The 144,179-nt window shown below is 38.6% G+C and overlaps 6 protein-coding genes across 15 annotated transcripts in view; 4 read left to right on the top strand and 2 right to left on the bottom strand.

Moving 5' to 3' along the window:
- Positions 1–43,865, top strand: part of col4a2 (collagen, type IV, alpha 2) — a 141,395-nt gene extending 97,530 nt beyond the window's left edge. Inside the window, exons 15-48 of the mRNA XM_079821021.1 lie at positions 176–229; positions 460–495; positions 578–622; positions 721–775; positions 2,796–2,906; positions 3,604–3,750; positions 10,690–10,761; positions 10,977–11,125; positions 11,242–11,314; positions 13,006–13,112; positions 13,509–13,692; positions 14,841–14,879; positions 15,259–15,333; positions 15,426–15,524; positions 15,645–15,866; positions 22,768–22,929; positions 23,314–23,484; positions 23,639–23,782; positions 24,165–24,284; positions 25,089–25,270; positions 25,439–25,502; positions 25,611–25,685; positions 25,787–25,894; positions 25,982–26,089; positions 28,882–28,953; positions 29,191–29,316; positions 31,893–32,009; positions 32,317–32,478; positions 32,720–32,818; positions 33,680–33,826; positions 33,954–34,070; positions 34,396–34,587; positions 38,545–38,831; positions 38,914–43,865. Of these exons, the coding sequence (XP_079677147.1) occupies positions 176–229; positions 460–495; positions 578–622; positions 721–775; positions 2,796–2,906; positions 3,604–3,750; positions 10,690–10,761; positions 10,977–11,125; positions 11,242–11,314; positions 13,006–13,112; positions 13,509–13,692; positions 14,841–14,879; positions 15,259–15,333; positions 15,426–15,524; positions 15,645–15,866; positions 22,768–22,929; positions 23,314–23,484; positions 23,639–23,782; positions 24,165–24,284; positions 25,089–25,270; positions 25,439–25,502; positions 25,611–25,685; positions 25,787–25,894; positions 25,982–26,089; positions 28,882–28,953; positions 29,191–29,316; positions 31,893–32,009; positions 32,317–32,478; positions 32,720–32,818; positions 33,680–33,826; positions 33,954–34,070; positions 34,396–34,587; positions 38,545–38,831; positions 38,914–39,168 (4,176 nt within the window). The 3' untranslated portion in view covers positions 39,169–43,865. The remainder of the gene's footprint in view (positions 1–175; positions 230–459; positions 496–577; positions 623–720; positions 776–2,795; positions 2,907–3,603; positions 3,751–10,689; positions 10,762–10,976; positions 11,126–11,241; positions 11,315–13,005; positions 13,113–13,508; positions 13,693–14,840; positions 14,880–15,258; positions 15,334–15,425; positions 15,525–15,644; positions 15,867–22,767; positions 22,930–23,313; positions 23,485–23,638; positions 23,783–24,164; positions 24,285–25,088; positions 25,271–25,438; positions 25,503–25,610; positions 25,686–25,786; positions 25,895–25,981; positions 26,090–28,881; positions 28,954–29,190; positions 29,317–31,892; positions 32,010–32,316; positions 32,479–32,719; positions 32,819–33,679; positions 33,827–33,953; positions 34,071–34,395; positions 34,588–38,544; positions 38,832–38,913) is intronic.
- Positions 43,866–50,468: 6,603 nt separating this feature from the next.
- rab20 (RAB20, member RAS oncogene family) lies at positions 50,469–68,459 on the bottom strand. The gene is made up of 2 exons (XM_079821020.1): positions 67,985–68,459; positions 50,469–51,922 (listed from the first exon to the last, which is right to left on the bottom strand). Exons 1-2 carry the CDS (start codon positions 68,172–68,174, stop codon positions 51,375–51,377), a joined length of 738 nt encoding a protein of 245 aa, XP_079677146.1. The 5' UTR covers positions 68,175–68,459; the 3' UTR covers positions 50,469–51,374.
- A 556-nt stretch (positions 68,460–69,015) lies between these two features.
- On the top strand, positions 69,016–89,981 carry naxd (NAD(P)HX dehydratase). 9 transcript variants are annotated; one of them, XM_079821016.1, is made up of 11 exons: positions 69,016–69,442; positions 70,872–71,312; positions 72,360–72,498; positions 73,180–73,225; positions 74,216–74,304; positions 74,419–74,527; positions 81,715–81,765; positions 82,059–82,163; positions 87,180–87,300; positions 87,391–87,511; positions 89,252–89,981. In XM_079821016.1, the coding sequence occupies exons 1-11, from the start codon at positions 69,382–69,384 to the stop codon at positions 89,400–89,402; spliced, it is 1,434 nt and encodes a 477-aa protein (XP_079677142.1). In that variant the 5' UTR covers positions 69,016–69,381; the 3' UTR covers positions 89,403–89,981. The 9 variants fall into 9 exon arrangements, with proteins under 9 accessions (XP_079677142.1, XP_079677135.1, XP_079677143.1 ...); XM_079821009.1 differs by having other exon boundaries at positions 69,016–70,757; positions 70,872–71,324; XM_079821017.1 differs by having other exon boundaries at positions 69,019–69,442; positions 70,872–71,294.
- Positions 89,982–90,054: 73 nt separating this feature from the next.
- ankrd10b (ankyrin repeat domain 10b) lies at positions 90,055–125,765 on the top strand. 2 transcript variants are annotated; one of them, XM_079821018.1, is made up of 6 exons: positions 90,055–91,744; positions 94,158–94,310; positions 97,870–97,961; positions 119,304–119,539; positions 123,052–123,150; positions 125,157–125,765. In XM_079821018.1, the coding sequence occupies exons 1-6, from the start codon at positions 91,553–91,555 to the stop codon at positions 125,453–125,455; spliced, it is 1,071 nt and encodes a 356-aa protein (XP_079677144.1). In that variant the 5' UTR covers positions 90,055–91,552; the 3' UTR covers positions 125,456–125,765. The 2 variants fall into 2 exon arrangements, with proteins under 2 accessions (XP_079677144.1, XP_079677145.1); XM_079821019.1 differs by lacking the exon at positions 123,052–123,150 and having other exon boundaries at positions 125,154–125,762.
- Positions 125,766–126,384: 619 nt separating this feature from the next.
- On the top strand, positions 126,385–135,455 carry ube2al (ubiquitin conjugating enzyme E2 A, like). Its single transcript, XM_079821007.1, has 6 exons — positions 126,385–126,552; positions 127,011–127,091; positions 128,995–129,020; positions 129,129–129,218; positions 131,185–131,273; positions 134,296–135,455. The coding sequence occupies exons 1-6, from the start codon at positions 126,509–126,511 to the stop codon at positions 134,422–134,424; spliced, it is 459 nt and encodes a 152-aa protein (XP_079677133.1). The 5' UTR covers positions 126,385–126,508; the 3' UTR covers positions 134,425–135,455.
- Positions 135,456–138,035: 2,580 nt separating this feature from the next.
- ing1 (inhibitor of growth family, member 1) lies at positions 138,036–142,252 on the bottom strand. Its single transcript, XM_079822591.1, has 2 exons — positions 141,971–142,252; positions 138,036–139,145 (listed from the first exon to the last, which is right to left on the bottom strand). The coding sequence occupies exons 1-2, from the start codon at positions 142,110–142,112 to the stop codon at positions 138,355–138,357; spliced, it is 933 nt and encodes a 310-aa protein (XP_079678717.1). The 5' UTR covers positions 142,113–142,252; the 3' UTR covers positions 138,036–138,354.
- Positions 142,253–144,179: the final 1,927 nt, after the last annotated feature.

Below are 144,179 nucleotides of genomic sequence, written 5' to 3'. Positions count from 1 at the left end.
GGTGATTTAAAATATGTTATAGAAATGTAATCTTGAGTTTTACAGATGGTCTTTTCTCATTCAAACAGATAAAAGGCAGTGTGTGACTTGAAAATAGCTGTCATGGTCACCACTGAGTGACAATAAAGAGACTTTGCAATATCTTCATGATAACTTATTATTTATTTTTTTTCAGGGTTATATTTCTACGAAAGGAGAGACTGGTGTGTCAGGGTTTCCAGGAAATAGGGTATGTTTTTTTTCAAGTACTGAAATTTCTTTATTAACGCTATGCAAAATCTAAATTTACAAATACCAATACTAAAAAAAAAAGAAAATCCCATCAGGGAGCAGACGTCTAGCTTTTTATTTCTTTTTGGTCCTGCACCTGAGCCCATTTGGATTCATGTTGGGTTTTGGATGTTCACACATATTCAACAGTTTTGTCTCAAAAATGTAACAAATTACTATTAATTACAGGGAAACCCAGGATTAATTGGCTGGCCAGGACCGAGGGTATGTAATTTTGATCAATTTCCCAACAGTGCAAAGCATTTGTGTTTACTTAAATATTTAAAATCTCTCTCCATTCCTACAGGGTGACACTGGACTACCAGGCTTCCCAGGAAATTATGGTCGCAAGGTAATAAATACATTTCTGGTTTAGTGCTATATTTTGTCGTACCTTACCAATCAGTCTGCATCATAAGTTGTATGACCTAATTTCTTATCATTCAACAGGGAGACAGAGGAGAACCCGGAGAGTTGATAGGAAGTTCATCTGATAAAACTGGAGGTACTAATATAAATAAAACTTGTTGGCAAGTGCTATTTGCACTAGCTCCGCTTAACAATGCAGGATTTTTCAGTGGCGTTGTTGGTAAAGCATAAGGCTTAAAGATCTAGGTTTTGATGCGATCGACCTGGGTCCGAATCTGCCTTTTGCAGCGCTCGCTCTTCTCTCTTTTCGTATCACATATCACATCGGAAAGGCATTTACTTTCAATAAGTGGTAGATTTACTTTCAAGAGGTAAAGTGCCTAACGAAATGTTTAATAATAATAAAACCATGTATTGGGTAGGGTTAGGGATAGGTGTAGGGAGGGCTTTTATTGTCCCATTAAGGTGCAAATAGTATGTATCTGTCAAAATAAAGTATAGTAAATAGCATCTAATTACTATTTACACAAATTGCAAATAACTACTTTTACATTGTGTAAATAGAATATATTACTATTTTCACTTAGTAAATAGAATCTACAGCTATTTGCATTTAGTGTAAATATCATCTATCGCTAAGAAAATGTTATTTTCACTGTGTAAATAAAATCTAGTTGCTATTTACACTTGGTGGTTATTATTATTTTTACATTTTCTTTAGTGTGCAATGTTGCTGTTTGAGAAAGAAAAAGTCTGCAAAGTTAAAAACCACAAAATCACTTCAAAAGGAGTTATTCCCTATGTTAGTCCCCTGTTTCTGAAATGCCTCGATTGTAGCCTTAGTTTTCTCACAGGATGTCAAATTATTCCTCAGTCTCACCCAAGCATATGCAAAAAAGGGGCAAGGCCCAGTTGAGTTGTATTATAAGTGTGTTGAAACTTGCGGTTATGGTAAGGGCTGTGACATTTCCGAAACACCCTCGAATCGGTTGACCAATCACAACACAACGGTCCGTCTGACCAATCAGATCACATTGCACTTTTTGGAAAGTGGGGCTTCATAGAGACAGGAGCTAAACAGGGCTGCGTTTCCCAAAAGCATCGTAAGCCTAAATTGATCGTAAAAACGATCGTACGAGTGATCTTAATATTAAGGTCTGTTTCCCAAAAGCATCGTAACTTAAGTAGCACTTGAAAATGATCGTAGATCTACGAGTGCTCTGGAGTAATCGTAAAGTTCTAAGTATATCGTAAGAAGACAGAGTTATGAGGTCACCTACAGGACAACCAGCAGATTACACCTTTAACTTTATTCAAGTGCATTGTGATAATACTATAAGGTTTTTTATTGTACTTTATTGTACACTTTTTTTATTATTTTTTTTTATTTTAATATTCTCATTATTATCAATGTTGATTAAAAAAATAACAGTTCTGCTGCTTAATATTTTTGTGGAAACTGACTTTATGATCACTGGATTTTTTTTTTTTTTATGAGGGCAGGTAACAAACAAAAAAAATTATAAATACACATCTGAATTAAATGAGGATATTTATTTCGTCTTTTTGAAAGGTATCTTTTCTTGTTTTTTTTTGTTCAGCCATTTTGTCAGTGCCTCAGCCTGTATGTAGTTGCTTTATATAGACCTGTTTTGATTGCTAATCCACATCAGATGACAATTATTATGTGAAACGTTCAGAGGAAACGATTCCATATAAGGTTATATTTCAGCACTTCGCAAATGGACAGCGACTCTTAAGTAGCACTTAAAGCGCGTTCTCGCGCGTTCATGTTAAGTACATTTTTGGGAAACGCACGTGGAATTGCTGCGAGTGATCGTAACTTCGCTCGTAGAACATGCTCTTTAGAGCTAAGAGACATTGTTATTGGGAAACCCGGCCCAGAGCGATACTGACAGACTGGGAAGAGAGGTGCTGCAATAATGTAAAACGTGAAAAACATTTATTTTATTTTTTTTCAATCATGAAAACCTATTCTAGTAGACCTCAAAAACAACATCAAGTCTTTGAATAAGGGCTTAATTGGTCCTCTTTAATATCTGGTATTTGATTAGTACTAATCTAATTACAATATTTTTCACTACATTCTCAATATTTGTTTTCTTTGCTTCTGTCTGTTTTTCTTGTTTATATAGTGGGTCCGCCAGGACCTCCAGGGGAGCGTGGCCCAATTGGAAATTATGGTTCTAAGGGTGCTAAAGGACGGCCAGGTCCCCCAGGACCCCCTCCCTCTGAACAACAGACAGGTATTTCATGTCTGAGCCTTATCTGACAGTTAAACACAGATAGTTCAATCTAAAATGGAAATTCTGCCTTTATTTATTTGCACTTCGACAGGTGTCTTCCATGTGAAGGTGACGGGGAAAGAGAGTTTTGGAGGGACATTAAAATGTCATTTGACTTAAAAACAGCACATCATTGGCTACCTTAAGGCCTGTCCTTTTTAATTCCCATAGTGCAATATATTATTCCCATATGGTTAACAGTGCTGTTGTATTACAATAGTATTACATTTTATATACTACATATTACACGGTTTAGAGGGTTTTTTGTTGTTGTTGTTGATCATTTACTTTTGTCTGTAGTCAAAGTCTGTAGTTTTCTTTACTTAGATTCTGTTTGAATATCATGCCCTTAATGTTGTGGCAGTTTTCCCTGTGGTATCAAAAATGTTGATATTGATATCAACAATACTGAAATTTTTCCAATGTATTGTATAAAATGTATAAATACCTATATAAACATATAATATACGTTTATAATTCTTCTTTTGATCTTTTTGGAGCTTGACAGCCTGTAAACCTTTTTGTATATAAAAGAGTGATGTAAATAACTCCATTTATTCATTCACAGGACAATGAAAGCTATATGACATTACTTGACCGCATAGACATTACTTTAACCAAACTCTGTCACTGATATAATTCTTTATCTGATCCACAGTGGATCTGTGGGGCCCACAGGGACCACAGGGACCAAGGGGAGGCAAAGGTGAAGCTGGAGAACCTGGTAATCCTGCCACTCAGCCTGGGCCGCCTGGCTCCGATGGGCTGCCTGGATTTCAGGGACCACCTGGACCCAAAGGATCATGTAAGTGTGATAAACTAATTTCTTACAAAATGCCAAACATTATGCTAATAAAGCATTATAATAAAGTATTTTTTTTTCCTTAACAAAGCTCTAAATTTGGCGATGCAAACATATTGTGTATATACACTACGTTTAAAAAGTTTGTGGTCGGTAAGATTTTTTGATGTTATTGAAAGTCTCACCAAGGCTCCATTTATTTAATCAAAAACATTTTAAAATGTAATTTGTTACTCTGATGGCAAAGCTGAAATTTCAGCATCATTACTCCAGTCTTTAAAGTCACATGATCCTTCAGAAATCATTCTAATGTGATGATTTGCTGCTCAAGAAACATTTATATTTCTTTCAAAAGATTTGAAAAATTGAAATAATGTTAGAAATTGCTATTGTAAATGTTTACCTTCTATTCATATTTTAACCTTTCAACCCATTAAACCAATGGCAATATAAAATTGAACAAAAATACCACTATTGCATATTGCCATTGCAATTTAACATTTTTATTTTGTCAACAGAACCTCAACTAGTTTCCAATCAAAAATGGTTTCAAAGAATAGAATGGACATAGATATATATGTAGAACTTTTATTGTTACAAGTGCATGAAAAACACTTGGGGTTACTTGACTGTAACCCTGTTCCCTGATAAAGCGGAACGAGATGCTGCATAAGCTTATGCAAATGGGAATGTCTTTGACATAACCAGCTGTGAAAATAGTGTGAAAACACGTCAATGAAATTGACCCGGAGGTATTTATAGCCTCGGCCGGTGACGTCATAGGCGCACCTGCTGCACGAGGCTATAAATAGATGAGCTTCCGCTGGAGCAAACCAGATCTTCTTTGTTTGAAGACCAGTCCTGAAGCATCATCAGCACGGCCTAGCAATGCAGCATCTCGTTCCGCTTTATCAGGGAACAGGGTTACAGTCAAGTAACCCCAAGTGTTCCCTTTCAAAAGCTACACTCAATGCTGCATAAGCTTATGCAAATGGGAACGAGAATACCCACGCCGCCGTGCTTGATGGTGCCTGGACCCCTTACGGTTGTGTAGGTGTGCACAAGAACGCAAGAAGCCTCAGGCATTAGCCTGTGATGTCGACTCAAGGACATGAGAGCCCAGAGTGGCATGAGCATCCAAGCTATAAAGTCTTAAGAATGTGTGCGGAGAGGACCAACCTGCCGCATCACAAACACTTTGTAAGGGAGCACCCCTTGCTAACGCAGTAGAAGAAGCGACTCCCCTGGTGGAGTGAGCCCTTAATCCTATAGGCGAAGCTTGATCGCGCACCTCATAGGCAAGAGCAGTAGCATCCCTGACCCAATGTGACATTGTTTGATGGTGGCAGAACCTCTGTTACGGCCCCCATGGCAAACAAACAGTTGCTCTGACTTACGCCACTGGCTAGTGCGGTGGACGTAGGCCTGAAGAGCATGGACTGGACACAGTCTATGAAGTTTCTCCTGATCCGGCGTTGTGAACGGCAGAGGGCAGAAGGTTTCAAGAGTGACAGGATGTACAGTCGACAAAGGAACCTTAGGCAGGTAGTCAGGGCGGGGATGCAAAATCACTTTCACCAAACCTGGGGCAAAGTCTAAGCAGGATGGCGATATTGACAGAGCCTGCATGTCCCCAATTCTTCAGAGAAGTTATAGCCATAAGAAAAACCATCTTTAGAGTCAGAAGTTCGTCATACGCTGATTCTAGAGGTTCAAAGGGGGTCTCAACCAGACCCTCGAGGGCTAAAACTAAGTCCCATGAAGGGATCTTGGCTCTTAATGGAGGCCACAACTGCCTGGCACAACAAAGTGAGCAGGCAGAAGATGCCTCCCAAGCGGCACCCCATCCACCAGGGCGTGGCAAGCCAAAAGAGCGGCCACATAAACCCTGAGAGTGGAGGGGCAAGCTAATGTTTCAAAGGGGGTCTCAACCAGACCCTCGAAGACTAAAGCTAAGTCCCATGAAGGGATCTTGGTTCTAACAGGTGGCCTCAACCGCCTACCCCACGAATGAAGCGAGCGAGTAGAGGACACCCGAGCGGCACCCCATCCACCAAGGCGTGGCAAGCCGAAAGAGCGGCCACATGAACCCTGAGAGTGGAGGGGCAGGTGCCTGATGACAACTTTTCTTGCAGAAAATCCAGAACTGAAGTTACCTGGCAGTTGACTGAATCTACATTGTGTCGTGCACCACCTTTCAAAGACACCCCATTTATTAGCATAAACTTCCGAGTGGAGGAAGCTCTAGCACTTAGAATGGTCTCAATAACTGCAGGCGAAAGCCCTGTGTCCCTCAGTTGGTACCCTTCAGGGGCCAAACATGAAGGTTCCACAGGTCGGGCCTGGAATGGAATATCGTGCCCTCTGCCTGAGACAGAAGGTCCCTCCTCGCCGGAATCGCCCAAGGCGAGCCGTTGAGGAGAGACACTATCTCCGAGAACCAAACCCTGCTCGACCAACGCAGCGCTATTGATAAGAAGCAAGACCCTTGTTGGCGAACCCCGGCTAGAACTCCCAGGAGCAGAGCGACTGGAAGGAGGGCATACAGACACATTTTGGGCCATGTATGAACCATCACATCCAGACCCAGCGGGGCTGGGTGACAGAGAGAAGCAGGGACATTGCGCTGTCTGAGAAGAGGCGAAGAGGTCCACTCCCTGTGGTCAGCTCTGTACTGGTGATTATATACAAGATATTTAGCTGTACTGTCCACCCGCACTAGGACATGACAGCCCCTCAATTGGGGGAGAAAGTATTTCAGGGCCAGAAATACAGCCGTCAACTCGAGGCAGTTGATGTGCCAACTGAGTTGATGACCCTCCCATTCCCGTTGGGCTGGACGACCACTTAAGGCCGCACCCCAGCCCGTCAGGGAAGCGTCCGTCGTTAGCAACTTGCGACGACAAGGTACGCCTAGAGTGGGACCCAAGGCAAAAACCGGGGTCTGAACCACATAGTTAGTGTACGAAGCCACATGGCGCGCCACTTTATTTGCCTGAGGATTGGCCCTAAGTCCTCTGGCTTTGAGCCACAACTGAAACGGTCTTATGTGCAACAACCCCAAAGGGAAACCCGTGGATGCTGATGCCATTAGACCTAACACTCTGGTGCTGATGATCAGTAAGATCTTGGTCTAGCCTGACTTTGCTCAGGGAATACTGAATGGTCTTGATTCAAGCGGGAAACCATTGTGCCCACCTTGTGACCAAAAACCGAACAAACCCTAGATAAGTCGTTCTCTGGGCAGGAGAAAGAACACTTTTCTTGGTGTTGAGTCTCAACCCTAGAGAAACTAGATGAGCCAACACACTGTGTTGAAGCACCATCTCATGTGATTGTGCTAATTTTAGCAATCGCCTTTGTAATTCAAAATTTGAATGCCCCGGAATCCCAATGGAGCCGGTAATACATCCATACATTTTGTTTATGTGCGGTTACAAGGCTAGCCAAATGGAAGACCCGAAATTGGTAAGCTTTTGCCCCCAAGAGCGAACCTCAGGAACTTCCTGTGTTGTGGCAGACTTTATATGCGAATACATGCGTCCTTCGGATCAATCGTGCCGAATCCAATCACAATGTTGAATATGCGACACGACCGCCTTCACTGTAACATCTTGACCTTGAGTACTTTAACTGCTTCACGGTTTAAGACTCGAAGATCTGAGATTAGACACCCCCCCACCCTACTGGGGACCAGGAAGTAACTGCTGTCACTTGTGACAGTACGAACGCCAACTCCGCCTTCCCGGAAGTGGAGACCACGCCGTTCAAACAAGGAGGATGACAAATAAATTAGTTTACTAATTTTTACTGTGCTTAACACCCATGCAGAAACGCCTGGCAGAAGTTCACACGCTGCCTGAGACTCTGAGAGTGACAATTTTAACACTTCCTGTTGAGGGGATGTTAGACGTTCTATGTCCTGGATGATAGCAGGATTTAAACACTGAACGTCTAACATTTCACTGGAAACCACTGCCCCCCCGAATCACCAGAGGCGGCGGGGATGGAGTAGTTTTGAGGATAACGGGGTGGGGCGAGCAAATGTTTGACACGCCCTGTCCCGTGGGGGCAGACTGGGCACCAGACCACCGGACTTCTTATATTGACGAAGTCTGCCCTGGGAGGTTGTTGAGGATGACGAGCCGGTCTCCAGTCTTTACGAGGGAGAGCGCGACTCGCCACACTCTGCTTATTACCCCCTTAAATCTTGAAGGACTGAAGAGAGGTTTTGTGGCTGATAGCCCCTCCCCTTGAGTGCATTGAGGAAGAAACTGAGTGAACACTTCATGTTTTTTCCCACTCCTTTAAATCTGGCCACTACAGAGTTAACTGAGTCACCAAATGAACCACTCAAATCCTTCAGAAGGTCAGCCTGATATGCTTGCAAGACAGCCATAGTGTGCAGCGCAGCACCAGCCTGTCCCTTTATATTTATTATTCTTATATAAATCATATACAATATATATTCCATATAAAATAATATATTATATATATATATATATATATATATATATATATATATATATATATATATATATATATATTCCATATAAAATAATATACAATATATAATTCATATATATAAGCTTTGCCCATGACAGCCGACGTTTATTTTCTACATGGCTTTATGGGGAGGTATGTCTCTTTAATGAAAATGCAGACCCAGGCGAGAGATAGCTCGTGAGCGTTTCCCACCTGGGGTATTCTCACATATCCACGCGATTTCGCACCCATGATAGTCGAAAATGTCGACGTCAAGGGTACAAAAACACGTGAAGTAAATGTTTTTTTTTTTTTTTTTGACAGAAACCTCAAGCTCACTGCGTTCGGGGATCTCTCATTCACGGTACCAGACAAACTGCCCTGGCCACCGCGCGAACAACCACCTCGATAAATTCCTCGTATGGATTCACTATCATGTGAGGAACGATCGCAGGCGGCTGCTCGAGGTCCGCGGACCCAGAGATTCATCATCATTCCCCGCGCGAGCCGAAGAAACGCCGGAGCGCGCTTCGGGATCACGCGGGGAAACATGCATTTGTTGAGCGAGCAAGCGAAAGGGACGGACCCGTCTCTTGCTCGTCAACAAACCCATTCGAGAGCTCCGAAAACTGGTGCGGACTGAAAGTAGCCCAGACGAGCATAAAGCATTCTAACTGTAAAGGCTTGCAATGCTCGCACTCGTCTGACTCAATGCAGAGACCGCATGCTCTTCCCCAAACACACACAGCAATAAACGTGTGCATCCAGTTCTGTTATTTGAAAGAGAACATGGATATACAGCGTTTTACTCTGCTGACTTGTTTCCAACTGATCAGATTTAACTAGAACTCTTTCCACATATGTTTCTTTGTAACAGAGATGAGAAAGAGAGAGAAATCTGCACACTGCCATGTTGAAAACTAACTCCTAACAAAGATCTCGAGTTGAGTCTTGAAAGAGAGAGAGAATTTTTTTTTTTTTTTTCAGAGACTTTGTAACACACCATAACACAGAGTTGGTCTGAAAACAAAAAGACCTGGTTTGCTCCAGCGGAAGCTCATCTATTTATAGCCTCGTGCAGCAGGTGCGCCTATGACGTCACCGGCCGAGGCTATAAATACCTCCGGGTCAATTTCATTGACGTGTTTTCACACTATTTTCACAGCTGGTTATGTCAAAGACATTCCCATTTGCATAAGCTTATGCAGCATTGAGTGTAGCTTTTGAAAGGGAACACAAATTAACCTGTTTTATTGTATTTCAATGATTTAATGCCTCTGGTCTCTGCAATCACCAAATGCTAATGTTTAGGGGTGGGCGATACTAAAATCTTATTTCACAATAATGGTATGTTTTCTCAAGTAGGATTATTCAAGTAAGAATAGGTACATACTATAGAAATAGAATAAAACCATTAAATGTAAAATAAAACATACTTCACTGTATTCATGTATTCATACAGTGATTCTTATTAAATGTACTAAAGTTAGTCAGCAGTAGAGCGAGTGAGCGAGTGAGCGAGTGAGCGAGTGAGCGAGTGAGTGAGTGAGTGAGTGAGTCTTTTGTTGTTTGATTAACATTACAGCAGCAGGTTTATTGGACTGCTATATTGACATTTAACTGTTTACATTTACTTAAGACATAATCGACTGTGTTTACTCCATCAGACTTGCATTTGTGAATTTATTTGACAGTCCAAGTGTAAACCATTAGATAATTCGTTTCTGATGATGCACGATGAGGCGGCTTCATTTCTGTCTGTCACTTTTAAGTGTATGCACACAAAAATCTGATATATATCATCATTTCGCCCAGCCCTGAGTTATTTGGATTTAAGTTGGTATTAAAAGTTATAATAAGCAACTTACATTTCTTTAGGTTTTCTTTGAACATGTCGGTAGAAAGTCGTGCCAGACACATCAGTAAGAGTTGATTTGCAAAATGTGCAATCCGCAGAGTGCTTATTTTCACCGGATTTATTGCAAATAAATTCTTAATGATTTTCATAAGCAAAGCAAATTATTGCTGGCTTTGAAGACATTGTCCTAGCCACGCATTGCGATCCAGTGTGTGATGTGTGTTTTGTTTGCAAGCATAAGATGATGCTACTACTGCCTGCCGGTGTGGTGCAGTAAAATGACAGGTGGGGAGACGTTAATTAATTTCTTATCTTAGTTTTATGCCGGTTTTGTTGTTACACAATGACGCGGACTCGACTGCACTCAGAATATGTCAGAGTTCAAAATGTCCAAGTCAGTGTCAAGTCCGAGTACAAATTCACCCGAGTGCGTGACAAGTCAAAGTTCATTCAAAATTGGACTCGAGTCCGAGTCCAAGTTCGAGTACCCCAACTCTAGTGATAACCAAAATGACTGTGATAGAAGTGATTTATCTTTAAGTGACTTTAAACTGAATTGGTACTGATGATTTGATAAAAGAATATTAATGTGTATACAGTGGAAGACTTCTTCAGAGGCGCACCCGGACAGCGTGGACGTCCAGGGAATGCAGGAAAAAAGGGGCCAAAGGGTAAGATAAGTGGAAACAAAGTTTAATAAACTGCTAGAGTTATTTGCATGGCCAAGGTCATGTCATTTAGTACATGGCATTGTGGGAATTTTGTTTGTTATTTTTAGAGCAGGAACAGAAATTAGTCTATCTTCTCTTGGAACATAGAAAGTGTTTGATGTTTGTCAGTTTTTGCTACTCATGCTATATTGGTTATGGTGTTATCATTTGATCAGGTGACCATGGTCTGTGTGAATGCAGTTTACAATCCCCGCCTGGTGTTCCGGGCCCTCCTGGTGATGCTGGGGACCTGGGAATGGCAGGTGAATGGGGTCAGCAGGGTGATCAAGGAGACCCAGGACCCAAAGGCGTTGATGGTGTACTTGTAAGTAGACATACACCATGCTTTGATGTCATGCCTTGTTAAGGTCACAAGGTATATGAAAATATTTACATTAGCCAATTAAATCCATTTACATTGGCGATTTTTGCAATTTACAGGGTCATCTTGGTACAAAAGGACCATCTGGACCCAAAGGCAGAAAGGGAGAGATGACAGTAGCTGTACAGAAAGGTGCAATAGTCATCTGTTATATGTTTAGGAAACACACAGGAGAGTATATTGTTGCTGTCTGGCAGAAATCTCCATATCTCTGTATTTTTTTTTCTTTCTCATAAATCATTACTTTTGGTTTCCTTGTACATCTGTCTGTAGCTTTTGCAAGTATTTAACCAATGAAAAGTATTAAAAAGAGTTTGTGACAAAACCTCTTAACTCCATTGGCTCCTCAAACTGTCAGTAAAACCTCATAACTCCACCTGCCTTAATCTTTAATGAAGTGTTTGCCTTTCGACTTCTCAAAAGGCAAACAAGTCCACTTCCGCCCTGAAAAACTGGACTATTTGAAAATGGAATCGCCAATCCATAGCCTCTGCCGCTTTGGGGCTAAGGCCCTCGCCCAGTGTTGAAATCTCTGAGTAGGTCAGCCTGATAGGCCTGTAACACCGCCATGGTGTTCAGGGACCCACCAGCCTGACCTGCCACCTCATAAGCCTTGCCCACTAAGGAAGATGTTATTCTGCACGGCTTTGAGGTCAAGGCTGTCCTCTTTAACAACAAGAGAGATAGCCCATGAGCGTCTCTTCTACCCGAGGCATCAACTCAAGTCCAATAATCTGACGTCATTGGGTTAAGAACACTGGCAGAATAAGGGGCTTAGAGGAAGATGTAGACTGCCTGCCAATCACACTCGCTCCCTCGAGAGCTGATCAAGCGTGCTCCGCTCTGAGACAGAACACACAACTCATGTCAGTCGTCCCCAGGAATAGCATGGGGGCACTGCGAAACACATCCCATAAACTTCTTAGAAATTATTTCAGTTTTTTTACTCCTGTTCTAAGAGAAACCGACAGCTTTGCACACACAGTGACAGACAACGCGGCTTCTGAAGACAAGAAGCTGGTGACAATCTTGTGCAGGTGTTTTTTATAGAGTTGATTAAGCACATTGTTGCATTACCTGCCGTTGTCACAGGCCAATGCTTGGCGTTTACTACACGTGACTCAGACACCGGTTCACGCTGAAGGCATTCGTATTGAAATTAAATTGCCTTGAAAGGGAGCCTAATATGAGACACTTATGTCTCGTTTCCACTGAGCGGTACGGTTCAGTTTAGTACACTAAACCCTGATCTGGCTTGCGTTTCAACCACCACCCTTACTTGATACACGCTTTGTTTGAGGCAGGCTGCAAGGAAAAATACAGCCGAAAAAAGCAAGCACAGGTGACGATTCTCTTTCAACCAATCAATATTCTGAGTCTAGCTCCACCCTTTAGTACCGGACTACTGTGCTAGGTACCCCAACAGAAGAGTGCCAAAAAAATGGTACAGTACGGTTCGGAATTAAGGTACCATTCCAAACTTCTGACAATGGAAACGGCAAACATTGCATACCGTACCGAACTGTACTGAACCGTACCGCTCAGTCGAAATGAGCCATTACTGCCTCAGATGCAGCCATTCTAATGACGAACAAAACACATATATCCAACATTCGCTGGTAAAAAACTCTATTTGAGCTTACTTTTGGTCAAATGTTAATAATAATTACACATGTAAGTGTCTGATCATATATACAAAGCAGCAATGTCAACTGTTTAATTATTCCATTTCCTGAGAAGTAGCGGTTTTGGATATACAAGGTTTCCACCCGAAAGCAACAAAATGCTAATTTTTATATTTTGCCTGCACTTGTGAAATACAGGATCGCCTGGTGACCCAGGGGACCCAGGTGCTAGTGGTTTCCCCGGAGAAAAGGGAAGGCCTGGACCTGGTGGAAAAGACGGTGTACCAGGTTTTAGAGGATTTCCTGTGAGTCTTACATATCAAAACACTTGAAAACAGCTCTAATCAAAAGACATTGGCTGTATTGATGTGCACTGTGCATTGTGTAGTGCAGGGGTCTCCAAACTCAGTCCTGGAGGGCCGCTGTCCTGCAGAGTTTAGCTCCAACCCCAATTAAACACACCTGAACCAGCTAATCAGTGTCTTACTAGGGCCTTGTAAGACACTGATTAGCTGGTTCAGGTGTGTTTATTTGGGGTTGGAGCTAAACTCTGCAGGACAGTGGCCCTCCAGGACCGAGTGTGGAGACCCCTGGTGTAGTGACTTCTGTGATATTGATCAAGAAAGAATTGAACTCTGATGCCAGTCTTAACTAAATTATGCAGTGTAATTCAGCGGTATCTGCATGCTTGTTTTCTTTAGGGAGAAGGTCCTGTAGGTGAACCTGGAGAGAAGGGATACCCAGGTCATCCAGGTCCTACAGGTCTAAAAGGCCCAATAGGGCAACCTGGCCAAGTTCTTGGAGCAACTAAAGGTTTAAGAGGCTTTCCTGGAGATGACGGACAAATTGGTTTTGATGGAGAAAAAGGTCTCCCTGGTGCTCCAGGTGTGTATGTTATTTTTGTATCATTGATATATTATTATAGTTTTTTCTATATTATATATTCTATATCACTTAAATTTTAGTCATTTAGTCATAATAATTACTATTTTTTGTCATTTTTATTAGTTTTTATTAATTTTTATTTTGTAGTTTTTGTTATTTTAGTTAAACTAAACAAAAATTATAAATGTTGCCATTTTTCTAAATATTTTATTTCAGTTAACATTTTTTTTCAATTGGTTATTTCAGTTAACAATAGCCCTGGTGTGTTAACAGATCATTATTTAATGTAAATAAAATGCAAAAAATCTCATTAAACTTTCTCATTACTTTGATTCCTATATTACCTAATGCACTTTATTTACCTTTACAAATGTTATGGGAAAAAATAGTTTGATTATTAATTTTAAGCACTTCACACACTATTCATGTTAACATGTTATTCAATAACTCATAACCACAATCTGTAAATGTCATACGTTTGGCCTTTGTTTGTTGTGGTGTGTATTTTTTAGAAATCGTTTATTAATTATTTGTTCATGTTTTTGCAGTACTCAATCTAAAGTTGAAACTATTCACTATATGCCAATGTTTCTAAACATTCACTAATCATTTAGTACATATTAAGGCACTTTTTCTTAGTCGTATTTACACATCTTAATTACAAATGTTTATGTCATCTAAAGTTGAAACTATCCATCATTTGTAAATGTTTATAAATGTTTACTATTAATCATATAGTAACTTAATGGGCGTTGAACTTTTAGCTGCTGTAAAAACGTTTGTGTAAAGGGTGGTTAGTTAAGTTTTACATAACAATGACAATTTGGGTGCAAAACATGTTTTTATTGCCTCAACACTTTCTCACCTCAACCAAAACGCCCCAGAGTTTGTTTTCAATTGAGTCCACCTCGTTCAGACATTCTCGGAGTGATTGTTTTGGCGCGGACCAAGCTCGATTTCCGTGTTCATATATATGCCATAATGAAGCGAACTTAAGGGAGAAAGTGCACCAGATTCCGAAACAAATGCTCCAAATGAGCCAGGTGTGAAAACGCCCTAAGACCCCTAAAAGGTTTTGTAAATCCACAGTATGTTATACTCTTTTTCTTAGCCTTTGTTTTCATTTTTTTCTTACATGTGTCTTACAGGAGACTGTAGCTCAAGAGAAGAGCAATGGAATATTGAAGGTAGCTGAATTGAAGTCACTCAAATCTACAAGATCTTTAAAGAAAACTTTAAAGATAACTATAACTATGTTGCTGTTCACACCAATGGATAATAACATTGTGTTTATTAATTAGCGAGCACTGCAGTTGTCCTCTGCTACTTTAAAAATTTGAGCTCTTTATAGACAGGTGAATTCTGATTTGCTGTCAATGTTTTAAACATTCATCAGCTGGAAACTGTTCTAAAAGTTATTCCAGTAATATGTAATCCTTGGCGTGAACAGGCCTTTGGTGCTTCACCACATTGCAGTCAATCCACCATCCATGATCACCAATAACCAATTGTGTTTATTTTTATAATGTTTATTTTTTATTGTTTGAAATGTTAATCTCATTACAGTGGAGTGTATTGGAGAACCCGGGCCACCTGGAGGGACAGGGCAGCCGGGACTTCGTGGGTTGGAAGGATTTCCTGGTAATTGGATGTATTATTGTAACATTTTATACAAATATAATCACATATTTCTCTCTGGTTACATTATGCCTGCCCATATTTGTGTGTTCTAGGAGTACCAGGTGCCAAAGGCATGCCAGGTCTTTCTGGAGAACCTGGTGCCAAAGGAGAACTAGGTGAACCAGGAAGACTAGGACCACCTGGGCCAAGGGGTAAGCATTGGGTGGCCTGTGTGTTGTTGTACATTTTATTCAATCATCCTATATAGTTTAACCCCTGTCTGTCTATTAGGTCTCCTTTTCAGCTCTGATCATTTGATTTTGGCCACATAGGTTTTGTTGGACCTCGGGGTGATTTAGGATATCCTGGCACCAAAGGGGTGGAAGGAGATCCAGGCATCTCTGGTAAACCAGGTTTGGATGGTGGATCAGGGGAAAAGGGTGAACATGGTGAAGTTTTAGGAGCATCTACTGGAGCCCCTGGAGAACCAGGACAGCCAGGACCAAGAGGTTTTGCTGGCCTTCCTGGAGACCCAGGCCAAAGAGGATACCCAGGTGAGAAATTCATGTGTCTATGGCCCTGTCTACACCTGATATTAAGATGAGTTTTCAGTGAACCGATCACAAGTGGTCAGCGTAGACGCATTACCGTTTACACCTGGTATTATTAACATGCATTTTAAATGCATGGATTTTGTCTAGACCTTCCTTCTTTTTTAGTCACACTCTAAATCACTTCCGCAGGAGAGTGGAGTGTGACGCAAAACATGTAAATGAATGAATGAAGCCATTATGCTTAAGGCGAAATTAAACGAATGGAAAGGATGCGAATCGTAACAGAGATTTCATAATCCATGTATTTTGGCACAACATAGCGACATCTGGTATTAACATGCGAAAGTTGGAATGATTTGTTTTGGATCGATTTCTCAAAACATGGCCCATAACTCTCATTTGTTAGGGAAGTGGGCAGAGAGCGGGGGGTCTTTTGTGGCTGTTCGAAATCATTCAACCACAATACAGTCTAATGTGATTTGTATCAATGGAAATGTATCTGAAAACCAGGTGTCTGTCAAACCCATAATGATGGACCTATGCTGATGCTATATATTCTTTAGACTTCAGGTCTTTTAACCCTTAAATGCATGAATGTTTTGCCAATAATTATTGCATATTTGGGTCTTTAACTAAATAATCTACATCTAACACGGATGGTTCTCTACCTGTCGCGATAATATAAAACTCTACTGATTAGAGTAACAATTACAGAAGAATAAAACCATATTTTGTTACCTTTTGGAGCTTGGAACGGTTCAGTTTGAGTAGATGTTTCATACCATCATCATTGTCCTCGTCAGAGCTAATTTCCCAGTACATTCAGCATCTGGCTCATATTCGACATCTCAAACATTCTCAAAACTATAATTTTCAACATCTTCAAAATCAATATTTTGATCGCTGACAGCTTCTTCACCAGATTCACCATCAAGTGACAGTGACACTAATATTTGATTGCGTTCAGAACTTGCTCTGCAATCGCTGAGCCATTTTAAGTTTTGCTGATGGTACTTCATATTCTTTTAGTTTTCTGCCTGCGGTAACTATGAGTGAAACGTCCCTTTATCATTGTGTATTGTCATCTTGTGGAATAAAGGTGAATTGCACTTGTTCAGTCATCAAAGATTGAGGGCCCTTACATACACCCGGCGCAATGCAGCGCCAGGCGCAACGCAATTGTCTTTTAGTAGTTTCTGTCATGAGTTGGGTTTGGCTCTCTTCGCCTTCCCAACTGTTTGCTATCGCAATCAGCGCGCTCTCTGATTGAGACGCACCTGTTCCTCTTTTCATTGATCTTTCTGGCTATTTAGTGCCTCCTGTTTGTGGCTTCTTTGCCAGATTATTATTGTATGCTTTTTGCTCTAGTTCACGTCTCTCGTTTACCCTGTCTAATCTGTTCGGATCGACCTGTGTTGTCGTGGACCTGTTTTTCTGTCCAGTCTCCTGCTGTATGTGAGTAACCATCTGGACGCTGTCTGCGGTGCCAAGTGCTTTGACTGTGGCTGTTTCGCTCGCCTCTGCCTTCCCGCTGCGAGCACAGACATCGGCCTGTTTCTAAGGACTGTCTCTACTGTTTGATGCCTGTTTTATGCTCCAAATCTGCATCACCATTTCCTGTGACTGGCAGTCTGCCTAAGTTCCTTTTTGTGACAGAATAAACATTCTGTTCTGCACCTTTGCATCTGGGTCCTCTCTCCGTTCAGTGACAGTTTCAGCCTGACGCAGTTATCATTTTCACGCCCTGCGCCATGCTGTTTAAATAGTAAATGCATTTGCACCCATTTGTGCGCCCATGGGCTTGCTGGTCTGAAAACGTGGTGTGTTCAGGCGCATTGTTGGCGCGTTGCTATTTTGAGGCCACTGAAATAGACTGCGCCATTGACCAACAAATATCTGGTTTAAAGTCAATGGTGCAATATTTTTTTTAGTTATTTAAAGAGCGCATTAGTAATATGCACCTATAGGCGGGTCCACAACGGATGTACACTCTGCTTATTACACACACAGTGGCAGCAGCACACACAAACATAAAATTAGACACAAAAATAGAATTAGACTACCTATTTGCAGTAATGACGAGCAAGCAGGCGTCATTGGCAAGCAGATCTGTTTCCTCGCTAGAGAATCATTCAGTTTTTCCGCTTGCAAATTCCGCCATGTAAATAGTGAATCTGCCACAAGGCGAGCGCAACTGGCTTTTAAAGGGAATGGGAGATGAGACTCTGATTGGTTTATCGAATGTCATGCCCAAAACACACCCATTACTCATTAAGAGCATGGGGACAACCCTTTTAGACCATGCGCCGGGTGCGCCGACCATTTTTCCCATCATTTTTCCCATCGTCCCACGGGCAGCTTTGGGGCTCTCAGGGGCCTCATTTATAAACGTTGCGTACGCACAAAAGAAGGCGTACGCCACTCTCTACGCAATAATTGGTATTTATAAAAAGCAAACTTGACGGGAAAATGTGCGGTCCTTCACGTAAGCTCTGACCCAGGCGTACGCACAAAAACGGGTGAAATGAGAAATGGCGACACAGTCGGCAGATGGAAGAAACACGTGAAAGTGTGTGAAACTGTTGACCGTTGTGTAAAAGAAATGGCAATACTGCCTCTCATAAATAACTTGAAGACTTCACAAAGCAAGTATTACAATTAACAGCCTACACGAACACCCATTTGATCGATCTGCAGTGTAAAACAAACAAAATCAAACGAAAATTACAACAGAAATGCAAAAAAAAAAAAGTGAAATATGTTCTGCAACAATATTGGCATGTTATGCAATTCATCCTCATAAATAATATGGTAAACAGAACGAAATAATGTACAAAACTGATATTCTCGTCAATGTGTCCGTCTGGCGGAGCAGATATAGATGCAATTAGATAGACAGATAGATAATTAGGGAGATATATAGATAAATAGATAGATAGATGTATTAATTGTCCACTGGGGAAAGTTGTTTTCATAGTAAAAATTTCTTCATCAGCTACAGAATCATGGGATTCATGCAAATGCCTTTAGTTTGTTTTATTTTCGATAAAATAACATATGACGTATGTCTCAACCATTCAGAAAGCTGCAATAAATTACATTTGCACTGAACTATTTCCCATTTCCACATAGATAGGGATGGGGATTAATAGGGATTCCCCAATAATTGCCGCCAGTCTCTCATCAAGAGGGGTCAGCGCCCACACTGTGCCCTCCAAAAAATATTTTTCCCCTCTTTTCCACCTCGCCAACGATAATTTCTACTTCACATTGAGTGAAGTTACGTTTTTTTGATTTCCTCTCTGTATTTGCCATGATTTCGCAATCGATGAATTTTAACTTGTGGGCGTTTCACGGACTATTTATGGGAAACTATGGGCGTGACATGAAGCCGCAAAAGCTGCACTACATTTAGAATTGATTGTGATTTATTAAGGTAAAACTGCGTAGGATGTGCGTGCGCACGGTTTTATAAATCCGAATATTTCTGTGCGTACGCACATCCTATGTTTCATCCGTACGCCACTTCTGACGCAAATCCTACGCAAAGTTTTATAAATGAGGCCCCTGATCACTGTGTGGTTCATCTTATACCGACCTACTGGCAGAAACTGAAATCAGCTAAACCTGTAATAAGGACTGTAAAAAGATGGACTAATGAAGCAAAGCTGGACTTACAAGCCTGCTTCTTGAAGCTGCTACCACCGATCTGGACGAGCTCACAGAGTCTGTTACATCATACATCAGTTTCTGTGAGGATACATGCATTCCTACCAGGACATTCTTATCATTCACAAATGATAAACCATGGTTTACTGGGAAACTCAAACAGCTTTGTCATGCCAAAGAGGATGCTTACAGAAATGGGGATAAAGTCTTGTATAACCAGGCCAGAAACAGACTGAGAAAGGAGATCAGAGTTGCTAAAAGAAGCTACTCTGAAAAGCTGAGAAACCAGTTTTCTTCCAACGACCCAGCTTCAGTTTGGTCAGGCTTGAAGAATATCACCAATTACAAGTCACCATTCCCCCGATCTGCTGAGAATCAACAACTGGCTGATGAGCTAAATGCTTTTTACTGCAGATTTGAAAAACCCAGTCTCGCACCACACAACCGCTCTGATCTGCAATTCACACGTCCCCCATCACCTCCTGCTCCCCCTCTCCTCCCCCCTCCTGCCATCCAACCTGAGCTTAAAGGGATAGTTCACCCAAAAACGAAAATTTGATGTTTTTCTGCTTACCCCTAAGGCATCCAAGATGTAGGTGTCTTCGTTTCTTCAGTAGAACACAAATGAAGATTTTTAACTCCAATCGTTGCTGTCTGTCACTCCTATAATGCTTGTCAATGGAGACGAATTCTATTAGAGTAAAAAAAACATGGACAGACAACTTCAAATTAAACCCTGCGGCTCATGACGACACATCGATGTCTTAAGACACGAAACGATCGGTTTCTGGGAGAAACCCAACGGCATTTATGCAAATATATCACCTCATATCAGACGAACGCTTTAGCTCTCCAGACTGCCATCCCTTACCGTAGGTGAGGTCAAAATAGCGGCAGGGTCATAGATATATACATAGATACCTCATTAGTGCCTGCGTGGATCATGGCGTGGATTGCTCGAATGAGGAATCTACGTATACATATCTATGACCCGGCCGCTATTTTGACCTCACACACGGGAAGTTTAAAACCGCAGGGTTTAATTTGAAGTTGTCTGTCCATGTTTTTTTTACTCAAATAGAATTAGTCTCCATTGGCAAGCATTATATGAGTGACACACAGCAACGGTTGGAGTTAAAAATCTTAATTTGTGTTCTACTGAAGAAACGAAGACACCTACATCTTGGATGCCTTAGGGGTAAGCAGAAAAACATCAAATTTTTGTTTTTGGGTGAACTATCCCTTTAAGGTGTGTGTGGAGGATGTGAGCCGAGTCTTCAAAAAACAGAAGACTAGGAAAGCTTCAGGCCCAGACGGCATCTCATCTGCCTGTTTGAAAGCCTGCGCTGACCAACTGGCCCCAGTCTTCACGCAGTTCTTCAACAGATCATTGGAGCAGTATGAAGTTCCCTGCTGCTTCAAACGGTCCACTATCATTCCCGTCCCCAAAAAACCCAAAATCCCTGGACTTAATGACTACAGACCTGTCACTCTCACGTCTGTGGTCATGAAGTCGTTTGAAAGACTGGTTCTGGCCCACCTGAAGGACATCACTGGTCCCTTGCTGGATCCTCTTCAATTTGCCTACAGAGCAAACAGGTATGTGGATGATGCAGTCAACATGGGACTGCATTATATCCTGCAACATCTCGACAGACCTGGGACTTATGCAAGGATCTTATTTGTGGACTTCAGTTCGGCCTTCAATACCATCATGCCTGATCTTCTCACAGCTAAACTGACTCAGCTCTCCATGCCATCCTCAATCTGTCAGTGGATCTCCAGCTTCCTGACAGACCGGCAGCAGCTCGTGAGACTGGGGAAACTCACATCCAGGACTCTCACTACCAGCACTGGCGCCCCCCAGGGGTGTGTTCTCTCCCCACTGCTCTTCTCCCTGTACACCAATGACTGCACTTCTAAAGACCCCTCTGTGAAGCTCCTGAAGTTTGCAGACGACACCACTGTCATCGGCCTCATCCAAAAAGGTGACGAGTCTGCTTACAGACTGGAGGTTGAACAGCTGGCTGTCTGGTGCAGTTATAACAACCTTGAGCTCAACACGCTCAAAACGGTGGAGATGATAGTGGACTTCAGGAGGAACAGCCCAGCTCTCCCCCAACTCACCATCATGAACAGCACTGTGGAAGCAGTGGAGTCATTCAGGTTCCTGGGCACTACCATCTCTCAGGACCTGAAGTGGGACAATCACATTGACTTTGTGAAAAAGGCCCAGCAGAGACTGTACTTCTTTCGTCAGCTGAGGAAGTTCAACCTCCCACTGGAGCTGCTGATTCAGTTCTTCTCGGCTGTCTTTGAGTCTGTCTTATGCACTTCCATCACTGTCTGGTTTGGTTCAGCTACCAAATCTGACATCAAGAGACTACAACTCACAATCCGGACTGCAGAAAGGATTATTGGTGCCTCCCTGCCAACCCTCCAGGACCTGTACTCTTCCAGAGTGAGGAAGAGAGGAGGGAAAATCATCACAGACTCCGCTCACCCTGGACACCGCCTGTTTGAACTGTTACCATCAGGACGGCGACTCTGATCACTGGCCACTATAACATCTAGGCACAGGAACAGTTTCTTCCCACAGGCCATTTCCCGCTTGAACAGTACACACCTCGGGTCGTTAGTGACGCTATACAATTTGTACAAAAAATTTATGGGAAAACAGGCATTATAAAATTATTTTATAATTACAATTTTCTTTGTTTATAATGAATTGATTGAGGAATACTATGAAGATTAATGTTTATCTTTAAAAACTGAATAAAGAGGAGGGTAGTGAATGACGTCCCGGGTCACCAAAGACCTGATGTATGCGTTTAAGTGTTAAAAGCAAATACAAAATAGTTTTTAAAATGTTTAGGTGATTCAATAAAACAATGTATGTATGAAATGTATGATTTTGTTCTATTATTATGATTTGATTATTGTATTATTTTTTTGGATAGAAAACTGTTCCATGCTGAATTTTATACTTATGTCTTAAATGTTGAGGTTTTCGTAATTATCAGCACACTTTTTTTTTTTCTGTGATTGTGAATCCTATGTAAAAAAACATGTATGCCACCTCATGCATCTGTAAAAAAAAGCATATTTTATGCCACTTATAAAGCTTGGTGTCTCCAAACCTCAGAAGCTCAAAAGTGAAAGTGTGCCGATGTTTAAAGTGGATCAGTTCTGTTGTTATTGACACTCACTAAAGGATTGTAATGTGTCACAGGTATGGAGGGAATGCCAGGTATGATCGGCGTCAAGGGTGAAAGTGGCCCTGCAGGTTTTCAAGGAGAGACAGGTAAACCTGGACCGCAAGGAACATTTGGCTTTCCTGGGCAGCCAGGTTACATAGGACCTCCCGGACCAGCTGGACAAACCGGAGAACCAGGTAACTTAACTGACGCTGAGTATAAACCCAGGAATACCAAATACTTTCAATAAAAGGGGACTTGTAACATGTACCAAAGCACACTCCTCATTTTTTAACAGTAGGGTCAGTTAAGCAAGCAAGCAAGCTAATCTATCAATCATTCAGCAGTACCATACATGGAAAAACAGCAAAAACAGACTCAATATAATTGTATTGTTTTGTGGGAAATTCCATGTATCTTATGGTCTTTAGGATCAGAAACATAAATTCAGTCAAACCCATTGACTTGTAATGTATATTATACTAGAATTTTTATATATATATATTATGTTAGATTTGATTTCAGTGGTCTGAAGCAAAACCTCTTTCTCCTAACAATGCTTAAATGTACTGTCTCTGTAGGTCCAAGTGGAGTAAGGGGAGATCAGGGAGACCAAGGTCTTTCTGGACCCAGAGGAGTAAAGGGTACCATTGGAGACCCTGGAAATATTGGTGTTCCAGGAAATATTGGGACCCCAGGAGATCCAGGACAACCAGGGGCCTTTGGGTTTGGTGGTCTTCAAGGGTTAAAAGGTAATTTGTCTTTTTGTTCTTGATTTAATGTTACTTAGAACCTGCAGATTTAAATATGTATTGTTTGCAATAAGCAGATTGAAATATGTTGATCATTTATGGTGCTTAAACTAAAAATGGCATTAATTGAATAGTGTTTTTTTTAACAACAAAGGTCCCAAAGGTGGTCAGGGCATGACAGGTTTTCCTGGAAAGCTTGGAGAGCAAGGTGTGAAAGGATTTTCAGGACAGAAAGGACAGATAGGCTCAAAAGGACAACCAGGTGAAAAAGGAGCTCCTGGCCGTCCAGGTCTAAAAGGTAAATCATGATTCTCTATGCATGTACATACACAATATGTATTATACTACCATGGTCATATCATACGTTTGATTTATTATCTATTTTCCCCCACTTACAAGGTTCATTTATACATTTAATAATTCCATAATTTCGTTTTTCATGACCATTTGCTGTTTATTTATTTATATTTTTAACTATTCCATCTGTCAACAATAGATGGTCTAAATATTAGACTGAAATTATTTGCAACCTGTATTTGGCTTGAATTCCTTGGGATATAGCATCTTTATTAATGTAGTAGTTGTCATTGTTGTCTATATATTGCATTCTTTGTGGACTAATATTCAAGAAGAAAAATGCATAATGTCTTGAACATGTGGTGTATATACTTTTTCTCAAGGTGAAAGTGGGCTAATGGGACCTCCTGGTGAAATTATGCCACCAAGATTGAAAGACTTCATAAAGGGAGCTAAAGGTGACCATGGAAAAATGGGAGATCCTGGCTTCACTGGTCCCAGAGGTGACTACAATCATATTTATTTTCTACGCAATGAACACAAAGATTAACATACTTCATATGAATTACAGAAGCTATGAAAGCTATTTAATTTGATTGATTAGTGGATTGTCTGAATGTCTCATATTTTCTGTGTATTTAGCAGAAGCCTTATTTCTGCATACACTGACCATGTTTACATGCACAAATAGACAATATTAACCCTTTTAATGCATTGAATAAACTGTACACACCTGTTGCATGTCTGGGTCCATTCGGTCATAATTTTATGTTTTTCAACTAAAACCATATTGGATCTTTTCAGTAACTTCTCATTAATGAGTGAATGTGAATTTTCTTTTTTTGAATGATACCATGTTTTCAGCATGCTATTACTATTATTACCCCATTTATATATTTTTTTATTATTATAATTTTTTTTTAATATATCATTATATGAAATGTATAATAACATATAATATGAGAATTACTACTTTGGATTTAATTGAATTCTTATAACCTATAACTCATAAGTCATGACTGCTCACAACAGTGTAAATGTATGAAATCTGCGCATTCTTTTTCTAACAAAACAACATCAAAACAACAGTCAAGTTTAATTTTCGCAGTAAAAATATATATTTTTTAGAATTTATGTACCTCTTCCAGCTCAAAATGGACCCAAATTCACAAGGAGGGTTGATCAGAATTTGTTCATATTCTGATTCTTTACATTTCTGCATTTGGTTTTTGCTGATGTGAATAAGCAAATAGATTCCTTTCAGATAGATACTTAAAGCTTTTCTTTCAACTTGACTTTGGCTATAGGTACAAAAGGTGTGCCAGGTTATCCAGGAGGTGATGGGAAAGATGGACATCCAGGTGAGCCCAGTGATACAAAAGGTACCAAAGGTCTTCCCGGAGAAGAAGGTAATTCAGGGCCTAAGGGAATGCCAGGGCCTACTGGACTCCCTGGAATTGGTGGTTTCCCTGGAATGTCTGGACCCAGGGTAGGATAATGAGCTCCATCTCTCTCTCTGACTCCTAAAACTACTTATGATTTAAAACACCGCACATAATCTCCTTGTATATGGGGTCCTGTTAGAATGTTATATAAGAAGTTATATATAATGTTAAATACAAGATGTTGTGCTTCATCATTGTGGCTTATATTGCAGGGTGACAAAGGCTCACCTGGTGCTTATGGACGGCCCGGAGATTCTGGTATCAAAGGAATAAAAGGTGCTCATAAATAAACCTCTGAAATGTCCATATTATTTTTGATGTATTATTTTCTTATAAGCCTTGAATAAACTGCCAAAAAGGTTTACGTAAGATCCTTTATTTAAGGTGAATTGGGTCCTACCATCAGTCTTCCAGGATCAACAGGACTGAGAGGTGAAACTGGGCTATCTGGATCTCCAGGTTAGGAATTTCCATATGCTATAGTGCATCAAACACTATTATGATTTTTAACTGTCCCTGTGAACCACTTCTTAAATGAGTTTTTAATTTACGTCTGTTAGGTGAGAAGGGACTTGTAGGTCAACCTGGAGATAGAGGAGGTCCTGGTTTCGATGGCATTGAAGGGATGAAAGGTCAGCCGGGTGAACCAGGAAAAGTTGGAGTGCCAGGTACAAGAGTCTTGATCATTTTTCTTTGATTAAGCAATTGCATTGTTTCTAAAAAATAGTTTTTAACTGGATCCACTTTTTTATCAGGCTCTGATGGCCAACAGGGTTTCCCAGGAAACCAAGGTTCTAAGGGCTGGCCAGGAGAGCATGGGCAGCAAGGAATCCCTGGAATCCAAGGCCAACCGGGACAAAAAGGTTTGTTGCTCTAATTGTCAAATTTAATGAAACAAAAACACACATCTGTGAATACACATTATTTGTATTATTTTCAGTGTTGGGGAAAGTTACTTTGAAAAGTAATGCATAACAATACTGCGTTACTCCCTTAAAAAGTAACAAATTGCATTACTTTGCAGAAGATGCAAGAGAGGAAAGCTTAAAGGATTAGTTCACTTCAAAATGAAAATGTCCTGATATTTTACTCACCCCCATCTCATCCAAGATGTTCATGTCTTTCTTTCTTTAGTCAGTCAAAAAATAAGTTTTTTGAGGAAAACATTCCAGGATTTTTCTCCACATCATAGACTTCCATGACAACCAAAAAGTTAAATGTCCAAATCAATGCAGTTTCAAAGGGCTTCTGAGGCTCTGCACAATCCCAGACGAGGAATAGGGTCTTATCTAGCGAAACGATCAGTCTTTTTTTTTTTATATATTAAAAATGAATATACTTTTGAACCTAAATTGCTCATCTTGCGCTGCTCTATGACATGCCATGGATTGCGCAATCACAGCGGACAGGTCACACTAGACGTAGGCAGAAGTACTGCCCCAAGTGAACGTGCAAGGACTAATACAAATGCCCTTTACCAAAAAACACCCCATCTTCAACTTCAAAATCGTCCTACATCGTTGTTTTACCTTTTTTTGCTAAAGGGCGTTTGTATTAGTCTTCGCACGTGCGCTTTGTAAACACGGGGGCGGTACTTCTGCCTATGTCTTGTGTGAACTGTACAACGTGGTTGTGCAATCATTGGAAACGCAAGATGAGCAATTTAGGTTAAAAGGACTTATCATTTCGCTAGATAAGACCCTATTCCTCGTCTGGGATCGCGCAGAGCATCTGAAGCCCTTTGAAACTGCATTGATTTGGACCTTCAACATTTTGGTTGCAACAGAAGTCAATGGTCTGGAGAAAAATCCTGGAATGTTTTCCTCAAAAAACATAATTTATTTTCGACTGAAGAAAGACATGAACATCTTGGATGAGATGGGAATGAGTAAAATATCAGGAGATTTTCATTTTGAAGTGAACTAATCCTTTAACACTTAAATAATAACAATAAAAACAACAAATCTAAAGTCATTTTTTCTCATCTATCTATCTATCTATCTATCTATCTATCTATCTATCTATCTATCTATCTATCTATCTATCTATCTATCTATCTATCTATCTATCTATCTATCTATCTATCTATCTATCTATCTATCTACTGACTATTTCTATCCATCTCATAGCAACCACCCAGAACACCAAAGCTACCACCCAAGTGCCCTAGCAACCACATAGCAACACCCAAGCAACCACCCAGAGTACCCAAGCAACCACAAAGCAAGACCTTAGCAACCACCTGAGTACCCTTGCAACCACCCTAGGCACCACCTGAGTACCGTAGCAACCGCATAGCAACACCCTAGCAACCATGCCAAGTACCTTAGAAACTGCATAGCAACACCCTAGCAACCACCCCAAGTGCCCTAGCAACCACCCTAGCCACCACCTGAGTACCCTAGCAACCACATAGCAACCACTCTAGCAACCACTTGAGTATCCTAGCAACCGCATAGCAGGTCTAAACTACTAACTAAAGCTCAAACTATTTCAAACTTTAAACTTCAAACTTTAAACTTTTCAAACTATTTCAAACTTTAAACTTCAAACTTTTCAAACTATTTCAAACTTTCTGGCTATACTTTTTCAAGCTAACTTAAAGTTTTGTCTCGACCAACTTTTCGATATAGTTTGTATATGCTTTCCGAAATGCTTGATTCTAAACGGTCGGTCGCAACATTCCGAGATCGGTTATTCTAAAAATGACTGTTGTCAATAGCAACGCTGTATAATCACCGCTAGTTCGGGTATTTGAGGCCTGCGCTTCCCTGATCAACATTATCACATTATCCCTTACTTATGTGTCCATTAGCTGGAAACAGTACACAAATATAAAATTAATTCATTCATTCCAGTAACTTCATATGCAAAACATTCGGAAGTAGATCAATATTACGAAAGAAAAAGTAACAAACAAAACAGAACAAAAACAAATTGGGTGACATGCAAAAGAGTGAAAACCCAGTCCTACATATACCACCACAAATGAAAGAGGTCCTGAGAGGAGTTAAAGGTGACCATAAAAAAATGGGAGATCCTGGTGACTACAATCATATTTAGTTTCTACTCAAGGACATACTTATATGAACTACAGAAGCTATTAGAGCTCTAACTGTAATAAAGATTGTCTGAATGTTTCATATTTTTACGTGCATTAAGTAGAAGCCTTATTTCTGCATAGAAACATTTAGAAGCAGATCAATATATACAGGCCTGGAAATGGGGCCATGTGGAGTTCAGGGTTCTAGTTCACACTGGTTAGAATTTTTAAGGAAATTAAAAGGATCTCTATCTTTTATTCTCTCAATAGCATATGAAAGGGATCAGAGTTTTGCACAAAAATGTAGCTCAATATATGTCGACTGTCATGATTAGCCATAAAACCTGTAGGTTGCAGCCAATGGACATGCTTCTCTATCAGTGTGCATCCTCAAAAAAAAAAAGAGAGAATGAGAACAGATCACTTCAGGTAAATGAATCAAGATTTTGGTCTAAAATCTGAACAGAAACTGTTTCTTTAACAGATTTGTGAGAAAATTTTAAATTGAAATGGCTGAGATTACGTAGGTGAAATGATTTAATAATAATCTCAGCCATTTCCACCACTATATATATGTATGCTCACACCTTGCCTGGCTCGTTTTTCCTCTAGGATTTCCTGGTCTTAAAGGCCTTTTAGGATTGTATGGCCTGAATGGTTCTAAGGGTGTCCAGGGTGTTCCAGGTACCTCTTCAGTTGTTATTTGTTATCTTAGGAATTATAAAAGTATACATCTTATTTTAACTTATGAATATGAATTATGTAACATGATTTACAGTTTAGCAATGTTATCATTATTATTTATTATTATCATTATAAATGATTATTATTATTTCGATTTTCCTGTACATTACCTTATGTAAAGGCATATCATTTGTATGCAGAAATTAATGATCTTTGGTTTATTTTGTCCCCTGCAAGGTACTGACAACCGGGGTCCTCCAGGTGACCCAGGAGCAAAAGGAGAGATAGGAGAGACCGGTGTCCCCAGCACAGAGGCTGGCATCCCTGGAGATCTGGGCCGCAAGGGTTTCAATGGAGATCTAGGTAACTTAAAATCCATATAGTATTCTGAAACAGGGGCGGTTCTATGGTCAGTGGATATTCAGGGCTTTAGTCCAGACTTAAATTGGATAATTGGTATTTTTATTTTTAAAGGAATTAAGTAGGAATTAAAGGATTAAAAGCGATTTAAGGGAGTAAAGAAAAAAAAGGTCTTATTGTATTTGTGAACTAATCAACTTAAACTATTTGCAAATAATATTTCATTTTAAAGTATTAACTGTAAACAATTGCTGCACTCCAAATAGCTAATAGTCTGCTCATGCTTTTCTAGCTTTTAATTCCCATGCACTTTGCACTTTTTGCAACATGCAGTTTATAAAATAAAATAAAAATGTATTTTTCAGTGTGCGGTTAGTAATTTTCTTGCTTATTTTAAATTATAAGCATTCAATTATGGACATGAATCATGTAAATTATATAGCATATTTTCAATTAAAAACAGCAAGATTTGATTTAAAAAAAAGTTTAGCAATTTGAATGCCTGGATATTACTGTCAGTCATTGATCATGACTATCTTAAAACAGTTGTCAAATATTAAATGTTTTGCTACTTATATTTACCAGGCTCTCTTTCACTGTTAAAGTGAATTTCATCTTGTATAAATTCTATCTTAATTTTAATCAAAGTTTTTAATATATTTTCTTCTTATTTAATAAGAATCAAATATAGCAGACAGTAGCCGTAGGGCTGGCAATCATGTATTGCACACATGTCTCATAAATGAACCGAAACTCGAAATGATATTTGAGTATTGTGTATATCTGATAGTTTACAAAATCAAATGATTCCGGAAAAATTGAAAGCCATTGAAATGACTGGGAAAAAAGAGTCCCAATCTACCTGTGTTCACCCTATACTCTTTGAAATCATAATTGCATTTCATTATGTTGCTTTAAATCCCAAATATTTTACTTATAACATTCATCATTATCAATTATTCAGTTATTTGTATTTCCTGAATGCTGAATTTTGTTCAGTGTCACAATATTACAGTTTTTTTAGCATGAGACAACTTTAAAAAAAAAAATTTAATAGTACATTGCAAAAAAAAATTCTTCTTAGTATTTTTGTCTTGTTTCTAGTCTAAATATCTTAAACCAAGATGCATTTACTAGATAAGTAAAATGACATAAGATATATTTTTCTTGTTTTGTTGAAAATAAAACCAAAATGAAGTGAGTTTTTGCTTAAAACAAGCAAAAGTATCTGCCAATGGGGTAATAAAAATAATCTTGTTTCTGATAATCTTGTTTCTGATTGAAATCTTGTTTCTTGTTTCTGTCCCAAACAGAAATAGGATTATTTGTCTTACCCCATTGGCAGATAATTTAACTTGTTTTAAGCAAAAACTTACTTTCCCCTAGAAAATTGTACTTATCTAGTAAATGAATCTTGATTTAAGAATTTTTTGATATTTGGACTGGAAACAAGAAAAAATACTAAATAAGAAGAGCATTTTTGTAGTCAAATCTTTTGATCATTTCAAATATAATAGGCCTTTGTTGACTACATTCTAAATAAACTACAACTAAATATATTTATTTTGTCCTGTTGCTCTCTCAGTCACATACCTGAGGCTCATTCATTATGCAGGTCATTATGTGTTATTTTGTTTTCTCAGGTGTGATTAACAGCATTATTCATGATCTTTCAAGCCTCCTCGCAATATGGACTTTGTTAAGAAAAAGTGTCTTACAAAATGTACATGAATATATTGTTTTATGTGAATGAGTAGGCTCAATGATTCTCACATCAGTTTGAAGCAAAAACTCTAGGCAACAACACCCATTAGTCAAAAGTCTTGTGGACACATATCTATTGTGTGTTTTGAGGCCTTAATTTTAAAACAAATGTTTTAGTTTTTTTAAAAACCACGCATAAACATTATTCTCTCAAAAATACAAGCATGTACATACATGTTGCTCAGATATTATGGTAGCCCAGTTTGTGCTGAATACAGTGTAATTACACTTTTACCATTAAAGGGATAGTTCACCCAAAAATGAAAATTAGCCCATAATTTACTCACCCTCAAGTCATCCTAGGTGTATATGACATTCTTCTTTCAGACGAATAAAATCGGAGTTATATTACAAAAGTCCAGGCTAATCCAAGCATTAGAATTTGATTCATAGTTGCTCTGTTTCTGAAGTCCATAAAAAGTGCATCTGTCAAATAACTGCTCCACGTGGCTCCGGGGTGATAATAAAGGCCTTCTGAAGCAAATCGACGCATATGTGTAAGAAAAATATCCAAATTTAAAACTTTATCACGTAAACTTTTGTGGAACTCAGTGAGCTTGTGCAAATCGGATCTTCAGTGCAGCAAATTTAAACACCTCTGATTGGCCATTGCGTTCATCAGACATTGATTGGCTACAGTGCATGTTGTAAGTAGTAACCTTTGATGCAAAGGGAGAGAAAATTTATAATGCTGTAATATGTACTTTTCATCAGCTGTAATCGCATCGCCCCTGTTCTGAAACTTTTTTGCATTATTTATTTGTTAACTTACAACTATGCATCAGTTCTAAACCCAGGAAGTGCTGTGTTTTCAGGTGATAAGGGTCAATCTGGGCGTCCAGGTGTAACAGGTCCTCCAGGCTTACAAGGATTCTCTGATATACAAGGAGTTCCAGGCGACTATGGCTTTCCAGGCACTAAAGGACTTCCAGGTGAAGGGCCCATTACTATATATTTATAATAAACACTACTAATGAGTACTACAGACAGTATAAGAAGAAGGAGATAGACTAATTAAAGGGACTTTGGTCCCCATTTGTCCAAATTATTAACAACCATTTATTATTTATTTACAATATTATTATTTTGCAAAAGAGTTAAATATGTTTTATAAATTAGTGAAGTAAATATAAATTGTCACTTTCCCACACAATGATTAACTTATTTCTTAATCTAAAATCTTTCTTGAAAAAAAAAATGAAAAAAAAAAGTCTGATACCTGTTGCTGTCATCCTTCAGGTTTTCCTGGTCCCAGAGGGCTTCCAGGTGAACCATCTCTATTCGGAGCAAGAGGAGAGAAAGGAAATTCAGGTGATTTCGGACTCACCGGAGAAAAAGGAGTCCTGGGGGATAGAGGAGAAAAAGGACATTCAGGAGAACCTGGAGTGTCAGGAAGAAAAGGTAGATTACGAAATATGAATATGGTAAAGCTCATTGCATTGGCAAAATCAAAACGGCAATCTAAGAATCATTATGATGATTCATACAAGAGCAAATGACAAAATGTGGAATTCTTACATGTAAATCAACATGCAAAACACCCTGTTTTACACTCACTTATTTTGCTCACTTTGTTTTGGGATGAGACCTGTATACTGAAAAAGAACTCGAGTCATGTAGGAATGCTTTATTTAATTTAAAGGTGGAAAAGGAGAACCAGGAATGATGGGATTTCCAGGAAGACGTGGGTTTCAAGGCGACAGGGGCCCTGTTGGACCTAAAGGAGATACTGGACCCCAAGGTGATTATTTGAAACCACTAAATGATTTGTATGTATGACCCTTTAATCCTTTTTAATTTATTATAATACAATATTTTCAATTTACAGTAATAGCTTTTAATATGCAGAAATAGCTCTACTATATGGTATTTCTAGTGAACCATTTCAATCATATATTTCATATTGTGTTTATAATGTTTTGATTATACAAATATAGTAATAAAATAATGACTAATCTCTTTGAAACAAACCTAAATTGCACTAATTGAATTATTATTATTATTATTTTTAATGCATCGTATTTTCAGGGCTTGCACTTTTGGGGGTTGTATATTTAAACTGTGAATCTCAAATGAAAACATTTCACACTCAATTTCATTATTAAAAATTCATGATTCCCTATTTACCTTCCAGACTTAATTTACAAAGTATTAAGTCTGTTTAAAAATACATTCGACAGACAGTTTTCAGTCTATTTTATTTCACTTTACAAATTCACGATAAATTCAGTCCAGAATGCAAGCTCTGAAAATCACAGTTTTTTTCAATTAATGCAATCCAAAATGTTTTTGGGTTTTGTTTTGTGTCAAAGCCATTAGTCATTATTATACTTCCATATACAAAGAATTTAATCTGCTTACTGAATTCATGCATTCATACGGAGCCCCGCACATACATAACACGCAAGAAAAGAGAAATTGATCATGTGCACGATTTACTCATTCGTTCCCTCAATTCATAAATCATGCACACGGTTTACTATTTTGTTCCCTTATTTATTCAGACGAGAAACGGGATCAGAAGCATTTGTGGCAGTGTCTGAAATACATTTGCATCAAGTCTGACTGTACCTTATCCATTCTCTCAACCTTGTTCTTTCAGGTTTTCCTGGGTCACCTGGTGCTAAAGGACTTCCACCAATTCCACAGAAACTTCCAGGGGAGACAGGAATACCTGGCCCAATGGGTATTCAAGGTCCACAGGGACGCAATGGAAATCCAGGCCCTGCTGGACCTCCTGGTGATGCAGGTACAAGAAGCATCAATTTAAGCCTCAACTAATGTAGTCATGAATGTGATTTATACGCTTCTTCTGTGCTGTTGCTGCTTTTCCAGAATCACAGTTCATCATGTAAATAGCTATTATCTGTTCACAGGGGATTTGGGTCCAAAGGGGCACAAGGGCATGCCAGGTCTCCCTGGAATACCAGGAAATCCAGGCTTCCATGGAGAACCTGGACAAATAGGCTACCCTGGTCTGCAAGGCGAAGAAGGTAAATGGTGTGTTTGTGTAGATGGATGAGGATTATGGGTTTCTGGGCTAGATTAGTGGATTAAGGATTGCAGACGACTGGTCCTGGTTTATTTTAAATGATTATGAGTTTAATTTTTGTTGTGTAATTTTGGCAACTGGTATCATTCTTTCATTTGATCAGTTAGGACAATGTCATAGTTTAAAACAACGTTTACTGACTGCCAAAATTCAAAATTGTATACATTCTTAAAGAGGTATTGGTTTTGTATAAACAGAAAGAATTCAATGAAAAGAATGGTAATAATTTTAATGTGAATCATTTTTCTGTACACTTAATTACATAGGTGCCCAAGGACGCTCTGGTTTACCGGGTTCTATTGGAATGGCTGGTCGCAGTGTGAATGTTGGCTACCTGCTGGTGAAGCATAGTCAGTCTGAGCAGATCCCCATGTGCCCTGTGGGCATGTCCAAATTATGGGACGGTTATAGCCTAATGTACTTTGAGGGACAGGAGAAGGCCCACAACCAAGACCTGGGTGAGTGCAGCTGACAAAGGCTGTAACGAAAGCGTGTGTTGAATGCCCTTATATGGAGATGGTTTGGGTGTTTTATGCAAAAGACTAACCTTGTGCAATCGGCCGCTCATTTAGAATACTCCACATTCACTAACATCAGAACAAGGTTAAGAACAAATTCATGTGCGTACGAACGTTTCGTGAGAAGTTCTCCTGTGCGTACAAATACGAAAGAATCCATGCAATTATTAGTGAATGAGACCCATTGTATGTCTGACACCACCATCATTTGTACAACTTTAGGTCCAGAATATGAATGTTGAAATAGCTTATGAAATTGAATTTGCATTTTCTGCAGTATCTAAATGCTTACATGGAACCTAATATTCAAGAAATCGGAATAGTAGCACAGTCGGAACATAAAAGTAAAATGTAACCACGTCAATTGAATTGAATTGGCCAAATGCCATTTATATTTCATTTGGATTAGGGTTGGTTTAAATGTGTTCTAATCCGTTCAATAGGACGTGTAAACACTAAAAAGTGGAATGTTTTGGGCATGTGCAATGACGTAGAAATGGCGTGATTACGTATGATGCACGAAATGAGCTGTTGTTGTTGAATATAGCGTCATAAATGACTGTTGAGTCAATCTAAAATGTTCCTTTCACTCATCGTCTGTGAAGTGCTGACATAAATACTGTTTAAGTATGAGCACAAACTTAATTTAGATAAATAGTATATAATCAACCATGTAATTAATATCATTTTCTTATCATATGATCTAATACATCTTAACATTTTAAGATTTTTAAATGTTTTTGAAAGTATGTTGATCAAAAATACAGTAAAACAACTAATTTAAAATACAATTTATTATTTTGATGGCAAAGCTGTATTTTTATCATCATTACTCACTCATTACACAGTCTTCAGTGTCACATGATCCTTCAGAAATCATTCTAATATAATGATTTGTTGTTTAAAAAGCATCTCATATTTTTATCAATGTTGAAACTGCTTAAAGGTGCACTATGTAACATTTTTTCAGTAAAATATCCAAAAACCACTAGGCCAGTGTTATAAATTTTGTTCAGTTGAGTATTTACAATATCCCAAATGTTTCCAACTATCTGTAAATCATGAGAAATTGTTATTTTAACCAAGGAACCGGGACGTGTGAGGAAGTCGCCTGTCAATTGCATCATATCTGCGTTTCCCCTTGGTTTCCGGTTTTATTTTGCAGAAACGCTTTACTCTCACTGCAGTGTGAACAAGTGTCATAGCAGCCACCAAGCGAACACACAGAGTAACGTCATAACATCATTCAACACACTCAGATATATCTAATATGATAAACAGCACTGCGTTAACTCATACTCATGACCGGAAAAGCGAAAGTGGCGCCGGCGACTGTGGCATAATAAAGGTCCCGCTGCTCGCGAGGCGTGTGTTCCGCTCTTCTTATTAACAATCGCTCCAGCGGCCTTGCTCAGCTCCACAACACTCGTTCCTGCTCTGCTTCATGCTACAGTAACGTTAATAATTGCATCCATGAACGTGATTTCTGCCCGAGTCCTATCCTGACTCTTTTCCACCGGCCGTGAGGTGAAGACCACATGTCCCAAGATTCTGAGCTCAAACGTGGCATCATCAAACTACGCTTTATTTTGAATAGGCGACCTCTAGTGGACGGAAAAGTTACATAGTGCAGCTTTAATATTTTACTGGATTTGATGTTTGATCAGTCCCTCCAGAAAAACGCGATTATGCGATCGCATGATTTAATGCATAATCAGCCAAAGTCTGCATATTTATGCAGGGGCCGCATTTTTTCAAATACGCTGCACTTTCACAGCGTAAATTGCCTATTTCCGCGTGCAAAATATGTGTGGCTAGCATGATTTCATAATCCCCGCATTTTCTTTGCAAAAAAGTCATATATATTAGCAGAAAGTTGAAAAATGTTTGTTTACTTCACACAATAGCCGCCATTTCCCCCTATTGCCATGGGAACGTTTTGAAGTGACGTAATTACCCGACGTGAACGTCATCGAAAAGCTGCAAACCCCGTGGTGAAACCATAGATATCGGTGAAACCATGATGAAGCACGCAAATTCCCATTTGCCAACAAAAATAACAGCAAAAGACAGCGCAAAGCAGTTTCCCGGTGTGTTGACCGATTTCAAAAAACAGCATCATGAAGCTTCGAAGCGTTATGAATCAGTGAGTCAATTCAGTGGTTTGGATCGCCAAAGTCACGTATTTCAGCAGTTTGACACGCGATCCGAATCATGAATCGACTCACTGATTCATAACGCTTCGAAGCTTCATGATGCAGTGTTTTGAAATCGGTCATCACTGTATAAGTCGTTATTTAGGGGTTTTTTGCGCACAAAAACTATTCTCGTCGCTTCATAAAGTTATTGTAGAACCACTGTAGTGAGATGGACTTTGTAACTACGTCTTTAGTGCCTTTTATGGGCCTTGAGAGTGTAAAGTTCATTGTGCTAATGGAGGCCTTTCTGAGCGTCAGATTTCAACTAAAATATCTTCATTTGTGTTCCGAAGATGAATGTCTTACGGTGTCCAATGACATGAGGGTCGGTCATTAATGACAGAATTTTCATTTTTGGGTGAACGAACCCTTTAAGAGATTGCACTTTGTGCATTGGAAGCACTCAAATGTCTGTTTTGTATAGCTACCTCTGTAAAACAGGAAGTTATTTATTCTTTTTTTTTTCAGAAGTTGTAGCATATTACTTTTGTAAAGCTACAGAACTAGTTTGACTCAATGTTTTGTAAATTTGAGCCATGTGTTTATTAAGGTCTTCAATAAAACAAGAAGAGAACTTAAACATTCCCAGCACTTTCTGTGATGTAGTGCTTTTTTTCTCTTTTTCATCAAACCGCAGTTTTTGCAAGTTCCCGCAATTTCTTCGCATAAAATTGCATAAATATCCTGCATTTTCCATCACATTTTTTAAGAAAACGTGCCGCATAATAAAGGATTTTTGCCCGCAACAAAAAAAAGCCGCATTTTTCTGGAAGGACTGTTTGATGAATAGAAAATTCAAAAGAATGTATACAGCATGAATTTGAAATAAAATATTTTGTTACATTATAGATGTCTTAAGTTTTTATAAGTTTTTAATATATTGTATAATGTAATCATTGGAATCCCCAAATTAATATAGAAACAACAAAGACAGCATATTGTAATGGGGGGGGGGGGGGTTATTTTTACTAAATTAAATAATTAAAGGAATAAAAAGGAACAAAGAAGAAATAAGAACAGTAAAATAAGTTTTAGGTCTAGTTATAGCCTATATAGTTGTGGAGTAATCCATTTAAACCCTTTACAAATAATATTTTATTTAAAAATATGCAAACTTTCACTCTTGTTAGTACGTCTGTCAAAAATGTAAAAAAACGTTTCTTGTCTCGTCACATTCAGTTATGAATGACATCCTTTAAATTATATATATTTTCAATTCAAAATGGCGAAATTCCATAAAAAAAGTTGAGTAGTTTGCATCACTATATGTTACTGCGAGTTGTTGAACACATCAATCATAAAACAGTTGTCAAAAATGAAATGTTTAGCTACTTATATCTTACCATGCACACACTCTTTCACTGAAAAAACTAAAAGCGTCGCGTTGGGATTCACACTCATCTTCAGTGAATATGAAGCCCCGCCTTCTTTGATCTGATTGGCTATCATTTTGACATTGATAAGCACAGTTAGACTGCTGCGGCAGACCAGCCTAAAAATGTAACTTATTAAATTGTCGTCCATCCTAACAAGAAACAGAGCAGTGCGTAATGGAGAGCAGCATTAAGAAAAATCTAATGGTAGAGGGGTCAATTTGGCCTATTATTGGGTGGGACTTGTCCCTCTCAATGCCTATGGCGGTTACGGCCCTGTCTGAAAGATTTAAAATGCCTCACAGGTCTCTGTTTTTGTTTTCCAGGTCTAGCCGGCTCATGTCTCCCCCGTTTTAACACCATGCCCTTCCTGTACTGCAATCCGGGAGACATATGCTACTATGCCAGCCGTAATGACAAATCCTATTGGCTGTCCACCACCGCACCAATTCCCATGATGCCTGTGGAGGAGGCCGAGATAAAGCCATACATCAGCCGCTGTTCCGTGTGTGAAGCTCCATCTGTGGCCATCGCCGTACACAGTCAAGATATAACCATCCCACAATGCCCAGCAGGCTGGAGAAGTCTCTGGATTGGCTATTCCTTCCTTATGGTGAGACTTGAAAAATGTTTACACTTTCATCATTTAAACGTGTTCGCCAAGACCTCTAACTCGTTCTGTCACACTCACACAGCACACGGCCGCTGGAGATGAAGGTGGCGGTCAGTCTCTGGTGTCTCCGGGCTCCTGTCTAGAAGATTTCCGCACCACTCCCTTCATCGAGTGTAACGGGGCCAAGGGTACATGTCACTACTTCGCCAACAAGCAGAGTTTCTGGTTGACCTCTATCGATCAGTCCTTCCAGAGTACCCCTGCCTCTGAGACACTCAAAGCCGGTCAGCTCCTGTCACGCATCAGCCGCTGCCAAGTGTGTATGAAGAACCTGTGACCTGTAACCTATGAACTCTTGACACTATCGCAGCAGCACTACAATTAACACCTGCAGAATGCTGCAAACCCTTCATTCCAAATTTCAAATGGATGTCGCAAGTTAGGCTTTTGAAATGAGTTAATGTATTTAATGCATCACATATGACATGCCCTCAGATTCATCTTCATCACTACTGTGTGCCTTATGACCCAAGATATGTACATACATGTGCTTAATGAGAAGCGAAGCCAGAGATGCATGAAAGCATAGCTATGACATTTCTCTGTATTATTTACTTTTCTATGTATGAAATGGTGCTTAACTTCTAACTTATTACCTCAGCATTATCATACCTGAATCTCTTGTTATTAATACGTACAGCTGAACCAAAGAAGCCCATGCTTGTGCACTGCTCTGCCCTTTGGTGTTATGTGGTAGCATTTTATGTGACTCGAGGGTTGGGGATCAAGAACCGGTTCTTATTCAGAACTGGTTCCATTGTTTTAAAAGGCAGTGTCTATTTACACTAAATGCAAATAGCCAACTTTGTTAGCAAAGGCTATTTATCCTTAGTACAAATAGCATACGACTTATTTGCACTTTGTGTGAAAAGCATCTATTGCAATCTGCTCTTGATGCAATTGGACCCACTTTATTTCAGGTGGCCTTAACTACTATGTACTAACATTTTAATCAATCATTTGATACAATGCACTTATTGTGTACATACATGTTTTTACATTGTACTTACATTTAAAAAAATACTTGCATGTAATTACATCTGTAATTAATTTCTGTAGTTACATTTGTAATTACACAGTTGACACTTCCCTTACACCAAACCCTACCCTTAAACTTACCCATACCACCACACCTGTCCCTAACCCTACCCCTATCACACCTCAATATCAGAAAAGGTGTTTTGCAATACAATTTGAACACAGTAAGTACATTGTACTTATTTTTTGATGTAAGTACTTAGTAGTTAAGGCCACCTAATAAAAAGTGGGGCCATGCAATTTGTTGCTGTCACACTTGGTGAAAACAGAATCTTCCTTGTGTTACACTTAGGCCGCGTGTCCACCAAAGCATTTGTTAGCCAGCTGAAAGCGTTTTTTCAGTTGAGACGCTTTGCTTGCTATGATACGGATTATCCACGGTGTTACTAGCGTCTAATTTCACAGATAGTTTGTTTATGTATCGATTCTATATAAAAATGCCGATACGATGTAAACTATTTGCTCTGGCTCTTGTTTTAAATAATTTAGTTCCATTATTATGCTTGTTGTTGTCATCTGTTGATGTTGTACAAGCAGAATGTGGCGGTTGGTCGGTGTTGTATTTGTCCCGCCCCTCCTCCACTGTGATTGGACGGCTGGGTGAAAAGTGACAGCGATAAGCGTTGCGTTTTACTCAAAGTTGAACATTCTTCAACTCTCTGCGACTTGTAAAAAACGCCTCATTACGCTCATGCTGTTCTAAATACGCGGCACTTCCTTTGAAAACAATTGGAAAAATACACCAGCCGCGTAAAAAAACACTTTGGTGGACACGCGGCCTTAGGCTACGTTCACACTGCAAGCCCTAGTGCTCAATTCTGATTAATTGCTCATATTAGTTTTTTTCCCCTGTAATTTTTGAAAGTGGCCAATATCAGATTCAAGTCTGAACTGATTCGTATTCCATTCACCAAGTGAACAAAGAACTAATGGTATGTAAACATTTTTGAGCGACCTCCATCAGCGCAGAATTGAGGCGAATGTTGATCTAGAGTTGTGTAAAAGTCACATGAATTCCGATCCGACTGTTCAGACTGAGGTCGCATTGCAAAACATCCGGAAGTGGCCCAAATCAGAATTGAAAAGATCAGATTCCATGTGGTTTGTGAGTCACATATGAGCAAAAGAATCAGATTTGGACCACTTTTGCCTGCGGAGTTATGTTCAAACTGTCAGTCCAAATCCGATTATTTGTGTTTCCGATTAGATCGCAACTGTTCAAATCTTATTAATGTGTCCTGTGGCACTCGTTTGTTGTCCGGAATATCTGTGTGGGTTTATGTGGCAATGATGTTGTGCTTAAAAATAATAATCAGCCCTTGTACTCAAAATAAGCAATCCATAACTCATAACGTCAACAAACAAATGCTAGTTTAAAAAAAAATTTCTTAAGTCAAGCGTTAAAAATGTCATAGGAGCCAATGTAAGGACTCCAGAACTGGAGTAATATGATTGATAATATGATAATATCCTGGACCCAGTCAAGATCCTGGCGGCTGTGTTTTGAACATATTGCAGTTTGTTAAGTGTGGATTTAGAAACTCCACCTAAAAGGGTGTTGTAATCTATCCAAGAGACGGCAAAGGAATTGATCAGCTTTTCAGCTACAGAGAAATTTAGCTTTGGATGCAATCTTGCTATATTTCTGAGATGAAAAAACGTTCAAGCATCAAAAATAACTCCAAGGTTCTTCACTTTGAGTTTCCAAAACAGAGCCATCAATAGTCGAAGACAGTGAATCAGCTTTGGAAATTTGATGATGGGAAGTTGGGAACCAATGAGCATAACTTCAGTTTTACCACTGTTCAGACACAAAAAATTATTACTCATCCTTGTTTTTGCCTCAGAAATACAGCCAGAGAGAAAACCAACATCAGGGTGTTTACCAGATTTTGAGTGTATATAAATCTGCGCGTCATCAGCATAAACGTGATACTGGAAGCCATGCGATCGCAACAAATGACCAAGTGGTGACAGATAAATATGAAAGAGTAAAGGGCCCAAGACTGAGCCCTGGGGAACACCAGTGAAAACAGAGCTAATCTCAGGCCTGAAACCACCCAGAGAAACGGTCAGTAAAATACTTCAGTATCAATACGTTTGGTAGGTACACGCCAAAAATAACAATCGCAACACGAAGGGGTGATTTGCAGCTCAGATGTTGTCTTATTTACAACATGATATTGTGTAGCCGCCGCACCGGACTACTCCGTCTTCTGAAGCAGCAGCAGAGAGTTCGGAGTGGTTGTGTGGTTTTATTCAGTGCTGTCATCGCCACCGGTCTCATAATTCAACAAATCTCCATTATATTGGACAACACAACCTTGTTTCTGTAGCGACTTTCAGCTTTTTTTCCTATAACAACGTGTGACATGTTTACTGAAACTGATATTCAGAAATGCATGAATGTAGCTCGAAACCAATTTTTTTGCCGTTCATACTTGCTAAATATGATCGGATTCAGATTTGGACTGACAGTCTGAACGAAAACGTAGCCTTAGTGTAAATAGCATCTGCCATCTCTTTCACTGCCTCTTAAAATCACTGGAACCCAGTGATGTCAATTGAAGGTTTTGGAACAAATGCATTCAGCATAAAATATGCAGAAATGATCAGCGTCCATCTTATTTATCATCTGCGCATGTGAATCAACAATCACACCTTCTCGCTTTGCGGACGTGGAGCATGACACATCGGAAGCAGGACTGTTGGTTTAAGAAGTACAAGAGATAGCAAAGTTGCAAAATACAATTTGAATTGTATACAGTTTGTTTCAGATTGTTTTGTTCTATTGGAAGCTGAACGAATCAAATAATTTGACATGATTTCTGAGGGTAGTGATTGCAATCAAAATTTCAGTAAGAATATTCCCTCTTCTTTAAAATTATTAAAAGAATTGTTAACAGAACCATTGAGGAACTGAATCGGAATCGGAATAACACTGTAATAAAAAACAAACAAACATTTGTTTCAAGTGTAATTAAATCCACTGTAAAAACTTAAAAAAGTAAGTGTTTGTGCTGCCGTCAAATTTTAAGTTTAGTCAACTCAAATATCCACGTTATCAATTAGTACAACTTCACATTTCAAGTCGACTAAGCTTAACATTTTAAGACAGCACAAACACTTACTTTAAGTTTTTACACTTGATCCGTATGGGACAGCCATGACATCTATCAGGGTCAATGACACAATGCTTAACCACAAGGCCACTTAAACACATGCTATCTGCTATTTTTAATCCTCATATAAATATAATTTCACCAGACTTACGCTAACACTATCTTCTGCCGCCTGTACATTATTTTTGCTTTGTGTTTGTTTATTGCGGAGCTATAAATGAACAGCTTTGTGTCGTCACTCTTGGACATGTATTTTTTTAGCATGAACCCTTTATCATGTAATGTCGTCACACTATTCATTTGGTATTTTACTTCGTAGGTCATAAACTTTGAGACTTGAAGCTTTTTACTAGAATTTTGTCCAGTCAAGAGGCTCATTCTGGTTTGTTTGTTTGAACCCTCTGTTGGTTACAGCAATTGCACTGATTTCTCTGAGGTTTACAGGACACGTGTAGTTTAATCTTTGTCCCACTTCCACTTAAATGCACAAACAGGCTATATTCTCCATTGAGTCTGTGAACAATGGCTAATGTGGGTCCCCTAAAAGTTTTGGACTTTGAGCAGCTTTTCCCATGTTCAGTGCACATTGCACAAGTATTATTGTCCTGGAGCTTATAAACCACTAGCTGGTATTTGATAAGAGTAAAGAGAATCAAATCAGATTATAATGCAGAACATTTGCATTGAGAACGTCACTGCTTTTTTTTTTTCTTTTAGCAAATGTACTTTAAATGTAATTATGTGGAATATTTGAAGACATTGATTTTGAATTATATTGTTATTGAATAAAACAACAAATGCTTTTTGTTTGTTATATTTGTGTCATCTCTCATTTTAATGAGGCACTATATTGCCAAAAGTATCGGGACACCCCTCCAAATCATTAATTCAGGTGTTCCAATCACTTCCATGGCCATAGGTGTATAAATCAAGCACCTAGGCATGCAGACGCTTCTACAAACCTTTGTGAAAGAATGGGTCGCTCTCAGGAGCTCAGTGAATTCAAGTGTGGTACCGTGATAGGTTGCCACCTGTGCAATAAGTCCATTTGTGAAATGTCCTCAGTACTAAATATTCCACGGTCAACTGTTAGTGGTATTATAACAAAGTGGAAGCAACTGGGAACAACAGCATCTCAGCCACAAAGTGGTAGGCAACTTAAAATCACAGAGCGGGGTCAGCTCATGCTGAGGCGCACAGTGCGCAGAAGTCGCCAACTTTCTGCAATCGTCCCAAAGATGGTTTTCGATAAGTGGGTGAAGATTTCTGCCTTCAGGAGGTAAAGACCAATTGGCAAGGAACGATTACTCCCGAGAAAACAAAGGATGTTTCAGGGAATTAACATTTGAACTCGTGAAAGTGGCATCCCCACCCGAGGCTCAGCAACACAAAGTCAATCACCTTAATTTACATTTCATCCCCCTCACCCTCATCTCTCCACATGCTGAAATGCACCCAAAATCTATATGGGTTATTGTGAACAAGTACTATACAGTATTATACATGTTTGGGATCATTTGAAAAGTCTCAGTGCGACTGGTACAAAGGTCTCATTCCTACAAAATAAAAGCAAAAGGTAAAGGTTTTTGCTTATTGTGGTGGGAGTGTTCTCTGCCAATTGGTCTTTACCTCATGTCCTCAATAAGGTGTAAATTACAAAATCCCATTGTGAACTCATGTTTACATTTGAAATAGGTTTCTGTCTTGGTCTGAGTATTTAAAGGTCCCATGGCATGGCATTTTTCTATTATTTTATAATGTTTCCTGAGGTGTACTTCTATTGTTAGTATGACTTTTACATCATAAAATGTCATAATTTAGAAATAAAAGGCATTTTTTCTATACTGCTGTTTGCCCTGTGGCTGAATGCCCTGCTTCAAGAGGCGTGTCTGCTGTGAGACTTCAGTAAAAACGCCCACTGTTGTGATTGGCTGACATCTTTGCATTTTAAATGAGCGGAGGGGGCGTGGTTTAACGAGGCACGAGCAGGCACGAGCTGCTGCCAGAGAGACGGATGGACCTGAGTTCACTTCACATCAGTTCTTAGCATGTCTGAACTGTTGTAGTTACAGCATATACTTCAGGTTATTAGTCTATTTCTAGTCGGAGGGGCTGTCACTCATGTCAGAAAGTTAGTAACTTTAGTAAACTATGGATCAGCGCTGACTGGAGACGCGAACCGTTTAGAACGATTCAGTCCGATTTGGTGAACTGATTCGGTTCACTAAAAAGAACTGGTTCAAAAGAAAGATTGTTCGCGAACCGGACATCACTAATGTACCAGAGACTGAGCTCAGCGATTGCTAACAAAGTTATTTATAGTAACTACTGAGTTATGAGAGCGCTGTCAGTCAGCGCAAGTTTATTGTGTTTGTATCTGAGAGTTCTGAATAAACACGAGTCCCAGTCACACCGAGTCCGTCTTCATCATTATTACCAACTTTGTAACACATGCAAAGTACCATTACAGCTGTCGAGATGAACGAGTTAAAAGTAAGTGTTGATAATAGCATTATTTTTAAAATAAAATAAAAGCGTCAGTGACGCGCGTTGAGTACACAGCGCAAACAAAGACACAACAGCAGTAATCGAATGTAACGTTAATCCAGTTTATTGTGGGGAAAGCTGGCTAGCCCGGATATGCTCACGCTTACCCCCCTTCTGCTTAATCTCACGCCGCGTTTGGTGCCTCCGCTGTGGGCCAGATGCAGTACTGGGGGTCGGGGATGTTGAAGGCCACCGGCCAGTGCAGCCCGAGCTTCGGCGTGTGTGAGGCTGATGTTGAGCAGAAACTCATGACTGTATGCACATTTTAGAACCGATAGACGCGACGAGGACGTACAAAAACACTGACTCACAAGATAGAAAACACGAAAACACCATTCTGTCGGGAGAGAGAGAAGCCGCAGTGTGTGTACGAATAATAAATAATTAGCTACACATCAGAAATCACTGATCACAGATCAGAAGGAACTGAAAAAAGACTTCTGTTTTCATTTGTACATCCAAACACTGAGAAACTGCCAGCATTCACTCGTTCACACGCAATGATCTCTCGAGCGTTTGCATGGGCGTGCCAGATTCTCTCGGCGGAGGAAAGGGAGGTAACCGTTCCTGCTTGGACGTCAAAACAGGAGACTTCAGGATTGGCTCGTTTGGCCTGTCATTTTCTCAAAGGCAGAGAAAGACAGCCAGAACTCGGGTTTACACCGAGCAACATTTCTATCCACTTGGGGACAATATTCAGGCTAGGGGAACTCGTATTAATGTTGAAAAACCTCATAAAATTAAAATTTCATGCCATGGGACCTTTAAGGGATGTTGCAGAAGGTCAGGGCGCAATCCTTTACTTACGCTGAGTGTCAGGTATCTATCTCTTATTCTTTACTTCAGAGCATTTGATGTTATGTATTGATTATCTTTGAGTTGATAATGTAATTGGTATGATAAATTTACCTGACTAATAATAAATTGTTACATTGATTTATTCTGACTTACTCTGAATTATTCTCTCTAGGAGATTACGTTAAGTCCATAAGAATGCAAATCTACGCTCAGGTTAGTAGCGGACTAGAGCACAGTTTTGGTAAAGCAGAAGGGCACACCAGACTGATGTTTTAGAGCTCCGACTAACACATTGGCATTAGTTACTTATACTTAAGACCAGTGTTGGGGAAAGTTACTTTGAAAAGTAATGCATTACAATATAGCGTTACTCCATTAAAAAGTAACTAATTGAGTTACTTAGTTACTTTTTAAGAAAAGTAATGAGTTACGTTACTTTTGCGTAACTTTTGTTACCTCTTCATACCAAAATTTAAATAAAAAGCCCCAGGCTGAGGTAAAAATGCAAATTCATGCATGAACAGTAGAGGGCGCAGCTCTGCTGTGCTGCCATTCTGGATAATGGTAGAATAGGATGCAGGAGAAAAAAGTTTTACCAATAAAAACAAAAAAATCTAGTAATTTTCATCATCAAAGGTCAGCAGCAAGACATTGGTGAATTAAATATAAAGGTAGATTATGCATAAAAATTGTTGTTTTATTTCACATTTAATTATTGGAGGTTTGCATAGTACTCTGATTTTGACTGATTTTATTCATTTTGAGGAGTACAGAATCTTTATTGTGCAAATGAGATAAATAAATGCTCACATTTAGTCTGGAACGACAATAACCATCATGTTTATTGTTTACACACAACACCTTTGCACTTATTTTTCTCAACATGGGGGCAGGAGAGCTATCAGTCAAATTAATGTGAAAAAGTAACTTTGATATTTTGTTGTAAATTTGAAAAGTAATGCGTTACTTTACTAGTTACTTGGAAAAAGTAATATTATTACGTAACTCATGTTACTTGTAATGCGTTACCCCCAACACTGCTTAAGAGGTTAGTAGACCATATGGGTCTTCCGTTTAGAGCAACAAAAAGTTGTTAGACCAATCGAAATAGGGTGAGCCTCAACTCCTGATTATTGTAATATTATTCTAATGTGTATGTGGGAAACCACGGCATGATTATGTAAAGTTGCCATTAGAGGAAGTTAAGTTGGTCGCTGGGTTCTATGGTAATGGTAATGGCCATGGCCTCTGATTAGAAATAGTCTTGCATTAATTAAGTGAGTTCAGATCTAAGGGGACTGAAGAAAAAAATATTCTAGAATGAGCAACATACAGTGAGGAAAATAAGTATTTGAACACCCTGCTATTTTGCAAGTTCTCCCACTTAGAAATCATGGAGGGGTCTGAAATTGTCATCGTAGGTGCATGTCCACTGTGAGAGACATAATCTAAAAAAAATAAAAAAATCCAGATATCACAATGTATGATTTTTTAACTATTTATTTGTATGATACAGTTGCAAATAAGTATTTGAACACCTGTCTATCAGCTAGAATTCTGACCCTCAAAGACCTGTTAGTCTGCCTTTAAAATGTCCACCTCCACTCCATTTATTATCCTAAATTAGATGCACCTGTTTGAGGTCATTAGCTGCATAAAGACACCTGTCCACCCCATACAATCAGTAAGAATCAAACTACTAACATGGCCAAGACCAAAGAGCTGTCCAAAGACACTAGAGACAAAATTGTACACCTCCACAAGGCTGGAAAGGGCTACGGGGAAATTGCCAAGCAGCTTGGTGAAAAAAGGTCCACTGTTGGAGCAATCATTAGAAAATGGAAGAAGCTAAACATGACTGTCCATCTCCCTCGGACTGGGGCTCCATGCAAGATCTCACCTCATGGGGTCTCAATGATCCTAAGAAAGGTGAGAAATCAGCCCAGAACTACGCGGGAGGAGCTGGTCAATGACCTGAAAAGAGCTGGGACCACCGCTTCCAAGGTTACTGTTGGTAATACACTAAGACGTCATGGTTTGAAATCATGCATGGCACAGAAGGTTCCCCTGCTTAAACCAGCACATGTCCAGGCCCGTCTTAAAGGGTTAGTTCACCCAAAAATGAAAATTCTGTCATTAATTACTCACCCTCATGTCGTTCGACACCCATAAGACCTCCGTTCATATTCGGAACACAAATGAAGATATTTTAGTTGAAAGCTGATGGCTGAGAAAGGCTTCAGATAGGCCTCCATTGGCATTCAGTTAATTGACACTTCCAAGATCCATGAAAGGCACTTAAAACGTCGTTACAAAGTCTATCTCACCACAGTGGCTCTACAATAATTTTACGATGCGACGACAATAGTTTTTGTGCGCAAAAAAAAATCAAAATAACACCTTTAACCAACTTGTTCTCGACTTCCGTGTGTGCCAGAAACCTGACTGATCTAGAGAAGATCTGTGTGGAGGAGTGGGCCAAATCCCTCCTGCAGTGTGTGCAAACCTGGTGAAAAACTACAGGAAACGTTTGACCTCTGTAATTGCAAACAAAAGCTACTGTACCAAATATTAACATTGATTTTCTCAGGTGTTCAATTACTTATTTGCAGCTGTATCATACAAATAAATAGTTAAAAAATCATACATTGTGTTTTCTGGATTTTTTATAGATTATGTCTCTCACAGTGGATATGCACCTACGATGACAATTTCAGACCCCTCCATGATTTCTAAGTGGGAGAACTTGCAAAATAGCAGGGTGTTCAAATACTTATTTTCCTCACTGTACAGCACGGCCTCTGTCTAATGAGCAAGCCTGACGAGTTTGTGGTAAAGAGATCGTAAACCCTGCCGGTGAAAGACTCAAAGTGTTATTGGGATATGGAGGAACGGGCATAATTTCAACAAACGGTTAAACAGATTAAATCAAATGTGTAATTAAACTATTATATAAATGACCAAATAACCAATCGGCATTCTAACCTAAATTCGAGGTCATGATAAAATGGAGTCAGATAAAAGTAAATTGGAATTAAATTACTTTACCCCGCTGAAAAGACACAATTCGCAGAAACCTTCACCCGCTTATCGGAAACCTTCGTTGGGACGATTGTGCGGGCCTTATAGAGTCAATAGCTACAGACCTCCAAACTTTGTGTGGCCTTCAGATTAGCTCAAGAACAGTGTGTAGAGAGCTTCATGGAATGGGTTTCCTTGGCCGAGCAGCTGCATCCAAGCCTTACATCACCAAGTGCAATGCAAAGCATCGGAGGCAGTGGTGTAAAGCACACCGCCACTGGACTCTAGAGCAGTGGAGACGTGTTCTCTGGAGTGACGAATCACGCTTCTCCATCTGGAAATCCGATAGACGAGTCTGGGTTTGGCAGTTGCCAAGAGAACGGTACTTGGACAATTTCATGCTCCCAACAAAGCAAGGACCATAAACACATGGATGAGCGAGTTTGGTGTGGAGGAACTTGACTGGTGTTGAGTCCTGACCTCAACCCGATAGAACACCTTTGGGATGAATTAGAGCAGAGACTGCAAGCAAGGCCTTATCATCCAATATCAGTGCCTGACGTCACAAATGTGCTTCTAGAAGAATGGTCAAAAATTCCCATGAACACACTCCTAAACCTTGTGGAAAGGGCCAACTCCATATTAAACCCTACGGATTAAGAATGGGTCATTAAGGACCTCTAGCTTAGTGAATACTTGTCTCACAAACATGAGACATATGTCTAAAGAAACGTTGAAATGTCAGGTTTTAAACAATGTAAACCAAATCGAAAACAAATATGCTGTGTTTATGTAATCTGGTTGGCGTCAGTCTTTCGCGAGCCACTTCATTATACGCTAATGCGACCACGCCCACGGAGCACACGCCCTTTCAGATTCAAATACCGACGATCCATACGTCAACGCCCACACATCAACTCATACAAACACATCTAGTGAAGCGCTGTAACGTTACTTCAGCTACATCGTTTTGACATGCATGGAGCAGTAATCCTGGATTTATTCTCCTCATGAAAAGCTGTTCATTTCTGAAGGCAACTGTTTCAGGGCTGATTGTAAGGTAGGCTTTATTCTGTTAAAGTGTGCATGTAAATGTGCATGTAAAAGGCAGACGTCCCAAAACTTTTGGCAATATAGTGTATCATCTGAACAATATGTAGAAAGTATGCAGTTATAAAAGGTCCCACATCAATTCCTGTAAAATAAAAGTAATTGAATACCACTTTATTGACACACAACCATTTAAAAGTTTGGGGTCAGTGAGATTTTTTTTTAAAGAAATTAATACTTTTATTCAGCAAGCACACATTAAATTGAGCAAAAGTGACAGAAAAGATATGTTACAAAAAATTATATTTCAAATTTATGCTTTTTTTGAACGTTCTATTAATCAAAGAATTCTAAAAAATCATGGTTCCTAAAAAAATATTAAGCAGCACAAATGTTCAACATTGATTCTAATGTTTCTTGAGCAGCAAATATTACCTGCATGTTAATGATATAGTGTACTTTGTGAAGCTCTCTCACACTAACCACACAGACTAACCCATTCATTCCAAGATTTAAGGATTTTTTATTTTTCTTACATTAGAATTAGTGAGACAGTATCAGAAAATGTTCATCTATTTTTCACAAAATAAATTGTAGATATAATTTCAACAATAAAACAAAACAAAACACAGAGATCATGACCATTCCATTCCATTAATGCAAAGAAGAACAAAAATAAAAACTGTCAGTAAATTAAAACAAAAACTATTAAGCAAGATCACCAAGTGCTTCTATCTTTTAAATTCCCCTCCAAAAAAAAGAAAGAAAAGAAAATCAGCACATAGCAGAAGTTCAAATGAACTCTGTTCATTATGTTTAGTGGCGGAATGATTTATATCCAATCCTTCTTTGGCACTGATTGACAACACAATCCCATAATCCTCACATCGCCTATGTTTGTCTGGCTCTAGGCACAACATCCTGCTTTAATCCTTTTCACTTCCATTGGCGTCTCCAGGTCCACCGTGGAACTCTCTCCTTCGCTCCTTTTCTTCAGGATAGAGGGCAGAACCAGATCAAAGAGGGTTTCAAACAAAACGTCCACGTTGAAACCCGTCTTAGCGCTCGTCTCAAAGCACACCCTCTCGGCAGGCAGACAGGCCTTCTCCTCCAGGCCTTTGTAGCGCAGCACACGGCCGTACAGAGCGAAGGCGTCCTCTCGGCTGACCTGTTTGTGCTGGAGCGGAGTGGCGGGAGGACTCGGACACGTGACCACGGGCTGGGGTTCGTCCTCGTGCTCGCTTTCTGTGTCTGGCCCTTGAGCGTGAGCGTCAGTAAGGTCTGATTTGTTACCCACTATGGCAAATATGCAGTCAGTGTTGGCGGTGTCGGTCAGGGACAGGAAGCGGTTCTCCAGCTCAGCCAGGCTCTGCCAGTTGGTAACGTCATAGGTGAGGATGACTGCAGCCGCGCCACGGCAGTACATGGAGCCCAGACCATGGAACTGCTCTCGACCTGCACGGCACAAACATGGAGATTCATTTGGAGAATTTGTACTTCACTTGAGTTCTATTTATACTGCTTTTTTTTACTGCAGCAATTGTGAGCATGAGAGACTTCTTTCATATATATGGACAAAAGTATTGGGACAATCGTCTCAATTCTTGCACTGGCGCTCTCTAGTCTAGTAAAATCAAGCACCTAGGAAAACATTTGTGTAAAAAATGGGCCGTTCTGAAGAGCTCTGTGGATTCAAGCGTGGTACTGTCTTCACAATAATGCTGCGTTCACACCAAAGGCGAATAGAGCGCCAAAATCGCATCTACCGCGTCTAATTTGACGTGGGAACATTTTGAATCCATTTGCGCGTCCGCGGCAAATTGGACGCGCGTAGAAATCGAGCGTTTGAAGCGAAATAGACGCACGTTCAAGGCGCTCCAGGAGAAATATGTCATTAAACACCACTCTGCCTCTTTTCACTTTCATTAAAAATATATATTAAACATTAATAGCCACACAAATGTGGTCCAGGCAACTCCTACATTATCTTCACTGCATGTATATTTAAATATCCTTAAAAAATAAAGTTATGAAACTTCTCTTTGCCCTCAGTCAAAACGATTTGGCAGACAACAAATTATAGATTCATGACACCAAAGATTGTCCGTTAGATCTACACAAGATGCACCACTACAGGACATCAGAGCCAGCGGCAAACGTCAGAAGGACTAGCCGAGGAAAGGCTGCTCTCGCCGGGGTTATGAGCGCTGATTGCCCGGTGATCGCCTGGATCTCACAACTCCAAAAACACAAGATTATTTTTTTTAAATAGGCGCTCTCTTTATAAATAAACCACAGATTTGAGCTTTAAACAACTACATTCTCACCTGAAAAAGTCTTAAAACTACATTTTGTGACAATAGTAGTATTTTTAAATTATGCAGGGTTTCTAATCACGTCACTTTACCACGTGACCGCAGCGAGCAGGCTCCTGATTGGTTAACGCGGCGCGAATTGACGCCAAAGTTCAAATTTTTCAACTCGGGCGTCAGACGCGAATTCGCTTCAAACGCGTGAATGCACAAAAGCACCACTCGCGTGTAACGCGTGTATCACGCTAGACGCTCAATTCGCGTCCAATTCGCGTCATTCCCCCGAACTGGACGCGCTAATGAGGCGGATTCGCATCCTTCGCGCCGCGTGAAACACGCCTTCCGCGCCGCGGGACCTCCAGACGCGCGTCAACGCGCCTTTCCATTGACTTTACATTGAAATCACTCGCGCCAGACGCTCTATTCGCGCTTGGTGTGAACGCAGCATCAGGGTTTGTTCACACTTTTCGATTAAAACAAACCCTGGTGCGATTGCTTTGTTAGTGCGGTTCATTTGAATAAGTGTGAACGCTGCCATCTGAACCCTGGTGTGCATCAAACAAGCGGACCAAGTCTGCTGAAAAAAAAGGGTCCGCTTTCAAACAAACTCTAGTGCGGAAATATGAACCCAACACAGACCAAAGACATGTAAACTAACCAAAATGGGATATGACGTCACAAGATGCGACCCTAAAAAGGACAAAATGCTCACGCATACTTGTTTTTTCTGGTCATAGTCGTGATGTTGTAGTTCGGTAAAGGCATCAGAACCGTGTCTCCTCGCAGCAGATTTGTTTGTGTGTGACGGAGGGATTCCTGTCACTGTTTTGACTCCTTTACACATTTTATAAGCTCTTCATAAGTCAAAATACCATCATATGTAGGCTACGCACATACAACGAGCCAGTGGCGGGCCGTGCATTTCACACCTATGCCTTCAGTGGTATCCTACCTGAATTAATTCACCTTATAAATAAAATCATCATGACGCCACGGCTATAGAAGCCATTAATATTACACAGAAACGCAGTATAACAGGGTGTTGAGTCTCTCATGGAGCGAGAATGAATTATTAAATAATTTAAGAATTATTAAAGCAGGAAACCCAATTGACACAATTTAAAAAGCCACATACATCATATCTAACAGAAGCATTGATCTGCTCCGTGTTTTCTGTGCAAATTCTACAGGTAAGAAAACGCAACAGCATAAATGGTTCTTGAAAAATCTTACCAACAGTTTGACACATTTATTTCAGGTGAGGTTCAGAGATATACTAAGTTTTTCATTAAAATTGATTTAAACCCTCAAAACTTGCGATTTTAACTGTATGAAAATAATATATTAATATATTACTAACAATTTCGCTCATAAATTTACAATAATTTTTTTTATCACATTCATCACGAAGAAAACGGGGCATGGATTAGCCAGCCCAGGGTTGACTGTAGGATATAAAAAATGTAAATAAAATGCATTATAGCTTACTCACCAAAATAGGCTATGATTATTTGTACACAAAACATGCCAATGTGTGCAGCTGACCCATGCTCTCAAATAAATCAAGGAGATCCGCGAGACTTAAAAATCAGTGATGGCAGTTATTTCATTTTTAGCCGGGACAGATCGAATAGCGTTCCGTGATGGTGCGTTAAGCTGGAGAAGGCTGTATGCGGGAATTTTGAAAAGGGCTTTGTAAGTATGTTAATTAATACATTAATTTCTTCTTGATTATCTGATTGGTTAAAAGTGCACAGTTTCATTGCCATTCATTTTAACCTAGAGGCGCCCGCAATATTGATTCTGAAGGCCTCAAGGCAACACATGATGCCTGAAATATGATTGGATAAAAGCTCTAACATAAGTAAACACTACTGGAAGCAGCGCAACCAAGAGAAAAACTATGAAATTAAGAAAATAGACTATTGGGAATAATTGAACACACATTCATGGAAAAAAATATATTAAAATTTAAGTCAGAGATTCTGCCAGCAGAGAAGGCCCACCACTGCATCGAGCACATTTAGCCCAGTGCACAGCATTGATTTGGATGTTCGGTAAGTTCCGTCGTAAAATATTCGTAATAAAAGCAGACCAAACAGGATGTAAACATATTCCTATGCCTTTAGGTTCGGTGTTGAATCGAACTACAAGTGTGAACACCCAAAGTCAGTTCATGAAATTTCATACATATTTCACAGTCAAAGTAGACTGGTAAACCCAGCCTGATCTGCTGACGATTTGATTTCGCCCTGCAGTTCAGTCTGGAAACCTGTACATTTATTTATCCTACTTCTATTACACTTTTGCGGGAACCAATCACAGACTGGCTTATCCACCTGGCGCACTATTGGTGGGTTTAACACGATGACAGATAGAGAAGCGATGGGTCGTTGCCCGTTGATCACGCCTCTTGTGGTCTGATTGGTTTAAGGACTATCCAATGGCGTACAGATTCATTTAATTTATGCTCGTTTATCCCGCCTCTTGTGCAGTAGAAAATACAAAGCAGACTCCCCAGACCAATGTTCAATCTTAAATTGGGCTTGGTCTGGTGATAGCCAGACAACAGTCAAAGTGGTATTATAGGAAAGTGGAAGCATTTAGGAACAGCAGCAACTCAGCCATGAAACAAAAGACCATGCATGTAGAGTCACAGAGCGGGGTCAGCACATGCTGAATCGGCCACACTCTGCTGATTCAATTGCTGAAGAGTTCCAAACTTCCACTGGCATTGATATCAGCACACAAATTGTGTGGTGGGAGCTTCAAGGAATGGGTTTCTATGGCCGAGCAGCTGCATGCGAGCCTCACACCACTAAAGCCTCATTCAGACTGTCAGTCCAAATCCGATTGGAATCTGATCTAATGTTTGACTGTCCACACAGTGTATCGCAACTGTTCAGATCCGATTTGTGTGTCCATGCAGCTTTTGCATTTTCCGCAATATCTGCATTTGTTTCTATGGCAGTGACGTTGTGTTGGTAGGCATAAGCCAAAAACAGCAACATAGAGGGGTTTGCAATACAGATGTTGTCTTAGAACATGACATTGTGTAGCCGCCGCGCTGGACTACTGCATCTTCTGAGGCAGTGGCAGATCCGCATGAGGCTGGTATGTGTGGCTTTAATCCGCACTGTCAAAACATTGTCTCCGTTATATTGACATTTTCAGCTCTACCGGCACTTTGCAACAACACAACGGTTTCTGAAGCGACTTTCAGCATGTTTTCTATAACAACGTCTGCCGTTTACATTTTAAGTGGCGTGAGAAAGTCAAATAAACCATGCGAGATCCGATCAGAGCGGTCAGACTGAAACGGATTTCCAGAAATTTGAATAGGATTTCAAACTACATGTGAATGTAGCTCAAAACGGATTTGTAAAAATCAGATTTCATGTGATTTTTGGCCGTTCAGAGTAGACCTGTTAAATCTGATTAGATTTCAATCCGATATGCACACAAATCGGATTTGGACTGACAGTCTGAACGAGGAAAGTACATCGGAGTAAAGCACGCCGACACTGGACTCTGGAGCAATGGAAACGTGTTCTCTGGAATGATGAATCACGCTTCTCCATTTGGAAATCTGACAGACGAATTTGGGTTGTCAGATGCCAAGAGAACGTTTCCTGCCTGACAGCATTGTGCCAACTGTAAAGTTTGTTGGAGGAGGGATAATGTTATGGGACAGTTTTTCAGGGGTTGGGCTTGGCCCCTTACTTCCAAGAGAAGGGAAATCTTAATGCTTTAGCATACCATGACTTTTTGGACAATGCTATGCTATCAACTTTGTGGGAACAGTTTGGGGAAGGCCCTTTTCTATTCCATCATGACTGTGCCCCAGGGCACAAAGCAAGGTCCACAAAGACATGGTTGGATGAGTTTGTTGTGAAAGAACTTGATTGTTTGTCACAGAGCCCTGACCTCAACCCCATCGGACACTGAACTGGAACAGAGACTATGAGCCAGGCCTTCTCGTCCAACATCAGTACTTGACCTCACAAATGCTCTACTGGATTAATGGGCAAAACTCCCCACAGAAACACTTCACTGAAGATTGGAAGCGGTTGCAGCTGCAAAGGGGCGATCAACTCCGTATTGATGTCTATGCATTTAGAATGTGATGTCATTACAGTCCCTGTTGGTGTAATGGTCAGGTTTACCCATACTTTTGTCCATATATTCTTACATATTTTTTTATATTTAACCTTACATAAGCCAATGAAATCATTGTGCTTTTATTGGGGGGAAGCCAATGAAATCTGTCAGTGTAAAAGGTATTTGGCCACAACTATGGTCAAAATGGAAATGTCTCATCACTCACAATACAAAGTCGTTGATGATCTAAAGCAAATGCATGAATTAAATCATTTTGATATGCAATGGTAACACTACAATCATTCCAGGTAACAATTTCCAGGACATTAGTTTCAGTTTAACTAAATCTGGTGTATTTTTGAAACTTGCAAAGTAAAAATGATTAAACATTAAACAAAAACCTGCTGTATACAGAGTGTGTGCATTATAGTCACTTTAATGAGAAAAGGTCACTTTCTTTGTACTTTTTACAGCCCTGCTGATGAGGATTCAATGGTACAAAGGTCAACAGAATTAAACACAATTACCCTGAATAGTTCTGATCTACTTTAAGTTACAGACTGGGGAAAAAACCCTTCATTTTCTCTTTCTCTTTTCACTTTCTTCTTTAAAAAAAGAAAGCCAAAGGTTGTCAGTCATGATACTGAGCGCTGTAACAGCAGAAATACAAGGGCTTATTGTTGTAAAAATTTGTAGTGGTCTTCAACTAACTTGGCTTCTACTGTCTGTGTCTGAAGGATGTGAGAGAGCTTTGTTCCTTATTCTTATGCGTGTCATGCAGCAAAAATGTGTAAAATAAAGAAGACCTCTAATGCATATTAAACTTCTAAACTTCTTGACCTGATGAAGGACAGACACAGGTAATCACAGATCACTGTCTGCTGTGTGTGTGTGTGTGTGTGTGTGTGTGTGTGTGTGTGGAGGAGCGGAAGGCCTGGGTATACTTCAGCTTGGTACAAGAAATGTGTTAGCTTTCTCGAGGTGGCAACAACAAGAACAAATTTCGTTCTGGGCAAGACATTCCATACTTCACGAGAAAAGCAGGTGCCGAACATTTCCGCTTCTCCGCATTAACCCCGCCCACTTTAAATTTCTGACCAATCACACAATAGTTCTCGGACACCCACTAGAAAAAAGTTCTGCTCAGATGATGTGTCTCGAGCTGCGAGAACTCCCAAACCAGGGCAGCGAGAACAAAATGACGTAATTTTGTTCCTGCAGCCCTTGGAGCGAGAACTTTTTTATCTGTTCTTGCGGAGTATGTATGGCCTTGCAATTTCTGCATTCAGACACATATTGCGCGCAGCTTTCTGAGTTGACACATGCACAGTACAATTGTTGTGACTTCTTGGTCTTTCTTGCGCATACGCTGTGGTACACACACCGTCCGTGCGGCCTCAAAAATTACGTCACCTGAATGGTGCGTGGACGGCCGAAGTATACTCACTCCTTGAGTCCCAACTCAGACACCCAGAGCAGATGACAAATGCAGAGAATCAAGTTCTTTGTATTAAATACTTTAGCTAACGTTTCTTCACGTGATATTTATTTAGAACATAGAAGGCTGAATTTTTCACTGGTGATGACATGACAGCAATGCTAATGGATCAAGACTAAAAAAAAATCTTCTGAAAACGTGTATAAAAGCTCTGTTACATGCATCCCCCATGTCTGTTGGTTGTTTTTTGTATGGTTTTTTATTTTTATTAAAAAAATATTACTGTGGAACTAAAGTTTGACATCACGTGTTTTACGTCATCAAATTGGTATCGGTTCACAAGATTTACCAAATTTAGTGACTATACTGATGCAGACTCAAATGATGCATCCAAAATCACCTACTTCTCTACTATGTAGTAGGTGAAAAACAGTATGTGACGAAAGATGTCTGAATTTACAGTACTCATAAAAGAGTAGGCAAAAAGTACCTGGATGACCTACTACTTTCAGCGAGATTATGAAGTGTGCATACAATGGACACTTTACTATCCCATGAGGCCACGGGAGAGGATTTATGAATGGAAGTGAAGCGACTCAACTGATGCTGGTAGTTACATGATAATGACAACATGTGGACATAGTCAAGCAGATTACATTCATACTTTACACATTCATACTCAGGGCTCTAGAGTGCGACCAATTTGGACTAAATTTTTTCCTGGGTCGCACCGGTGCACCTAACATTGCATGCGCTCAGCTGCCTCTCCACGAAAGAAGCGTTTGCCTCTCCTTTGACTGTCACTGAACTCACACACTCATGGTTGGATCATGTTGTGGTGGGGCAGGTCTTTGTCTCTGATTGGCTGTGGTCCAGATATTCCTGCTCTGCCTCTGTGTGTGTGTGATTGAAATTGCGACCTGAGCAGCACCAGAGAATCAGTTACGGCAATCAGCATCAGCAAACTAAACACTACGCTGAAACGGTTTGTGAGTCAATTTCACTGAAGGTGTGTTTGAGCGCATGTGCGTGTGTGAGAGAGAGAGAATGAACGTGAACTTGTGCTGCCCTAAATTACTTAATTGTCATGACAACCGTCTGTCAGTGTCAGCTCAGGTGGCGCGAGAATCAAAACATCTAGGAATAGCTCTGTATGTTTTAGGCATATTAAAAAAAGTCTAACGTTACATTAAGTGAAATAATAAGTCCTGTAACTTACTCACATCGTCAAGCAAACCACCAAAACAAGTTGTGTGTAATCATTAGGCGTCGCCATTTGTAATCTTCCTTTGAAGAGACTGGCAGAACGCGCAGCAACATTTCCTTCAGATACAGTAAATGCTTATCCCAGTCGGCGTCACTACTGTGATAGTGCATTGTTATAATTATATTCCAAAAATAATCTCTTTGAGAATGATATTTGCTGATATATCTACTGTCCTACCTGAAATGCTAACGTTATTCATTGTAAATTTGCTGTGCCTGCTGCAAAGTTACTTTCTGGCTCTTTGAAAAAATGTTCAACCACGTTTAATCCTGCGGTGATCTACTCGTAATAATTCATCATTTCATTATAGCATTTGTTCCAGCTGGCACAATTTTATTAAGAAATATAAACAACTATAGGCTACCGTAGCCTACAATAGCCTATCAGTAAAGTTACCACATAATTATGAAAATCACCAAAGCGTGATATATATATATATATATATAAAATTAAATTAAAAAGTCCGTATTTTTATTTATTATGATTTGTATTTCATTGTTTATTATTTCATTATCTTTTAAATGAACACTTTGTTTAAACTGTAGTTTTAAAATAGTAGTGTTCAAAGCATTGTTTCCCTTGATTTTAATTCCGGTGTAACTGCATATATTATGTTTTCATTTAAATAATATATATGAATGTATATGGAGTGTGATAAAAAGGTGACCTTGAAATTGTGGTGTTCAAGGCGACGCGAGCCGGGGGAAATATTTGGGTGCACCTAAATAAAAAAGTTAGGTGCACCAGTGCAACCAAGGCAAAAGTTAGTCTGGAGCCCTGATACTATATAGAACATACAGTGCATCCAGAAAGTATTCACAGCGCTTCACTTTTTTCACATTTTGTTATGTTACAGCCTTATTCCAAAATTGATTAAATTCATTATTTTCCTCAAAATTCTACAAACAATACCCCATAATGACAATGTGAAAGAAGTTTGTTTGAAATCTGTGTAAATGTATAAAAAAAAATCAAAAAAATCAAATGTATTTAAGTATTCACAGCCTTTGGCCTGACACTCAAAATTGAGCTCAGGTGCATCCTGTTTCCCCTGATCATCCTTGAGATGTTTCTACAACTTGATTGGAGTCCACCTGTGGTAAATTCAGTTGAATGGACATTATTTGTCCATCATTGTTATCATGACATATTTGGAAAGACACACACCTGTCTATATAAGGTCCCACAGTTAAAAGTGCATGTCAGAGCACAAACCAAGCCATGAAGTCTAAGGAATTGTCTGTAGACCTCCGAGACAGGATTGTATTGAGGCACAGATCTGGGGAAGGGTACAGAAACATTTCTGCAGCATTGAAAGTCCCAATGAGCTTGGTGGTCTCCATCATCTGTAAATGGAAGAAGTTTGGACTCCAGGACTCTTCCTAGAGCTGGCCGCCCGGCCAAACTGAGCAATCGGGGGAAAAGGGCCTTTGTCAGGGAGGTGACCAAGAACCAGATGGTCACTCTGACAGAGCTCCAGCGTTTCTCTGTGGAGAGAGGAGAATAACAGCCATCTCTGCAGCACTCCACCAATCAGGCCTGAATGGTAGATTGGCCAGACGGATGCCACCCCTCAGTAAAAGGCACATGACAGCCCACCTGGAGTTTGCCAAAAGGCACCTGAAAGACTCTCAGAACACGACAAACTTCTCTGGTCTAATGAAACAAAGATTTAATTCTTTGGCCTGAATGGCAAGCATCATGTCTGGAGGAAACCAGGCACTGCTCATCACTAGGGATGCACCGAAATGAAAATTCTTGGCCGAAACAGAAAACGAGGAAACGAAGGCCGAAAACCGAAAACCGAAACAAATTATGCCAATTATTAGCACCATTGCATTTATGGCTATGACTGTGTACTAACTTTAATAAATAAATCAATTACAAATGATGTACACATTGCAACAATGCACAGTATAAAATAAAATTGTAACTAAAATGTTTAACTTGACCCCACTCATTTGTACATTAAATAATAATGTACAGGCCTACAGAAAGGTTTTAAAATTAAATGTTTTCTCATAAAAACAAAGTGCATTTAGGTCTAGTGCATTTTAAATTTTTCTCTGTAGGACTACTACAAGAAAGTGCATTCAGAACAAGTGCAACTGCTTAAAGATACAACTATTTTCTCTGTAGGCCTTCAACATAATAGTGTATCAAAACAAAGACTGCCATAGCCCATATGTTAACTGTAGAATAGGGGTGTAACGGTACACAAAACTGACGGTTCGGTACGGGTTCGGTACAGCAGTTTTACAAAATGGCTTTTTATTTTTATTTTTTGGTTTACTGAAAAAAAAGTATCTGTCATTAAATGAATTAGATTATAACTAAAAGTTTATTAAATATATTGCTGTAAACTATATAGAGAGCCCTACTTGCACATTAATATTAAAGGTTAACAACAGAGCCCAAACTATTAGCCTAAATTCAGTTGCTATTTATTTTTAGGTATAATAATCAACACTTAAATAACAGTACGCAAACATGTTAACTTCACATAAGGCAGTTTTTGCAATAACTTCTAAATCTAATTAGAAAATTGTTTTTTATCCAATTCGTTGTTGAAATATAATCATTTATACACAGTGTCTGTCATTTTTATGACAGGTTTATTTAAACATACATGAAATAATCAAGATATCATTAACAGGTTAAGTAGAATATAATGAATATAACGACTAATATAGCTCATATATTTAGTGAAAGAGTTGATTTACTCTAGTGAATAAAATTCTGTGGACACTGAATGACCGCCTGAGGTAAATGTGATGCTAAAGTTACATGACACTGTTTAGTTTACAAGCAGTTATATTGAGGTCTTTTCGCCATTGAAACACTGATTGAGCGATTACACCACATATGATACGTGACAGTAAGTTGTAATGTATCCTCAACACACCTTAGATGTTCATTCATGTTTATTCTTAAGGAAGAGATGATCTATCGCGTTCACGCGCTCGCGCCGCAGCTTGAACTGTGATGTGATCATTGATGCCACATTAAAGAGCGTCAAAACAGCATTTATCGTTTTGAATTTCGTGATACATGTTGATCGATGTTGGTGTGGGAACTCGGATTGAAGTGTGTTCCGCGCTTAAAACATGCCCACTGTTAAAGATTGCATTCGGAAACCGTTCGGTTTCACAGTGAAGTCTGTCCCTCTTCTCATCGAGAACATGAGCTCTCGCTGTCAGTGCGTGTGCATGGAGCAGACGTGGGTGTTTCTCAGATATACTAAGATACGTCCACAGACTCCACACCGCAGACATGTTGCTTCAGACAAGCACGTGCAGGTCGCGGTTTCTGTTTGCGTCATCACAACATTTCGGCCGTGTTGTTTCGGTGATAAAAGTCTTTCGGCCGAGAACCGAAAATGCACTTTTGCGCCATTTTCAGCCAAAAATTTTCGGTGGCCGAATATTCGGTGCATCCCTACTCATCACCTGGTCAATACCATCCCTACAGTGAAGCACGGTGGTGGTGGCAGCATCATGCTGTGGGGATGTTTTTCAGCGGCATAAACTGGGAGACTAGTCAGGATCGAGGGAAAAATGAATGCTGCAATGTACAGAGACATCCATGATGAAAACCTGCTCCAGACCTCAGACTGGGGTGAAGGTTCATCTTCCAACAGGACAACGACCCTAAGCACACAGCCAAGATAACAAAGGAGTGGCTATGGGACAACTCTGTGAATGTCCTTGAGTGGCCCAGCAAGAGCCCAGACTTGAACCTGATTGAACATCTCTGGAGAGATCTGAAAATGGCTGTGCACCGACGCTCCCCATCCAACCTAATGGAGCTTGAGAGGTCCTGCAAAGAAGAATGGGAGAAACTGCCCAAAAGCTTGTAGCCTCATACTCAAAAATACTTGAGGCTGTAATTGGTGCCAAAGGTGCTTCAACCAAGTATTGTGAAGTGTTTGAGTCACTTATAACATGCCTTGAAAAAGCAACATGCGTCAAACATCTTTCCAAAGCATTTAGTCATGTTTAATCAATAAGCATTTCAATCTTCTGTTTATTCAGCTCACTTATAGTAAGATGTTCATAGGGATTTCCTGGAATGACATGCACTACTGTACTTCTGCCGTGCATATTTGGAGTACGCTGCCTGAGAGCGCCCTCTGGCTTGCAGATGGAGCAGCATTTACTACTGATCAGAGTCGTGCTTCACTGAGAAGCTGCGCATAAAATAATCGCAGCCTTTGTCAAATCCTGTGCGATTTAATTGTGATTAATCATGCAACCCTAATTCATTGTACTTGGCATTGTTAACATAATGCCCTATCGTTTGAACTTCAGAAGCACCAACAATATCCACTAAAGCCGCGTTTCCACCGCAGGAACTTTCCCCAGGAACTAGGAACTTTGGGGTGGTACTCGGTGTGTTTCGACCGCAGGAACCAGGGTCTAAATGAAGTTCCGGGTAAATATTTCCCCCTCCAAACGGCCCTGCTCCCGGGGTAGTACTTTTTCAAAGTTCGGGAACTTTCGGGGGTGGGACTTGGGCGCTTAACATGCTGACTGGTTGAACTCACGCAGCATTTTATTTCAACCGCCATTTTTAAAAGTCTTTTGCGAGGTTCATTCGTTCTGCGTTCAGTAAATATCAGTCTTGCTCTTTCTGTCTGATGCCGCGCGTTTGTCTCAGCAATCTCACGGTCAATGTCTGTAATAGCTGATAATAACATACGTTGTCTTATTTTAAATCTAGCTTTCAGAATACGCTTTAGTATCAGTGCTCGTCTCTTTTCCGCCATTTTGTTAATTACCTCTTTATTAAAACAATACATAACTAGCAAAAGCAGCGCTGCTTGCATCTCCTCCATACTTGTGATTGTTGCAGACAGTATCGCGCAAAAATGATTACTGTCTGTCGCTGACTGGGAGGAGCAGCCGCGCGCAGTCCCACATCACCGGACTAATTTGCCTAATCTTCCCGGTACTTAAGACCGCAGTGGAGTAGCAGTAGCAGGTCTGGGGGGAAAAACGTTCCTGTAAAAAAAGTTCCTGGTACAAATTGTTCCGGGTAATTTCGGTGGAAACGCGGCTTAAGTCATGGTGAGGTAATACAGAGAAAGTAAGACATATATATTATTACTACCATCAACAGAAAAACTAATGGCAATAAGGGTAAAATTTTAATTAGCCCATGATTTACTCAGCCTCAAGCCATTCTAGGTGTATATGACATTCTTCTTTCAGACGAATACAATCTAAGTTATATTAAAAAAGTCCTGGCTTATCCAAGCTTTATAATGGCAGTGAATGGAAGCCCAAAATTCGAGCTAGCTTCCGCCAGACCGCCTTCTGTATTCAATATACGGAAAAAGCATAACTCGCGCAATTTATGATGTCAGATGTGGCATAAGCGTTTTTAACTGCGAGAGGCGTTACACTTTCTTCGTAAATTGAATACAGAAGGCGTTCTGGCGGAGAGATATTTTACTTCGTTTTAAATATGGATATTTTTCCTACACAAACCCATCGATTCGCTTCAGAAGGCCTTTATTAACCCCCCGGAGCCGAGTGGATTACTTTTATAATGGATGGATGCACTTTTTTGGGCTTCAAATGTTGGGCTGCCATTCACTGCCATTATAATGCTTGAATTATCCAGAATTTTTTTAATATAACTCTGATTGTATTCGCCTGAAAGAAGAACACCTAGAATGGCTTGAGGCTGAGTAAATTATGGGATCATTTTCATTTTTGGGTGAACTATCCCTTTAATGTTCATGTAGCACCTGCCGCTCTGCAGATCCCTGTGATGAATTCAAGCATTACAAACAACCAACTGAAGTTTCCTGATCACTTCAGTCTGATCTCATGGCCAACAAATTCTGACAGCTTTAATGTAAATCACTGAGATTTTTATAACAGTATAGCAGATGTTGGGGAAAAATTTAATCACAGAAGATTTAATCTTCCAGACCTGTTTTCTCTATTGTGTTTTAAATGAGTCAGATCAAAGAGGCCTCACCTGTGGAAGCCATACATTGTCCCTTTTATCTATTATGGCTCTTGGAATTGGAATTCCTGACTAGCATCTATGCGTTTGAATAGATATGCTGATTAAGAGTAGGTGATACTCTGTCTGTTGTTACAGATGAAGGACCATTGTGTTTCTTGCTTTTAATTGCTCAAGGCGAAACCTTCAGTGGGTTTCGCCAGATGTATGGGAAATTACTGAGGGGGTTATTTAGACATTGGGGGTATAAGAAGCTTGTGGCTTCTTTGTGTCTCCAGTTCACACTCAAGGTAGCCTCGAGCGGCTGCGTTTGACCGTGGCTCTTCCTTGCAAGGAAAATAAATCTTTATAAAGACAATTGGATTATGGTTTGTCTCTTATTAGTGATGTCGATGAATTAATTTTTGCCATTACACAGACTACTTACATAAAATTCATATAATTATCAGTTGTCACTCTTGTCTGGCTATCACCAGACCAGACCAAGCTCAATTTAAGATTGAACATTGTTCTGGGGAGTCTGCTTTGTATTTCTACTGCACACGCGAGCATAAATGCGCATAAATGAAATGACTCTGTACGCAATTGGATAGTCCTTCAAGCAATCAGACCACAAGAGGCGTGATCAACGGGCAACGACCCATCGCTTCTCTATCCGTCATCGTGATAATCCCTCCAATAGCGGGCCAGTGGATAAACCAGTCTGTGATTGGTTCCCGCAAAAGTGTAACAGAAGCAGTAGAAGTGAATGTAGGGGTTTCCAGACTGAGTTGCCGGGAGAAATCAAATCGCTGGCAGATCAGGCTGGGTTTACCCAGTCTATTGTCACTCTATATCTCCCAGCAATATCTTATTAAGATTATATTTAAATGCTTAGTTTTGTGATAAATGCTCTGTAGTTTTGATTGTGGGGGCAAAACATATAATGCAATGTAATGCAATACAATATGATGATTGAAAGATGTAAAAGTAAACGTCCCTCAAAAACCTGTTGTATCATATCGGATACATACATACATTGTAACACAATTTTTCTAAAATACAGGACTATATCTATGAATAATCAAGTAAGCCTAAGTTGCTTCAGTCCAGTAAATGTTGAAATATTAATAACAATATAAAAGTTATGTAAAAGACACGTGCGGCGTACCATGACCTGACAACATTACTAGGATTATACTAAAAGGACTTTTACTTTGTATAAATCAGATGAGTCAGAGGGCAGAAACATTGTTTTGATCATGCTGGTAATTTTGAGACCGTAACAAATTACTGAATCAAATACGATACAGTAGGCTTTACATGGTTAAAGTCTCGGAACATGAAAATGAAATAACAAATACGACAAACTGTCCTTTTGCTAACACGATGATCTGCATGCTTTACTTTTTCTTGGAAATTCAGGTTGTTGATTATTTTTCCATTAAACATGAATAGAGTCACACTCACACATTTAGAAAAATGAAGAAAAGTACACTGAGAAAACAGAGTTAAATGAGAAAACTTGATGTTGGTGCATGTCTTTCGCCCCTCCCTCCTAGACCCCCACCCCTGCGACTGTGTGACCAGTGAAACCTTTCGTTTCCACACACACACACACACACACACACACAATTCCTCTCTCTGATTCAATACACACTCATCTGACTAGCACACAAGCATGTGACTTTTTGCCAGATAAGAGACCGCAAACAGCACTACACGGGGTCAGCTGTCATCCGATAAAATTCCACAGGAAATTACATACTTTCTACATTTAGATAGATAGATAGATAGATAGATAGATAGATAGATAGATAGATAGATAGATAGATAGATAGATAGATAGATAGATAGATAGATAGATAGATAGATAGAGTCGTCTGTTTAGAATGTTATTATTATACACTATACAAAAGACTTGTCAAATGAGTGCCTTTAATGGGTCAAGTTAAGGCATTTACCTTTTGGCTTACTTGTTTACATAAAAATAAGATTAAATATGCAAGAGTAAAAATCATGGTTATATGACATTCTAAATATAAAATCAAGTTCTGTGAACTTAACCCATGACAGGGCCAGTTCTAAATATCTGAATAAGGAACAAAAAAGTGCTGACATTTACGTAATAAAAAAACAAGGCCATTGCCATCACTGTGAGAAAGCAGTTCTGAGCTCTAAAAGGGGATTGAACTAACAATACATAAAGCAGAAACTCACACACAAAAAGAGTGACAAAACAAGATATGATTGAAATTGCTCTCATCTGACATAGCATATAGCCCAGTGTTATACAGTTAGAAGTTCAGCTGACTTTGTTGGTACTCGTTTAAATGAAATAAAGATTTTGCAAAACACAATGTGATAACGTGTTAATGTATTTAGGGCTCTGTTTTACTAAATAAAGTTGCCTTAAATAAATAAATGTATTAGTAGCCAACCTGCAGTATCCCATATGGATATGTTGTAGGGTCCCCACTGTTTGAGGAAGAACGCTCCTCCGACTGTGCTTATAGTGTCCTTAAATTTCCTCTCCGTGTATCTGTGGAGGAGAGAAGTCTTTCCTACGTTCATGTCCCCCAGAATGACGACTTTCACGTCGGGTTTCTTGGTCCTTGTGGCTTGAGGCATGTCTCCAAACACATGCCACTCATGCACGCTCAACTCTTACAGGTAAAATCTCCACATAAACAATCCAGAGCACGAGATATCGCACCCTGCGTTTTAAGGTGCATGATCTTATTACGTCCTCCGTACAAAGCGTGGCGAAATGATTCCTATTCGTGTTAAGTCCGAAAGTAAAAAAAAGGATATGTAATAAAGTTATATCGACGCCTACAGAACTTTGTTTAGTGTGGGTTAGCGGTAGTGCTGTCCGTTTGTTCAACGAATCATTCTTTTGAGTCAAGATTCTTTCAAGAATCGGACTGAATCAGTCCGAGCGCTTCTCGAGCCAAAAACTAGCTCTCTATTTTAAATGTTTTTTGTTTTATTTTATTTTTTATGCAAATGCTAATTATATGTAGTAACATAATTAACCGGGACACGTGAACATACAGTAAATGTTCTAATTAACAAACGTAATCAAATGTGAATGTGCCTACATTGGCTTTATTTATTTTTTTAAAGCAATAAATAAACAAACAATGAATAATTAAAAATTACATTACATTACATTTGACATCTTTGTTGTTTTAACAGATTATAAATTACATTTAGGTATTGCTGAACTTCCGATTTCAAAATAGTGGCTTATCATCATCGCCATACTAAATTTTGGCAACAAAAGTAACAAATTAATCAAATAATAGTCCCAACATTTTAGATCCAGAGACCATGTGATGGCGTAAATAAATCACTTGAATCACTGTAACCGGTTCTTTAAAAAGAGCTGTTCAAAAGAACCGATTCTCCAACATGAGTCAGACTTCCCAAACCTAACAGTGGCGGGCGGGGCAAACATAACTTCAGTGCCAACGTCACAGGAAGTAAACCGTAAAGGCGGTGCTAAATAAATGTCGCTGTTATTGCAGATTTAAATATCATTGTAACCAGTCGTCGCTACAGTGAGTGCCATTGTTTTGGGCTTATTTCATGCCGCATGTGGACTGTATTTCGCCTATGTCATCGCGCATAAGCAGAGCGTCAGCGGAAGTCTGATGGTGATTATAGAGGGAGGACAATTCTGATCGAGTGAAGTCGTGCAACACAGATTCATAATTAGAGTCAATATTGAACTTTGTTCCTGTTATCTGACTGGATACTGCATCTAATCCCCGTACAAAGCTCAACAGCTCCCACTCTCTACCTGAACAGTGTTTGTTTACACGTGAACTTGATGAATCTGCTCAAACGTGCCACCTTCATTTTCTCTGAACAGCCACTAATTCTGGCAATTGGTAAGATCGGAGTTTATCGTTGGTTGGTTTCCCAAACTATGAGTAGGTTGAGGAGGGCGGAATGCATGGACGTAAATGTTCACTTCTCGGCGTGGTAGCTGTAACCATAGCGATTGCAGCAGTGTTGCTGTATGATAAAGGTAAAAGCCAAAGGAAAGTGCCACTTAATAGTGGAGTCCAAATGCTGCAGATCTGTTTTGAATTGATTTCCATTATGAATTAAAGTATCGACGTTTTGAGTGAACTCCCGAGTTTTTTTGCAAAGCCTTGTTGATTTATGTTAACCAGCATGATTTGAGTGTGTTCCGAAGGATTCCACATGTCACAAATGTTTTATTTATTTATGTTTTATTAATTTTTAAGATTCTACAGCGTGTTGTCCTTTTTTAACTGACTCGCATATCCTCACACTGGAACTTTTGAACCACACCAGTTTTTTTTGTTTGTTTCTTTTTAAACGTAACTCACTTTTCAAACACGACAAGCCGAACACACTGAGTTACATTGTTAACGCATTCTTGGAAAAATAACATTTCCAAAGCCATTTTACTGTTTTCACCACGGAGCCCTGGCGTGGAGCGCACGAATGCGATGACGTGGTACACAACGTTGTGGTGACGTTCTCACTGTTGTTGGCGCGGTAAACACTGGTGAAGTTCTAAGCAGCTTTGCATAAACCAGACCAGTTAATCTCGGCGAGGCCTTTGTCGCTATGCGCTCGGAAACTGCATGAGACGACGTCAAAACAAGGCCTTGATATCGCCGCCGCCTGTTCGATGCGAAACCGAGTTGGATTCGTGCTCGGTTGCTTCGACCATCATGTTAGTGAATGCAACGCGCGGTTTCCTGTGGTCGGACATGGAGACCAGAGCGCTGTTGAATATCTGGGGTGAGCACGACGTGCAGACGGCGCTGGACGGAAACTTTAGGAATAGCCACGTTTACCGAGACGTCGCGAACCGTTTGTGCGAACTGGGATTCGATAGGACACCAGACCAATGCAGAATACGGGTTAAGAGCTTAAAGAGGCAGTATTTCCAAGCGAAGGAGGGATCCAGGAAAAATGGGCAGTACCACAAGATGTGCAAGTTCTACGACGAGATGGAGAGGATATTGAGCAATAGGTCGTTAGTAGAGAGGCAGGATATTGATAGTGTTGCCGTTGGGGGAGATGAAACGATGGATGAAGATGCTGAGAGTACTGAACTCTTGCAGGAGACTCACATGGATGGCAGTGGTGAATGCTCTTTTATGGAGCATCCAGTCAAAACTGAGTATCCATCCTTCCCCATTCCGGTGACTGTAGGAGGCATGAGTATGTCAACTTATTCTGATCAGCCAGAAAGCAATGATCTGCCATCTTTAGCCTAATCAGCCTGGCTTCCTATATGTGTGTGCGTGTTAATATCTGCATGTTCTTCTTTCAAAGGTTCCTTTCCAACCAAACAGAGCAGCCTAACGAAGTCCAACCCGCCCGCAACCTCGTCGAGCAGGCCGCGGAGAAGCAAGAAGCGATTTGCAAACATGTCGCTGGAGAAGCTGATGGAGAAGTTCTTGGAGCAGAGCATGGAAGCGGAAGACAACTTCTACCGGCTTGAGGAGCAGCGTCTTCAGGCTGAGGATAAGCGCAGGGAGGAGGAACATTCCAGAGAGTTGCAGATGCTACAGATGCTGGGCCAGATTTTCGCTGGCATCAGCACATCCTCTCCTGCGCCGCCTGCCACTCCGCAGCCCTCTTGTATACCACCCCAGACTAACCCCACCGTGCCCCTCACGCGTCCCTCTTTTGGGAATCGTAACCATCCGCCTGCCTTGACCGAGTTTGCCAGCCACAACCAACCAGCTGGCCCAGGTCTGCTCATGGAAGAGGGTGATACTCAATGTTCGTCTAGAGTTGCCATTTATTTTCAATTGCCCATTGTTATGAAATCAAAAAGCGGTGTTTTACCCAAATGCTTTACAGCTAAAATCCCATAAAAATGATACCTAATGTAAAGATGGAAATTCTGTCTCTCACAGTTTAGAGTTTAAAACAGTTCTCACAGTTTAAAAAACTTTAAAGAATAGATTTTGAAGAATCTTGACGCAAGTGTTTTGGTCCGTTAACATTGCGTTAAAAAATATACAAATGTACAAATATTGAAAGCCGAACAATTAAAAACTTTTAATTTTAAAAAAGAAAAAAAATTGCTGCATTTTTTTCTTTGCTTTTTTTTCCATTTTGAACGCAATGGACATGATCATATTTTCCATACAATGATGCTACATTGTGAATGAAAGCTCTAAAAACAAAATAAAAGTGGTCCATATCGCTATATTCAAAGTCTTCTAAAGCAATGTTATAGCTTTATCTGGAACATAGAATATTTCGAATATTACATAAATATTCTACGTATATTCTTAGCTATTATTCACTGATAATCCTTCCCACCATTCAAGCGCTGAAATCTAATTTGCGTTCACACTCAGATTTAAAAATATTGGTAGGTTTGATGTCATTGATGCTAAAACGGCATTGGTTCTCAAGTGGTTCATAAATGAACATGATACTATAGGTTGAACAGACAGAAGGGAAGATTTTCAGTTAATAAAAGTCTAATTTTCAAGCTCAAGTTGCTTCGGAAGACTGATATAGTGCACAAGCTGTATGGACTGTTTTTATTATTCTTAATTAATATTTTATTTAATCATTTGTTTCATTGAAAAACAATAACATGGTTTAAAATGAGAGCAATGATGGAAAAAAAGACAGAATTTTCATTTTGGGTAAATGAGTTTGAATGACTGTATTTCTGTCAACTAGTATAGTATCAATGCATGGAACTGAACAAAACTGCTCTGGTTTGTGATGACACTAATGATTGTTATTTAAAAAAACAACAACTAATGATTGATTGTTACTGTGTTCTTCCCTCAGTCATAGAGCGCTCTTTCTCTCTGGGCTCAGCATCAATGGACAATATCATTCCTCTTGTAAGGAAAACAATTCCTCCACTGACATCCAAAAAACACAAAGGTCAGGATGGACGCATCGGAATCATTGGCGGATGTCAAGAGTAAGTGACACACAGATCTTTCTCAGGGCTATACACTTACCAAATTACTAGGTAAGCAGCTTTGATGGAGCTTCAATGGGTTCTGCTAACTCATGGCCAACTAAACTGACATATTTGGGGGAGAGAGATATACAGTATAAAAATATAGCGGTAACATTTTACAATAAGGTTCTATTGGTTAATATTAATCCAGCTGTTCATGGTTTGTTCATGTAAGTTCACAGTACATTAACTAATGTCAACAAGATTTTAATAATGCAGTTGTAAATGTTGAAATTAAGATAAATAAGATGCTTTATAAGTGCAGTTCATTATTAGTTCATGTTAACTAATTAACCTTATTGTAAAGTGTTACCAATATAGCTATTGTGTTTTTACAATTTCACCCCATTGTACATTTTCCCCTTTTTGCAAAGCTGATGTGTTTTGACTGGCTAATTTCTAGAGCTTGCGCCTAACTCACTTTTTCACTTTCAACCACATGCCATCAAGGCATTCTCTGTTGCAAATAGTATTATGAGGTGTTATGTTCTGTGAGCGTTACACATTATCAGTGTATTTTCTGCAATCTCTGTGTGAAAGGGGCTTTGGTCTATCACTAGAAAGCAGGCTGTTTTCTTCTGTTTTCTCTCTCTGTATATTAGCTTGGTGAAACTTACATCTTTGTATTTTTCTTGTTAGGTACACAGGAGCACCTTTCTTTGCAGCTATTTCAGCTTTGAAAGTAGTAAGTATTCTGTTCAAAATCAAAATTTGGTCTTTTTATTCTTCATGGAGATGCACAGTGAATTGTCTTCATAATCCTTAAGTGATTTCCTTTACTCATCGACTTATATTTATTTATCAAAGAGTCCTAAACAAAAACTGTCCAGTTTTCACAAAAAATTTAAGCAGCACAATCAACATTAATAAGAAATGTTTCCTGAGCAGTATATTAGAATTATTTCTGAAGGATCATGTGACACTGAAGACTTGAGTAATGATGCTGAAAATTCATAGCCTTACGTCGTCATACTCAGATTCTAGTCAGAATATGAGTCTGATATTGCTCCATTGGGCTGTGATTATGGGACGTGTTTCAACAGAACCAGGAAAGAAAATTCCTGTGCTCAATTGGATTGACCTACAACCAATCAGAGCAACGGAGTAAGTGACGTGTTGAGCGATGCATAGTTGTCAACAGAACTCAACTGCACGAACACTGGAAGAAGGAGAAGATGAGTGTAAACAATCTTTGCCAGTGTTGTAAAAAGAATTTAAGGATACACAGAGTACTTACTAACACAATCATCATTTTTGGGTAGGGATACACTGGGCCTGTGTGAACAAAAGGCAGGACCAATGCCGTAAGGAGTGTGTCGTAGTGATGACGCAGAGGCTGAGATTGTACGCAAGCTTAGTGGAACTGTACACAATGTGCTAGTTTATGAGCGAATCAGATAATGCACAAGCGTGGTTTCTCAAGAGAGAAGTCACAGATCAAAAGCAAACTTAAGACACTGCGAAGACATTACATGTCACATCGATGTCTCATGTCTTTACAGTGTGTGTGAAGTGAACGCACAAACAGATTCCAGAAAATCACTGGCAGTGTGAATGAACCAAAATCAAATGATCCCGGGACACATTATCAGTGTATTTTCTGGAATCTCTGTGTGAAAGGGGCTTTGGTCTATCATTAGTCACTTACCTTCTACTCTTCCTGCCTGTTTTCCAGGGAGCTGATCTGTCTCATGTGTTCTGCACCAAAGATGCCGCTCCAGTCATCAAGTCCTACAGTCCTGAACTCATTGTCCATCCAGTGCTGTGAGCAGGAACTTTTATTCAATATCTCTGGTGGCCATTAGAGTTTTTCAACGAAACTTGAGCATGATGGTTCTTATGTGGTGCTGTTTCTCTCCTGGCTGTGTGTTCCTCCAGAGACAGTCCCAATGCTGTGGAGGAAATTGAGAAATGGCTGCCCAGGCTTCACAGTCTGGTTGTGGGACCAGGTCTGGGGAGGGAGGATATGCTTCTGAAGAACGCAAAGGCAAGAGAAATTCATTCAATTATTCCATTCAAACTGTAAAACGTAAAACAATTCTCACTAAATCCTTAATTCAGAACCTACGTGTCTTATTTTTAGCTTATAAAACTGTACAAGAGAGACGCTGCAACGCCGGCAAAAATTGCGATACACAAGAACCGGGGAAGACACGGGGAAACTGGGCAGTGCCAAAACAAAGAAAAGACTAATTAAATAAATCTGAACTGGTTTCAACTTATACAAAAGAAAAATGTAGAAAGAAAAGTCTGAGAACTTCCGAGATGTCGTATCTAACGAGTGGCACAAAGGTCCCTAAACCTAGTGTGTCTATAGACAAAGAAACCAAAACTAAGTGTGTACCATCAGCAACCTTTTTTTCCTGCTGGTGCGACTAAATTCTGTTAGAGGTCACACTGGTGCCACCACCGTGTCGCCCAACTTATAAGAGCTGCCATTTCTGTTGCATATGAGAAACATCAAACGGCAAATTAAATGAAAACAGAACGGAACCTTGCTACTCGTTTGAGCTGCGCTGCGTTTTATCAGCTCTGAGCAATAATAGACAGTAGGGGTGTAACGGTACACGTATTCGCGGGTGTACCGAACGGTTCCGAATGCAATCTTTAACAGTTAACAGTTGGCTTGTTTTAAGCGCGGAACACACTTCAATCCTAGTTCCCACTCGAACATATTAAGTATTCAGTCCATTTTATCACAAATTCATCTCTTCCAGAAGAATAAACATGAATTAATATCTTAAGGAATGTTGAGGATAACACTTACTGAAACGTATCATATGTCGTGTAATCACTCAATCAGTGTTTCAACCGCGGAAAGACGTCAAGCAGCTTGTAAACAATGTCACGCAGCATCATTTACCTCAGAGTCAGAAGTCATTTAGTGTCCACAGCTGTTAATTCACTAGAGAAATCAACTCTTTCACTAAATATATGCACTATATTAGCCTAGATATATATACTAATTCTACTTAACCTGTTAGTGATGTCTTGATTATTTAATGTATGTTTAGATGAATCTGTCATGAAAATGACCGTCACTGTGTATAAATGATTATATTTTAACAACGAATTGGAGAAAAAAAACATAACTTTGTAATTAGATTTAGGAGTTAATGCAAAAACTGCCTTATGTGAAGTTTACATGTTTGCACACAATGTGTTATTTGAGTGTTGATTATCCTATATCTAAACATGAATATCAGCTGAATATGCTCATAGTTTGGGCTCTGTTGTTAACCTTTAATATTATAGTGTGCAACTTAAGTAAGGGCTCCCTATATAGTTTACAGCATTATCTTTAAGAAACTTTTAGTTTAATTTAATTCATTTAAGGACAGACGCACATTTTTCAGTGAACCACTGTTTAATTAAAAATGAATAAAAAGACATATTTTTAAAACTGCTGTACCGAACTCGTACCGAGCCGTGACTTCAAAACCGAGGTACGTACCGAACCGTCAGTTTTGTGTACCGTTACACCCCTAATAGACAGCGCGAGCTCATACACGATCTCGATCATGTGACACATGATTACACAGGCCTGAGAGATCCAGTTAGAAAGCATTTGAATTTGCCACAGAATTAATAACTTCACGCCTGCGAGATCTAGTGGGAAGCATTCAGTGCAGAATACTGTTATAAACCATAAATATCAGATGAAACAGCGCTGACATGTGCCGCGTTTCCACCGAAATTACCCGGAACTATTTGTACCAGGAACTTTTTTCCCAGGAACTTTTTCTCCCCCAGACCTGCTACAATCTGCGTTTCCACCGCGGTCTAAAGTACCGGGGAGATTAGGCAAATTAGTCCGGTGACGTGGGAATGCGCGCGACTGCTTCTCCCAGTCACCGACGGACAGTAATCACTTTTGCGCGATACTGTCTGCAACAATAACAAGTGTAGGAGATGCAAGCAGCGCTGCTTTTGCTGATTATGTACACACATTACCAACACTGTTTATTTAAACGTGCACTTTCACCTGGTTTGACCATTTTAATGCAAAATGGGATGATGGGCAATCCAAAATCTGAATGTGTTGTAATAGCTCAATTCCAAAACAAAACATTTTCTATAAAAGGATAATGAGGTTTCAGTCATGACAGATGTGTGAAAAGTTAATTGAATGAAAACAATAGACTGAATTAAGCAGTTGAAAGATTAGGTACTAGACTGCAAGTATTTTATTTTTTATCACAATAACATCTCTTAACATTCACAAAAAAAAAAAATTCACATGACTAGTATTACAATATGCTTCATTAAATGCATAATTTTAGAGACTTCTTCCTCAAATTTGAAATGAAGCAGGACCACACTTATGGCTTCACTTAAGTTGTGGTTATAAGTTATTATACTACATTCACATAGTTATACATTTAAAAATATAATATTTGGGTTTTCTAGATATGTTTATGTGCATATTCAGAAAGACTTGCGAGCAGCAGCCCTTTTATTTGCTTCCTACACTATATGAATACAATTAGAATGTGGTTATATAGTTAGAATGTGGAAATTAAAGACACAGTGACATTTTACACATTTTACTTTATTTTAGACAGATTAGTTCTTACAAAATTAAAATAAAAGTGTGCAAAGACAAATAAATTACTAGAACAATAAAATGAAAATATAAAATGTGAAAACAACAATATAAAAAAAAAAGTGTATTTTTCAGTAACCTTTCCAAGAGCTGTGCCAACATGTACAATATATAAAGTACAAGTGTGGTAGTGCAAATGCTTCATTCAAGCGGCTGGTCATTGTGGCTACTTCTTGAACGACTGGACAAACTGTCCAAGAACAGACCGAAACCCGGTCTGAAAGTCCCTCTGCTTTCTTCCGCTTCTGACTGGTGGAATGCCAGCTCTTGCCTCCTCATCTCTCCTCGGCCTGGCTATCCAGTAACAGCTGCATATATTGGTCAGTTCTTGTCCATGCTGCAGGACGGCCGGTTAGCATCTTCCATGTCCCTCAGTGCATCAAAAAAGTCACAGTCCTTTTTCCTTTTCCCTAAGTAGAAAACTTGCACAGAAACACATGGAAATTAATACACAAGGCAACCATGAAACAATAGAAACCATCAATTAATTATTTAAAGTGTTTTCACTACAAATAATGAACAATTGTTTGGCCAGCTTGAACAATGCCCAGTGTGCAAATTTTATCATGGGCAATTTAAGTTTACAATTAAAAACAACAAAACCATTAAGGATTACACATCAGTTTTTAAATATATACACATTTTTGTCAGCTTTATAACGTACTGGTGACCGCGGGGGAAACACGCTGGTCTCCGTTGCCTGCGATTCATCAGGGCCACTCGTTATGTCTGGAAAAGCACGTTGAAAAAAGTTACTGCAACGTGTTTAAACACTGCAACGAGTTTAATAGATGATACCAAGATGAGATATTTACCTTCAACCCACTCGGATTCCGGGATGGTTTCCAACAACGCACTAGCCGAGTCTTTCGTTACCGCTGCGCCAGAAAAGGACTGTCTGTGTTCCAACAACGCGTCCAGGCGGTCATACCACTTGTTGATACGCCGGTCGGAACCGCTCCGGTTGTTATGATCCTTTAATTTCTTGTAATCTTGTCTTAATTTCTTCAATTTCTCTCTGCACTGTTTTCCAGTGTGACTGGAACCGAGTCGATATCTTCAGGTAACGTTATACCTTTTCATTACGGGTCGCCGTTTCCAGTTCCCGCTGGATGTCCTCCTCCGCATATATGCTCAATAAAGCCTGAACCTCGTCGTCGGTCCATCGGTCGAATTTATTGTTGAACTCCATTGTTGTAAAAAAAATATTTACTGAACGCAAAACCCACAGAACTCACCTCGCAAAAGACTTGTAAATATGGCGGTGGAAGAAAAAAATAGCTGCGAGAGCTCAACCAATCAGCATGTTCAGCGCCCAAGTCCCACCCCCGAAAGTTCGCGAACCTTTCAAAAGTCCCACCTCGCAAGCAGGGCCGTTTGGAGGGGGAAATATTTACCCGGAACTTCATTTAGACCCTGGTTCCTGCGGTCGAAACACACCGAGTTCCCCCCCAAAGTTCCTGGTTCCGGGGTAAAGTTCCTGCGGTGGAAACGCGGCTATGGAAACTAGAGCCCCGTTTCCACCGAAATTACCCGGAACAATTTGTACCAGGAACGTTTTTCCCCCCAGACCTGCTACTGTCTGCGTTTCTACTGCAGTCTAAAATACTGTGAAGATTAGGCAAATTACTCTGATGTAGGACTGTGCACGACTGCTCCTCCCAGTCAGCGACGGACAGTAATAATTTTGTGCGATACTGTCTGCAACAATAAGAAGTATGGAGGAGATTCAAGCAGCGCTGCTTTTGCTGGTTATATTGGTTTACTAAAGAGGTAATTAACGAAATGGTGGAAAAGAGACGAGCACTGATACTAAAGCGTATTCTGAAAGCTCGTAAAGCTAGATTTAAAATAAGACAACGCATGTTATAATCAGCTATTACTGACATTGACCGTGAGATGGCTGAGACGAACGCGCGCCATCGGACCGAAACAGCAAGACTGATATTTACTGAACGCAGAACGAACCTCGCAAAAGACTTTTAAAAATGGCGGTGTTCAGTTCGAACCGGACTCGGACAATAATGCCTACAGAGCCAGAGAATAAATGCTGCATGGAGACAGAACGGGTATAGTTTAGTTTTAACTTATGATGCCATCTTGCTTTTATCCACTATCAGAAGTGCGCATTAAAGTCTTATCCATAAACTCTCTCTTCCTTGCATTATCATCAGCATACACAGCGAATTACACAATAACACTTGTTACAACTAACAGTAAACAAATACATACAGACCGTATGCCTTTTCAGGGGGTGCTTGATAAACTGGTAAACTTTATATCCGTAAAAAAAACTCAGATGAACTGTAATAAAGTGTGCACCCTCCCTTTCATTACTGCGGTGAGAAGTATCGCTCCGGAGACTATAAGGCAATGTCACATCTTTACTAGCCGTTTTGATGTGTGGTTTAGGTGTTCTTTGCAGTTTCTTTCCTCTGTGCAAAATAAATTTCCCTCCAGCGTCACCAAATCAGGTGCTGGCACCATCATCTATAGAATTTAGTGGTGCTGGTGCCAGTGCTCTCAAATGTTTGTCTGGAGCCCTGCCATGTATATCATGTGACAGAACTTGCCTATCACTGTTCCTCTATCTAGCCCAAACACAGCCTTAACACTCTCTAACACTTAATAAAGGAATAGGTAATTTTTTTTTTTACAAGGTAATTTGATTTCACAGAGTTAATTCAATTCAATTCAAATTTATTTGTATAGCGCTTTTCACAATACACATTGTTTCAAAGCAGCTTTACAGAAAGTGCATTTCATAAATGTACATTGAAAAATGTTAGAAAGAGAATGTTAAAGAAAAATGTTAGAATAAGTTAAGTTAACAAACTGATAACTCAAAATAAAGAGAAGTAAACAAAATGACACAAACATCACAGAGTACACAATCACATCTCGCACACAAAGGCAGGCCTCCTCTACTGCGTTGTCCATATATAATTTCCCAGGCTTCCGGTAGCGAATCAATTGGAGATCACCTCCTCTCGAATTATTTGCAGACAAACCAATCTGCATGTCACTTGCAACAGTAGCTGTGTCTCATTTAATTTAATGAAGGCTGCTTCCTCCGGAGGACACATCCTGTGAAGGATGAGGTATACGGAGTGCCCTTAATCAGAATTAAACGAGACGTCCTTCGTAGGACACAAAGGCAGGAAGTATCACGTTGCTATGCCAACACGTTCACAGCGTCGTTGCGCTCTCACACCAGTTAGATGCATGAAAATTATTTATAACTTGAAAATTACTAAGTACAGTGCTGTCAAGGCAAGAAACATTTCAGTTTTAAACGTTAAAAAAAATCACTAAACACTTGTTACCCCCAACTATCTTTTTGAGGTAATACAGCTTCTAAACAAAAACAAGTTTAAACAAAAACTTAAATTTAAACACCACATCTTGGCTTGCATGTATATCTGCGGGGGTCGCCATTTTTTCAAATATTTTAAAAACATGACGGTTGTTCATGGCGACGCAAAGAATTGTGGGTTATCTGCATCAGCGAAGGATACACCTCATGCACACTCCAAATTCCTGTGAAAGAAGGGCGCATTTGAAGGTCGCATTCGAAGTGTCCTTCCTACTTTTCTGAAATGAGACAGCCTCGATGACGCATGCAGCCTTCGAATGCGAACTCTGGAGGACGCAGCCTTTCGAAATGAGACACAGCAAGTGAAAGTAAAAACAGAGAGCGGCAGAGAACAGCACAGAGGAAAGAAAAACTGCAAAGAACCTAAACCACACATCAAAACGGCTCGTAATGACGTAACATTGCCCAAATGTCCATACAGTAACACGCAAACCAAACATTTCATTTTTGTCTGGTCACAGAACTATTTTCATTGTATTCATTAATGGGAATAAGATATTGAAACCATGAACCGATTTATAAACCACAAACAAAAAAAAGGAGATATCGAGCCAAAATCATGTGTTTCCATTTTACACACATTTCTACATTGAAAACACTGAATTTTCATTTGTCAGATTTAATGGAATAATTAAATAGTCAGATGATACACCTGGTGTGCACACATTTGACTGCTAGTGTAAATTAATATTTTGAAAAGTGTATAGACACTTATCACATTTCCGGGTTTCTCAGAGCAGAAGTCGTCATAGTCGTCACAAATTTTTTTTTTTTGTGCCCATTTGCTCACATAGCAAAAGAAAAACGCCACAGTAGGGATTTCACAACTTTCAAAAAGAGGGAAAAATAGAGAGATTGATAACTGCAGTGAAAAGAGAGAAATATGTTAATTTTTACCATCACTCCCATAGACGCTATTACTAAACACCCTCACAGCAGCGGTAACTTTTTTTAAATTGTAATTTGATGCAAAAGTAATAAAATACAAAGTATTAGTGTTATAAATGTACATATATTTAAAAAAAATGAAAATACAAAAAACGTTGCAGGATTTACGATATTGATGACCGTTAAAACGCGTCATCACAGTCTGTGAAAAGGGTCTATTTCTAGAGAGCCTGCTAATATCATATTTTTTCACATTTATGTTTATGTTGGTTTAATTTATGTTTGGCTCCATGTTTCTTTTTAGGAGATTATTGAGAGGTCGAAACTCAGAGGAATACCAATCATCATTGATGCTGTGAGTACTGTTTTCGCTGACACTGATCAATAAGCTTTCATACTGGGCATGTTGGCAAAAGCCAATAGATTCTGTCTCCTTAATACATTAGGAGAACTGGGTCAGAGTTAATAGCTCTGGCATGGCTTTTGAACATTACAGTATTAATGCATGTTGCATGATCTAAATCTGCTATTCCAGATAAAAATGGCATCAGTGCTTCACTGATTTAGCAGACATAATTATTTGCTGGATGTACTGAATAAAATAGTCACTTGTGTGACAAATATTATTTATTTATTTTTATTTTACAGGATGGTCTTTGGCTAGTGGCGAAAGAACCATCAGTCATTCAAGGATATCAGAGAGGAATCCTCACACCCAACTTTATGGAGTTTACTCGTCTGTATGAGGCCATGGTGAGAGTTTCGGATGTGCTAATACACTCTGTAGCTGCACAAGTTCTATTTCTATGTAATATCTAATGCTCTGTTTGAATCTGGTATTGACATTCATCTCAAATGGTTGCTTTAACACAATCCTAATTACATAAATTAAAGTAAAATCTAACAAACTGGCATTTAGAACAAAAAAATGCCAAAAATGAAGTATGTTAGTTTGTTTCTATAGTTTGCAAACAATTTGCCAAAGCGAACCTTCCAGAAAAATTTGCTGTCTGGTAAACAGCTTTGAGCGACCATTGGGTTTGCATGAAATGCATTTCAAAGTGCTTCACAAGTATAAAATCAAATAATGAGAACTAAATATTAGAGTAGAACGTGAAGTTGCAATTCCAATTGAAAGCGACACTGTTTGTTCAGTGTATTTTTATGTTTAATATTGTAAAGCTTCTTGCTTTAAGGCTGTCTATGTGATGTGACTGGAGTGCCTGAATTGCAGAGCTGGTGCAAATATATCCACATCGCTATGATCAGATTTCTAAACTGCTGTTTACTCTCTGCTATCATTTTTATGTTTATTTTATTAGTGAAAGCAAAGTGCGTAGCACATATTAACATATTCATCTAAATGCAGTGTGGGCGGCAATGGGGGGTTCACTAACAGTATACCACTGGTCATGTATTTCAAACTTCTTTTTACCCTTAAAGGGTTGGTTCACCCTAGGGATGCGCGGTATACCGGTACTGGGAGAATACCGGTATACATTTTATTTCAAACGGTGCAATATCATGATTTTGCTCATTTTGGTATATGCTGCTGTTCCGAAGGTTACCGCTAGGTGGCAGTGCGCTACATAAACTGACGTGAAACCGGCAAATGTGGCAACATAGAACAAAATGAATACAGTAGTGGAATTATTAATAAAGAGAGTAGATGTGAAATTCGGAATTAGTTTGCTTATAAAATTGATGAAGAACCATCAAACCTTGCCAAGCATCTGTCACTTGCCCATCCTGACTTGTACAAGACGTTAAGAGATCGACAGGTCAGTGTATAATTCAAACGATCTAATTTAGACATTTCTTTTAGCACTGATCAACGCGCATGCATAAGATCGTATCTTTTAAATCAGGGGTTTTCGAACTGGGGTCCGGGGACCCCCAGGGGTCCTCCAGATTGTTCTAAACTAAAGGGTCCCCAGAAAAGTTCAGAGAATAAAAAGACAATGCAAAAAGTGGATAAACGTCTACCAAACATTATAACTGTTTCAGTTCTAAATGTTTCTCACCTTTCTTGCCGTATATGTACTTTCCAGAATTGTGTATGTTTGCTTTGTATCTTTCTATTGAGTTTCTCTCAATATAGTCCCCTTTATCTAGTAAGGTTGTAAATCAGTATTCTTAACGCAGTACGTAAGCTGCTTGTATACATTTATTGTGAAAGTTGCTTGTATAAATTATTTTTAATTGAAAATGTTCTTCTTCAGGTTTAACATCCAACATTAAGTATAGCCAATTTAAGTTTGGAAACTATGTTGTATTTAGAATGTCACACTTACTATTTATCTTACAGTTTGAATGTTTTTTCATACATAAAAATATTAGGAAGCCCTCATAAAAGATTCATCATATTTGCGGGTCCTTGGCATCAAAAAGTTTGAAAACCCCTGGTTTAAATATAACGAAATCTCCAGCGTTCGATATCAACCAGTGATGTTTAGATTTCATAATATTTGCACACATACTATTGCACTATTTACATTCGCAAAAGACATAACCAACTGTGTTTATGTGACTACTCACTAAAGATGGAAATTTTGTACATAATTTTGTGTGTATTTCACTTGTGAAAAACAACTTAATTTGGAATGCGCAAGCTCTTTAGGCTTAGGTGTTTGTTGCTGGTATGAGCGCAAGGAAAACTCTCTCATGCCATGTATTACAAAATGCTATAAAATCGCTTGCATGTTCAAATTGGCAAGGTTTAAAAGACGTGGGCAAGTGATTTCCGTCAGCTCTCCAGAAACGGCAGTAAAAGTGTTGAATCAGAGCACGCAGATTGCTTTTATAGTGCTGATGCGATCTTTTGAACCCAGAAGCAATTTGTTAATTTTTAGAGCTATAGAGAAGGGAGATGCGCAGTATTGCTGAAATTACTTATCACAAAGTTTCCAAATGACTGATTTGATGTGATAATCTTTGTTATTAATTTAATAATAAACATTTGTGGTAATTTTCTGCTTAATATACCCTAAACTTGCGAGAGTGAGTAAAATTATGCGTAATACCTGCGCCAAAAATCAGACCCTGTATGGTATCGACTTAATATCGGTACTTTCGGAATTAGATTGTGGTACCATAACGAACGCAAAATTGTGGTATCGAGCCATCCCTAGTTCACCCACAAATGCAATTTCTGTCATTAATTACTCACCCTCATGTTGTTACAAACCCGTAAGACCTTTGTTCATCTTCGGAACACAAATGAAGATATTTTGATGAAATCCGAGAGCATTCTGACCCCTCCATAGACAGCAACACAACAGCCACTTTCAAGGACCAGAAAGGTAGTAAAGACATTGACTGAAACTGAGTGTTTCACCCTCCCTTTAACAATCTCGTGTCAATCTTGAGTGCCTATAGAGTAGTATTGCCTATGACTTCCCTAAAGCCGAGCACAGCGCGTTAATTGCTCTCTCGCTCTAGTCGTTAGTGGCACAAAAAGTGGGTATGCGCTATATGCAGTGCATGGGGCGCCAAAGCGATGGTATAAAAAATAAATAAAAATATTGATATTTTCTATATGTAGCTGCTGTTGTGTGTTTCTAAATAATTTCTGTATTTCCTCTAAATAATTTCTGTATTTCCTCAATATTATATAACATTTTAGAGGACTAACAGGCTAGAGTAGGCGCCCTCATAAGATTCCATAACAGAATTTTGGATTATAATGGAATATCGCGAGTGGTCGCGCCTGGCGGCCAGCCAAAGTGTTCATATAAACTTGGCGGGCGTCTGATTGCGCATTGACAGCGTGCGATTTGACGCTTCAAAGCGTACGTCCTCGACGCGTGATTTGCTATGTAAAAAACACGCGTTTCCGTGACCCCAGAACGCGCGCTTATATGGTAAATCACGCGTCGAGGACACGCGCTATGAGTCGGACAAAACGCACGTTATTAACATGTAGGCTAAACAGGTAAACCAAACAGGCAGTGCAAACTTGTGTTTGAAGTATCCAAACAGACGAAAGGAACGTGCTCTTTCCTTGGTGTTCTCAAAATTGCATGCTCACTTTTTAGGGCACACCTCTTATAAGGTAACGTTACATATTGTCGACCATCTTTTTAAGTAATTAAACTATTTACCACGATACATGGCTGTTATAGAATTAAATTAAATCAGTATCAACAAAATCCATCTTATCATTTATCAAAATCCACTTACACTGTAATTACAATTGCCTAAATAATGTAATGAGATTTTTAGGTTTATGTTCTAAATATAGTATTTTAATTATAGAAATATGAAATTTTGGGAAAAATTTCAATTATTCCAGGCCTATGAAACTATAAACTGCCAGTATAGTTGGTGGCGTAATGGATTCTAGAATCATTCAACTAATTCGTTCTAACCGACTGTTCAAAAACGGTGAATTATTCGAGAACGAAACCTATACTTTGTTTGAATCTATTTTTGTTGGGAAAATAGAGCAAAACTGTAAAAAATGAGAACTTGTTGTTTATTGAACTGTTATATAAAATTAATATCGCATTTTGCAATCGTGCTGATATAGGCTACTCTGGGAAATAGCACGCTTACTCGTATGATATTGCTTAATTTCCTCTTTAATTACTTTCAAACTAATGTTTATTTTTTTGTTCGTTATTAGCCTATTTTTAATGAAAATACAACAACAATAAAATATTAGGCTTACAATAAAAAAAACATTTGCTTGTGGTGCCCCCCTGAGCACTTGGTGCCCTACGCGCAGCGTGTGATGCGCGTGGTGGGAGTGGCGGCACTGTCTTTACTACCTTTCTGGTCCTTGAAAGTGGCCGTTGTGTTGCTGTCTATGTGGGGTCAGAATTCTGAGAGCTCTCGGATTTCATAAAAAATATCTTAAAGGTCCTGTTCTTCGTGATCCCATTTTTCAAACTTTAGTTAGTGTGTAATGTTGCTGTTAGAGCATAAATAATACCTGTAAAATTATAAAGCTCAAAGTTCAATGCCAAGCGAGATATTTTATTTAACAGAAGTTCCCTTTCAAAGCCTACAGCGAACGGCCGGTTTGGACTACATCCCTGTACATCCTGCTTTAATTACGTCAGTAGAACAGTTTATTGACTAACCTCCGCCCACAAGAATACGCGAAAAAGGGGCCGTGGTCTTGTTGCTCCCTCGTGGAGAAGAGGAAGTGTTGCGTTCGGTTCGGTTGCGTTTGTCGCCATGTTGTTCAGACGCTGTTATTTTCATCCCGGAGTCAAATCACCTTTGTTTGGCCTTCAGGGGCTGTAGTTTGAGCGCGTTCATCTCCCCGTTATGGTAAGAGGCGTGACCTTTCCGGGTAACGTGCGCTAAGCTGCTGTCGAATCACAACACGGGAACCGCTGGCACAATCAGAACTCGTTATGTATTTCTGAAGGAGGGACTTCATGGAACAGGGAAATCTTTCAAGCCGTTTTGAGGACAGTGAAAACAGCAGTATACAGATAAGTAAATTGTGTGAAAAATACTGTGTTTTTTTACACGCGAAACATGAACACATGTTATATTGCACACTGTAAACACAATCAAAGCTTCAAAAAAACATGAAAAACGGGACCTTTAATTTGTGTTCTGAAGATGAACAAAGGTCTTACAGGTTTGGAACGACATGAGGGTGAGTAATTAATGACAGAAATTTCATTTTTGGGTGAACTTACCGTTTAAGTGAGGAACAAAAAATAACTTTGCCCAGATTATATCGGGGCCTTTACAGGGACCTAATACATCCAGTTGTAGTGTACATGCTAATTCGAACTTTGATTACAGCATCATGAACCTCTGGACAGCACCGACCACAAGAGAAGTGCTCAGCAACTGAGCATCGCCTTGGGCAATCTTACCATGGTTTTAAAGGGGGAAGAGGACATTATTACTGATGGAAAGAACGGTTAGTGTCTTTCTTGGAGTATTTAGACTTTATAAGGTTCCAGTGCACAACTTTCTTTCTCTAACATGTTGCATTTCTACCTGCTTTCAGTGCTGACCTGTAATCAAGAGGGCAGTGGGCGGCGCTGCGGAGGACAGGGAGATCTGCTGTCTGGTTCCTTAGGAGTCTTTGCCCATTGGGCATTCAGCACATCTTCAGATGTCACTAAAGGGTAAATCTGTCTTCAGAAGCTATTTGATGTGTCATTGAATATCGCTTTAAAAAGGACCAATTATGTTTTTTTTTACATTTTCTTTCTTTAATGTGAAATGTTTGTCTGAGCTTGAAAAAGGTTTGAGTTGCGTCAGTAGTGTTTTGAAATTCGTGGTTATGGTAAAAGGCGTCATCCTTCCCAAACGCACTCGATGTGGATGACCAATTACAACACACTGACACTGATCCAGTTGACCAATCAGAGCACAGTGCTCTTTCTGGAAGGAGTGGCTTCATAGAGACAAGAACTAAACTGACTGTTACTGACAGATTTGGAAGAGAGGTGCTGCAACAATGTCAAATATGTGGGAAAAATTTACATTCAAGCATTTAACCCTCATTTTATTTTTTATTTTTTTAATGTTAAAAATAGGACTTTTGAACCACGAATACACCAAAAAAAATTGACTGGTTTCGAGGAATTTTGTGGTTGAAATTTACAAAAGTATCACATCCTTCCCTAGCGGGTCAATTTGACCCCCTTAAGAATGAATGGGAAAAGAGAAACTGACTTTAGGCCGCAGAACAGCTCATTTGCTCCATATAGAACTATAAGGCCATCTAGTGGCAAGAGTCATGAAATGTTATATATAATTATTTTTAATCGTCAGCAACGACACCCAATGTAAGAGATTCTGAGCTGAATTTCAGCAATATTTCTAAGTCATTGCTGAACATTGTTGATATTTGAAATCAACCCAAACAAACACACCCCTTTCTTCATTGCGCCGCCTCCAAAGCTCACTCTCCAATCCTAACTGCCCTGCACCGAGTCAGCCTCGAACCCCGATCACTGGCATGTGAAGCGGGTGCACTAACAAGAACGCTTTACAGACACAACTCTCACTAGCTGATACATGCAAGAGTGGATGTCTATTTATTATAGAAGCGCAACAAAATAATGTTTCACGAAAAATAAAGTGAAGATGATGAATGAACGACAAGGAAGCACAAAGAATTAACATGCAGTACACAAGAATAAATACAAGCAAGAGTTTGTTGTTAGTTGACAACAACACAGAAGCTCCAGAAAAACAATATGACACAAAACCAGTGTGACTTGCGTATGGAGCAGAATCAAAAGCAGCCTCTGTGTCTGTTTTCAGGCCTTCCCGCTTGGCTCTCTCCAGCGCTGGAAAGCTTTTCTAATATTAACGCGGGTCCTAAATCTCTTTTATTTTCCAGTGATATTCTTATGAGATTTTCGCTTTTGTAATGTCTCTCAGGCAACTCTTTCAACAGTCTTTCTTCAAATCTCCCTCATGCTTGTTCTCTCTCCTCCACCGTCATGAGCCCCCTAATGCTGATTGGCTACACATTTGTTGTTGTCTGGTCCAACTTTCAAAAAGCGTTTTTCAAATATCGGTTACCCCACCTTTTTAAAAGGGCTAAGCATGAAATTGTGAGTTATTTTGAATTTAAGTTGAAAAAAAAAGATGAATTTGCTTAAATTATTTATTTATTGATTGATTTTAAAGGTAAATAAAATAAAAATATCTCCCAAAACAAAATGCATTAAATATTGAAATAAGCTTTTGGGTCAAAAAAGGTGTAATTTTTGGGCTTCGGGTCATTTTGACCCGCGAGGGAAGGATGAGGGTTAACCTATTCTAGTAGACCTCAAAAAAAAAAATCAACAACACTTTGTAAAAGGTAATATGGCCTCTTTAATAGTAAATGTTCTCTTTTTTCCCCCCAGCATGAATCCCTCGCTGGTTGCTGCATTCGGTGCTACGTCTCTAACAAGGCAATGTAATCGCCAGGCCTTCCACAAACACAGCAGATCAACCACCACCTCTGACATGATCCAGGAGATAAGCAGTGCTTTCAAGAAGTTGTTTGAAAGCTAAACTATGTGTGTGTGTATCCATTCTCCTTTCATGGTCATTATAAAGACTAAAGGTCTGCATCTCAACGCTACTTGTTAAATAAACAGGAAGTACTTTGTTGAGCATCTATGTTCTTTTTCCTTTTTATTTTAAAGTGCCTCTTGTAGTTCTGCAATACAGTATCAACTACGTGTCCACTTTCATATCTGTGTGGTGGCCCTCTATAAACGTCCAAACACTGTTTGTTTTTTGTTTTTTTTACTTGTACGTCTATAGATGTGTTTGCAAGTGTTTAGATTTGTATATGATAACCCACTACCCCTCCCTATGATAACACTGTCCCTCTATGAATGAGTTGCTGTCTTACTCCCAGCTGCAGTTTATTTTTTGGTTTGCTTGAAAATGTTACCTTTCAAGTATTCAAAAGATAACCTTTTAGAGTGGATGTTCTCCTTACTATAAGCTGTTTAACACTTTGTTTTCTGTCAATAACTCACAATCCCTATTTAGTATGTGGGTCAAATTACAAATAATTGAAAGTGGCTGTCACTTTTAGATATAGTTTGTTATTCTACATATTAAACTAACATGAAAGTTTTACTTATAACTGCTTATCTTTTGTATTATTCCCTCTGTGTGAATAATGAATGTGTCTGGACGTGATTTTGGTTGGTAGAAAGTGTTCAGTTTTAATGATATTCCTGGTTTAAAAAATCTTGAACCATAGCGTATGAGGTATTATTTGGTCAATTCATACCGGTCTCATTTGCAATACACTTGTTTGTTTTTAAATACATTCATATACCTTTTACGTAATGAAAAATAGTTACAAAACAATTTGTAAATTATAAATATGCCGCATCTCATGATGACAATACTTGAAAAAAGGTGCAGTTTCTAACTTGATCCAGCAACAGAAATTAAAATCTATTCATTCTTAATCTTAAAAGATGTTTAACGGGGCAAAATGTGTTTTGGTTACACTTTTTAAGGTGTCTTTGTTACACTGTAATTATACATTTAAGTACTGAGTAACTATACCCCCCTCAGTTTCACAAACAAGGTTTAATCGTTTATAAAAGCTACTTAAATGTCCTAATTGAACTAAGGTTTAACCCTGGCTTAATCTAAGCCCTGTCTGTGAAACCAGAGGCCGGTTGCATAAACCGTTAAGACTAGTCTTACAAGTTAGACATACATTTTTTTCTTTAAGACATAAATTTTTTTTAAATCAGTTACATAAAAACATAGACTGGCCTAATTTGATACGAAAAGTAAGACTGAATGCCACTTGCCTAACTGCTAGTGGCTCGTACTAGATCTTAAGACACTGTCTAAACATAATGGCTTAGTTTATGCAACTGGCCCCAAGCCTACGTGCACTTACTATAGGGTTAGGATTAGAGTTTGGTTAAGGTTTAGTTGCCTGTAATTATGCATAATTTATAGTTATCACTATAGTAACTACATGAAACAATGACACTAAAATAAAGTGTTACCGTATTTTCTTATATGAGGTAATTCATGGTATCCGTAATAAGATGGTGATAATTAAGCATGTAATTTAAGTACTTTTAAAATATATATATTTTCATGTGACGTTCCTGCCACATCAAAGGTTGTTTCGACCGTGCTCTTCACCACTCCACCACGGTCTCTATCCTCCAGATCCTCGAGCATCCGCTTCTGGTTTTGTGGTACGTGTTATTTTGTAGTGGGCATGCGCAGCCTCAGTTCAGTGTCTCAATGGATCCGTTTCTGATTTTAAGGGTCGTTTAGTGGGCAAGCGCATGCTCAGTCCTGTTCTGAAAGGCTCCGTTTCTGGTTTTGTTACGTTCATATTGCAGTGGGCATGCGCATTCTCAGTACGGACTACGGAGTCTCAAGTGATCCGTTTCGGGGTTTGGCGTACGGTAACACTGCAGTGAGCATAGCTCCAGTCCTGAACCTTAAATGATCCGTTTTCGGTTTTGAGAGACTCACATTATGAAGTTTCGTTCCTTCGGCGAGCGCGCAAGTGTGTATGTGAGCACGCCGTGCGTCTCTTCTCGCCTCCCCTTTGTAAGCTCTTTGTTTGGGCGGTGCACTTAATAAGAGCAGACATCGTGTAAGGTCCACCATTTTTTGACACGATTCCTGTTTCCACGCATTTATAATTCGAGTGTGCACAAATGTCGGTGGGACTGGAGTCTGGGTTTTCTAGCGAGGAGGTGCTGAATATTCGCTTCCCTCTTCACCGGGCGTGCAGAGATGGGGATGTGGGCGCGCTGTGCTCGCTCCTCCAGTGCGGCACCGACCAGCTCTCTGTGGAAGACTCTTTCTACGGGTGGACGCCTCTACACTGGGCTGCACACTTCGGCAAGGTAACGTTACAGCATCATTCAATTGTCACAATGTGCACACATGCGTTTGTTACTTTACTTAAAGATGTTACGTTATTCGTGAATGCTACTCAAACCGCGTCAGAAGATTAATCCATTCAAATGGTATCGTGTTTGATCTGACTTGATGACAATCTGCTACTGGAGACTGACCTTAGTTGAATTAGCGCTCAGTGCGCGAGCAACTGCAGACAGACAGTTTGGCTTGATCTTTTTAATTTGCTTTTCCATTTTCCGACGGTGTCGTTTTAAAAGGCTTGTCTAGTGATTATAACCCCGTAGTGAATATAAAAGAGCAAGAACGAAATGAAGACGAACGTTTTTAACGATGCCTTGAAGACGTAGAAAAGAAATGCCGTTGATACTAATGTCAGTTGGTGACATCATTTCTAATTTTAAAAGAACAGGTATAACACATCAGAAATTTATTGAATGCAGCTAATGTCTTGTTTACAGTCTTAGTGACATTAATATCATGTTAAAATTCCATTCAAATAAAACGTCAAACGAACAAAAACATTGCATTTTTTTTTTAGTTTATTACTTTGTGACAAATAAGTAACCCTTTTATTCACGTTGTCATATGAATAACCGGCCTTAGGAGAATATTTAGATACAACAATACACAGTTATTGGTTCGTTTCGCTTTGGACACGATGGAAGTAATACGTGCTTCATCTTATAAGTAACCGCCTCATGTTGTCAAACACTTCAGTATTTTGTCACTATTGATACAAGTGTCATTTTAAACTGATACATGTGGGTGTAGTCTCTCCTCAGGTAATGATGCTGAACTTCAGGTTTCCCTCACTTTCTCAAGAGCTACATTATTTATGTAACTGATGTGTTGTGTTCTCAAATGTCTCAAAGTTACCCAACCGGATGAAGTATGAGAGTCAGCAGGCTGATGTAAACACCAATCCATCAGTTTATTTTTAGAAATATGTTACTGAAAAGTGAAGCATTTCTGCATTGACTTTAAAGCTCCACAGGATGCGTGCATGAACTTGCATCACAGCCTTTCGAGGGGAATTCATCAGTGTCGGTGTATGAGCTTGATCAACAGGGGGTTTAGATCAAACTAGATTCCTGTTGATTTAAAGAGATGCCGAATCTGATATGACTTGTAAAATAGTTATGAGGAAGCTATAAACCTCTCCGTTCTGGTGCCACTCCCACTTTGTGTTGTTAGCTTCATTTGGATGGGTGTATTGTCTTCTAAAGCGTGGGAGTGTCTAGAAGAATCGTTTTTAAGCCACTGTTGATAAGATGAATAACAGGAAGAGTCTGGGTGAAATTTGAGATCTTGCAGGAGCGAGGAATTTTGAAACTCAACCTTAACCATCTATAAATGGTTCCCTTTTTTAAATGCATTGTTTTCTTAAGGCCAAATTAATTATTAAACCCAATTTAGATAATTGACATAGTGTTGTATAACTATTGGAGAATAAAGGATCCATTTCACAGACTGTAATGAAATTGTTTCCACAGTTATTAACGTAAATCTAGCAAAGTTGTGTGTTATATAAGCTTTAAGGATGGGCATTTTTCTAAAGGCAAAGTTTCTTACGGCACTTTGTGTTTTCTGTTCTTAAACCCGTCTCCCTCGACGAAATTGATTCTGTGTTTTGTTTCCACTTTTGTAAAGTCATAGTCTACATCTCATTTGTTATCATTAAAGGAATAGTTCACCCAAAAATGAAAATTAGCCCATGATTCATTCTAGGTGTATATGACATTCTTCTTTCAGACGAATACAATCAGTTTTATATAAAAACATGTCCTGCTAATCCAAACTTTATAATGGCAGTGAATGGGAGCCCAAACAAGTGCATCCATCCATTATAAAAGTAATCCACACGACTCCGGGGGTTAATAAAGGCCTTCTGAAGCGAAGTTGAATACGGAAGGGGGTCTGGCGGGAGCTAGATATTTTACTTTATAACGTGTTTAAATATGGATATTTTTCTTACACAAACGCATCACTTTGCTTCAGAAGGCCTTTATTAACCCCCTGGAGCCGTGTGGATTACTTTTATAATGGATGGATGCACTTTTTTGGATTCAAATTTTGGGCTGCCATTCACTGCCATTATAAAGCTTGGATTAGCAGGACATTTTTAAATATAACTCTGATTGTATTCGTCTGAAAGAAGAATGTCCTACACATAGGATGGCTTGAGGCTAAGTAAATCATGGGGTAATCTTCATTTTTGGTGAAATATCCCTTTAAATTGTATTTTTAATATGCATTTATGTATTGTATTTGAAATATCTGCAGTATATCTGCTATCCTGCTCTATCAATGTCGATTACCATCAGCTATTGAAAAGCTCATATCAGTTGAGCACTAACTAAAGGCACTTTTTCTCCTTTGTCCTCTCCCATCACCCAGCTGGAGTGTGTAATGCGTCTAGTGCAGGTGGGATGTGGTGTGAACTCTGTGACCTCTCGGTTTGCCCAGACGCCTGCTCATATTGCTGCCTTCGGGGGTCATCCTCAGTGCTTGCTCTGGCTGCTGCAAGCTGGAGCTGATTTAAACAGACAGGTAAGAGATCACTCACTGTCTATGAGGTGATGCATGACATCGGTGTCCTAAGGCTATTTAAAACTGCAGTAATCACTGCAAACGTGGAGTTATGTGAGAAAACAGAGCAGGACGTGTCCCAAACAACTGAAGGTGAGGAAGAACTTGTTTAAAGGGGGTGATATTAGGCACAACGCAGCGCAGTTGGCCACATGATTTTTCACCGTCATTAGATTTTGGACTTTGTCCTATCCATTTTATATTGGTTTTGCTCTTTTGACTTTTGTTTTTCATAACATGAAGCTGTTTTTGCAACAAAAAAAACAACAGTTTGGTCTAATATTGCATTGTCATTTTACACTAAATTACTGCCAAATTAGTTTGTATTATCAGAGTAAAAAGGTAAAAGGACATTCTCAGAACATAGTTCCTAACACATGATTATATTTTATATACAATACTTAGTTTATTCTCATTTTTGTTATCAGTAATGTGCATTAGGGTGTTTAGTGTTACCTTTTCTGTTGTTTGTCTAATGTTTATTGCATTATTTTAAGGTGTTGTGTTTTGTGATTGTGTGTATGATCCTGTGCACTGTCTATATACGAGTTTTGACCATGTTTTATGGACCGGCGCTTCTGATCTCTGATTAGTCATGTGGTTTTCTATTGTGCAAACTATTATTATCCACCGTATTTCCATGTCAAAGAAGGCGGAGCCTCAGAGCCACATCTACTTATTAGGTAATCAACCTCGGACCAATGGTAGTTTGAAGGTGTTTACCAGCCAGAGCTCCAAACTCCAAACAAACTACATTTTGGCCTGCTTTTGTTCGAAATTTAAGTTTGTTATTCAATTTAGCTTGATGCATATGGGGGGGCTTTACATTATATCAATTATCTGGTTATAAATTGTAAAATATAAAGGTACCAATATGCCATTCCTTAACCTGAAACATTGTCACATTATTATGTGATCACGTTATTTTATTGGTCTACGTTTGTCGGTGCAGTGGAAATTGGCCTTTAGGTACCTGGCACAGACATGACACGCTTCTGTGCATACGCACACAATCACAAATGCCACTTGCCTTACTCTGATCTTCTTATTTAAACTCATTTTGTCTCATGTAGGAATCTCCATTAGCATTTGAGAACATTTCCGATTGTTCATATTCTCCTCCCCCATCATTCACTGGTGTGTTACAGCAGAGAAATTAGGTTACTAGGTCATTGTTACATAACCAGTGATGTGTTCTCCAAATATAGGCTAGTTTCACTTCCCCGTTGGCTTAGGCAGATCAGGATTAATCTAAGGGCATCACCCTTCCCACTAACTGATCTCTTGCGCAGTCTTGTCTTTTGATACTTCGATGAATCTTGCACACATTCTTCTCCAGTGAATCGCTGGTTGTGCTGAAAGGGCTAGGTTACGCTCAGCCGCTCGGTTAAGTGTTTACTGTAGCTTTCTGTCAAAAGTGAAAAGTTTATAGCTCCTGCTGGGAGAGCCTTTGCTGCTCTGCCAGACTGATCCACCAGCTCCTAAATAAGTGATGATGCTTGGTTGTAACCAAGCGGCAACCTCCCGCAGTTTCTCTTGAAGCCAATACGGAAGTGCCTCAAACTGCAATTCATCGACTGGCCGCTAGGGACAGGATCCAGAAGGGAGCAGAATCTCATTGAGCCCCATGTTAAAATGGCCAACTTTAGAGCAGAATAAAACATGTTTACAGCCTGGTACAAATTGTGCTTTTGGTCTATATGGCTCATTTTGCCCTTCATGACAACTGTGAGGGGGGTGAATTTTTGTAGAACTCATTCGTTTACATTATATAAAGCCTTAAAGTTCTGCATAATTAAGGGCGTGGCCACTTCGAGTGACAGGTGGATAGCCATTTATCTGCTGTCTGTTAGTCATCGCGTCACTTAAGCTCCGCCCACGTCCCGCCTTTTTGCCCATTTTCTGTTATCCGGGAGTGACGCGCGATGACGCGCTGCCAAGATGGCGACGGCCGGCTTTGCGCTTCAGAGCGGCTCATCAGAATCCTATGGGTGACGTCACGGACACTACGTCCATATTTTTTTACAGTCTATGATTGTAACGGAGAGATTGCACTTTCACTTCCAGCAATATGATGATTGCTGCCAGTGTCTAGTCTGCACAGTACTGTTGTCGTTAACCAAAACCATTCAAAATTGACGGCTGAAGTAAAATAAAATGTAAATATTATTTATTTAACATTGAATTAACATTTTACATTTACATTTAATTAGAAATATTGCCTTTGCAACTAAGATGATGACTGTTTAAATGAGTTGAAGTTCTAAAACTACTAAAAAGCTAAATAGAAATAAAAAAAATTAAATTACTTTGAACTAAAATTAAAGTAGAATTGTGCTCCTATTATTTTTAATTAATAAACACTATAATAATGCTAAAAATAACCCTTTGCAGATGCTTGCTTTATCTAATTGATATGCTCAGTCTGTTAAGATTATTGCTTGATTGCAATTAGTTGATGTATTATTAATCCAGATTATTGAGAACCACAGTCATAGTTCACTTACATTTTCAAACATGTTGTCATCCACATTTTAAGCAAATATAAAATGCAGATTTTAAAGAATTTCTATATAATTTCTATACCAATGAATTGGTCATTAGTAGGAATAAAGTAGATTTTATTGAATGGTTAGTTAGAACCTTTGATACTTGATGGATACTATATCTTCATAGGAGGTTACTTACAACATTTTGGTTTGAATCAATATATTTTAGAGATGGTTTATAAGAATCTTGTTGAGAGTGTTATACTTTTAATATGACTGTGGCATGTAGGACAACCACAAATACAATTGAATTAAATTGATCAAACAAGAGTCAAACAAAAAGCACAGGTTATTATTGAAGATTGTTCTCATCCCTTGAATATTACATTTCAGCTTTGATGATAACCCCAGACCCAATCAGCCTTGGTTTACTAGGTGGAGTTTTTTTATGAGGCCCTGGGCCCTTCACGACATGTTCATGTACTTTATGACTATGTTTTCCATATGTGCAGAATGTAGTAATCCCCATCAGCATATGAGAACACTTCTGATTGCACATAAGAATGTCTAAATGGAAAAAAAAAATTCATCACAATTTCTACAAAAAAATATTAGGCAAGTATTTTCAACGTTGAAAATAATAAATGTTTCTTGAGAAGCAAATCATCATATTAGAATGATTTCTGAAGGATCATGTGACACTGAAGACTGGAGTAATGATGCTGATAATTCAGCGTTGACATCACAGGAATACATTTCTTTTTACAATAAATTAACATAGAAAAGTTATTTAAAATGTATAATAATTAATCACAACATTACTGTTTCACTGTTTTTGAATTATACAAATTCCCCAGTTCAGTATGAATAAATGATGACTTGAAGTTGTATATGTGTTGAGATCATTCTGTAACAAACAATTCAAATCATTTTGTGACATGATCAGACAAAATTTCACAATCATGATCGTCTTACTTCCAACTGGTGCTTTAGATTCTCTCTCTCTCTCTCTCTCTCTCTCTATTTTGTAGGACTATGTTGGCGAAACCCCCCTCCATAAAGCGGCCCGTGCAGGCAGTATTGACTGCGTTAACACCCTCCTGGTCCAGGGAGCCAAGGCAGAGTAAGTCTTCTCTAACAGCTGCGCAGAGTAACTGTATCTCTCTCTCTCTCTCTCTCTCTCTGTCCCTTGCATCCATTTAAATGCCCCACTGGTGTGTTATTTAAGAAGGGCTCCATCAAAACTGAAATGTTGATTCTCTTGAATGTAAGGCTGTACATGTAATTTCTTCTGCTGCAAGACAATACGGGCGCAAGACACTAGTGAACTATAGTGAGACCATCTTGAATTGGGACAAATGAGCCCCCTTGTCTTGAGTGGTAGAAAACTGACTGGTTTTTAATCTCACATTTTTACTTGACTTTAAAACGTGCATGCATGCGTTATAAATGAAAGAATTTGAACTATAATGTTCAAATCTATTTAAATACTCTGTTAAATTACAAATTAAGTTACAATTTGTACCTACGACTTTAGGGCGTTGCATGACTAGGCACCAATATAAGACGCGAACATGATTTCACAGAGGACAACATGTTCCTGTATTAACATCTTTGTTGATGCTGTAACAACATTACAATCAACAAACCAGATTTGAGGGACAAGTTTACAGTTAATGTTAAGTTTATGCTTGCAACAAAGGTTAGGTGCTTCTGCACCATTCTTATTCACATATCATTTCCCTTTGATTTTAGGGATAAGTTATGGGTAGGGTTAGGTTTTAGGGATAGGGCTGGGATAACATTTTTGGACCGGAATGTTGTTTCAAGATGAAGAAAATATGATGATCCAGGAACGTGTCTGTCTTGGTGAAGTCATGGTGACCATGATAAGACACGAATATTGAATAAATATGCATATATTAACAATGTTGTAATCCAGTCAGATCTGTTAAATTATTCAGTTGATTATTTTATATTTTATAATAACTTGAAAGCTTTTTAAAGGAACATGCCGACTTTTTGGGACTTGAGCTTATTCACCGTATCCCCCAGAGTTAAATAAGTCCATACATACCATTCTCATCTCCCTGTGTGCCATAGAGACAGAGCATATTTAGGCCACGCCCACACCGGGGGGGGGGGGGGGGCAATCCAACGCTCTCCATTGACCTTGCATTGCGTAAGGCTGTCTCATTGTCATTTCGGACTTATAACAAAAAACAGAACAATGTCTAAAAGCTGATATGTGACAAGGTGTACGCAAACAAGCTAAAAAACACAGAAATAAGTTTTTATAAGCTGTCGACCCAAAAAAACGAGCGTTTAAGAAGATAAAAGTGGATACAGGCAATACGAAGTGAAGCTTCAGCAAGAAGAATGGGTAAATTTTTGGATCCTGACACTCAGTATGCCTCAATATGTCTATGTGTGCAGTAAAAAGTCAAATATCCAAATGTCCGTTTTATATATTATATTTCCTCCTGTCACAGATCACGTTCCCCTCTAGTGTGTGTACTTCTCAGTGTAATATAACACGTCGCGCTCTGTCTCAATGGTCTGAATCCACTTTTTTGTCCTTAAACGCTCGTTTTTTGGGTCAACAGCTTATAAAAACCTCTGGGTTTTTGGTTCTGGGTTTTGTTTAGCTTGTTTGCTGTACACTTTGTCACATATCAGCTTTTATACATTGTTCAGTTTTTTGTTATAAGTCCGAAATGACAAGGAGGCAGCCTCACGCAATACAAAGTCAATGGAGACGGTTTGATTTTGTTTCCCCCCCCGGTGGGCGTGGTCTTCAGATTATGACGCATGTCGCTCTGTCTCTATAACTCTGTCTGACACACCCACCGCTAGCCTAGCTTAGCACAAAGACTCCATCTAGCTACTGCTCAATAAGTGACAAAGTAACGCCAACATTTTCCTATTTACATATTGTGATGTGTATAGTTACACCGTGTACTAAGGCCGATGGAAAATGAAAAGTATGAGAGTGAGATTATGAGAGGAATGAGAGTATAGTTCCTAGCCTATCGGTCTAGAAAATCGCAACTTTTCATTTTTCATTGGTCTTAGTACACAATGTAACTATACACATCACAACATGTAAATAGGAAAATGTTAGTTAGTTATTAGTTATTATAGTTATTTTGTCACTTATTGAGCAGTAGGCTAGCTGGAGCCATTTACCTCCAGTCTTTGTGCTAAGCTAGGCTAGCTGTGGGTGTGTCAGACAGAGTTATGGCACTCACGGAGATGAGAATGGTATGTATGGACTATCTCTGGGGGATATGGTGAATAAGCTAAAGTCCCAAAAAAGTCGCCATGTTCCTTTAATGTGTGAAAGAAATTAATTTTAGGTTTATGAGAAATGGTACATTCTGGGACCATATATGCCAGTATATTGGTACTATTAAAAAATTTCCCTTAGTGTTTTTAGATGAAGATTTATTAGATATTTTTCATTGAAGTTAATCTGTGTTAACAGAGTAAAACAAAATGTAAACATTAAAGTTCACCTAAAAAATAAAAATTCTGTCGTTAATCACATCCTCATATTGTTCCAAACCTGTAAGACCATTTTCGGAACACAAATTAAGAGATTTTTGATTAAATCTGATACTTTCTTTGACTTCCATTGACCATCTACGCAACTACCACTTTCAGGCCCCAGAAAGGTAGACCTCATGAAAGTAACCAATATGACTCCAGTGGTTTAACCTCAATTTTATGAAGCGACACAAGTGCTTTGTTTCCACAAAAAGACAATTTACCACTTTATTTACATAATATTAATCTCCAATGCATACAATTGAGGCTAAACCATAGGAGTAACATGGATTACTTTCATGATGTCTTCATTACCTTTCTGGGGCTTGAAAAGTTGCAGTTGCGTAGCAGTCAATGGAGGGACAGAAAGCTCTCAGATTTAATCAAAAATATCTTAATTTGTGTTCTGAAGACAAACGAAAGTCTTAACGGGTTTGGAACAACATGAGGGTGAGTAATTAATGACAATTAATTTTAAGTTTAGGTGAACTAACCCTTTTAATGAATTCGATATCATGAACTAACAATTTTACAGCAGTTATTTTGTTAATTTATTAGTTAATTTATAAATATATTATTGTTTATTGATGTGTTATGTTTGTTCATAACATTATGGACAATTCATGCAAAAATTTATGAACATTTGTCCAAGATTAATAAATGCTGTTCTTGTTAGATCCTGATACCTAATGGATTAACTGATTTTAACAAATTGAACCCTACTGTTACACAGTATAGGACAGCTTTTATCCATTGGGCTAGACCAGGGTGGCTCAATCCTGTTCCTGGAGAGCTACCTTCCTGCAAAGTTTGGCTCAAACCCTGATCAAACACAACTGAAGTGGCTAATTAAGATCTATACTCTGCAGGTAGATCTCCAGGAACAGAATTGGGCACCCCTGGGCTAGACTCTAAAAGACCGCAATGTATCAAGATTCAAAGTTGAATTTGTATTCTTTTGGTCATCAAAGCTGAAAATGTGATTTTGAAAAGTGACCTAAATACACTCAATCCATTTCGAAATGTATTTTGATGGAGCTCTTCTGAAATATGTGACCAGATTTGGTTTATTGGCTTGATTTTGCCTAAATGTGAAATGTATTCTGAATTTAGTAATTTGATGATCTCTATCATGTCTTCTATAATCCCCTGTGAAGTGCGGAGGTAATATCCTTTTTTTGTTTCCTTCACTTTTTGATTTTAAATGTTGTCATTACAAGGTTGCAAACAGTTGCACATTTCCTCATAGCTCAAAAGCGAGCAACTGTTGCTCTTTTAAATTGTCATTGGTTGATGAGGGTTTTTGTTTTGTTTTTTCCTTGTTGAGAGATATGAAGTGAAGTGTGAGAGACCCCTTAGTATCAAGGATGTATTGAGCTCCATTCAAAATGTCTCTGCAGTGTCATTATATGGCTAGTAATAACATTACATTTGATATTTTCTTTTTTTCTAGAATTCTGAAGGGCCATTCACACCAAAAACGATAACGAAGATAACTATATAAGCGTCCACACCAATGTACAATAACATCCTGTTTACTATAAGCTATACTTTAGCTAAATGCTCTCTTTGAATCGGGATGGATTCTGATTTGCTGTCAATGTTTTTACTGTTTGATTTTAATTGTTCTGAAAGTGATTAGAACTATATATTTTCACTGAACGGTTATCGTTATAGTTGTGGTGTGGACTATTCTTTTATTTTTAAAACACTTTTTGAACAATATTTGTATCGTTATTGTCTTTGGTGTGAACGGGCCTTTAAAAGGAAAGTTCACCCAAAAATGAAAATTGCCATTTACTCACCCTCATGTTGTTCCAAACCTGTATGAATTTCTTCTGCTGAACACAAAAGAAGACATTTTGAAGAATGTCAGTAACCAAACAGTTGATGGGGCCCATTGACTTTGACTGGTCCTTCAACTGTTTGGTTACTGACATTCTTCAAAATGTCATCTTTTGTGTTCAGCAGAAGATAATTTATTCACCCTCATGTTGTTCCAAACCTTAATGAATTTTTGGGTGAACTAACCATTTTGAGCTATTAAAAACACTGTATTCTATTTTAAAATAATAGAAATTGTACAAAAATTATGCGAGAGAACACATAAACATAACTTAAAAAATAAAAAAAACAAAGACTAAAAAAATAGTTACAAGTCTACGTTAGTTACAAGTTTTTCCAACCTGCTGCAACACACCTGCCTGAAAGTTTCTAGTATTTCTGATAACATTGATTAGCTGGTTCTGGTGTGTTTAATTAGGGTTGGAGCTAAACTCTGCAGAAAAGTGGCTCTCAAGGAGCAGGATTGGCTCCCACTGACAGTCATATGTCATAAGCATGTGTAGATCTACTTCACATACTTTTCTCCAACACCTTGTTCAGCATTTAGATTCATGTTAGTATATGACTGCTGCTCATACAGCATTTGTTATAAAACATGCAGTTGACTTTGCAGAGGGATTCTGATTGAAGCTCATACATAATCTTGATTGTTTGTCTACAGATCTCCAGGGTTTTGCAACAAGGCCTGTATATTAAAAAATGTCACTTGAATAAACTTGAGGGATTTACCACATATATCCCTCAATGTGCAATAATTGAGTGTCCTTGTAGCTCATTCTGGAGAAATGCAACGGTTGAATCTTAACAGGCACTCGCCATTTCATATCTCTTGACAATGAGAAATGCCACTTGGGAATTTAAGGCATACTTTAATGATGATGGTGGACATGACGAATAACTGGAAATTATCTGTTTTTCCACAAAGGCACATGTATACATGAAACCAACCTTTACACTACTGACTGAAACATTTAATACATTTTGGCTCAATTTGTATTATTTAAAATGGAATGCTTGAAATTTTAAAATCTTTTATTTGTCATTTTACATTACCAGATCATGAAAGTCTCAAATCTATTGTGTTTAATTGTAGTTTGTAATTTGTGTTTTTATGCCATTTACATCTGTTTTCTATGCTCAAACATATCAAACAACATCAAACATATGTTCAAATAGGTCAAACAAAGACCTATTTTGTAAAGCAAAAGTATGATGTGCTTTGTGGAACAGCAGTCGTCTTGGTAGTGTTTCTTGCAGGCTTTTGGTGTAAAGAACACAAGCCTGCAAGAAACACGGAAAGCACTACAACTGGAAATTTGACCTGCAGATGTTGTTCTCCTCTTTTGAATGCCATATAGTTGTGGTCAGCAAAGTGTTAACAGACAATAATATCATTTATAACAGTCTAATGTCATTAATTAAAACTGGTGACACTTTACTATTACCTTTTTAATTTCTTAACATTAGTTGCATTTTGTATCATGAACTGACAATGATTATTATATTATTAATTTATTAATCTGTTACGGATAATTTGTAAATGTACTATTGTTGATTTATTTTTTAAACCATGGTCTGTCTGAATACTCTATTCTGATTAGCTGAAAGGTGTGCAATAAATGTTTAATGCACAGGTAGTTCCAAGTCAGTTTAATCACCGTTCTATATTAATCCGCTGTTTTCATTGAAGTTCGTGCTGCGCGCACACAAACTTATCAGCGCTGCCCCGTGACTTTTAGTAATAAAATAGCTTCACTACTGAAAGGCTACAATATATTTTTCAGCAACCGGGGGTAGCATCTCTGGTTTTGAAGTAATTAAACTCACAGCTTCATTGTTAATGGAGAGCGAGAAAGAGAGATGCTGCACAGACGCAGGTAATTCACACACTCATCTGTCTCTCTCGGTCTCTCTCTAGATAGGGAATTCAAATAAATAAGAGCTATAATTCCTTAATTCAAATAAATGTAATCTTATCGCACTACTTTATCTCTGTAATTTTTGTCCTTCCAGTCAGATTTTGCGCTGCAACATTAATTACAAGTAGTCAATGCTGGCAAATGACCATGGTAAAAGCGGGTTAATCCACAGTTAGCTGTGCATTAAACAATTTGAATGCACTCTGCTTCACGTCGGGCAGTTCTTTGCCTCCACATTATGCATTAATGTATACAACTTGAAAAGTTAAAAGTATATTTAGGGCTGTACGATTAATCGAAAAATAACCAAAACCGACATTTAGAACCTATAACCGACGTATTTTTCCCATGTCGGTTATTTCGGCTTTCACGTGACTCTGCCCCGTCAGTCACATCAAGTGCAGTTTTCAGGCACACAGAGATGCAGGAGCAGTTATCTGTGTTTATAGATGCCCAGAATCACTATAGTAACTGCATGTTTTACACAGTTTATACAGGTCAGTTAATTGCTGTTCTTATAGCCTACGCGCTGACACGCACGCACACACACACAGACGGCGCGCGCAAGCCCCGAAGCCGCTTTCACTTTCGTCCTCATAAAGTTTGTCAAATATGCATTAAAAGGCTTGCCAGTTTCAACATTTAAAGCGATTGTGCACTATTCAAAAACAACAATATGGAAAACTTCTCCGTTCAGTGCTCTTTTTTTTCAGTGACACAGAGAGCCGAGCCGTGTCGCGTCTCTGAAAACGCGCGCGCCCTGAAGGCAGACCTCTTTCACCTGCATCCTCGCAAAGCTTTGTCATTTGTATGTGGTTTAAGCCCTGCCAGTTTGAATATTAAAGCGAGTTTCGACCATTTGATGTGTATTATGTTGAACTAATGCCTGATATATTTTGACACATGAACACTCAGACAGAAGCTCGCACATCACGTTAAGATCGCGCACAGAGAGCATCGCTCAACGCTGTCCTGTGACTAAAGTCAAGTCACTAAAGTAGCTTAGAAAGTCAACCGTTTTAGGCATATATTTTAATACCTTTGAAGTACAAACCATAGCTTCATAATGAATAGAGACTGAGTAATTCACACACACAATCACTCTCTCATTAATGCATTCAAATAAATGTAATGTAGGCCTACTGTGTTAATTTATCTGTATATGATGTACAACAAGCAGAAATCTGCCCCATAGACAATAACTGCTGAAAGTGAACAGTTCCCTTCAAGTATTTTAAAATCACAAAGAAATGCACTTTTTCATTAGAAAAAAAAATTCCACCTTTAATAGTAGAACATATTTACAGTACAAACCTTATCAGTGAACTTACTCAAAAACCTTATGAGAAAAAAAAGAATCGTTCATTTATCGTGATCGAGGTCAAATGTTCAGTTAATCGAGGTTTTTATTTTTGGTCAAATCGTTACAGCCCTAAGTATATTATAGTATAGTTTGATTACCTTTTACATAGGTTAATAAATGCTGTTCTCGTATTGTTCATTGTTAGTTCAGGATACCTAATGTATTAACTGATGTTAACAAATTGAATCTTATAGTAAAGTTTTGCAATAAAATTAAGCGTTGTTACATTGTAAAAAAAAAAAAAAGAGGAACAAAAAAGTAATGACAGTTGATAAAAATGTACAGTATAGCAGAGATGGGCACTTGAGTAAGAGACTCGAGTCGCACTTGAATTGCATTTTAGGAGACTTCGAACTTGACTCGGGACTCAACCTGAAATGTACGTGACGTGGTAGATCGGACCCTTGTTATAGAATTTGATTACAGATGTCCTTACATTTAATGCGCATAAACTCCGAAATGTCATAAGTTATATTGTATTGTATTAGATTGAATAGTTTGGCCTTGTGTTTATGGAAAAGAGTGAACTCCTCACACACCTGAACAGTTTCAGCCAGGTGTCTTGGAAGACAAAGAGGCACCAGAGAGAGAAATAATTTATTTCTATTCTAAAGTCTTTTAAACCGTTTATACTGTCCAAGTGGTACATTACCTTCTATCTAAAATAGATAATGGTATATTTTAATTGATAACCCTTTATTTTTTAAAACAAATCAGTGTTAGAAGTAATCTGATTTACTTAAAAGGTTATATTGCTTTATACTATGGTCTGTCTGAATACTCAATTCTGATTGGCTAAAAGGTGTGTAATAAAACCATTTAATGTACAGATATTTCCAAGTCAGTTTAATTGTTTAAGTTTAACGGATCTATATTAATGATTATAGCCGGGGTAGCTGGCATGTCGTTAAACTATAAACAAAAATCTATATTAATACGCTGTTTTCATTGAAGCACACAGACGTGTACGTCAGTTGGAAATTGCGCTGTGTACACACACAAAAAATTAAGGAGCACAGAAACTTATCAACGCTGCCTCGTGACCTTTAATAAAACGGCTTTGCTACTGAATTGCAACGCTATATTTCTCATAGGGGTAAAATAGCTGGTTTTGTAGTAATTAAATCACAGCTTTGTTAATAGAGAACACGCTGCACAGATGCAGGTAATTCACACACTCATCTCTTTTTCGCACTCTCTCGCTCTCATAATTAATTCAAATAAGTGCTATCCATTTATTAAAATAATTGTAATCTTACCGTACTACTTTATCTCTGCGTCTGATTCAATGGGGGCAGAAGGCTAGATCTAATGAGCTGTAACTGACGAAAATATTATTTGAATCCTTCCGGTCAAATATTGCGCTGCAAACATCAATAACCGTTTATGCTGGCAAATGACCTTGACATAAGCAGGATAATCTACGGCTAGCTGTGCATTAAATGATTTTAATGCACTTTGCTTCATGTCGGGCAGTTTTTTGCCTCCATGTCATGCATTAGAATCATTTAATGCACAGCTAGCCGTGGATTATCCCTTACTTATCCAGGAGTAACATGGCATTCAAAATTACAGAGGAGAAACATCTTGTTCTTGGGGAACTAGGGGTTGTTTTTAAATGCTCAATTTATATTAGTGCATGTTTTGTTTATTGCCCTATTGGAAATGCTTTTGAGATAATGATGAAATGTGCATTTAGCAGCCACACAAAAGGGATTTTTACTAAGGCAGTATAAGCAATGTTTCACTAATAGTGGTAGTGGCACTGAAGCCCCAGGCAGCATTAATTATGATGACAGTATAGTGTGTCAGATTTACCCAATTCAAAGCAGAAGAGAAGGTTTAAAATGAAAGGGTTTTATAATATAGGCATAGGTAGGAGATTGAAAGGATTGAGGGTTTTGGGTTTTTATTTTATTTTAAAATCTATTTGAACATTCAACTTATTTTTTAACAAATTTAAAGCTACTTTTTCCTATATTGCTAAATCTTAACTTCAGCTAACAAGTTTTAAGTTGAGTTAGTTTGCTCCTTCTCATAAATGATGAGGTCTTGTGTCCTAACACATTTTATTTAATTTTTTTTAAAACTGGATGTTTTATCTGATTCCTCACTATCTGTTTCTTACTTTTATTTTAATTCATTTCTTGAGACCTGAATTCCGATTATACTTTACTTTTCTGGAGAAAACAAGTGGGCCACCACGGAAACTATTCTCTGGACACTTGAACAGACCACCATATCCTTACCTTAAAAGTTGGCAAAAGAGCACCATTTCGTGATCAAAATGTCTAATATTTCTTCAAGATCTCTTGGACTGAAACTGAAACCAAAAAACCATGGATGGCATAGAGAAGACAAAGAAGCTTACAAGGAACAAACATTAATTCATTGCCTTATTGGTGGAACTGTTTCTCCACATCCTAGCAGATTAAAAAACAACAACAACAGCAACAAAAGGAATTACTTAATGTCCTCTGAGAAATTCCCCAAAAAATGATGGTGACAGATGGATTCCCTCCAAATTCTGCTTGAATCTTAAATGCCCTGGAATCAGATTCAAAATTATCATCACCTGCACAATTGTGTATCCTCATCCAAATATTGTTTTCTTTTTCTATTAGATGTTTCCAAACGGACTAACTGTTGTCTCAGTTTATTGTTTCGGTTGTTCATGTCTTACTGAAAAGACATCCACACTTTTTAACTATGTTTGATGGATGGACACACTCCATACATCTCTTGTCTCTCATTGAAATCTTAGCTCTTTCTTCACTCGGATGTCTTCAACAATTCTGTCTTCATCAAACATGTCTACCAAGTTCAGAAGACCAAGTCCTTTGAAGAAAAACAAGTGCTTTGTCACATTTCTTTCTTTCTTTTTTCTACTTCTGAAATGTTTGCACTCCCATCTCTTGGTTCTTGAGCCTCATGTTCTCATGTTGGTTTAAATTCACTTTGTTCAGCTTCTTGGGGCATGCATGGCTTCTAGTGTACATTTTGTCAATTATCTTTCTTTATTGCCTTGTTTTATTTCAAATCTGCAAATGAGGTATTTCAGATAAAATGTCCAGTTGAAATTACAGATTTTATCCTAATGTATTTATAAATTGTCCATTACAACTCCCTTCCCTCCAGTCTCCCAAAGCCCTCGATCCAAAAGTCTGACAGGAGAAAGTGTGGTTCAGGTAGTATAATGGTAAAGGAGAGCAGGGTAAAGCACAGGCTTCAATATCAGAGGGTTTGCATTACTAGACCTTAATAGTATTAATAGCATTATTACTATTTTGTTTTAATCTGTCTGCATATTTTATTCTGAGACTTTGTTCATAGAGAGAAACTGTTTGTATTTACAATGTCACCTGCAGAATTTACCCTATGATATGATTACCTTATAATAAAATGTTCTATTTTGAATCATCTGTCACCTTTGTCCTTATGAGAGTGGCATGATGACAAAAGAAATGGAGATTGCATTTTGTTAACTGTTACGACAAAATTCTAGAGAACATCTACACATCTCAATGTTTTGCAGCTATTGAATTCGAAATGACTTGACTTTTTCAAGTAATCCTAGAAAAGGGGGAGAGCATTCCAAATAGACACTGCTGACTCACTCCAAGTTCCCTCAACGAAACTACACTGTTGTGGCATTAGGAGTGTTCTCACTATCGCTCCCTTCAGTATCAACACACTGGCAAACTGTTGAGGTATTTCATGCGGTGATTGGTTTTACTGATAGGACATTTTGTACCTAGAACTTTCAAAAGACAAAGTTTTTTTGTTGTTTTTTTTTTTTTTTAGATCTAGTTTTGTTTTTGACCTGCATGCTTTGCTTAATTGTGCCCTTAAATCGATGCAGTTTGTATATTTATTTCCTTTTTTTTTATAGACTAACCATAGGACGTATATAGGACAGGTCTAATCAGTCCCTTAGTCTCGTCCAGAGTAAGCATGGTCTGATGCTCAGGTGATAGGGCTATGGAAGAGAAATTATGAAGTTGAAATAGAGAGTAGCAAAGCATATCAGGAATGAAGAAATAAAATGAATGCTTCTGTTTCATTACTGAAATAAAACTGTCATTCATTCACCAAAGTGATATTGTCATTTGTCAAAGGGATGCAGTTATTCACATTGGATTGAACATTGAAATGACCAGGAAACAGTGGCAAACCTGGCAGGTCTAAACTTTTCTGTATATAAAAAACAATCTGAATTATATACAAGAAAATTGTAAATTAAAGGAATTGTTTGCCAAAAAATGAATATTGTCATCAATTACTCACTCATGTCATTCCAAACCTATTTGACTTTTGTTAATCTTCGAAATGTAAATAAAAACTGAATGATTTCTGTCCCTCCATTGAAAGTTTATTCCACCAACAATTCAAAAGGTCCTAAAGAGATCATAAAAATAATCCATATGGAATAGAAGACTTCGGAAGAGACATGATCACTTTATACAATGAACAGATTTAATTTAGGCTTTTATTCACATATAAACATTGAGCAATACGCATACATAGACCACATCAAACATGGTAAACGGAAGCTGAGCTGAACTTGTTTGACACGTGAGAATAAAACTTGTCTTCTTATGCGTCAAGCAAGCACATTTGAGCTCCTGTTCGCCATACCACTTGATAAACTCTGTATGTTTGCTGAGCATCAAAGTTTTGGTGTAATGGACTTTCAATGGAGAGACAGAAATCTATCAGGTTTAATTTCTTCATTTTGAATTTCAAAGATAAACGAAAGGTGTGTATTGACGTGAGGGTGTGTAAATGATGACAGAACTTTAATTTCTTGGTAAACTAACCTGTAATGTGCAATTCCTTAGTTTTAATTAAAATTATTAAATATGCATTTAAATCAACTGAATCAATATGCAGTGCAGGACCAATAAGTATAATCTCCACAGCCTATCATAAAGAGAATTCCTTAGATAAAGAGTCAAGTATGGGCATCTGCAGGTTGGAGTAATGGGTGTGCTGAAAAGTTACAATTTGTCGCTGGAGCTGCTTATTAGGGTGTGGGGTAGGGTTAGGGGTGAGTTTCTTTTTGTAGCATTGTGTAGCTTTCAGCATGCCCATTACGACCTGCAGTTACTGCAGTCTTTAAAAGTTAGCCTGCATAAATCAGTATGTCAAGGTATTGCTGCTCTACCACCGCTTCCATGTCTGGGTTTTAAAGGGTTAGTTCACCCAAAAATGAAAATTCTGTCATTAATTACTCACCCTCATGTCGTTCAAACCCGGAAGACCTTCATTCATCTTTGGAACACAAATTAAGATATTTTGAGAGAGCTCTCTGACCCATCCATAGACAGCAAATGTAAAATAGTCCATGTGACACCAGTGGTTCAACCTTAATTTTATGAAGCAATGAGACATTTTTTTGCACACAAAAAGTAAAACAAAAATAACAACTCTATTCAACAATCTCTTCTCTTCTGTGCCAGTCTCCTACGCTGTTGATGTAGTGTAAACAGTGCAGCACTTCCGAGTTCTACGGCTCACCATTGGCTATCTCCTGCATCAGCATCACACGCATGCGTTGTGGTGCTCACGTGAACGGCGTCGGCCAATGGTAAGCTGGCGTTCTGACAAAGTGCTTTGAAAGTGCTGCGCTGTATTTACTACGTCAACAACGGAGACTGGCACAGACAACAAGATATTGTTGGATATAGTCATTATTTTGCGCACAATGTATTCTTGTACCTCATAAAATTAAGGTTGAACCACTGGAGTCACATGGACTATTTAACAATGTCTTTCCTACTTTTCTAGGCCTTGAAAGTGGTAATTACATTGCTGTCTATGGAGGGGTCAGAGAGTTCTCGGATTTCATCAAAAATATCTTAATTTGTGTTCAAAAGATGAACAAAGGTCTTACGGGTTTGGAATGATATGAGGGTGAGTAATTAATGACATAATTTTCATTTTTGGGCGAACTAACCCTTTAACATGTCTTGTATGGAAAGTACCTGTGCACATGACCAGTGGTAAAATTGCAAGAAAAGCACATGCATCTACAACTATACATTATTTAAAGGTATTCTATTCACTATTGTAAAATTCATAATGGTTTTTCTTTTAAACCGGTATAAAATACCCTGTCTGGCCAAAAAAGTCACTACTTGGATTTAAATAGGCAAATGGTTAAGAGTCAAATGTCAAATGAATCAAATGTTTATGATTAGATCATTATTGCGGTGATTATTACGTCTCTAGCATGTTATATGTTTGGCAACAGTTCTTCTAACCCTAATTGATGGAGTGTGTAGATTTTCATTTCTTAAACAACCATGTAGGAAGACACATCATGGCCATATTCAAGGATGACCAGAGCCAAGATTCATCAGGCTGAAATTGGGAAAGAATGGTTGGGAGAAATGAAGAATAATTTTCACACATTAATTGGCACCTCTGAGTCCAGACCTTAAATTCATTGAAAGTGTTTGGGATGGCAACATTTATTTCCATCAAGAGGTGTATCAGTTTTTGGCCAAGATCTTGTATTGACAATGCAAGAGTCAAACACTCTGTAAAGTCTACTTCAGCACATCCCAAAGACCCAAAGGTCTGAATTTAAGATCACAACAGTAATGATCCAGTCATAGACTCTTAAGTATTTGGCTATTAAAATCCAAACAACGACTATCTTTCTGGCCGGGCAGTGTATATCAGTTTGCTATTTTCCCTCATAACCTGTAGTATAACAATCCAATAAGCGGGCCACTACAGATATACAATAAAATAATGTATTGTATTAAAATATAACATTAGCATGACAGTAATTTGAACATGGCCTTTGTAACAACATAAAGCAAAACATAAATGTGCAGAAAAGATTTAATGTAAAGTACTAGTATTTCCTATGTCGACTAACAGCAGCAGTATGAATTTTGACTAGTCTCGCACATCCCCACTAAAAATTGTGAATGTATTTTTGAATCCAATCCAGACATTTAGCAAAACACTATGTAAGGTACTAAAATTTAATGAGAAGGCCACCAGAATACATCTGTGGCAATAAATCATCTTGGTTACATATTTAAGCAAAGCAAATTTAAAGGGTTAGTTCACCCAAAAATGAAAATTCTGTCATTAATTACTTACCCTCATGTCGTTCGACACCCGTAAGACCTCCGTTCATCTTCGGAACAGAAATGAAGATATTTTAGCTGAAATCTGATGGCTCTGAAAGGCTTTCATTGGCTCAATGGCACGGTTCACTCTCAAGACCATTAAAAGGTACTAAAGACGTTGTTACAAAGTCCATCTCACTACAGTGGTTCTAAAATAACTTTACGAATCGGCGATAATAGTTTTTGTGCGCAAAAAAACCCTAAATAACGACTTACATAGTGATGACGATTTCAAAACAAGGCATCATGAAGCTTCGAAGCATTATGAATCAGCGAGCCGAATCATGATTCGGATCGCGTGTCAAACCGCCAAACTGCTGAAATTTGGCGATTCAAACCGCTGAATCGACTCGCTGATTCATAACGCTTCTAAGCTTCATGATGCCTTGTTTTGAAATCGTCATCACTATGTAAGTCGTTATTTAGGTTTGCGCACAAAAACTATTATCGCCGATTCATAAAGTTATTTTAGAACCACTGTAGTGAGATGGACTTTGTAACGACGTCTTTAGTACCTTTTAAGGGTCTTGAGAGTGAAGGGTGCCACTGAGCCAATGGAGGCCTTTCAGAGCCATCAGATTTCAACTAAAATATCTTCATTTCTGTTCCGAAGATGAACGGAGGTCTTACGGGTGTCGAACGACATGAGGGTAAGTAATTAATTACAGAATTTTCATTTTTGGGTGAACTAACCCTTTAAGCAATTTGTAAAGAATTACAAAAAATGTATGTGCAATCTAGATTAGATTTAGAGTAATCCAAGATTGATTTATTATTTAAAACATTAAGAATGTTTGACATATCTGCATGTCTATGTAGGAATATAAGCATGTATCTAAACAGAAATTAAGTCTTTGGAGTTCAAACAGTCAGTGTTTGAAATGGTCAGAGAAGTTCTATATTGTCAGTTAAAATAGCTCTTAAAGGGAAAGTTCACCCACAAATGAAAGTTCTTCCAAACCCTCACCCTCAAGTTCTTCCAAACCAGTATGAGCTTATTTCTTTCTTCTGAACACAAACAAAGATATTTTAAAGAATATAGGTAACCAAACAGTTGATGGACCACATTGGCTTCCATAGTATGTCGAGAGAAAAAAACTGGAAGTCAGTGTGGCCTACCAAACTGGTTACCAACATTCTTCAAAATATCTTTTGTGTTCAGCAGAAGAAAGAAATTCACTCAGGATTGGAACAACTTTAGGGTGAGTAACTGATGACTAATGGGTGAATTATCCCTTTTATTCACCTGAATCTGATTAGTATAGAATCTTATATTCAGTACACACAGAATGAGAGAGGATTCTGACAACTTAGCAGGGTGTGCGTGTGACCATAGTGTCTTGATCCAATCAAATTACAGTAAAGTTTGGCCCAAACACTAAAATATATGCCTTTGTTCAAAAAGTAAAGTAAATAAATATACATAACTTAAAGTATTAACTTCTAATTAATTTCGTTTAGATTCCAAATAATGAGAATTGTGTATCAAATGTCTAGAGTGAAGAAACTAAATGAAAGTCAATGCAAATGAATAACAGGGTTTCCTGTTCTTGTATCTTTTACATTTTACATAAACTGAAATGATCTCTAATTAAAGGTATGAGAAATCTGATGTAACTCGGTCAACACTGTGGACAATATGTAAACAGAACAGATTTCAGAAAATCTGGCTTTCTACACTGAACTGGCACTTGGGTTTCATCCATCGAATTACAGGGGCATTATGCATGTGCAAGAATATTACGGCCATTTATTTATTTTTATTTGAGTCGCATTATATTATCTGTGATTTACAATTATTGAGTTAAATTGATCTAAAACCTATCACTACCGTAGAAACGATAACATTGCAACCATCAAAGTAAAATGTACTATTTGAGATTACTTGATGTTTTTCATTTATCATTTGTTTAAGTGATGTTTACCAAAATTATTTGTAATTATATAGGCAAAGCAATATGAATGAATAATATAAATACCTATTTGAGGTCATAAAAGCGACAAAAGAAACAAATTGATCTGAATTGTATTTTATATTCAAGCCACTCACAGATTTGGGTCAGTTAACACCAGTGCATAAATGTGAACTATTAAGCTGTTGTCCATATGATCATTGTGTTTGTGTTGGTAATTATTTCAGATTTCTTGCACCTAAGACTAAGAGGTTCATTTCCAATTGAGACCTGCCAGGATGGCCACACGCCTACCAAAGTATTTGTTACAAATGTCTTTTTGACATCAGAACATCTGAGAAGCATTCATATTTTTCTTCAGATTTGGGTAGGAATAAATGGGGAGGGTCTGTTCAATGGAAATTGTTTGATTTTTACTTTATTTGCTGGAAATTGTATTTTATTTTTAGATGTTTGATTTGAAAATGTTTTATGTGTTGGAATGAATGTGTGTGTATGGACTGTTGTCTAGTTAGAGATAATAAAAAACATGTCTCAATGAATATTATGATGATTGTTTTATAATGAATCCATGAATGAACAAAACTTTTTCTTAAAGCCACAAGCAAACCCCTTACTTCATGTATGTAACTCAGTGGTAGCGCATACAGGTCATCAATTGAAGTGTATTTAATGTATTTAATTGTTACCTATTCAATCTAACATTGAGCATTATAATATATTTAATATTAAGTTTAGAATTTTTATGAAATACTTTCTTTTGCACAAACAAGTTGAGATTCATGAAAATGATATGTAGGGTTTGGGAGACTGCCAGCAATTTTCCTTCCTCTTTCTAATCAAAATACCAAGTTCTTGGCACCTAAGCATCATATCCTCATTAAACATTTTTTTCCCCCACAGTAAAGTGTTATTGGTGTCATTTAGTAACGAGTAACAGATCTTGGACTGTTCTGGAGGCAGACCAACAGTACACATTTTCATACTCATCCTAATCAATTCAGCTCATCAGATCATTGATAGACTTCAAGCAGAGATGCCCTTCATCTGAATATGCCTAACTCCCTACTATACAGTTGGTAAATAACAGTACTACTGCCAAGATTCTGAAGTGCACATCTGATGGACACGTTCATGTCCCATGAGGCCACGAGAGAAGCAATGTAACCGACGCTGGTCACAAGACTATAACAACTTTGAGGATGTAGTGTGTCTGGATTTGATTCATACTTTAACTGTTGCAAAGTTTGTTCCTCATCAAATGTAGTGTCTGCTGCGATTTCAGACAGTAATGTTCTCATGGGGAAATTACAACTTCTAGCATTGGAGAAAATGTAAAGTCAACTTGGATCATGTGTCTTGATAACACAATCGAATTGTAGTCTTGACGTCATTTGAATTGCTTTTGGAGTTGTACGACAGTCAATCACTGTTTGCGGATACTAAATGAGTAGTCCCATTAACTGAATCCTACCTGTCAAAAAAATGATCTTATATTACTGCATTTTTTTAGTGTAACCTGAATTCAAAACAAATGTTTTAATGGAAAACCTGAAGATGAGCTGATAAGCCGCAGATTCATAAATCAGCGGTTTCTTCACAAAAGCAGTTTATTCAGCAGACTGAAGTTTTATTTGACAAAGACGACCTTATCTCCTTGCAGCATTTTTTTAATTAATTTGTTTTACTAACCTTGGTGGCTCCTCCGAAGTCTCTTCTCCAAGTCCTGAAATGGATGGGTCAAGTAAGGGAGATATCCGAAATGTGTTCTGTTGGTGTGCCTTCAGAAAAAAGGTTGGTAAACATTGATTTAGTTTATGCAGTTCTGCGATGGATTCAGTAATATTTTCTTGTATAAATTGCCCTTATTATCCCCAGTCAATTTAAATGTAATTGGTTAAATCTAGTCCTAGCTCCGATGTTGCATGATATAATATTAATAAAAGTGTGCAGCAAAAGCTGGCAGTTACTCAAACCCCATACAGATACACACATTTGCTTATAAGAGAGAACACAAATTAGAGTGACATTTAACAAATTATCGGTGTTCAAATTCTGTGTGTACTGCGCTGCCAAGAGTGACATTTCTGTATTCTCACTGCATTCAGGATAGAAGTGTTAACAGGAGCTCCAGGGGTAAGTGTCAATGCTGTTATTTTGCCCTTGATTTTGTTCATTCGTGTATTCTGTTTCTTCACTGCAATAGAAAATGACTGTTGATGCCTAATGCACGCTCTCAATCCTTGTTATCATCAAATTTTAAATTGGATTACATCTCACATTATCCTTTAATGCTTTACGGTATCAGCGTTCACCGTATGATCAAAGCTTCCTCTTCATGAAGCCAGGATGCTTTTCTCTTTAACTTGCTGTGTCCTTATCTTTGAGTGTTTAAAGAAGAATTTCCTGATCAGGTCTTGTTCGCCTTGTCGCATCCAAGCTGTCCTTTTTCAGCCATGAAAATGAAGATTCACCCACCATAAAAACTTCATAACATGAAGATATGAGTCTCTCTTTTTTTTTTTTTCAGAAGATGGATTGGCGCAATATTTTTTTTCAGCTTCATGTTTTCTTTCAAGAATTCATGTTTGTGCGTCTACATTATTCTGTCTACAGTCATTGTCTTCTTAATAGCATTAATAAACAATAGAATTTTCACTATTTTTAAATAAATCAACTGTCCAGTTTATCTGTTGCATTGAAGAGAATTCTTGGAAAAAATCATTTGGCAGTTCCAAACTCCTCCTCAAACCCCTTGTCAGTCAACCATGTTGAAATAACCCCTCCTCTTGTGCACGTTTGCCATTGACAGATATTTACAATTGACTGGTGTAATTTTGAATTGTGGTTATTTATCACGTTCTTGTATACTTGTGTATGCTTCAATGGTTTTTCATTTTCTATTGCAGTTGAGACGTCACATTATTAATAAATGTCTTTAAATTATATACATTTTTAATTATTTTTCCGTTTTTTTTTACTCTCTTTAAAGAACATAGATGTTAGAAATATAGTGCATTCGGAAAGTATTCACAGCACTTCACTTGTTCCACATTTTATGTTACAGCCTTATTCCAAAATGGATTAAATTAATATTTTTTTCCTCAATTCTACAAACAATACCCCATAATGACAATGTGAAAGAAGTTTGTTTGAAATTTTTGCAAATGTATTAAAAAAAAAAAAAAATTTACATAAGTATTCACAACCTTTGCTCAATACTTTATTGAAGCACCTTTGGCACCAATTACAGCCTCTATTCTTTTTGAGGATGCTACAAGCTTGGCACACCTATTTTGGGCAGTTTCTCACATTCTTCTTTGCAAGACCTCTCAAGCTCCATCAGGTTGGATGGGGAGCGTCGGTGCACAGCCATTTTCAGATCTCTCCAGAAATGTTTAATCGGGTTCAAGTCTGGACTCTTGCTGGGCCACTCAAGGACATTCACAGAGTTGTCCAGTAGCCACTCCTTTGTTATCTTGGCTGTGTGCTTAGGGTCGTTGTCCTGTTGGAAGATGAACCTTCACCCCAGTCTGAGGTCCAGAGCGCTCAGAAGCAGGTTTTCATCAAGGATGTCTCTGTACATTGCTGCATTCATCTTTACCTAGATCCTGACTAGTCTCCCAGTTCCTGCCGCTGAAAAACATCTCCACAGCATGATGCTGCCACTACCACCATGCTTCACTGGCCAGGTTATGAGCAGTGCCTGGTTTCCTCCCGACATGACACTTGCCATTCAGTCCAAAGAGTTCAATCTTTTTCATCAGACCAGAGAATTTTATTTCTCATGGTCTGAGAGTCCTTCCGGTGCCTTTTGGCAAACTCCAGGTGGGCTGTCATGTGCCTTTTACTGAGGGGTGGCATCCGTCTGGCCAATCTACCATTCAGGCCTGATTGGTGGAGTGCTGCAGAGATGGCTGTTATTCTCCTCTCTCCACAGAGAAACGCTGGAGCTCTGTCAGAGTGACCATCTGGTTCTTGGTCACCTCCCTGACAAAGGCCCTTCTCCCCGATTGCTCAGTTTGGCCGGGCGGCCAGCTCTAGGAAGAGTCCTGGTGGTTCCAAACTTCTTCCATTTACAGATGATGGAGGCCACTGAGCTCATTGGGACTTTCAATGCTGCAGAAATGTTTCTGTACCCTTCCCCAGATCTGTGCCTCAATACAATCCTGTCTCGGAGGTCTACAGACAATTCCTTGGACTTCATGGCTTGGTTTGTGCTCTGACATGCACTGTTAACTGTGGGACCTTATATAGACAGGTGTGTGTCTTTCAAAATCATGTCCAATCAACTGAATTTACCACAGGTGGACCCCAATCAAGTTGTAGAAACATCTCAAGGATGATCAGTGGAAACAGGATGCACCTGAGCTCAATTTTGAGTGTCATGGCAAAGGCTGTGAAAACTTATGTACATTTTTTATTTTTAATACATTGGAAAAGATTTCAAACAAACTTCTTTTACGTTGTCATTATGTGGTATTGTTTGTAGAATTGAGGAAAAAAAATATGAATTAAACCATTTTGGAATAAGGCTGTAACCGCAAAATGTGGAAAAAGTGAAGCACTGTGAATACTTTCCAGATGCACTTTAAATTAGGATATGAAATACAGAAAGGGACTGTGTGTGTGTCTGTGTCTGTGTGTGTGTTTGTGCGTATGAGTGATTTACAAACATTTGCCATAGAGCAGCAGTGTTAACACGCTAATTTTATTATTGCGCAGCATGAGGAACGCTAGTGGACTGACCGCAGCTGACCTAGCCCATGCCCAGGGCTTTCAAGAGTGTGCCCAGCTGCTTTCCAATGCCCAGAACCAGCAGCTCAGTCAGCTTAACGGCTCTGTCTGCTTTGGGGACCGCAAGCTAATCCAAGAGCGGAGCACCCTTAATGGGGTTCCTAGCCGAAAGAGGTCTCTTGATTGCATGGAGTCTAATCACATTAAAAAGGCCAGAACAGATGGTAAGTCTTGACTGAATATTTCAAAGTTTAAACAAGTGATTTTACATCATTCAAATGCAAGGAGACAAAACAGAGAACTCAATTTCGGTATGAGTACCAAATTTGAGTACTCGAACACCGAATTGACACAATTCTCTTTCGTGTCTCCTTACGCTTGAGCATTAGCCTGGTTAAAACCAGACCATTCTCAGTAGTAACTGAGTTATGGTCTGGCAAAGCTTCATAGACAAATCATTTCCAAAGGGGCGTCACCAACGGGCGTCGCTCAAATGCCTCTCGGCGCAATTGGATAGACCTAAAACCAATCAGAGCGATGAGGGAGATGACGTATGCAGAGCGACGGAGAAACATCTGACTGGCCGTTTCTCAATATGCGTACTTGTCTGTACTTGTGTTCTCAAATAGGAAATGTCCCCGGTTTCCATTTCAGCAATCTGGTCACCTTACCTAAACCACATATTAATGTTTAATATATTATTTTTTAAATGTAAACGAAAAGAGGCAGGGTGTTTTATACTTCGTTTTATTATAAATATATAATATAATCAATGTAGGCCTAGCTACGCGTTGCCTGAACCACATTCGTGTGGCTATTATTATTATTATGTTTAATTAAAAAAATTTTATGAAATGAGGCAGTGGTGTTTTATGACATATTTCGTACGCGAACTTCTGACTTGCGTCCGTGACTTACCAAGTTTGACTCCGGAGAACGAACTCCCGAGGACGGGAGGACACTAGTCCGCCTACAATGCTCTTGACAGTATCACTCAGTATATATTTGTATATGTAGTGCAGGCAATGCATGTTATCTTCAATGCATGTTTTTAACAAAACGAAATATAAAAAACCCAGCCTCTTTTCGTTTACATTTAAAAAAACACACGCATAATATAGGCTATGATTATCACTGTAATAAATTAAATATGAGACAAAACACAACCCAGTCTCTTTTTGTTAAACGTCAGTTTATGTGTGATCATCAATAGCAAATATAAAAGTATAAGTAAAAGGTATAAGAAGCTATACAATAAATAAAGCAATTCAGTCAAAGTAAGCGCTAGGAGACTACAACGGTAAGGTTTAATATCTTAAAAATATAAAGTTATGAAACTTCACTTTGCCCTCAGACAAAACGATCTGTCTAGGAACAAATTATAGATTAATGAGAGCAAAGATCATCCGTTAGATCTACACAAGACGAGACGGTTTAACCACTACAGAGACATCAGAGCCAGCGGCAGACGGCAGAAGGACTGGCCGAGGAAAGGCGCCTCTCGGCGGGCTCAATGATCAATTGAGCGCCGCTGAACCACTGGCGCTCACAACTCCGAAAACGGCAGATCAAATTTTTAAAAAAGGCGCTCTCTTTATAAATAAACCACAGATTTTAGCTTTAAACAACTTCATTCACTCCTGAAAAGGACTTAAAACTATATTTTGTAAAACATTAACACTACCAGAGGACTCTCGCTAATACCCATTCGTTTAGCCGCAAAAGGGCCAAGCTGGTATCAGACTTTTGCCGAATCCAGTCGGTAAGACAGCGATAACATCTTTTTTAGATATAAAGGCTTCGAGTGTTGTTCTTTGCTCTGGTTTTAACGGAAAGGAGAAGTTTAAATCGCTTAAAACAGACGCGATAGCTGATTCGAACGAGTGATGCTCCACAGCAGCGGAAAATCTGCTTCAACGTCGCTGCGCTGTCGTCATCGTGTAAAGCCCGCCCCAACGTTTCTGATTGGTGCCGCGATTTCTAGGGTTTAGAAATGGGTTTGAATGGACTCTTTGCCAGACTACTTGCAGAGCAAATCTAAATTTGCCGGAAGTTGTCTGGGTTTTCCCAGGCTACTTGAGCATACAAATGCACACAAAATTACAAAATGCCCATTTTGGAGTGTATCCTCATCGTTAATAGTCGATTATGTCTTAAGTGAGTATAAAAAGAAATCAGGTTTGTATTATCATTATATTAGATCTGTGCATTAGATCTTAAAGTGTCCTTATTATGGTTTTTGGAATATTCCCTTTAATGCAATGTGTAATAAAGCTGTTTGTGAATGTAAATGTTCTGCAAAGCTGTAAAGACGAAAGTGCACGATAAATAAAGCTATTGTCACCCAAAAGAAAGAATTAACTGTGAACCACCTAAACGAGTTGTTTGTAATTCGAATCTCACTGCGTTGTGGCTTTACGTCACTAGAAAAGACATTCGTATAATGCCGCCTTTGTTGTCCGTTGTCCGCCCGCGAACAACTTGACCCGTCCTTCAATGCGGAATTTTACTGATGACTGCTTCTCAAATCTCGGAGTTGGGTCAGTACCCAGATTATTTGGACCACCTTGCTCCTCAGAATCACAACCTGTAAGTATGAATGATTGTTGATGTATATATGTTCTACCGGAGGTTCAAAATATGTAGTTTTGTGTTTTATATTGTGTACGTTTCCGGCTAACTCGTGTTATTACTGTCTTACTGAAATACTTTTGCTAAGCAGCTGTGGGCCACTATTAGCTAAAACTGTGTCTATTAACGCAGATTGTCTGTCGTTCTTACTACTTTGAGTAAAGATAAAGGATGGAGCAAGATTTGTTTCACAAACAGTTATTACATCCGTCTTTAACATTAGTGCTGGGCTAACGTATGTGCTGTTATTGATACAGTTCCCGCATGTGCACCGCAATAACTTAGAAATATGCACATGGGTTTGTTGATGGACATACTCTTCTTCATGCTTATGATGAGGAATTACAGTTTAAGCATCTCATAATGTACCTCAAAATGAGTAGAGTATCACTTGGAAACGTCCTGCTCAAGTCCTTGCGATGGAGGTTCGGGTTGAATAACTAGTTCTTCTAATGTTCCATCATCGGACTCACGCTCAGATTGAAATGGTAAAATAGATGTCATCGTAACTGTCTTTACAGTATGTACAATCGCTGAGCTTTAGAAAGCCTCCGGTTGGAGCTGAAGTTCAGTAATGGCAATGGGCATTTAGCTTCCAACAAACGCTGCAAGTGGTCGACCAATCACAAAAGACTGGGCTATCTGGCCAATCAGAGCAGAGTAGCTCGCGGAAAGGAGGGATTTAGACTGATTCATCGGACAAGTTGTTTGAGAATCACTGAAAAATGTGGCGATGTGCAATGTATATTATGCATTTGCATGCAACCTGTTGTAGGAGACCTCCAAAACTAAATTAGGAACCTTTAAAGTAGCATAATAGGATTAGGGGACACTTTAAAGTGACAGCAGCCTAATATACATGCTACTGTCTGTATCATTAATGTCTAAAATCTAAAATGTAGTTTTAGATTATTTATTAGAATGCAAGGTTACATGGGTCAAAAAAAGGAAAAAAAAAAAAAATTTTTTTTTTATTTTTTTTATTTTTTTTTTAAAGACAGGTAAAGAACCACTGGCCCAATCGGGCCTGTTGTATAAAATTTTTCTTGTTAAACCCTGCATTTGGTCCTAAAGCAAAATCAGATAACATAATGTGTCATTGCAGATCTCGGTTATCAGCTAATAAACGGAGTAAACGGATCCAGCAGAGACGACCAGATGGAGAACATGCACATGGAGTTTGGGCCACCGCTGAGTACCACAGGTGGGAACCGACCCTTAAATGGATCCTTGCCTTTGGGATCCAATGGCTACATGAGTCCAGAGCAAGACAGGGGGGTCCAAATGGAGAGCTCATCCTCTCCAGTGCACAAAGAGTTGGAGATCTTCACCGTGACCTCCATGCAGATACCATGCCGTTGCACTAATTCCTATGCCTATTTGTAGGGGCATTTGCCTTTGCTTCATTTAAGCTCTTTTGGCGATGTGTGTCTGGAGGGGGGATAATTTAATTTGGAACACATCCTATGTATAAAACATTTGATCATAAGTTACTCACACCACCACATCCTTTTAACTTTTGGTGGTATGCACTTTGTTTTAAACTAAAATGGAGAAGGTCTTTTGCTCAGTGGGAGCGAATTGAGTTTTGTTTTGCACAATAACTTCCTTGAATGCCATTTTAAGTTTGATTTCAATGCGTTCCAAGAACAATTCCGATATGTTCCCTTCTCTCTAAAGTAGTTGCATTTTGTTATAAGGCTGATTTATGCCCTGAAATCAATACTTGGAAAGTATGTCAATGTTGTTTTCTGTTTAGTCTTAGTATGATACTGATTCACAGCTTTTGCTGTGTTTTCCCTGCCAAATTCCTGCCCTTGAGTTTTGTAACATTGTTGGATTTTGGTTCAGGCTGTTGGTTAATACTTTTGATATGAGTGAGTGACCCATATTATTTTCCTTTAAAGTAGCAAGAAGAAAAAAAAACTGATTACAGGTGAATGCATTTTTTTTCCATGTTCAAAATATGAAATATTGTGCTTTTTATTTTCAATCTATTTTAATTATTATTTCTTGAACTTTTAATTCTCGTGTTATGCCAAAGCATATCTTTTCATGAATGTATAGAGTACATCCATGCACCTTCGCTGTGCAGCTTTCATACGCGTGTTCTTGTTTGGAAGTCTAGGTGCTATTCAGTCACTTGTTTAACCTTAGACTATTTTACTATATTAGACTGTTCTCTTTCTTTCTGTTGCTGTTATTGCAAAATCTGTTGAAGAGGGTCTGTCTTGTTAGATTTATTCAGTCTCAAGTGTTTATCAGTCGGGTTATTGTATGAGGGTAAAAGTCTTTTTTTCCCCAATGTTTTGCCTAGCATTTCATATGTAGTGTAGAAAATATTTGCTAAACTGATGATATACCTATAATAGTAGCTATTAATTGAGAAAAAAAGTTGATTATTTGATTACATTGTACTTTATATAAATTCATATGAAATCATATTTCACAGAACAAATGGCGGAAATTTTGCACTGCATAGACTAACCCATGATCGCCTATACTCAACCTATTCTGAATTACAAAGGGACGTCTGACTGTAAGTGCTCGGTTAAACACCGGATATGTCTGACACTGAGATTGAGATGGGAAATATTGCTTATTTGTGGATGCCTAGGATTGATGCAGATGTAATTTTCTATACTCATTAAATGTTCTGTCATTTAACAATCATCACTGACTCTTGAGTTTGTACTTGTGAGTAGTTTGTAAGAGCGTGTTATCAAAATAGAAGCCACATACATGTTCATTTGATATTCTGTTTTTTGTAGATTATCATCCATTCCTTTGTAACCCCTTAACTACTTTGCTGCTTCCACACTTAACATAAATGAGACTTAAGATATAAATTGTTTAATATTGAATAAGTATTAATTCATAAGGAAAACTGTTTAATGTTGCAGCTAATGTAGGTCAGTGTGCCAGTGCAATATATTTGTAGAGGTAACCAATGTTATGATTTGAAGCAGGACTTTAATCTCAGGCTCAAATGTTCAGATGTAATCAAGTTATGTAAACCAAACTGGATGTGATTCTGAAAACCCTAAACTGAGTACTCCTGAAATGTCCACGTCTGAAGAATATTAACAACGCAGAATTAAATTCGGCTCAAAGACAAAACCTGTTGGAAATTGTTGTGCAAAACAAAAACATTCCATTCATATTTTCCCTTTAATGAGATTATAATTCATTTGTTCTCTTTGACAGCAGGACTTCCTTTAAGCGGGCACTGCCATCCCGTGCAACACCTCAATGGAGGTGACCTGACGTGTCAGAGCGTAAATGGGAATCCAACCGGGGTTGGGAATGCTGATCATATTGGGAATGTGGGTGTCTCTTTACATCTTGGTTACTTTGACAAAGGCCTTCACTTTGGGCATCAAAATGGAGATACAGCTGAGAACATGGAGGATGAAAGCAGTCAGATAGAGCACCGCAAGTCAGTCAGTGTAGAGGAGCAGTATGACCACATCACCTTCAACACCATGCACCTCTATCATGGTTGTTAGGATGTCCCATCAGACTCATATGCCTTTATATATCCATAGAGAATGTGCTAAAAAGTCAATGCACTTTTAAAGGGTCACTGTATTTGTATAAAAAGGTGCAATCCTTTTTTTTATCATTATTATTATTTAGGACATTCAATTCAGTTGGATAATCCCAGAAGCTGTTAATTTTGTATTCATTGTTTGTAAGGAAATATTGTATTGTGCCTACATATAAAATGTAATTGTTTACTGGTAAGTTACCCCTTTCTTACATAGCAACTAGCTGTGTACTGTATGAATAAAATGGTTGATGAATTGACCGCATCATGAATCATTTTTCACTTCTTGTTGTATGTATGTAGATAGGAACTTGTGGTAAGATAAACTATTGATTTTCACTGGTTTTACTTGTCACGTTACATTTTTTGTTATATTTGATAGTCCACACACTTCTAAACTCTGACTCAAACTGCCCTCTTTATAAAAGCCAAAATTGACTTCCCTCCTGATTGTTACTGAATACATGATTGAAAAAGTGAACAACAAATGAACAGTAATCATTTACCTGTTGTGAAATATCCTTCACTGTCAGAGCACGATAATAATGTCGTCGTTTATTGCATTTCCCGCCATTAACCGCTAGGAGGACACTGACCTCCTTCCTCCCACAGAAACGTCATCGAGGCTGTTCCTGACTAAGACCGTACCAACTGTTGGACAAATAGGGGGTCCTCTACCATTTACGTAGTCTGAGAAGAACATTTCATGCAAATTATAGAATTATTTATCTTAACCCATAAAGACTTCAAACGAATAGTGATATGTAAATCATTGCGTCTCTAAAAACAAAACAGAAAATCGATTAACATACATTTTGTATGATGATTTAGTATTTTCAGTCGCAAATAACCCCCCTGTGTTGGACAGGTGGTATAACCGTGTCTCGTGAAAAGACGTCTTGTACTCAGAAAGGAATATTAATCATCACTGTTGTTGTGACATATACAGTTACATTAGGGTGTGTTATTAGGACTCTAAATATAATCCCTGACGCTTTTAGTGTAGTTAAAGATGTCTACTCCAGCTAGAAGGCGACTAATGCGAGATTTTAAGCGGTGAGTAGCTGTGGAACGATAGATGTGGTTGTTTTGGTGGAAAAGCTGGCTAGCTAACGTTAGTTAGCTTCATATCACTCAGTTCGGCAGGCGATTAGTACATGTAAAATAAACGATTAAAACACGTCATTTAGTGTTGCACTTATTGCTGTGAGTCTGTCGGTAGTATCACATTGCTTGTTTACACTGCGAGGATTCACAGAAACTCCACGTTTGTCTTAGCTTATTAGCTAGCTAGCTAACGTTGGTGTAAGCCGGTTAGAGAAGTTATTCAAGCCTGACTTGTCTGAATGTGATTTTGAATATATTTTTAGCCAATATTTGTATTTCTAGTAATGTTTATAAAGTAGTCAGAAGCCACACGTTGTCATGTAATATTACAGGTTTTAACTAATCAATTCAAGTGATTGACGCACTGAAACACAGTTTTGAGTCGGTGTTATGTGGTGGTCCCACAGGCTCCAGGAGGATCCGCCAGCCGGCGTTAGTGGAGCTCCATCGGAGAACAACATCATGGTGTGGAATGCGGTTATATTCGGGTAAGAAGACCGCGAATCAAGTGATCGAGTGGAGGCTGAGCCGACCAGCTCATGTAACCGGCTTCCCACAATCATGGGTAGCATGAGGGAATTTTAGAAATAAATATTTGTATAGTATTAAATGTTTTGGAAATGGGTTGTTTAAAAATGAACACTCTGTTAAAGTTTGGGGTCAGTAAGAGTTTTTTTTTTTTTTTAAGTGTACTTTTATTCAGCAAAGACTGATTAAATTGATCAAAAGTGAATGTAAAGACATGTATAATGATGCAAAGGATTTCTGTTAAAAAACTTGAACTTCCTTTCTATTCATCAAAAGCCCAGGTCACACTGCACCGACAGACGCAGATCAATGCTGACGGTCACCAGATTACAGCACTTCTCAGACATTCTAATTCCGATTCAGTTCAAATGGCTAAAACAAGCTCTGACAGACTCCGACAGGGTAACAAGCTGATCCGACTAAACCTGGCGAAGTGTCTGTTGGCGCGGTGTGAATTGGCCTAAAGAGTCCTGAAAACCCACTTTATATTAGATGGCCTTAACTACTATGTACTTGCATCAAACAATAAGTACAATATTGTTTTCATATCGATTGCAAAACACTTTTGCTGATATTGAGGTGGGATATGGGTAAAGTTAGGGACAGTTGTGGTGATTTATAGGTAAGTTTAAGGGTAGGGTTAGATGTAAGGGAAGTGTCAACATGTGTAATTATAAATGTAACTACAGAAATTAATTACAGATATAATTACATGCAGGTCATTTTTAAAATGTAAGTAAAAAGTAAAAACCTGTATGTACACAATAAGTGCATTGTATCAAATTATTAATTTAAATGTAAGTACATAGTAGTTAAGGCGATCTGCAAAATTAATCAACACAACTGTTTTCAACATTGATATTGAGAAATGTCAGCATATTAGAATTATTGATGACACTCATAATAAGGTTCATTAGTTAACATGAACTAATAATGAACTGCACTTATAAAGCATTTATTTATCTTTGTTAATGTTAATTTCAACATTTACTATTGCATTAAAATCTTGCTAACATTAGTTAATGCACTTTGAACAAACCTGAACAAATGAACAAACCATGAACAGCTGGATTTTTATGATCTAACGTTAAAAAAGATGAACTAATGCTGAACAGAGCTGTTGTTCATGGTTAGTTAATGTTAAAGGGGCTATATGCGTTTTTCTGAAATTTAAACTCGCGACTGACACCTGTGGCCAAAAAACAGAGCTGCTCTTATTTTCTGCTCGCTCTCGCAGCGGTGGTGACGTCACATCCGCAGACAGCGCGGGAAAAAAACGACCCGACAGAAAATAGGAAAAATAGGATACAGGCTTATCGGTGCACCCACTGTGAGCGGACAAGGTGTCAGTATGCTCATCAGGAGATGTTTGAGTCATAAATGGTAAAATAAAAAGGCTATTGTTACGTTTATTTTGGGGAAAAAGTTGCATATAGCCCCTTTAACTAATACAACCTTATTGTAAAGTGTTAGCGAATTATTTCTAAACAATCATGAGACACTGAGTAATGATGATGAAAATGTAACTTTGCCACCACTGGAATACATTATTTTAAAGTAATCTTAAATTGTAATATTTCACAATATTTCTGTATTTGTTAATCAAAGAATATGCAGCTTTGGTGAGCGCATGAGACTTCGGTTTCAAAATCTTACTGACCCCAAACTTCTGAAAATGAGTGTGGTATTGTTCTACAATATTTTATTGTCTGCATATTACTCCTTTGAAGGCTTGACTGGAGTGTGTGCAATGATGTTATTTGATATCATGGTCAACATGCTGTACTGGTAGTGACACAAATGTTTTATGTCAGTCTCGTCCTGCCTTTGACCTGAATATTGTGTTTCATGTTTTACATGCAGTCCAGAGGGAACGCCTTTTGAAGATGGTAAGTGTCTGTCTTCTGACACATGGTCTATTGCATGTGTAAAGAACATGAGTAACATTTGTCTTTCACTGATTAAAGATGCAATGTTGTTTCTTCTCTGCACACAAGGTACCTTCAAACTCACAGTTGAGTTCACAGAGGAATATCCAAACAAGCCCCCAACTGTGCGGTTTGTCTCAAAGATGTTTCATCCAAATGGTGAGTGACACTTCCTGTTTTTCTCAAATTAGAAGGCTTGTCAGAACCTAACCACAAATGTTCTCTAAAGTCTACTCGAGAAGTGCTTTCACACACAGAATCTGCCCCTGTAAGATTTATTCATTTAGCCCCTCAATCAAGTTCTACACATACCATTTCAAGTTTTCATTTTTTATTTAGTAATAAACCAGTTTGGTAAAATATTTTATGTGTACTAATGCATATGCATTTCTTGGTCAATAATATTAATTACTGTTTTTACTAGCGCTGGGTAAAAAGTAATGTTTTCTATTTTAATTCTCGTGATGATAAATTAACGGAACATTGTATCGCGCCTCCCATCCAATACATTGCAAAAAGCTGTTACTTTGGATATGAAATGTCTCAGATTTCAAATTCTATCCATTTTATTAAGAAATTCAAACAATACTAGGGCTTCCCCCTTGTATAATTACACATGCAGACCACTAGTAGGCATGTTGATGGTAACCCACAGTATCAAGGCAAAAGCCGAAGAAGAAGCAGAAATCGTTTTTGAAATCACAAAACGAAATGCACCCAAAGTGATGTGTCCCTGTTCTTGATATACAATCACTGATTAATATTGGTTTTAATGAGAAAATAAATAAACTATACACAGCATATCTATGTATTTATTCACTAACATAAAGAATCTCTGGACTACAAAATATTATGTAGCAGATGTAAGGATGAAACTATCAACCCATTTCTGGACACGCGCACACTCCTATCGCAGATTTTTTTATTTTTTTTATTGACCTGAGGGAGGAGTTCTGGCAGACCAATCCCAGCGCTTGCGGTCCACGTAGAATTGATGCGTTTTTACATTTTTGGAGAGGTGCACGTCAGGGTACTTCGTAGGCTATGCGTGCAACACACAGCCTATGACATAGCTACATGTACACTCGAAGCAGAATTATAAATTGGTCTTTACACAGTCAACTGTCAATCAGTCTTAAGGGCGGGGTTTATTGATATAGAAGGAAAGTATGCAACACCCTCAAGTGATGGAAAAGCACCGTTTTAATCATTATTCATTCCTATAAGGAAAACAGGGAGAAATGTCCAATAAATGTGTCTATTTTGCATCAAAAATTAGGTTTTTTTTGTTGTACTTTAAACAAAGCCAGAAACCTGGAACTAAGTATTTATCACCTGCCAACCAAACAAAAAGAAACCAAAAGAAGACTGCTCTGGTTGCAAGCAACGTATCAAGAAGAAATGAAGATGCATCTGTGGAACCCCACAATTAAGCAGCATGTGTATGTCTGAAAATGTATTAAATGTCAAAATAAAGATACAAATATAGTTGAATGCATTTCAAAATAATGTTGAATAAAATGCTAAAATGAAGCAGAATTCAGATCATCCCCTACGAAACGAACATAAACTACGATTGAATATCCGTACTAAGGTAATTATTTGTATTAATTGTATCGTGAGAACTGAGTCATATTGACAACACACCACTCACATGTCAAGTTTCTATAGATTCTCGGACTTTAACTCAAGATAATCACTGTCAGCTGGAACTATGATTATGATATTTGTCTGATAGGCTACATGCCGCCTGCAGACACAGTAGTTTTCTTTTTGCTTTTTTTTTTCTGGCTGCCGCGGGAACATAAAATCAATTCTGGATTTTTGACTTTCTTTGGATTTAAGTGAAAAACAATTGCTCTGTTTTTTTTATTGCAAAAATTGCCAAATTCCCTTTTTTCCACCACTTGAGAGCGTTGCATACTTTCCAACTATATCAATAAACCCGCCCTCAAGCCTGATTGACAGTTGACTGTGTTCGACATTGCAAATGCAATGGGGATTGCATATCCAGTTATGACAGCCACCATTTAAATGTTTATATTTAAAAACAAATGCATTTGAGTAGAGATTTGATTTTAATGGTGAATGTTGCTCTAACTTTTTCTCTTGTTGTTTTTCTCAGTGTATGCTGATGGCAGTATCTGCCTAGATATTCTTCAGAATCGTTGGAGTCCAACTTATGATGTTTCTTCTATTCTGACATCAATCCAGGTGTGTTACCTTGGTTTTAGTTACTTTTATGGTAAAAAAAAAAAAATCTTTATTTAGCCTGGACATTAATAAATCTGAGAGAATTGTCTAATTAGAATGCTTGTCTTGATTTGTAGTTTAGAGAGCGAAGTTTTGCTTGTAATTATAACTTTACTTTCCAATGGACCCTTTTCACATTTCCGGGGTTCTCAGAAGCAGAAGTCGTCATAGTTGGGTAAACTTCTATAGTAGGGCTGCCACTAACAACTATTTTTGTTTATATTGATTAATCTATCGACTTATTTATCACAACCATTTTCAACAATTTTACTTAAAAACATGAATTTACCTTGCAATGTTGGCCTTCAGTAGTGTACTATAAAAAAGTATAAATGTAAACAAGCCCTTGACAAAATGTAAAACTAAAAGAGTAAAAAGGTACAAATTTGTAAACCAAAATAACAAAAAAAGAGAATATCAGCAAATACTTTTTATATTGAATAGTGTTGTCATGATACCAAAATGATGACTTCGATACGATACCAGACTAAAACACCTCAATACTGATACTGAATCGATACCATGGCAAAAAACTGTAAAAGTGATTAATATGACAGAACTTACTATTCATTGTTTTATCATTGTTTCAGGGTTAAAAAACGTAAACTCATTTGGTCAGCATGTTCCTGCCCTTCTTCACACAGAATATTAGGTCCGGCCATTTAAGAGCTGCATGGACCAAATTCATTGTAACAACCGATTTGTAATCCAACTCTGTATACGTTCACTAAAGACATATCCAACTGCATTTACCCGAATACTCGCCAGGACGTGCATTTTTACCATTCAAAATGCGTTCACAAATGCACGTTGCGATCTGTCTGAGTTGAAGGCGTGTGCGCTTCACGTCCGGCAGCGCGAGCACGTCCCAGCCCGCGCCACTCTTTTCTGTTGCTTTCTCTTTCCTGAACTGCGCGTATATATTTGACTGTTCTGCTTCCATTGTTTAGTGAACGGTGGAAGCAGAGCTCACACACGTCCTCACTCCTCCTGTCACACATCGATGCAAATTAAAAAATGCTGCTCTTATTAGACTGCTGTCATTTTTAAAGTAATGGTACTAATACAATATCATATCGTACCCAACTTACCCAGTCGACTGTATCGACCAATCGCGACAGGCCTATTCTACAGCAGTGAACAGGAGATGACCGCAAATATAATTTTTGTATTTCCATTTGCTCCAATAGCAACAGAAAAAAAATCTGTGCTAGACTTTTACCACCACTTTCCAAAAAAGGGAAAAAATATAGAGATTGATTACGTTGGTCAGAAGAGAGAAAGATGTCAAATTAGCCATCACTAAAGGAGTCGTAGTATTAGAAACACCCTTATAGCAGCATTAATTGTTTTTTTTAATGACAAGGTAATATTACAATATATATCATTATAAATGCATATTACATTTTTTAAATGTAAATATGAAATGCTAGATTTGCAAATGTGGAAATATCGTCACAGTCTGTAAAAAGTAGGGATGAAACGGTATGGAAATTTAACATCATGATTATAGTGACCCAAATTATCACGGTTATCAATATTATCACGGTTTTGTTCAAATGAGATGAAAGTGTTTAAAAGAACAGATGCACACACTTAAAACATTTAAACAAGTTTTATATTTGAAATCAACAAACAACAAATAAATCAAGCAGCTCTATGCACTTTTTTAAGCTAGATTCTATTCTGTGCGATTTCCTTCCTTATAATGGCCGTCGTCAATAGCAACGCATAACGCATGAATAATAATAATTTGTCGTAAATATAATCTCTAATATTATCTCTGTAAATATATTCAAGCAATATTCTCATCAGTGTTCAGCAATGATGCATTTTAATCTAGCATATTTTTGTGTAAGAGCCCAAACAGTAGGCCTATCCTAGTGAAATATGGATATTTCCATATGATTTGACAGTTTATTTTATTAAATATCAAAAGGTATGTATCATACCTGACACCTAGATGAACACCTTACAGTCAGTTTTATGACTGTCATTCCCTTCAAATGCTATTGAAGTCAGAAACGTGTATAACGTTACCAATGTTGTGTGTAACTTTAGAGACGGTCCCTAAATTCGCCTGCATTATGCCAGTCATATCAGATGCGCTGTGGTTCTGCTGTTTGTTTTAAACCATTTTAGCTGCTGAAATAGAACAAAAACAGTCGACCACGGTATGATGAATGAATCTCCTGCGTACATCGCACGTTTATCTCTGCTTTGAGTAGATTTCAGCGAGTGAGAGCTGCGTGCGCTCTTAACAAAAACTCCGGCTGATCTGAACGCCTCTGATTATGAGACGACGTCGCTTTCATAAACTCAATATAAACACGTGTAGGCTAAGTGGTTATAATGCGCAACGCGATTATAACAGATGGCTTTTGAGAAGACTATAATAAGTTTAACAGCCAGAGTGACTAGTGTGCAGCCGAAATAACGTTACACCCGCAAATGGCGGTTGTTAATGTCAAGCCCTGATTATTATCCCTTAAATGTCACCCTAGTCTTGTCTGAATGTGTTCGTTTGCGTCACGTTATTATTTCCCAGACGTAGTTTTGGTATTGAGGTCAAAGTCCACTTGCCATGCGTTCGTAGTTTTGAAGTGTTCACCCCATTACAGCGACTTTCTTCTGGCATGTTCTTCAGACAGGGTGACTTCGATTAAGTTTCCCTCAGGACTTTTGTAAAAGCCAAAATATGACCACACCTCAGATTTGGTCCTTTTAGAAATCTGAAAAATCGTCACTGCCTTCTGACATTTATTCCCATTAAAAAGACATCCTGACGCTGACTGGACAAGATTTACCGCGGGTTTTCACAATCGTGATAATCACACGCGGTTTTAATGATAATTAAATTTTATACGATATTACTAACCGTCACTAATTTTTATCGTGGTTAATCGTGAAACCGGTAATCGTTTCATCCCTAGTAAAAAGGTTATACTTTTGAGGCCTAAAATTTGATTTCTTTTCTTTACAGTCTCTTCTAGATGAGCCCAATCCCAACAGCCCTGCAAACAGCCAAGCAGCACAACTGTATCAAGAAAATAAACGAGAATATGAGAAACGGGTGTCGGCGATTGTAGAGCAGAGCTGGAGGGACAGTTGACCACATTCACAAACCATGTTCTCACTCAAACGTTGTTTTTCTTTTGTTTGGCTCTGTTGTTGGAGGATAGTTTTTCTAATCTCCATTTTTAAGTTTTTATGCACTTTATTCATGCAAGATTGTGAATTCTTTTTTTTTTTCTCGTTTTATTTCTCTCCCACATTTTTGCCTGGACTGATTTCCAGCCCTCGTTAAGATCACTGAAAGGGTAATACCCCTGGTGTATAAGGCTTGACTAATTTTGCATCCGGCATGAACGTGCAGTAATTGTCCTTTTTGCAAAATGCATTAGCATCTCTAAAAAAAAAAAAAGGAAACCTTATGGATGAGTCAATCAAGGCGTTCTGATCTGGATACATGACTCATTAAGAGACTTGTAAGTCATAGTAGTGTTGATGAAAATGTTCTTGGTGCTTCATTGTCAATTTTAATATCATGGTTTTGCTCAATGCAGTTAAAAGTGTCCTTTTAATTTCTGTTTTGCTTCCATTTTTCTGGATTCGTTATGCTGGTTTGGTCACGACTCCTCTTGACTCTGCTAGGGGAGGGATGGCATGTTACCACATGAGTGGTAAGAATCTCTAGTAAGCACTGAAAACACAAATGTTTGTAGACAGATTTGGGGGTTTATATATAAATGATCAAATTATGTTGACAGAAAATGGCAATATGGTGTGGAGTATAAAATATATATATTTACTAGTCAAAATTAATTGAGATTTTGCTGGAATTACTCAAATATCCTTAACAATCCTATAGAGATATGTTAACTGCAGTTATTTACTTTTCATGGCTTGCGTCACAAGTCCAATCAATCAAGTCAAATGATGTCTTCAGGTCTTTTTCCCAAGCCCTCAATCTTTGCAGTTGTATTCCCTGTTACATGCATGAATGGCCGAGTGTCTCCTTTCCTCTACTAATCTCTTGTATATACAAAATGCATCAGAATTTTGTGTACAGATTTTGCACTGGTTGGCAGTCTCCTTTTCCAGCACTTGTAAATAGGCTACTTCAATAAAAGGTGAAACTACTACTACTTTGCACCTCATTTCTTAAGGCCTGTTCACACCAAGAAAGATAACTATAACAATATATATTAGTGTTTACACCAGCAGACAATATTTTGTTTATTCTAAGTTTTTAGCATTATCAGTATTTTTGTGAGGAATGTGCTACTCTTTTATATTTAGATCTACATTTTCTTTATCGTTTTAGTTATCGTCCTTGGTGTGAACATGGCCTTTAGGCTGTCATTATAGCAGTCTTTTCCATTTACTAAAACATAAACTTTCATCTTTTCATATCCTCCTGGGACCCACGAATAGACTTTTGTCCACTGTAGTGGACATTATATTTTAGTGAATTTATCTGACATCATACATGTCACAGTCTGGATGTCCTGTAAAGAGCACATTCGGGGCTTTGCAGAGATACCAAATGTTTGGAGGTTTCACCAGGACAACAACAACTTCTTGGTCTTTAAAAACGGCTGACATTAATGTTTAGCACTCTTATGGAAATATATTTTTTAAATTATAATTGGATTCATTTTCAAATTGTTTGTTATAAATCAACATCTCAGGAAAATATTAAGGGCATATTTTCTAATCAAAATATGACTTTCTGTTACAAAACGGCATTGATTTCATAAATGTCCACTGTAGAGGATGCCAGGATTTAAAGATTTAAATGTTTATCAGGCATTTTGGAGACATAAGTGTATAGGGAAAGAAATTACATATCAATATTCCTATGAAATATTAGATGATATAATGAAAATGTTGCCAATTATTACTTCCATTATTACACTTTTTTCATTACATGTTGCTCCAAGAACACATTAATATGTCATGTCATTTTATGTTTTAAACAACTGTCCTGGTGTCAATTACATAAAAAAAAAATGTTTTTGAAAAATTATTTTTCCATTTGTTTCTTATGTTCTAAACAGTGTAATGACATGAAAAAATACTAAATTCAAAAAACTTTTTTTCTGGGTCCCAGGAGGATATAATAACAGCCAATATTCAAATCTAATACACAAAGTTAGGTGAAACGGATCACACTTTTATTTTAAGAAACAGAACATGCAAAGTGGACCATGCAACACATTTTGGTCCACATTTGCGATGTACTTCAAAGGTGCTATATGCAAGTTTTTGACTACTAAAGCATAACAATTCCATAATATGTTTGCAGATATTCATGAAACATCCTAAGTTCATACTCGTTTCTCTGAAAAACAAAAGCTACAGCCAGTTATTTTAATTTGAAATGTGCGTTCCGTGTCGGAATGTCTGTTTTTGTTTTGCTCTGAGTGATAACGCACGTTGCCAGTTTACCCAATAGTATTTTGAAACCACAGGTTGCCAGTTGGCGGAAAACACAGCACATTGCTACCATGGAAACCAGCAAACAAACTGGGTCAGAGATCGCAGATTCTACCCGACCTAAAGAGCCTCGGCATCCATCTAAATAAAAAAAGCACATTAAAATGCAGATAAATCAACTTCCAGTGTATAAGTCTCCTTGCCTTCCATTGTCAATTGACCTATCGGTAAGCCCCTCCCCTCAAACGCAGATGAGCCAATAGCAGGTGAGTATCAGTTGCTTTGGGACCGGAACTCGGACATCTTTAGGTTTCAGCGCCATAGAGAAACATTGGAAAATCCGAAGCTCTCATCGGTTTGATGGTGTTTATGCTACAAAAATGCTAAAATGTCGTGCCTGAAGTACTGTTACACTGATTCCAGGTATCCTGAGAGGATTTTCTGTTTGTCATACTCTCGTTAAATTACGATTGAAGTCCCTGCTAACATACAAACTGTAATAACTAACTGTTCTTACGTCATGTAACACGGTAGGTCAAAAACACGAAGGTCTACATTTCAGTGCCTCTCCATATTAAACTGGTTATATGTAAATTCATTTAATTTTAGATATGTTTAAGGTCTACATTATCTGTCCTAAGGAGGACTCCTACTTTGACGGGTATTATAGTCTATGGGTAACGTAGTGAAAGGAAGAGCTTGCACGCAGTTTATCGGAGTTGTTTTGCAGATACAAAGTTTACCAGTTATTAACTGCACCCTCGAAAAGGCATACGGTCAGTGTATATGTTTGTTTACTGTTAGTTGTGTGAGTGTTTTTGTGTAATTTGCTGTGTATGTTAAGAGAGATAGTTTGTGAATGAGACGTTAATGCGCACTTCTTATGCTTTGTTTGTTCAGCTCTTACGATGATTTTTTGGAGTGAAAAAGGACATAAACTTGATAAACCAACAGTAAAGTTTGGCCATCATACGGACGGGATATACGCTACATTCTGTGTCCAAAAACATCTTGGGATAAGGTTTTCACCCTGACAGCTGTCATTGTAAGATATAGCAACTCCGTTTGTTTGTCCGAGTTAGCAACAGTAACTAAGGAGGACGGGGCTTACCGATAGGTCAATTGTGCTTGTTCCTGTTGAGTGTCCTCAAAAGGGCAACCCGCGTGACCGTCTAGTCTGAGGAGGTGTGGCATCAACAATGTCATTCTTACATACAGCACCTTTAAGGCCTCATCTAAATGTCAACTTGTTTTAATAAGCAGCATAAAAGCCACGAAACACCACAATAAGCGTGCTTTATTTTTTTTAATGAACAAATGTACAGTTATGCAAAGCATAAATACAAAACGATAGTTGAAAATGATTTTTACAAAAATGCATTATACTGTCTTGTGTTTGGATGAACAGGATACGTCCAATACTGTAGAACGCTAATAACTAAGTAGCTGATAAGTGAACCCATCCCTAGTTCGAATATATCCCTAAAAGATATACAAACTGATGACCAACCCTAGTCTGTAACATCACAGGCCTCTCAAAACGGTGGACTAAACACCTGATTCGAAAAACATTACATGCCAGCCAGGTACACGTGTTGTACTACCTGTTGTACGCTCGTTCCTTTTTCGACCTTTCTAATGCTTTGTCCATTGTCTTCTCGTTGTCTCCTCTGCACTTCGGACAGTACCATTTTCCTTTGGGCTTATGGTGCAGGCCAACGCATGAGAAGTGAAACCATTCAATAGTGCATTCTTCATTATCACAACCGATCATCTCTCCGTAAGACACTTGCTCACACAGGCAGTAAGTGGGCTCATTGGGATCAATCGGCAGGTCTGTCGGCGACGGCTCCCTGTCCTGCTTGCTTTTAGACCTCTTCTTCTTCTTCGACGACGACGTGGATGACGTCTTAGCCTTCTTCTCTTTCGGCGTGCCTGAAGCAACCTCCTCGCTGTGCTCCGTGCTGTAATTTGCGTTTTCCCGGTTCTCTGAGCCATTCTTCTGCCTGCGCGAGCGCTTTCCACCAGATTTGTCAACTGAACTCGGGGTCTCCTCTCGTCTGCGTTCCACACAGGGCTTGCTGGCCGAGAGCATTGAAGCAGAAAGTGGTGTCATGGGTACGGTTGTGACGGCACTGGGGGTGCTGGCCACCGACACGGTGCTCTCCGGCGAATCCTGGCAGGCCTGGAAAAGCTCACCCTGCCACTCAAGCTGCCGGCTGCGATTCTCCACCATTTCCACCATTTGGCCTGCGATCTGGATCTTTTCGTCACCGAGTTCTTCTGTGCGAATCAAAGAGCGCTGGATGCAGTGAAGTAGACGCCGCCTCTGCACAGGGTCTGATTCATGTCTGTGCTTTTCATAAGCCTCATCCAATTCATTGAGGACCTCTGCAAGATCAATAAACCAGGATTCATGTTAAACAAAAAAACTAAAATATAATAATACTGGCACAATAGAAATACTGTATAGCCATGTTTCCACTGCACGAACTTTAGGGTGGTACTCTGTGTGTTTCGACCGCAGGGATCATTACAAGGCCCTAGTAAGACACTGATTAGCTGGTTCAGGTGTGTTTAATTGGTGTTGGAGCTAAACTCTGCAGGACAGCGGCCCTCCAGGACTGAGTTTGGAGACCCCTGGTCTAAATGAAGTTCTGGGTAAAAATTTCCCCCTCAAAAAGTTCCTGCTTGCGAGGTAGTACCTTTACAAAGTTCAGTAACTTTCAGGGTTGGACTTGGGTGCTGAACATGCTGATTGGTTGAGTTCACAGTTCACACAGCATTTTATTTCAACTACCATTTTTAAAAGTCTGTTGCGGTGTGTGCAGTAAGAGTAAAAAATACGGCTGATGGACCAACGACGAAGTTCAGCCTTTATTAAGCTTATATGTGGAGGATGAAATCCAGTGGGAACTGGAAAGCCATGCGCAGTCCTACGTTACTGGACTAATCTTCACAGTACTTTAGACTGTTCCTGGGACAAATTGTTCAGGGTAATTTTGGTGGAAACGGGACCTCATTATTTCACCTCATACCTGACGAATGTCATCAGCTCTCCAGACCGCCATAACTTCCTGTGAGTAAGGTCAAAATACAGGCCGGGTCATAGATATATACATAGATTCCTCATTAGTGCCTACGCAGATCTCTCAAATGAGGAATCTACGTGTATATATATCTATGACCCTGCCGGTATTTTTACCTCACTCAAAGGAAGTTATGGCGGTCTGGAGAGCTGATGACATTCGTCTTATATGAGGTGAAATAATAGCATAAATACAGTTCGGTTTCTCGCAGAAACCGATCGTTTCGTGTCTTAAGACATCAATGTGTCGTCACGAGCCGCGGGGTTTAATTTGAAGTTGTCTGTGCATGTTTTTTTTTTACTCTAATAGAATTAGACCCCATTCACATGCATTATACGGCTGACAGATGGCAACGGTTGGAGTTAAAAATCTTCATTTGTGTTTTACTGAAGAAACAAAGACACCTACATCTTGGATGCCCTGGGGGTAAGCAGAAAAACATCAAATTTCGTTTTTGGGTGAACTGTCCCTTTAAAGCTACAGTATGTAACTTTTCCGTCCACTAGAGGTCGCCTGTTCAAAACAAAGGCGTAGTTTGATGACGCCACGTTTGAGCGCAGAATCTCGGGACATGTGGTCTTCACCTCACAGCTGGTGGAAAACAGTCAGGATAGGACTCAGGCAGAAATCATGTTTATGGATGCGATTATTAACGTTACTATAGTATGAAGCAGAGCAGGACCGAGTGTTGTGGAGCGGAGCAAGGCCGCAGGAGCAATTGAAGAGCGGGACTGTTATTACGGCATAGTCGCCGGCGGGACTTTTATTATGACACGGTTGCCGGAGCCACTTCCTCTTTTCCAGTCATGAGTTTGAGGTAACGCAACTCTGTTTATCGTATTAGATACATCTGAGTGTGTTGAAAAGGAAGTTATGACGTTCGCTCGGCGGCTGCTATGACACTTGTTCACACTGCTGTGAGAGTAAAGTGTTTCACTGAATAAAACCGGAAACCGAGGGTGACGCAGATATGACGCAATCGACAGGCGACTTCCTCACACGCATAGCTCACACGTCCCGGTTCCTTGGTTAAAATAGCAATTTCTCACAATTTACAAATAGTTGGAAACCTTTGGGATATTCTAAGTACTCAACGGAACAAAATATATAACACTGGCCTAGTGGTTTCTGGATATTTTACTGCAAAAATCCTACATAGTTCACCTTTAAGCTCATCCACAATAAACGTCTAAGTAAATACTTCATAAACAGACTTCAAATATTAACTGATGGTTGTCACTTCATGTTAATCTTTATACAATTATTCTTTAAAAATGTTGTTTAAAATAAAAAATAATTTCCCCAAAAAAACATGTTGTGAGCTTAATGGCAACAGGGGTGTGCTTAAAGGGTACAAACATGACTTTTTGCATTTAATGATGTATATCTTAATTTAAATGCTTTTTTCATTTAAAATAAAATATTGTGTGAGGGATTAATCTTTCATTTTAATATAACTTCTTGTACTCAAATGATACACTAAAATGTCTCAATGTAGCTTTGGTGAGCTTAATAGGTTTACCCTAGTGCTTGATGAAAAAACTCTTTTTGAGAAAACAGCCTTTAAAAATGTAAAATTAACAGACGCAAATAAATAAAGTGTAATATAATAAACGCTGAAATGTAGCACAGTAGCCCAAAATCTAAAAATTGAGCAGTGCATGAAAAAACAACAATGGTTTTGCCTGTAGCGTCTTCCCATTGGTTGACAGTCGCTGGCCATACGTGTATGCGTGTTGTCTTTATGATAATTAGAAAGACAATTTACAAAACACTAACACAACTGTAATTTCAAGATACATAATTATTTAAACAGGAAGTTAAGTGGCGCTCAAGAATCTGCCATACCCCCGACTTCACACTCCATCCGAGCAGGATAGGTAGTGATTGCATACAAGTCGCCAGAAAATTAAGATACAAATGAGAATATTTAAAATTTAAATGACAAATACATTTACCATACAGATTTTATCAATTTCGTAGCTTTAACCTCACAATTGAAGGGGACACTTGCGAGTTTCTCCTGCTAACAGTTAGCCGCTAGCCAGCTAGCTAGTGTGACATCTAACACCCGTTGCTAAAACAACGCACTGTTTTCTTCTAGTGCAAGTTTACGTATTCTCTCACCTTGATATCTGGCGTCTATTTCCTTCATGAGAGACACACATCTCTGTAGGTCCAGCGGCAAAGACTCGACCATCTCCAGATACTCCTCAACATATTTCACCACAACATGAGACGACTCGCCGTTTGAAGAAGGGTTCAGCATCTTTTCACACGCATTTAAAAGGTTGGTAGAGCAATGGAAATACGTTTTTTGTATTTCTTTTATCCTAGTTTGAAGAATTAAAAGTCTGAGTAGCTGAGAAAAGTTACTCAGGTACGTGTTGTAGTAGTGATTTGTGCAGGACCAGTGACGCTTCTATGGCGGATACTGAGCTCATGAATATGAATTACCTTACGCTGACGTTCCTCCGCAGGCACGCGAAATCTAATTAATATTCATGAGTTGTTGTATTCATGATATTCATTCAACGCCGCTTGGTGGCGTTTGATAGCAAGACTTCAACGGCCATTTCAGATGAGTTGGTAAATAAATAGCAACATGTCTGTTAGTTAGGCCCAGGGGCCTATACCATGAAGCCGGTTTAGCTGGCTAGCCAGATATGTTTAAGCTTAGTTTGTGCCAATCCTGGGTTTAAGGTACCATTAAAGTGGTTTGGCTTTTAGCTGTGTTCATCTCCATAGTAACTTACCCTCCACAGCCAACCTGCTCCAGGGCAGGTTATGTTCTGGATAAGAGATCTCAAACTGAAATTGGACCAATCAGCTGTGAGCAAAGTGACACACATCTGATGCAATAAAGTCACTCCCCCTTTTTCTTCTCCAAATTAAAGGTCACTGCATAGCAAATGGCTACTTAAGCCTCTGGCTTTTAACAATGCTTATTTATAATAATAATAATTTTGAATTATTTAAAAATAATTTATGTAATTATTATACCCTTAATCAATTACACATGTATCATTTTAGTAAATCGATCATTAATATGCATTTTGTTATTATTAAAATAAATAGCCTATATAAAGGTCATACAAATAAGCTTTAAATTCAATGACTAAATCTATAAAAAATTACATGTGAGCATAAATGTTCAATTCTATATATCAACTAAACTAACTTCATAACTTTTACTTGCATTGACGTATAAGATTTTTCTTAAAGTTGTCCTCGACAGCTCTTTTCTTCTGTGTAAACTTGTTTAAATTCTTAATATTTTTCAATTATGTATATTCTGCAGAAGAGTGAAGTGAATCACACTGCTTCTCTCATGAGAAGTGAATCTCAGTTTTACTGATCCACAGCATGTGATTGGCTGTTCACTGCTGATGTCACAGCTAAACTCCTAAACTCAGGATCAAAGCCTGAGTTGACAGAGAAAGTTGATGATCAGCATCATGGGACCAACAAAGCCTGAATAGATTGGTTTGGTTTTGTCAACTCAAAACTAATCCTGTAACCCTGAGTTTGTTAAACTACCATCATGGTACAGGCCCCAGCTTTTGTTGAGTTTGGTTTGACGTTTTAGTCCAGATTTAAAAAAAAAAAAAACGATTTAACCTATTCTTTTATTCTAGACTATTATTGTTTTCAAACTGGTCTCCAGGGAAAAATCTGGAGGAAAAAAATTTCCTAAATAAATAATAAGATTCAAAAAAGTGTGTGTGTGTGTGTATAATGTATTTGTAAAAATGCTGAATATGAATGATTTTAGCAACTATTTTTTAGCAATTAATGTCTAATAAAGGTTGGTTTACATTTTCCCATTTGAGAACTATTTACTCCTAATAACCAATTAACAATTTCTTTACTAAGAGCTAATTCAACTATAATAATTGTGTTAATTACAGTGACAATGAATGAATAACTATTTGTATATAGCCTATCAATATATTAACAATGTAGAGACTATATATCACCTATGAATGAACTATAATCAAATCGTTTTTAATAAATATGTAATTTATTACTGTATACTTATCATAAAGTGTTACCAAAAATCTATTAAAATCCATTGACTAAGTTATATTAAAATAAATGAATAAAATGTTTGATATAAATAAATACAAAAAATTGATAAACAATTTAATAAACCTAAATAATACATTTAACAGTGTATTATAGGATATAATGAGTTTTAAAAAATATAATAATGTAACTTAATAGAAACTCATTTTACATTAAAAAATTTTCGATGTATAAATTGCGGCTGCGTTCAAAATCGCACACTCTCGAGTGCTAAAAAAGTATAGGGTGGGTCTGTAGTATAAGGTCT

This window comes from Gobio gobio, assembly GCF_949357685.1.
Source record: "Gobio gobio genome assembly, chromosome: 7".
Taxonomy (NCBI): Eukaryota; Metazoa; Chordata; class Actinopteri; order Cypriniformes; family Gobionidae; genus Gobio; species Gobio gobio.
This window is presented reverse-complemented; position numbering and strand designations above follow the sequence as displayed.

Coding starts and splice junctions, on each gene's coding strand:
- rab20 (XM_079821020.1), bottom strand. CDS start 68,174: ATGCCTCAAGCCACAAGGACCAAGAAACCCGACGTGAAAGTCGTCATT. Junction 51,923..67,984: donor ATCCATATGGGATACTGCAG/GTTGGCTACTAA, acceptor TGTGCCGTGCAG/GTCGAGAGCAGTTCCATGGT.
- naxd (XM_079821009.1), top strand. CDS start 70,172: ATGAGACGACGTCAAAACAAGGCCTTGATATCGCCGCCGCCTGTTCGA. Junction 74,528..81,714: donor TGCTTCTGAAGAACGCAAAG/GCAAGAGAAATT, acceptor GTTTCTTTTTAG/GAGATTATTGAGAGGTCGAA. Junction 87,301..87,390: donor TATTACTGATGGAAAGAACG/GTTAGTGTCTTT, acceptor ACCTGCTTTCAG/TGCTGACCTGTAATCAAGAG.
- ankrd10b (XM_079821018.1), top strand. CDS start 91,553: ATGTCGGTGGGACTGGAGTCTGGGTTTTCTAGCGAGGAGGTGCTGAAT. Junction 91,745..94,157: donor GGGCTGCACACTTCGGCAAG/GTAACGTTACAG, acceptor CCCATCACCCAG/CTGGAGTGTGTAATGCGTCT. Junction 119,540..123,051: donor TAAAAAGGCCAGAACAGATG/GTAAGTCTTGAC, acceptor GTGTCATTGCAG/ATCTCGGTTATCAGCTAATA.
- ube2al (XM_079821007.1), top strand. CDS start 126,509: ATGTCTACTCCAGCTAGAAGGCGACTAATGCGAGATTTTAAGCG. Junction 127,092..128,994: donor TGGAATGCGGTTATATTCGG/GTAAGAAGACCG, acceptor TTTTACATGCAG/TCCAGAGGGAACGCCTTTTG. Junction 129,021..129,128: donor GGGAACGCCTTTTGAAGATG/GTAAGTGTCTGT, acceptor TCTGCACACAAG/GTACCTTCAAACTCACAGTT.
- ing1 (XM_079822591.1), bottom strand. CDS start 142,112: ATGCTGAACCCTTCTTCAAACGGCGAGTCGTCTCATGTTGTGGTGAAA. Junction 139,146..141,970: donor AATAGACGCCAGATATCAAG/GTGAGAGAATAC, acceptor TTGATCTTGCAG/AGGTCCTCAATGAATTGGAT.